Below are 142,053 nucleotides of genomic sequence, written 5' to 3' on the forward strand. Positions count from 1 at the left end.
ATGTACAACCAAAATTAGGTTGCCCATAGAAGCTGTGGCTGCCCATCCCTGGAAGTGTTCAAGGCCAGGTTGGACGGGGCTTTGAGCAATCTGGTCTAGTGAAAGGGCAGGGACATTTGAACTAGATGATCTTCAGGGTCCCTTCTAACCCAAACCATTTTTGGTTTCACAGAACCCTAAGTATGCCAGTTGTTGTAGAATACAATTTCTTTCTAGTAGTGCAGAGCTAGAATTGATTGACAGCTGGAAGCTTGGTATCATTTAAGCCTGTTATCTGGAACTTCTGCTGAAGTGCTGGCAACAACACGTCTGTCTGAAGTACAGATTTCATTTGAATTTGATCAGTTCATTTTTTTTTAGTTTGAAGAATTCTTTGTGTAATCTAGGAAAGGCCTAGGAAAGACGTTAACATAGATTACTTCTAGAATTTCATCACAGTGAAATTTGCCTACGTAATATTGCCTCAGAGCAGAGATGCAGCTGGGTAGCAACCTGTTCCAGTGGTGTGTTACAGCAGTGCTACTGTCAGGTTCTTCCGTCTGTAGAAATCTGTAAATGGTCAAGCTTTTTGATTAATAATTCAACTAAAGAAAATATATCCTTGGTATATTACTTGTGTTCCAATTCGGTACCTTCCACACTATGTTAGTGTAATGAAATTCAGCTGCATTTTATCAATAAGCTCTACTGAATGTTACCACATTAACTGTCTGTATTCTAACAGACTGAAACTGTATTTCCTAAAAACTTTGGATAAAGAACATGAGTACTTTGGACTGGATTCTCAGACAGCACTGACTATGAACCCTCTCCTGTCTGACTTTCTAAAACCAGTGACTTTCTTGATACAGTATTTTCAACTCATTTATATGGTCTTACTAGGGAAGAAATTGTTTATGTCCTTTATTACAAAGATCAAAAGTAATGGTAACCATTTACATACACAATTTACAAATTATTCACAAAGGGAATCACAGATATACAAGAACTGACAGCTTCAGCCCAAGTTGGGGATGGGAGAGTGTACTTGTTCCCCTGCTTTTATTTACTGAAATAAAAGATATGTTTGTTTTTTGTTGTATGTATTAAACACTGATCTAGTGTTTATGTAGCACCTTTAGTCATAACCATGCAAATGCTTACATGCTTACCTTTATTTGAAAGAGTGCAATGCATGTATAAACATGTTTGTTGGTCAGAAATCCTGTTGATTTTGGGTACAATACAGTGGCCAGGCTTGAAAAGGTTGATCTGTAGGATTTAACTGTTTTGAGCAATGTGTGTTTAAAACAAAAATGAAGATTACTACCAGAACTCTTAATTTAAGAACTAAATATAGTATGGTTGCTGTATCTTTCAGGAATATACTGTATGATCTTAAGATAGAAACTAGCCATGTTGTTAGGTGTCTGATACCATAGCTGGTTTATTGCTTTTCCCTCATTCAGGTTAGCATATTTTATACAGTTTCCTAGAACTATTTCAGAGACTGCAAAACTTTAACAAAGAATCCTATCTTGAGAGATTTGGTAAATTAGGAAACTTCACAAAATATCTTAACAGCACTTACCAAAAGGGAGAATGAGTTTGCAAATTCCCTGGTATGAAAGCACAATATCAACAGTGCAATAGCTGCCATTTAGCTAAACCTACAAATATCCACAGTTTGCACGTTTTGCTGTCCACTGGGATGACATGTACAACAAAATGCTTGAAGAAGCACACCGATTTAGGAGCAAACACAAATGCAAATACAGAAATCACCCAGGTGATGTTGCATCCAATTTCTAAGCAATAAAGCTAAACACTTTGCAAGAGTTATGTCTAGTGGAACCATTTAGTGGGAATAATCCAGATACTTATGACGCTATTATGATGGTATGACTTTCTACCCAGCTATCAAATATTCTTTACCATGAACTTTCAGTATTCTCAGGATGACAGGTAAAGAATGTTGCAGATGCCATGGTAAACTTAATATACAGTAATAGGCAAAGATTTTAGTGACACCACCTGTATATACAACATAGTTGTTGGAACCTCATGGAACAAAGCAATGTTACAGTATGCCTTTGTTAAGGCTTCTTGCTGGTTTAAAAAGGTAGATTCCTCTTTAGGGAGATTGTCCAGCAGTACTGGTTTCACATCTCTTCAGTGTGAATCTGAATTCTCCCCTTTTTATTTTAAGCCACTGCTAGACTCTTCAGCGGAAGGTCTCTTTATTGATCCACATAAGACTGCGTGTTTCATTTGGTTTGCATTCGTACTCAATACAGCCAAAACTGTTACCCCATTGGCAATGATCCCGCTTGTGGTAGTTGTAGAATTTGACTTGCCAGACTGTTTCAAAAACACCAATGTCGTTAAACTGCAAGGAAGAGGGAATATCAGTGTTAGTGAGCTGATTATTTTGTTGGTTTCTCTCTCTTAAGGAAACTGTGGACCATAAAACAGCTGATGTAAGGGTTATTGTTCCTCAACTCAATAAATCAAAGTTCTGTAAAGCCTGCTCTAGCAGTCATAAAGTCTTTTATGGTGAGGCATACATAAACCATGAAGGGTCAGATTCTCCAGCTGCTATCTGCTTGCACTTGCATCTGGAAAGGCAAGTCAGTGAATATGTTCTAGATCCCACATGGATAAATGTTACTAACAGCAAGAATCAAAGCCGTAATCCTTAGGGTGACTCAGCAGTAGTTGGCCCAATGATCTTCAAGTGGCTTGTACATACTGTAGACCATGTAGCAGCAATCTGTAGTGATGTAGGCCATCACTTCACCTTTATACCATACCTAGAGGCTGCTCCTTCTTTTGCTTAATCTAAAATCTTTAATGCCCCTGTATTTTGTAGCCTTGTGTTAGCAGTGTCTTGACTGAGACATGCTGCTATTAGACCACTTACTCCTTCCCTGGATTCTGTTCCACATTTTACATGAAACAAGCAAAAGAAGTTATTTGTGCATTTCTGTAATTGCTAGCTGTACTGTGATAGTGCACTTTTCAAACTGAGGTATGAGTAACAGAAGCTAGGAAGGAGATAATCAGCGTGTTTAGCAGATAAGTGTCAAGTACAGTGAAGGAGTAGTGAGACATTGTCTGTAATTTGTCTTATTGTATTTGTAACTTTGGAGTGAATGATACTATGGCTCTAGTAAATTTTGTAGAACAGAAATCTCCCCTTTTTATTTTAAGCCACTGCTGGACACCTTTACATCATCAGGAAAACCTTGTGAGGGTTTCAAGGATAGATTATGATTTCAGTTATAATGCTGCTGCAGAATTTGAGTTTCTGTGCCTCGACACGTTGCAGAGAATCTGAAGTGTGGGTGTGAAGCCTGTATGTATTGCAGTTGGTCCCAGTAGCATGGCTTGATTGTGTTATGTTGTTAGATACTAGATGTGGATTCAGTGATACTGAACAGCACTGTTCTTCAACATTTTTTCCTTTTAAATATTTCCATCACTCACTTTAATGACAGCTCCTTCACTTGACTGTTTTCCATTCCCATCATGTGCCTGGGAGCTGACCTTCAATCATCTGCCTATTACAATCCCACTTGAAAAGTCTGTATGAAAGCCCTTTTACACAGTGACTCTTCCCTGAGTTACAAGCAGTCTTCTCTATCCAGTTTTCTCAGAAGGACATGTAGTTTATTTTTTTTTAATTCAAGATGTGGTTTGTAAGCTGCTGCTGTGTAATGGACATTGCTTTAAACCTTCCCCAGCCCACTGTGGTAAGTTAAATTTAGCCTTGACAACGGCAAGAATTGCTGTGTGCTGTTAGGGGAAAGTTTTTATTTGGCTCCAGTTCCAAGTGTTATCTTAAAGGAATATCTGAAATATTTCTGTGCCTTCATTTGACAAAGAGAGAATCAGATATCTTTGTCAAAAGACAGCCTATTTTATCTCTCCCAGCAACTAAAACCTTAATTAAGGTTTGGGGTTGGTGGTTTTGTTTGATAGTAATCCTGATGCACTCATAATGCAAGAGTAAAAGTTAAGCACATTGGATATTACTGTGCACAATCCAGAAAGAGAAATTGTCAGAGAGGAGCATCAGCCACCCTCAGTGTGGAAACTGAGGAATGAAAGGCATTTCTAGTAGCATTTGTAGAAGGTGGTATGATACAAGAAGAGCATTTCATTTTGTTAATGTATGAAGGATCTGAATTTCAACAAGACAGAGGAGGGAAACAAATTCTCTATTCCTCCAATGACCCAGTTTTGCTGAGCTACCCCAAGTAGTTTGCTGTGGATTTCCTGGAGAAGGAACAAATTAACTGCAGGGATTTTCTACTACCCTGTGCCTCCCCCCAAACCCAGTGCTTAGCAGATGCAGCAGCTCTGTGGCATCATGAACATTCTGCATCCTCAGAGTTCCCCTGAATTCCCATGACTCCTGCAGCTAAATCCTGGCTCCTTCACTGGGCCTGTATATGGGCCTCCTCAGAGAGGAGGCATGGCCCTACTTGTAGGTCAGGCTCACTTCCCTGTCTGCTATTCCCTCTCATCCAGTAGTATAGGTGTGAACAGTTAATCATTGCCTCTGAATTTGCATGCTAGGATGATTTGATGACTATTTATTACTGTGAATAGAGGTTTAGCTTCTTAATTCAATCTGAGACTAGTCTGGTTGAGAACAAAATGAGAGGTTTCTAAATAAGTTTACATCATTTACTAGAGAGTTTAGCAGTTTCTCCATAGTGAGCGTAACTGAGCATTCATGTAATAGAAATATATCCTCAGATTCTGGAATTCAGAAGCAGGATTGTTGTTTTACATGTACAGACTATGGCTGTAGCAGGCCAGATGTCTACTAGCCAGCTGAAGAAGGCACACAAATTATTTGTTTGAAGTTTTAAAGCAGTTGGAAAACAATTTTTTTATGGACCTTTATGGACATTGTGTCTTTCAGGAGTATCAAACCAGTGCTTAACTGCAGGATTGACCTCACAATCTGTTTCTAATGTGAGTTCAGATTTTATGCCTTAAATAGTGTCCTTATCTCCCTAGGATGTATTATCAGGATCCTGCCAGTTCTAGAAAAGGAAGTGGAGGCAGAAGTTCCTCATAGTTGAAAGAAGCAGGAAATTTTAAAGCCATTTGTAATAAGCCCAGTTTTGAAGAATCAGGAACTAGGTATTAGAAGCAGCTTTCAGACTGGGTATCTTGAGGCTGGTTGCCTTAATCTGTTACAGCTCTGTCTAGCTGAGCAGCTAAATGATGAGTTAAACATGTAAATCCCAGTTGAGATGCCTATATTTATACATAAAAGTAACAACTGTGGAGATCCTGAGTAAGTACTGAAAAACCTATCTATGAAGATCAGATCCTAAAAAAGGTTGAGGACCTGCTTAATGCTTGAAAATCCTATTAGCATCATGGTTAATATCCCAGGATTTGATTTGTAAAAGCAACTGTTTGGGCAAGTAATGTGGCTTCGCATTCTGATGCTGCAACAAAACACCTCAGAGCTTGTATCTGTAAATCAGACCCTCCTTGCATTTCTTGGAATTGCTTTATTTGATTTGACTTGGTTTTCTCTGTAAGAAAAGTTAAACATCCAGATTTTTAGGGTTCATATGAATGTTTCACTTAAAGCTAAGTGTGGCTATCACAATAAGGATGCCTTAGTCAAAGCAGCTGGGTTTTAGGGAGCGCTGCCCTTTCACCTCCTGGTATAAAGAAATTTAACTGTAGTACTCATCAGTGCCATCCAGCAGCCCTGTTCCACTGGTTGACGAGTCATACTGGGTGTTAGGTTTTCCTGGATGTTAAGAGGAGGTGACTGTATGCAAAAGTGATTAACCTGGACAGATACTTCAGGGTAGTCTTATTAACCTAAGATTCTGAAGCAGTAACTGCTAATGTGATGTGGGTCTCCACAATTAAGTTAGGTGTGCTGTAATTACTAGAAACACCAAATAGAGACACTACAGTTCTTATTCAGAGGGGGACTGCCATGCTAAGTGATGGCTGCAGATAAGAATAGCGAAGATAAAAGATCGAGATGAGATCTTGCATGCTGTGACCAAATGTGAGAAAAAGCTGAAATCTGGTGGGCTTGGCAAGGTCCTAATTTATGAGAGTTGGAACAGACCTTTAAGAGAGCTTTGGATGAAGATAGCTTATTGCCCCATTTCCCCTTTTTGGTACAGTAGGCAAAGAATAAACAGCAAGAACCCCTCAAAACTGTAATCAGGAAAGGGGGAAAAAACCCAAACAAGCAAACCAAAGACAGACCTCCCTCTGCACCCCGAGCATACCAGCCAAAGAGTGCTATGGAAATCTGCCTGCTGCTGTTCCTGTCTTCTGTCAACTCTGCCGCCTTACAGGCTGGAGCTTTTGTCATCTCACTTTGAGGCCATGGCATATACCAGTTCTGGCCCTCGGAGCTTCTCTTTAAGGTTGGGGTGAGGAGCCACTTGAATAAGAACTTGTTTGTGGATGCAGAGATAATGTGATAATGGAAAGATATGGGGAAAGGGAGAAGACAGCCCTGGGTTTGTTTTCACACATGCTTTCAGCCTCTGGTGGGTCCTCAGGCATCCTGCAGATGACAGGTGGAAGGTACTAGTCACCTCTTGTGCTTAGGGCATGCTCTGCTTCAAAACACTTGGTGGTGCTGGCAGGCAAAAGGGAGGCCCCTGTATGCCAAGGGCTTGGGATTGGATTCCTAGCCAGGGATCTTGGTGGGAGCTGCCTGATGTCTGTAGTGTCCTGCAGAAGAGGCGAGAGGTTCAGCTCACATTTCTTCCTGCTGCAGCACCTGAAAGGGCTTTGCAGGTCTCTAGAAATTCCCCTACTGTTTCCTAGCCTCTCTTGGCTTCCCCTTGGGAAGCAGGGCTTGTGTTTTTTAGCTCTACTCTGATCAGCAGTCTTACTGACACAAAGGAAACAGGAGGCAGCAGCTGTGATCAGACTTTGTCCTGGAATATTTCACCTCCACACCTCTCTCTGGGATACAACCCCCTGCTCCTGTCCCTTGTCTTCCCATGCCATGTTTGAGGAACCACATACCTGCATGTTGACCTGGATGGGCTGTCTCTCCCCACTCTTGGTATGGGGCACCCCTTCTGTGTCGTAGATCCCTGTGTAAGTGACCACCTGTGCATCCCTTGATTTCTCCTCCAGTGGGACATTAACACCGCCGATGCCCATTGTCCTGCAAAGAGACGGGATCCAGCCTTTCAGCAGCTCTGCACCTCCTTTCCTTGGCAGCTTGGAGCCAGCATGTGGGCTTGCAGCCTGGCAGGCTCTGTGCTGGGGGATGCCTCAGGGATTTTAGCAGGCCTGCAGGCAGGTGCTGCTGACTCACTGGGGCTCCTGAAAAATGTCAGGGCTTTGCAGTCCTCCAGGGAAGATGTCAAAAGGAAAGGCAGGAGGGATCTGATCTCGAGTAGCTGGGGAGAGGTTAGTCAAATCCCTTCTTCAGGGCTGCCCCTCCACTTGGAGCTGGCTCCCCATCTGAATCCTCCCTGGTCCCAGTCTCTGCTTTGCCATGCTGCAGCAAAGGCTTAGGCATGGTGTATCCTGACATGCAAGGCCAGAGGGGCCTCTTTCCTCTGTCTCCAGGGCAAACCGTGGGGAAGGAGGAAGAAAAGGAGCTGGACTTGAAAGAGCTCTGGGGAGAAGGTGTAAAGGGAGAGGGGAGGAAGCGACTCCCAAACATGGCCTCTCTCCTGAGCCAGAGCACTAGGAACAGCTGGCCAGGGGCTGAGGAACAGGGCCACCAAAGCAAAAAGGCAGGGAGGGAGAAATGACGGAAACCCCGCGCTGTCAGCATGCCAGGAAAAAACATTAAACCTCTAAAAATAAAGCAGGGGGGAAGGGAGGGCCGGGGGAGCCGCCCCGAGCACGGACTTACGTGGCCTGGACGGTGCCGGGCCGCAGGACCACCTCGATCTTGTACTTGGCTCCGGTCAGCAGCTTGATGGTGCGGTTCTGGCCGAAGCGCTGCCCGTCCACCTTGAAATACACCGCGCCGTCGTTGGGCTGGATTTTGAGGGAGACGCTGATTTTCACGAGGCCGGGAATGTCGCCCATCGCTTGTCACCGGCGGGGTGAGTGCGAGATCTGCGCCCCTGTCGCCACCTCCGCGGAAGGCGGCTGGCGGGAACAGGAGAGCGAGGCTGCGAGGGAGAGGAAGAGGAGGGGCTGCTTGATCCCCGCCGGCCCAGCCCTTCCCAAAAGCAGCGGATGATATATATTTGTTTTTTCCCTCCCCCAATAGCGACGCAGCATCTGGGCGGTGGATGCGCCCCCCCCCCCCCGGCTCCATATCCCACATTGTGGGGATATTTGCAGCTGCTGCGATTGCAGCCGGTTTCCAGGGAGTTAATCCGGCCCCAATTACTGCAGCCGTAATCCCGCCGTTCTTCCCGGAGGGAGCACGAGGGACTCGGACGAGACCGCGCGGCGCCGTTCAGCACCACGGGCGCGGACAGCGGCGCGGGCCGGGAGCGCCCCGTGGGGCTCCCCCACCGGCCGGAGCAGAGCAAAGACGTGGGTCTGTGGCTCTTCTCTCCCTGCGTGGCAAAAGGTTTTTGTGAGCCACCGTGCCTAGACTGTGGGTTTCTTGCTCCCTAAAGTTAACAGTTAATATCTAGTGTTTCTATTGGGGTGGTTTTTAGAATCACTTTGATCTCAAACACTTAACAAAAGCATTGCTAGTAGCTTAACTATTAACAAATCATTAAAGATAATTTGGGTAGCTAATCGGATGTATACGAAAAGAAATGAGATGTGCCAAATTAAGTCTTCTGAGACCCCACCTGGAATCCTGCATTCAGCTCTGGGGGCCTCTAGCATAAGAAGGATGTGGAGTTGTTAGAGCAAGTCCAGAGAAGGGTCACAAAGGTAGATCAGAGGGCTGAAGCACGTCTCCTGTTAAGACAGGTTGAGAGAGTTGGGGTTGTTCAGCCTGGAGAAGGCTCTGGAAGACCTTAGGGCAGCTTCCAGTGCCTAAAGCTGCCGACAAGAAATCTGGAGAGAGGCTTTTTGTAAGGGCATTGTGACAGGACAAGGGGGAATGGCTTTAAGATCAAAGAAGGGAGATTTAGATTAGATATAAGGAAGACATTCTTTCCTGTGAGGGTGGTGAGACACTGGCACAGGTTGCCCAGAGAAGCTGTGGCTGCCCCATCCCTGGAAGTGTTCAAGGCCACGTTGGACAGGGCTTGGGGCAACCTGGTCTAGTGGAAGGTGTCCTTGCCTATGGCAAGCGGTTTAGAACTAGATGACCTTAAGGTCCTTTTCAACCCAAACCATTCCGTGATTCTATGATGAAGTACTAACTGGGGAAAAGGTTATTCTGTCAGAGGGAGATCACAAGCAGCGATTCATTGACCACTGACTCAGGAACCAACCCCACACCCCAATTAAAGAAAAGTAGAGATTGACCGTGTGGACTAACTAACATAGGAAGCAAGAGTTGCTTAACACATAGGAGATTGAGTAAAAAGTAATGAAAGAGTTATTTAACTTATCAGTGAAAGCTGATGTCTTTGATTGGAAAAAATGTATAAATAGTGTAAAGCCAAGCATAGGTTTCATAATGTGTCCAGCCAGCCTTGTTTCCACAAAGATGAGGGCTGGGCAAGATCCCTTCCTCTCAGAACTGTGTGTGATGAGTTTTGTGTGTAACATTCTACCATTTGATAGCAGTCACTGCCAGAGGGAGTTGGTTTGGGAGATGTTACACAAATGCAGCCACTGCTTCTCCCACTGAACAGTCAAGAGTGAAACAAAAGCTATTAACCCCCCCAGCATATTCCTTTGTATAGTGAGGTAGCAGCGTTATCAACATTAATGTATGAGAAGAATCTTTTGGGTCTGGTGTAATGTCAAAGGGCACCTAATCAAAGAATGGTTGCATCTAATCAAATAGTAAGTTGCAGCAACAACTCATCCCACAGTGGGGGCCAGCATTTGATCACAATCATACACTGACCTCCATCGATTTGTTGCAAAGATCTTTTCTGACTTCAGAGGTCCACCAAAATCAGGTAAGATGAATCCCTCCAACCACTGTCAAGGTCAACAATGAATGGTTTTGAAAGTATCTTGGAAGTTAACAGATGTTTTCAGATGAGGAAGCAGCTGCTATGTACACACACGCATCTCATAACACTATGGCTCCACAAAAGAAGACCACATGTGCATCTCTTCCCCATCTTCTTTTGAGAATTCTCATTTTTCTTTGCATTCTGCTGAAAGTGCTGCACTTTGTGGCTGTTTAAAGTTAGGCTTGCAGCAATTCCCAGTTCTGCAAGTTTAAATGTAATTCAGTATGAAATCACAGAGGCCTTATGCATGGGGAATCTGATAGTATCACTTAAAGTGGCATGTGAAGAATAATAGCCATTGCCAGGGATCAGTTTTACTCACCTCTTGGGCCAGACATATCATGTTGTAGTAAATCGTGTGTAGCTGAAGACATTGATTGCTATTAGTTTCCCAAGTACATGAGAGGTCAGATCTATAACGAGTATTTTTTCCCTTATTATTTCTGCCTGAATGGTCATCTTTGGATGCAGCTCAGGCTGTGACTTTATTCCAGACCACTGTGGCAAAAAATAGCAAACATAAGGGAGAACTAAAAAAGCATATGCCTGAGTAACTGGTTTACCATGTGAAAGTGAAATCTGGTGAGAGTAGAACATTTACAAAGAAAGATTTTTAAACATAAAATTACCTTTCTTTTTATCAATCTGATATCTTTGCATATGTCAACACATTTACTTACCCGATCCTACCAGACACTCTTTATCAGTGCAGATCAAGGGGGCAGAGTGGCTTTGCTAAGTCTTCCTGGGAGGTTACTTTTGTTGTTCCCACCTTAATGGCCATGACCAGCCTCACCTGGGGCCTCTACCCACCCCTCTGCCCATAGGCCATCAATCCTTTCTTGAGTTATGTTTAGGGGTGTTGGTCTCCAGCTCTGCCACAGATATATCTAGCCATGGATGCTGTTGATTTTGATCTGCAGACTGACTACTTGGCTACCATGGAGGTGCCTGATGCTGTGGTCTGTCCCCTCACTGAGGGTGGTAGGATGGGCCTTGGTTGGAGAAACTCATACCTGTCCAAGCCCTATGGGGATTTTCTGTGGGTTCCAGCCCCAAGGCTGCAGCATGGTTACCTGATATTAATTGTTTGATGTTCTGTAGGGAGCAAGATACCTGCAAGAAGATGGAGGCAGTGTGGTTTTGCCAGGAGCACAGAGGAAATGTGCTCATGTTTACCAGGTTCAAAGTTAAATAGGTCCTCACAATCTTAGGACAAGGTTGTATTTCTTCTAAGGCACAGCGGTAATTTATTTCCAGGAGCAAAGATAAATTTGTGTCCATTCCTCCATTCCCTACACCTACATTTAAGGGGTGGAGGTTGGAATCTTTAATGTCCTTGTAAAGTGAAAAACTGCTTTTTTTTTTTTAATGTTTGTTTGGGTTTGGTTTTGCTGCCCCCCCCCCCCCCCCCCAGCCCCAGACCTTCAAATCTGTCTTTTGTTCTCCTGTCATCTGAGGCTTCCCAGCCTGTTGTCTGGAGTCAGCAAGGTATGTTAAGCTAATTTCCTTCCCTTGGGCAGGAATGTTGCAGCACTGGCAAACCCCTTAGTGCTTTTGAAGGGAGTGGTGGGCTCCTTCAGGTGAGCTGCAGCCAGTGTGCTGGGCTATTCTCATCTCTTTTTCTTCCCAGAACTAGGGCATTCTTTTCACAGTACAGCTTCATCCTCCAAGACCTCTCTGTTCTACCTAAGCCTTCCCTGCTGCAGCCGCATTACCTGCATGTATCACACAGGAACTACTGTAGGGGAGAGGTGAGGTTGTATGCATCCAAAGAAAAGCCAGAGCCAATATGCAGATAAGCCGTGGTTTATGCTTTGTGCAAGTCTAATTTGTCTAGAAAACATTGTGGAAAAATCTATTTGATATCTTGACTGCATCCACTCAATATGATCTCTCTAGGCTTGGTGCTATGTCAACTGCATAAGACTTTCAGTAATACTATTTATGCAGGCCTCCCTACTTGGAGTTAGGGCACTAATCCTGCTGCATAGCTCCACAATAAGTAAATGTATAAAATGTGCATTGAGGTCAGAACAAGATGGTTCATTTATGACTGCCAACCCACAGGATTTAGATTCCAAGGTGATACAGACAATACCTGTATAGTCTTTTCATGTTTGCCCCTATTTGATTCCTTTCTTACCACAGGGCTAAATTTGGAAATGTTCTGGATTTGGGTTTCTTTTCAAGACATGGATGCAAAGCCACAATCTCTCTTTTGCTAAAAATAGCAACATATGTATGATTCCATATGGAGTGAATTGTGCTGAGACTTGCACCTGCCAGCTCTAAATTTAATGCTGTAATTCTTTTGACACCTCTGCCTCTGCACAGAAGTGGGAAAGGGGTTTAATGGACTGTAAGCCAGACTGAGTATTTATCACCTTTGCAAACCACTTGTCTATTATTTTTCCCATCAGTCATTTTGAGCATACAGCATTTGGTTTAATTTCACCTGGAAATTTGATGCATATTTGTGGAGAACTCATGTGCTCAGTTAGACACGGAGTGGGCTTATGGCTTTTACAGTGCAGCAACCATGTTTGAAGAGCAGCTATGCAAGGGCTAGTAGAGCAGTGAAGCTGATGCAACAAGCTGAGAAACCACTTGCCTTCCTTGCAGGGCTTATGGCTTTTACAGTGCAGCAACCATGTTTGAAGAGCAGCTATGCAAGGGCTAGTAGAGCAGTGAAGCTGATGCAACAAGCTGAGAAACCACTTGCCTTCCTTGCAGCCAACACCTTTATTTGCACAGATGGGGTTCCAGTTTTCATTATGAACGCCCATCAGTCTCTCAGCTCAAGCAGATCCCTTGCTCAGATAAATGTGGTTGATCACTTTTTTTTTAAATGCAATTTTAAAAATGCAATTTTTTTTTAATTATTATTTTTAATTTTAAAATGTTTAAAAAAAAAACAAGCTGAATTTTCTGAGGAATTACAGCAGCAAGATCTGCTGGACAAGACCAGGTCACTTACCAGTAAACTGAGATAAGATCCTCAGCTCTTGCAGATTGTGCTATTGTGACAAATGTTGCTAATCCATTGTCATTTACCTATTCTTGACAGAAATGGAGAGAACAGGGTAAGTTATAACAGTTTTCCACAGCACAGGTCACTTTCTGCCACCCAAAGCTCTATTCGTCCCTCTATGGAGAGCTAGGAGAAATACAACTCTTCCTCTCTCAGCACAGTGCTGTTTAGGAATAGCATCACAAAGACAACATGCATCTGCAGTCCAGGCTGTTTCTCACACCTCCCATGGACACTGTACGTATGGTTAAGGACCGTTTTGCTTCACATTAATGATTTAGCTGATCAGCACATTTCTGCCTGGGGAAGGATGAAATGTTGATTCCCCTGTGGTGATGTGTGATAAATTAAACCAAGCCTCAGTGTTAAAAGAAAAGGATTGTTCCAGACACATGTAAGGTAGAAGGGGAAAAGGAATAGCTGAGCTTTGAAGATGAAATAGCAACAATATAGAGAAAAGGAGAGTTATAAACTATATTACACACACACACACATATATATAAACTATATATAATTAGCTGGTTGCTTCCAGCTAATGCTGGATGGAGGTAATTTTATTCTTTGACACTGAGTTGCTTAAGTATCTAATGGTAAATCCTGGAGTCATTGGCTTTGTGCCACTGCATCTAGAATTGCATTCCACACCTTCAAGGGCTTTTTATGCAGGTAAATGAGAAACTGAGCTTTTGCAGAATTGTGGAGTCAGCATCCTTTTCTGTTTACATTAAACCACTTTTTAGTATAAGGTCATTTAGATATCCTGTTGAAGAGGATCTGTCTCTGAACGTTTCATATCACCAATTTATTGTGCGGGGCCCTGTCATCCTGACTCAGCACAAACACTGAACCAGCAGGAGCAGGAAAACCTATGGAAAAGCTGCCTGCAGGGAGGGAAATGCTGGCAGATTCTTTTGTGTTTGCTCCACTCAAGCTGTTCCACTTGGGAAAGGGTTTCCTTTCCTCAGGTCTGATGGTCAGCAAGGTAGAGACGTAAGAGCTAACTGTGAGCCAGTTCTTGGTCCCTAATACTCACCCCAGGCTTTGTAGTATTATGGCCTCAAGGCAGCTAATAAGGGGATAGTTTGGCTTGCAGCTGTACAGTGAAAGTTATTTAATATGAGTTGTCATTGTCTATGACCTTTAGTTTTGGCTTATCCACTGAGAGGGGAAGGGGGTGACTTTTCCCAAAGATGGAACCACTGGAATGAAAGGGAAGAGAAGGAGATAGCTGACCTTCTTAAAGCAAAAGGAATTAATGACAAAAAAGACATTTTATAGGAGCCTACAAGCTCCTGAGTCCACCAAGCATTTTATGCCTTATGGGAAATGAAGAGAGCCTTCACAGAAATTTAGCTTGGGAAATTCAGTTAGATCATCTCAACTCTGGAATGCATCTTCAATTCATTTCAGGTCCTGGGAATAGTAGGCAGATTCTTTACTGTAAATTTGACAAAGCTCTGTGATCACATTTTAGTGATAATTTTTTACTTTTAGCTGTTTCCAAAAAGCCTGAAGGTTTTATTAGCTAATGCATGAGTTTCTGTCTCTAATAATTTTAGAATCTGTTGGCTGATGTCATGTATACTTGACAGCCAGAGAATTAGAAAGCATATACTGAACCTTTGATTTGCAAACTGCCTAATGGATGATTTGCTTGGTCAGCAACTATGGTATTTAATAGCAATCAGATCCTCAAGACACCATGATTTGCATGAACAAAGGAACAATGTACTGAGACCCTGCAGGTTCTAGAAACAAAACCTGAGCAAGCTGATAATACAGAAAATCATCACAAAAAAGGCATGCTTAGGGCAGAATGCGCTGCAAAGTGCATAGCCTGGTACAGACAGGTGCTCTGCCTGATGATGAGACTGGAGCAGCAGCTAGCTGAGAAAGGTCTGGAAAGGAAAATCTCAATTCAGACAGTGAGGAGAAACATTCAGCAGTTGGGATGGTGAAGCACTAATACATATAACCAAGGAAGGAGTCGAGTCTCATGTGTGGGAGCGCTGCTAAATAGGTATCAGTGAGGAATCACAGTATCACAGTATCACAGTATGTTAGAGATTGGAAGGGACCTCGAAAGATCATCTAGTCCAATCCCCCTGCCGGAGCAGGAACACCTAGATAATGTTACACAGGAATGCGTCCAGGCGGGTTTTGAATGTCTCCAGGGAAGGAGACTCCACAACCTCCCTGGGCAGCCTGTTCCAGTGTTCCGTCACCCTCACTGAGAAGAAGTTTCTTCTCAAGAAAGTCTTCTCTAGAATAGCTAGAGAAAAAGCTCTTCAAACCCTCTGATCTTCTATCGCAGACCTTGTTGGACTTCCTGAGTAAAAGCTGAGGCAGAGTCAAATGCAGAGCAGGAATTTCTGACTGTGGAGAAAGTCCTCCCTGTTTGAGGAATCTTTGCAGGTGGTAGAGGTGACAGATGGCATAACCCTGGGCCCAACCCTTATCTGAATGGACTTAGCTATAAAAGTGATTTGGAGTCTTGTGCATGGGAGAATATTTGGCTCTTGTCAATGCAGCAGCCTCCTTATTGCCTCCCCTAGGCCACCATCCTTCTTTCTGTATGCGGAAGAGGGATTGTGAGTCCGGTGTATATCAGCTTTTAGAAAATTATGGTTTTGCCTTATCTTTTACCAAATATAGCCATATGAGCTCTGCAGCAAGTAAAAGATGCTCGTAGAAAGTGACATTCTGTGGTGCTTTGTGGTGTGCTGGTCTAATTCATTTAGCCTACTTGACAGCTAACCTCTTTGGGAGGCCTCAGCATCAAACTCCAAACCCTCTTTATCAGCAGAGGGGGCATAGTCATTAACCCAAGCGAGGGCCCTCCAGCTTGCTGCCAGACTCCACGTGCTCACCCGCTGTGAGTCAGGCTTCCAAGGCAGGATGAAATAACAGAACTGGTGAGTTGGAAGCCTGTCTCTGAGACCCGTTTGGCTTGCACCAAGCAGCAGCTCAGTACACCAAGCTGTTTGTTTGCTAGAGTTCACGTATTTGCAGAGCGAGCCTGATTTCTTGGGATTGGGCACTAAGATGCTTACTTTATTACCCAGGACTCTGTCATCAAGGCTGGCTGTATTTGATACAGTTGAGCGTTTTGTCAGGCTGTTGCTTGTTCTGTCAGAGGTGAACTATAAATACACGCATGCTTCTGCGTTTCCCTATCTCTCACTCTGTAAGAGGAAATGGGCTTGTTTTCATGTGATTAGCAGGCAGAGGAACTTGTGAAAGTGACACAGCTGTACTGTAAAAATGCCAGCCCACAGACTTTGCTGCCAGAAGAACTTGACTGCCAGCGCTGATAGACCGGAGAACGGGATTGCCTGAGACATGGAGCGAGAACCGATGCGTATAAGGGAGGGGTACTTGGTTAAGAAGGTAAGGGGGGGAGCTTTGGACTGAGTGGAGGAGGAAGCTAACTCTGAACAGGTTGGGGAGGTGTAGGAAAACATACTTTGGTTTCAGTTATTAAAAAAAGGATATTTTTTTTTACCAAAAAGAAAAGGCAAATGAACAGAATTCCTTGACCAGTGTGGTGTTAGTGATCATACAGATACTTGCTAGCAGTTTTATCTTGTCAGAATAGTACATAAGGCATTTTGTGCATATCTTGGATGTACCTTTGGATCAAAAGATTTGTATTTTTATTAAGTAATCTAATGCCCAGAGTGGAAGCCTGGCAAGACAGGTAGCAGCTTGAAATGGACATAGGCTACTCAACTGCACTTAATTGCTGAGTTAAATAGCAAGGAAGCATAATGAGATCACAGAGGTCGTATCACTTTGGCCTCGAGGCACTCTGTGGGGCCACAGGTTCCTTTGCAGAGAGGGAAGGCCATTTGTCACTGACTTTCTCCTCTTGATATTTACATTAGGGTGGGGAACAGTGCTGTGCTTGGGGGTCAGTGGTTTAGTTTGGACTATGTGACCTCCAAGAAGTATGAGTTCACCCCTGAAGGGGTTTTAGGTCAGCTTAAACTTCTATATTTTTGGGGACTTTGTGTCATCTGAGCCTAAGAAACAGCTAATTTTCTGCTATTGTAGTGCAGCAGATGTTATAAAAAATTGTTCTACCAAGGGGAAGTTTTGTGTGTTCTTAAAGTAGCTAATGATTTCATAGAGCAATTCAAGGAAAACCTGTCTGTGTCTGCAGTCTTTGGAGTAGGTGTGACAGCTTGATTTTTAGTCCAGGAAAAGCTTGCTTATCTTTCTAGATGAGAACAATGTGATCATGTTTGGGTTTGCTGATGATGTGCGTCTGAGACTGCCAGTCTTCACACTGCTCTGCAGCGGCTTCCATTGGTAGAGCATGTCAGAGTCTGGGCTTTAGGAAGTGCTGGACTTGTCTGTTTATGAGCAGAAATACTGCTTATGGTAAACCCACAAACAAAAGGAGATTGCAACAGTTCTTGCCCTGGCCCATTGTCTTAATTTATTTCTTAGCAGAAAATTGACCAGTGAGTTAATTTAGACTCTCAAATAATGGTAAATTCTTATTGCTTATTAAATATACAGAATCAAAAGCAAACGGCAGTCAGCCCGTATGCAGATGAGGCTCTTGCAGTTCCCTTTTTGGAAGTCACATAGTCCACGCTAAAGCACTGACTCCTAAGCACAGCACTGTTCCCCACCCTAACGTAAATATCAAGAGGAGAAGGTCAGTGACAAATGGTCTTCACCCTCTGCAAAGGGCCCTGTGGCTGCATGATGACTCCTTTAGGAGGTCAAATCCTTGTTTTCACTTTGCGGGCATAATGAAGAGGAGGAAAGTACATAATTAGCATTTGTTGAGCACCTTCTGCCCCTAGTGTGGGCTGCAGAGGCTAGAAGCAAGTCTTGCTCTTAATAAGATCTCAGCTGACGGTTTTCCCTCCTCACTCTGTAACTGAACATAAGGTCTTACTCAAAGGCCGTTCTTGGAAGGTAGGGAAGCAAAAAGGATGTGACAAACGGTTCATCTGGAGAATAATTAAAATAAAAATAAAATAAAGGCTCGGTGTGTTTCTGTCCCATTCACTTCTGCAGAAATACAAAGTGCACATGTAACCATATCTGCCCAGCTTTCAGGTTTACCAAATCAAACCAGGCCATTTTCACAGCGTAACTGTGGCTGCCTTGCTTCTATCTGCAGCTTTAGCATGGCTCAGCCACCAGCATCTGAGGTGGACAGGGATGCAGTGGATGGAGTTGTGGCAGGGGGGGATAAATTTAGGTGTCTCTTTGTAACAGAAAGAGCAAGGGAAGCTAATGTTTTTGAAGGATGGCCTCTGATTTGGGGCCTAAAAATGTTGGTTGCGCCTTGGTAACTCTTCAGAGGAACTGCTGGTATTCAGCATATGTAAATGTTAATTCGGCTGAGTAGTAAGTCACTTGGGTATCTTGGGATTGTGACCCCAACCAGCTTCAAAAGTGGTGGGACCATAGAGGACACCTAGCTAGAATGCACCAGTCTTAGTAATTTTAGCAGTTAATCATGCTCAACACAGAGAAATGGGTTGTTCCTCTCTGAGACCCTTAGAATTTTGCTGTGTTTCACTATATGTAGGATCTGGCCCTATCTTTATCTCTGTATTTCTTGCATCTGACAGCTTTGTTTCAGGAATGGGAAGTAAAAACTTTAAAAGATGAAATGGAGCACTTCAATTCCTCATCATTGGAGATCTGCAGCTGCAGGCCCTTATACTGTTCATTACTCTTACAGTTTGTATCTGTATGTCTAGAAATCCTCTGAGATGTGTGCTTTCTTACTAGACAGCCAGGCCTCAGCAGCTAACTGTATTGTAGCAGCAAGTCCTAAATATTGCAAAGGATGCCCAAGTTAATGAGGCAGTTCTAATGTGCCAGTTCACATCCAGAAATTTTGAGGATTCTTCATAATATTGCCACTATGTCATCTTGAAGACAGTAGCTGGGACTGATACTGAAAAGAAACACCTCCTGGGGCAGGCAGTGTGATTTTTGGACACACTCATGGCTGAGGTGACTACAAGGGTCCAAAAATGGTGGTCAGAAGAATAACAACAGTGCTCCGTAACTGTGTAGTAAGATGGGTGCAGTTGTGCCGTGTTCTCATTGAGACACTAGCTATAGTTATTTTAGCATGTCAGACACTCCCTGGAAGGTCATATCTTCAGTGGGTATCATGCGAAGAGAGTGATTTATTGAACATAATATACACAGTGATTTATTGCAGCAGGGCAGCATGTTTAACACCTGGAAGCCGATGTGGGTCGTGCTGTTAGAAGATGGAATTGAATTCTACAAGCGGAAGGCTGACAATAGCCCCAAAGGGATGGTCCCACTAAAGGGAAGCTCTGTTAACAGCCCATGCCAAGATTTTGGCAAAAGAATGGTAAGTACTTTTTCAATAACAATGAAAAAATTGTGATACAGAAAAGAGATAAATGCTGTGACCCAAATGCCTAAGCAAAGCTTTAATTCCAAGCCGTTTTATTACCATTTGGTGACCCCACACATTTCACATTAATGAAATCTGTAGTAATCACCACTGCATTGTTACTGGTAGGGCTTTTGCAAGTGACTAAGAGTCACATCTACACTCAGAGAGTAAACCCCAAAACTGACCTAGAGAAAGTAGTCCAAATGTTGCCTACATATCTGGGATGTCTTAAAGTCGAAGGTGGCAAGTGCACACACGGGTCCCGCTTCCCAGTAAAACACACAGATGACTGTATTCGCAAATTCAGAGTCTTATGTGACAGAAAAAAGATAGATGAAGATAAGTGTACAAACATACATATTTTGTTACAGGGTTCATGCAAAACAGTTGTTGGTAAAACAGGATTTCCAGTATGAGCAAAGAATCCTATCTACAGTCAGGCATTCGTTATTTCAGCAACTCGATTTCATCAAATAGGCATCATACCCTCAAGAATTCCTTTGACAAAGGGGTTCCCCAGAATCTGGAAGATTGTACAATTGCAGTTTAAAGAAGTTTACCACAAGGATACCTGACTGAAGATAGAAGTCTGAGAGCATTAGAAAAATAGAAAGAAAGTGTGAGAGTGCATGAGAGAGAAAGCTGCATTTTCTCATATGAGTGGAGAGAATTATACCTGTCCTTAGGTTTTGTGGTAAGTGGAGTCAGGGTCCCTGGTGTCAGGTTTGGACCTGCTGGGTTTCCTTTTTCTTTCCTTCCGTTTTCTTCTTTCTTTTATTTTTTTTCTTCTTTGTGCAGCCCCCATATTTATATATTAAAAAAGCTGATTCTTACGAAGTCTTTTTGACTTATATGCTTTAAGAAAAAGGGTCTTCTACTTTTTTGAGGCAGTACAAATAAAGTTTGCTGTTAATTCTGTGCTGAGTCAAAGCAGTTGTAGACGGCTGCTTCTCCTGGGAACCAAAGGTTTTAGAGAGCTGTTACCTTGGTAATCCCATCCAAAGCAGGATCATCAAGAGCCGCCTGCTTTTCCTAGCTGTCCGTAGGTGCTGAGAGTTGTCCACAGAAGGAGACTGTATTGATATGCCTGGAAAAGAATTGTGCAATCATGTATTCCCACCCCATGCTCATCATAGGCTTTTTGATCCCTGAGCTGGCAAGGGAGATTGTCCAACTGATTCAGAAGGGTTTGAGACTGACTGCTAGTCAAGCCCATTTACTCTTCCTTATTGCTAACAGCTCCTGTCTGAGCCACCCTTGGCATAGCTGGGCAAACCTTACTGGTTGACCCCTGTAGCTTCAGACCTAACCTTCTGCTTCAGCCAGTGTGGCTGTGTGTCAGTGCATTGCCTGGGCACTGCTGAGAGCCCTCAGTTACAGCACTTGGCTTTACATCTTTTGTAAACCATGGATAATAAAGGCGAAGCAGAATTACATCTAGGGACTAGAGTGCAGGACAGGAACATGAAATTACCAAATAAAGGAACAGAAACTAAGTATATCTGCACACACTTGGTTCTAATTCTGCTGTTTTGAAACCATGTTCCTACATTATCTAATTAACAAGCCTCAGCACAGCACTCTACTTATGAGGTATAATGCATGAGGAGAAGGGTACTGTATCCAAGAGTATCACGCATCCTACATTATAATGGTGGAAGTTAAGTTTTTCTCATGAAGCATTCTTTTCCAAACAGTTTTGTGGGGGTGTTTTTGTTGTTTGTGTTTTTTTTGGTGGTTTTTGTTGTTTGTTTTTTTTTTCCCAGATTGGTTGGTTTGGTTTGGTTTGGGTTTTTTTTTAACTCTTACTGAGGCCCTGACATCACTATTGGTCTATAATAGTTGCTTGGAAACGTCATCAACAGTAACACATTTAACAATAGTGAAAAGATAATTGACCAGCATAGGTACATTCTACAAGTTAGGCAGAGAGGTCTGAAGTGTCTGTTGTCTGCTGAAGGCAGAATGAGAGACAGCCTCACCTGCCCAAAGGGTTGCTTGAAGATGTAGCAGTTAGCAGAAGATGCATTGCATCTGCATCAAAGGGTGATGAAGTCTTTGAGGAGCCTTCCTTTGACTGCAGTGGACATTATGCTTCATTTTACATAATGAGTTTAAATATTGAGATTTACTTTAGGCTTCACTTTAGTTGCTGGGGCTATTTCTGAGGGAGGATATTGAAAAAAGGAAGGATCTCAGACCTGGGGGTTGAGGCACCTAAACCACCTTCTTGTAAGTGAGATCTGATCCAGATCCAGAGTCAGTGGAAGCAATCCAAACAACTTCAGCGGGTGCTGGATCAGATCCTCCTTACTGAGTTGGTGAGACAATTCTGCAATTACATAGACTAATAGCCTTGGAAACATATTGAATTACAATTTGCACTGTTCAAACAGTCGAAACTTCAACATGCTCATTCATATGAATGACACTGTCACTGGGATTGTATACAAGCAATGCCTCTGCATTCCATCCTGCTTTCTCACTGCTTGCATGCCAAAACATATAGTTCTTCCTCTTATGGGAATTATTCTGATTCTTAGTGGTTTGCATACATTTGCTTCATGTAGCTAGAAATTAATGTATATTTTTAGGACAGGAGTTCTGAAGGTGAAAAGTGGGATAATTCTTACTAGCCAGTCTCACTCACTTGGACCCAGTTTGGGACAGGGACTATTGAGCCATGAGCAAACTTTTATATTCATTTGGTTAGACTTAAGCTTTTTGAATCAGCTTGTGTATCTGTATCAGGGCCTAGCTTGAAAACTCAGGAGATATCACCAACACACTTTTACTGAATCAGTTGCCAGAAGCAGGTGCTGTGGGGAAAGGAAGCAATCTTGGATTTGTTAAACAGAAATAAATATAACCGGTTCAGAAGAGACTGCATTGAGATTTTGTTTCAAAATGCATTCACCACCATTCTTGATCTGAAGTTTGATCACTGCTTAATGTGATATTAATTCTGCTATGCTTGAGCTTTCTCTGTTTTCTCCATGGCTTTCACGTGGATAACATAATCATGTATAGTTGCTTAGAGTCAGATACATTTGTCCTAATTTAAACCGAAATGTTAGTATTTAGTGCAGTCTAATTGTCTAATTTTCACTAAAGCACAAACAGAAGCACATCATCAGAGGGAGACTCGGTCACTTCTAAGATTGGAGGCTCGACCTTTTTGCTGATTTCAGGGGGAGCCTGGATGTCTAGCTCAGTGGCCTAGCTTTCCAAGAGCTGAAGTTAAGAGAAAGAGCTTTCCCAACCTCCTCTGCGTACTGGGAATAAACTCTTCTTTAGCATTTCACTGTACATTGCTTCTGAGCTCTTTGATTTTGAGATTGTTGATTTTCCCTTTGGTAAAAGCTTGTATTAATGATTTGGTATTTCATTCTGTTAACCTGGTGTATAAGCATGATTCTTGGATATTGGGATTTCATAGGATCATAGAATAGTTAGGGTTGGAAAGGACCTTAAGATCATCTAGTGCCAACCCCCTGCCATGGGCAGGGACACCTTGCACTAATCTGTTTGCTTTTCACAAATGTACCATACATTGCTTTTCAGGATATAGCTCTTTACTGCATAATAGAAAAGGCAGGTGTTGCTGGAAAGATGAATGGTGTCTCATCAGAAATGATTGCTTTTCTTTCTGAAATGGATTTTTCAGGACCCACTGTTTGTAACTTTGATATCTGTCTTCCATGAAAGTCAGTGGGACTTCCACACCATGTCAGGGTGTCAGAATTTTTCACATTGACAACAACCTGGAAGATGCATACTGGGGATGTTCAGAAATGTGCCATTTACAAATGCAGGCTTCAGCAGACTCAGTGCTTTCAGTTCACTGCTGTAGACTCACCACGCTCTGCTCGATGATGATGATAGCCTCTTCTTTACTTGCCCTCATAAAGCCATGCTGTTGGCTTGCTGATTAGCCTGTCACTTTTAGATGCCTGCTGAGACAGAACTTCTTGTACTTACTGTAATACAGCTATGGAACCAATTACAATTCTGCTTATGGAGAACTGTATTTTAGAGGAGGTGGAAACCTCTTGCCTGAGGAATTAGATTCTGATTTTCCATTGAAAAGATCACTGGATGAATATGAGCTCAAACAGTGTGAACTTTGGGCTTGGGTTTTCTTGGTTGTTGTGTTGGATTTTATTTTTCCTTATTTCTTTCCCCCACTTCCCCCTCCTTCCCCAGGTTGGTGTTAATTTTTTTCTGATCAGAATTACCTTTAAAAGATCTTTTCTCATTTTGGGAAATAGTTTTTCCGTTGTTGCTAGTGTGCTTAGATAGGTAGCGATCATAAGATGTAGCCATGGGTGGGATGTACCAAGCCCTTAAAGGTTTGCTAAGCTGATGTGTTCACCTGCTCTCCAGTGTGACTGTGACCTTTTCTCTCCTTGTGAATCAGTAGCTGAGCTACATGAAGTGGGTATTTTTCCCTCCCTCAGACTGACCACATCTTTATAAACAGTAACAGAAATGCACACCCACTGTAAGCCCGCAGGGCTGGGCACTTGAGCCTCTCGGTTGAACTTCCCAGCAAAAGTTAAAATAGGCCACTACACTGGTGCCACTCTCCTTGGCTATAATGACAAGGTCAGGGTCGCCCAGCAGGAAATAACAAGAGTCAGTTTCCTGCACTGCCTGTTCATGCTTTTCTTCAGAGGTTTTTAAATGTAACTGTGGCTGTAAGGCACTTTCAGTAGTCCCTCAGGCACAGGTAGGCTGTGTGTTGTGGTGGTACTGGGGTAACTGTGCCCAACTGGCTACACCAAAGTGACTTCTAAAAGAAACATCATTTATCATTCCAGTTTGTCTTCAAGCTCACCGCAGCCAAGCAGCAGGACCACTTTTTTCAAGCTGCCTACCTGGAGGAGAGAGATGCCTGGGTACGAGATATCAAGAGAGCAATTCATTGCATAGATGGAGGCCAGCGGTTTGCCAGAAAATCCACAAGAAAATCTATCAGACTGCCTGAGACAATCAATTTGAGGTTTGTTCTCATAGCTCTGCTCCCCCTTTTACTTACATCTGCAGGCAGTGTGCCAGATACCGTAACCTCTGTCTGGACAAGCTATGAGCATGTCTGTCCGTGCTACCTCTCTGGCTTCACTCAGTCCTTTCTGCATGACTCAGAATGTGGCAGAAATGAGCTAGTGATCAGAACTGGGAAAATAATTTTCAATGCATCCTCATTTACCAAAACATGCTTATTTATCAAGGGATTTTGCTGATAAGGAGATTTCTGAGCACACTGCAATGGAAGAGGAGACCCCAGCCAAAGTGTGATTCTGCCAGGAGAGGCATTTTTATACAATATATAATCTATTGTAAAAATATTTTAGAGCTTTTGTTTGCTTTCCAGAGGAACGCTGATGTTAGCCTAGGTTTTGGATGCTGAGGGTAGAGTGGCGCTTGCCAGAGAACTTGGAACTGGCAAATGGAGAGGAGATAAAGGTCACACACAGGAAGCCATTTGTTTGTCAGTACTTTAAAATGTTAAGGACAGCTTGCCTCTGAGCAGTAAATATCAAGGTACAGATGAACCTGCAGTGCTCATTATAAGACAGTAAAACTGCACAGGGCCAACATCCAGCTAAATTTCACTTCTCTGCTTCAGCAGGGGATCACCCTGACTCACAGGCTAAAGGACTTAGCATGTGACATTTAATAGTCATCTTTCTTGTCATTCCAGAGCTCCAAGAGTTCTGAGCAAGTGAAAAGCGGATGTGAGGAAGGAAGTCATGCCAGGGCTCACTGAGGTTACTTGGTGCCTCTGAGAGCATGCAGTCTTTGGAGATGTCACAGTGTCAGGTTTTCTGCTCAGCCAAGGACCTTTGGGGGAACATAGTGCAGAGCAGTGAGCTCCTTATTGGCACCAAGGCTGTGGGGCCTGTGAAGATGCCTCAGGAGTGGGTATTCACTGCTGTTCACGCTACATAATTTGTTCCATTCTGGAATCAAGGGGGTGTGGAGAACCACTTGAGCACTTGCCCCTCTGCTCCTCTAGCTGTGACAGAAGCCTCCAGGCTTTGCAACATGAATTTTTCAGGAGATTAAACTAAGCTGTGCTGTAACCCTGCGGAGAGTAATATGCCAGCAAAACATGAAGATCCTGTGAATGACAATGATATTCTTGCACAAACTGGCTAAAGCTTTTTATTTGCTAAGTTTCTGTGGTTCTTTTTATGCACAGTGCTTTGTACCTCTCAATGAAAGATCCTGAAAAGGGAATAAAAGAGTTGAAGCTGGAAAAAGACAAAAAAGTGTACAATCACTGCTTTACCGGTAAGGAACTCTTGTCCTGCTTTTTCATACAACAAAGGGAGCACAGGTTGAGAGGCTATAGATAGATGAAACAGCTCTAAGCTCTGTAGAGCACAGAGAAGTTTAAGAAGAAAGCCTGGCAGATGTTTTTCTGACCAACACTGGAGGTGTTCTAAGGATGAAGCTTGAAAAAGGGTTCAGTTGTGGCCATGGTAAGCAAGAGAAGAGAAAGAAATTTAACCAGTGCCAGAAAGATTGATATAGATCTTTGCAGAAAGTTGCATGAAACACTTAACTCCAGAAGAATTATTCCTTCCTGAAATATTCATCAACAAGCAGTGCCACATTGTCATTTCTGTCTTGCTTTCCATCAAATGGTTTGTGGCTGATGGTGTTTGCTCCTCTGTAACCAGGCACTACTGTGATTGACTGGCTGGTGTCTAGTAACTCCATCCGAAATCGCAAAGAAGGTCTCATGCTTGCCTCTTCCCTCTTGAGTGAAGGCTACCTACAGCCTGCAGAGGATACATCCAAGGCTGCTGCTGAGGGACTGTCAGACACCCCTTTCTTAGATCTCAGCGATGCCTACTATTACTTTGTGAGTGATGCATTCTGTTTTTTAATTGTCTCAGAATTACTAATGCTCTGCTTTTCTCAGGCCTCTTGTTGGGTTTCTTAAGTCCTAGAGGAAAGATTGGGCAGAAACAGAGAGATCTATGTTAATTGCCTTTCTCTATATGATATTCAGAATGAACTGGCTCACTTTAATATTTGTAAGCAGGACATTTTTTTTCTCGTACCCTTCTAAGTGTGAACTGAGTGCTGAGTTTAAGCCGGGTTCTTTATAACTTAGGCTTTGTTCCTGGTAATTTCACCAGTGACCAGGATTTAACCATCAGTTCCTCTGATGATTCAGCGGGAGGCAAGCAAGTAATTCATTATCATGGGGCTTCTTGGAATGACACAAGCTACAAATCCTTTTCTTTCTTTTGTTCAGAGCCATCAAATCTGACTCAGTGCATGTCACACACGCATACACAGCTTGCCTGTGAGCAAAGAAGATTTTAATATCCCCCAGTAACACCTGTCCTGGGTAGTTTACCCAGCCTTTTTGATGTATTGCTTCGAGTTCTGTGGATTGATTTGAAGAACCCACAATATCACAGTCAAATACTGTTTTAAAGATGTTTGGCTTATGAACTTACATTAACAAAAAGTATGCCTTCTGTCACATGAAAATGCTTGAATATGACAATTTTCTTTATATTCACCACATAGAATCACTTGACTTGAGTAAAATGACTCTTCCATTACTTAATTTGTCTTCCTAGAATGTGTCTGTGGCAGGGACACTTTACCTGGGCAGCAATGGAAGCAGAGACACAGTTGATGAAAGCAGCCTTGTGGCCATCACAGTTCCTGGCTACCTGGGACACTTTTAGTAGCCCATGTGTGCTCCCAATATGGTGTGAGGAGACCACAGCAGGTCAACGTCTGACTTGTTATCATACAAGTTGGCAGCACAGATGTTTACTCTAAGCCATATGAATGATTACCTACATTTACATCATTACCATCCTACATTAAGGAGGAGGGAAGCCAAAGAGAAGCCATCTTTGTACATGTACATAGACATGTGGCAGCTGTGTAACTTCTGAATTTTCTCTTGTGGTCGTGCAGCCAGACAGCGGGTTTTTCTGTGATGGAAATTCTAGTGATGATGATGTGGTCCTGAAAGAAGAATTCAGAGGCATAGTAGTCAAACAAGGATGTTTGCTGAAACAGGTCAGTATTGAATGTGTTCCATTTTGTCACTGGGATGATGTTCATTGGATACAGGATTACACTTTTACAACAAAAAGCTTTAGAGAAGGGAGAAACTAGCCTATGCCATCTCCACATTTGATAGGTTAGGTTTCATCTCTGTCCCTCTTGCCTTAGCACAAAGAATGCTTGCTGTAGCATGGCAGCAGGGCTTCTGCCCAACTTTGCAAGGTTTATTGCTCTTACTACAAAATAAGGCAGGTTATAGCTTTAATTAGGAAAGGGTGCTAAAGCAGGAGATGTGACAAGTCATTGGGGAGCTTGGGTAGAAAGGCTGCCAATCCAGTGTCCCTCTGGATACACAACTGGATTCAGTTGCTAGTTTTCACAGGCTTTTTTAGTGTACCTGAGCAAAAAAGTCCTTTCCGTTACTAGTGTTTAATTCTGTCCCATCTGTAAGGTGACAGGTAACTCTATACCTTTCCTTTCCAGCAAAACTTTAAGCAATATGGTGACTGTGATGATAAGACACGTACTTTCCAGGGCAATTGCAAGCAGATATTGGGGAATAGAAGGCAAGACCAGGATTCTTAAATGAAGAGAGTAGTTCAGTTGAAAAGGACCTACAATGATCATCTAGCCCAACTGGCTGACCACCTCAGGATTGACCATAGAATCATAGAATAGTTGGATAGGACCTTAAGATCATCCAGTTCCAACCCCCCTGTCATGGGCAGGGACACCTCACACTAAACCATGTCACCCAAGGCTCTGTCCAACCTGGCCTTGAACACCATCAGGGATGGGTCATTCACAACCTCCCTGGGCAGCCCATTCCAGTGCCTCACCACCCTTAAAGTAAAGAACTTCTTCCTTATATCCAATCTAAACTTCCCCTGTGTAAGTTTGAACCCATTACCCCTTGTCCCGTCACTACAGTTCCTAATGAACTGAAGGTTAAAGCATGTTATTAAGGGCATTGCCCAAATGTCTCTTAAACACTGACAGGCTCGGGGCATTGACAACCTCTTTAGGAAATCTGTTCCAGTGTTTGACCATGTTCTCTGTAAAGAAATGTTTCCTAGTATCAAGTCTGAACCTTCACTGTTCAAACATTCATTGGAAGCCTAAGAAGTTTTTGGTGGTCCTCATTTGTATTTCTATTGCTGAATCAGATTACTCGAAAGAAATAGAAGCAATTAGATACACATCTTTCTGCTTTTACCCTGTCACATTCACAACTGCCTAGTTAGTAAGAACTTCCGTGCAGTGTAGCTAGTTGAGAAACTTGTTTTGAAATGCTCAGAGGAAGTGATTCATGACAGTCTTCCACTAGTGTTGGTCTGGAATTGGTCACCCTCAGTGACCCATGGGTCATTGCTCAGAAGCATTAACACTTCTGCTGAGAAGAGAATGCTTTCAGCAGATCCTGATTTGCCCCACCCATCATTTCAATCTTGGAAACTGCAGTGAGGCATCTGCACCCATGTTGGAAGGTGGAGTTATTTCTGCTTGAGCTTCTCAGCCAGGAAACCTCCCCAGGGTTCTTAAGCCAGATAAGCCTTTTTTGCTGTTGGTTGGTTTTGTCTTGCAGGGAAAGAAGGACCTTCCTTGCCAATAGTTCATAGTACCTTCCTGCAAGACATTTTGCAGCCATGCTTTCTGGCATGCATTCAGACCCAGTTTTCAGACACTTCATGTGAATGGCATGACTACCAGGCTATGAAACGTGTTTAGGGGCATCTCCTGTGTTAAAGCTGTTCTGCTTCATATGACACATAAAAAGTGAAACTGGTGTGAGAGGCCAGTCGTGCAAAAAAGTGGGATGCAGTGAATACTTCCTGTCCAAAATATTCAGCTTTTTTCCTTTTGTATTTGCCTGTTCTCTCTTGGATGGGTAAGCTGACTGTAAGTGCTTGCAGATAAAGTAGTTCACGATATTTCTGGTTTTGAACTTTCCTAGGGACATCGGAGGAAGAACTGGAAAGTGAGAAAGTTTGTTTTAAGAGAGGACCCTGCATATCTTCACTACTATGACCCAGCTGGAGTAAGAGACATTTGGTTTATTTCTTTGTTTGTTTTAAAGCCAGTACCTTATAGACATATCTGAATGGAGTATTTGCGTAGGAATGTGTGATAGGAAAGACCAAGCAGTACTGTGGAGCTGTTTGTGCTCACATGGCCTAACCATCCTCTGGAAAAGCAGGGTGGAGGATGGTTTCTGGGGCTGCCACATCAGGGAGGCAAGTGCCACCCAGATCTGGAAACAGGTAACACTGAACTGTGCTCTCAGCTCTTCTCTGTGATTAATTAGAATTAATGTGTGCTCTCATTTGATTAAAATGAACTAGGTCTTTTTCTGTGTACTGTGACATTGAAAAAAAAAGAAATGCAGTTGGCACAAGGCTCATATTCTTCTCATACGTTTGTTCAGGACATGCTAAATACTCTGCAGATCCTGAATTCCAAATCCCTGAAGAGATTTCCTATTTCCCTCTACAACACCCCCCCATGCTCCATGTCATGCATAGACTGAAGATCCCCTGGTTTCCCACATGACATACCATGTCACCAAATATTTTTGTTTCCATTCTGGTGTTGTAGCCACATATTAACATATGAACAGTCTCAGAAGTGTTGAATTTCATTCTGATTTCATGTCCTCACCAGGGAGAAGAACCACTGGGAGCCATTCACTTGAGAGGCTGTGTGGTGACAGCAGTGGAAGATATGCCTGACTGTAAGGAACCATATTGAATTAGCTGTATAATACATTTTTGGCACATTCTTTCAATCTGCCTGAAATCACAAGTGGTTTTTACTCAAAACCAATCTGTGTGCCATGGTCCAGTAATTCTTCTAGTAACTAGTCTCTCTATTGCTGTCTTAATTACTGGAGAATGGTATTATGGTAAAGGTAGCAAGAGGCAATCTTGTGTTTTGTAAGTTGTTCAGAGAAGACCTGTCAAAAGGATGACACCATCCCTACACTGGGATAACTGGCCTTAGACAGAGTAAGCTGAGTTTGCTTTTTTTAGCTGATGAATTTGGGATGGAACATTTAAGTTAGAAATGGTTATGCCACAAATTGTTATTGTTTGCATTCTGTTCCCTCCCAAAACTAGAAGCTGTGGGAACAGCAATGGCTAAGCATCGCTGCAAGGAACAAGAAACATTCCTTCCATGCATTCTGCTCCCCACAGGAGTGGCAAACTCATACCCAGCAAGGAAGTTCGTTGGCATCTCAGCACCCATGTGGCCTGTGGTAGCAGACATGAAAAGAACCAGAGATTCTGGATGTGATGTGAACTTGAATGTCTTGATTTGTAGCTGGCAAGGCATGGAAGGGTTTCATAAATCATAGACTCGTTAGAGTTGGAAGGGACCTTAAAGAACAGGGGGAATATGGAGAAAATGGGGAATATGACCTGCCTGCAGGATTGCAGACCTTTCCATGGTTGGAGAGCAATTAACCAGAGACTCTTGAAGGTGAAACATGCAGAATTCATGGGTTATTTTCCAAGAGAGACCTATCTCATGGACCCAATCTTGCAATCGGTTTGTGAAGGCCTGATCAGGCTCAGCTTAGAAAGAAAGGAAATCCCCTTATGGTGTGTAAAGGAGGAAACTTTGTAAACACAAGGTACTCTTTCGTATCTTCTGACTTCCCTATTTCTCTTTCCCGTAGCCAAGAAGCATGATGTTGACAATATCCTCTTTGAAATTATCACAGCAAATGATATCCACTATTACTTGCAAGCAGCCTCATCCACAGAGCGTACAGAGTGGATCAAAGCAATTCAGGCAGTTTCTAGGACTGGAAAATGAAGATGAGCTGCCAAGAAGACAGACAACTGAAATTAATAACTTAAAACAGAAATTTCACTGAAAGAAAGCAATATCATCCCAAAAGGCATCCTACGGCTTGTGGGCTGGGGTGAGGGTGGGCAGTAGGGTAAGATACTACAATGCTATAGTGGGCACTAACAAAGTGTCATTTTTCCACTTGTGTTAAGGTAATATTTTACTGAATTGTAGCATAGAACATGCCATAGTAGTGTGTGCTGCTTAGAGTAATCAGTCCTCCTTGGGAAGGTGGTACCTTATACCTTTTTGTGCTGCCACAGCTGGTAGTGAGGATTTCACGATTAACAGGGGACAGAGTCACGTCACTGTGAGAAGCTGAACTTGTCACCACCCAGCCTTTGCTGCATTTCAGTATCTTGAGATATTTCAAAGTCTTCCCAAGACAAACTTTACACTTCCTTCTTTGCTAGATCTTTTTACTGCTTGTTCACCTATGCAAATGATGCCATAGATTTAGAGAAGGAAATCAACTCACTTGGAAACCTGCTCCACTCCTTTATAATCCATCAGTATTAAGGAAAGGAAGAATGAAGACAATTATAGAAACACCTTGTAGAAAGCAAGTACAACTTGATATGATGATGGCTGCATGAGGAAAAGTTTCTTTCCACAGTATTTCAAATATGAAGCAATCTCAGTTCGAGTTCTTTATCTCACCTGATTTTGACCTTTGCTAAATTTCTCCACAAGAATCTGCTCTAGGACCATTGTTTCCCTTCATTTAGATCCCCAAAGCATTTAGTAGGATGTCAGGTACTGCTGATTTGACCTGTATTTGAATTAAATAGAAAGGAGAAAAGAAAGGATCCATGAGTTACCTACTCGAACTACTGATTGAAGTGGGTTTGTTCAGGTTTTTCTTTTTTAACCTCCAGCAACATACTCAGTCCTTGTTTCTGTGCCTTAGTAGTATAAGAGAAACCTTATGCTTGCTGTAACTAAAATAAATGTTATTTGACAAGATCAGTTTACCTGATCAATCCTTCTGGCTGTATGAAGCTTCTAAGTCTAATTTTATGCAGGAGTTGAAATTAAAGTTAATGTCATATTCTGCACGTAGGCTGTTCCTGATGCAGCCTGATGCTTCTGAGTGCAAGTAAACTTCAAAAGTTTTAAAACTCTGCTCCTTGATCTAATCAGGTATTTTGTCCTTAAGAATTCTTATTCAGATCTCTTTAGTCTTAAAAATAAATCTAGATCTAAAGCTTCTCTTCAAGTCTGCTTAATTATACTTGTATCTGAGCTAATGAGCATGAAGGTCTTTTGCCTTAGTAGTGCTTGTCACAAAGGACACACAGCCTTTGAGGGGCAGCAGGCTGACAAGGCCACCACATCGTCATGTCTATTTAAGACATCCAGGGGAAATCAGCTTCTGGCAGGCACTTCCTATATCTCACACAAGCTGACAGGGCTACTGAAGCCTGGTCTGTCATTCTGAGGAAGGAAAACAACTACACTGTTAGCTCAGCCTGCTTTCTTGATAATTGCTTTGTGGTTGCTGCTTATTTTTGCTTTCTGAGCTCACTAACCCCAATACTGTATGGCACAGGAAAACAGATAAAACGTCACACAACCAAACAATGACAACTTGCCCAGGTTAGCAAAGAAGGACTGCAACTCCTAATTTTTAATAAAACTAAAAAGTTTTACCAGTCTCTGACCTTGTCATTTTTCCCTGTGCCCAGTCAAGGGTCCGTCTGCCCACATATGAACTATATTTTCTCTGGTAGGTGATCCTAGTCAGTGTCTTTGTGGAAGAGCTCTGATGTGTGTACCAGACTATAGCAATAGGGTCTCTAACCTGATAGGTAGTTCTTTTGAAGACAGATCACACACAAGGGTTTGTGGGAGTCCCTGCTTCTTGGTGGAAACAGAAGAATTGGAAGTGTATGTCTGATGCCACTCTACCTACATTTCCTGCTATAAATGCTTTCATTTGCCCAAGACTCATACTGGGAGTGGCTCCAAACTGTTCTTCCTTTTAGCCAGGTTCTTATGCATTTCTTGACATCAAGAATTAGCTTTGTATTCTAGGGAGAATGTGCCCTAGTCCATTTTCAGACAGGGCCTGACAAGAAAATCAATACATTTCACAGATCTTTTCTCTCTGATAAGCTCTGCGCAAGGGATGAATCATGGGACAGAGTTATTATGGGGCTAGTTTTCAAAGAGATTTGGTTTCCTAACTCATGGCAGTGCTTTTAAAAAGCAAAGTAGGTACCTGAATACCACCAGCAGTCTGACCTTAGGAGTTCTAAGTGAGATGATGACAGTTGTCACAATCCTTGAACTGAGTCAAGAAAGTTGCTAAGGAGAGAGCTACTGGAGCTAAGGTGATGACCGACTATTGTAATAGATGTCTGTATATGAAAAGAAAAGTACATCACTACAATTTCTAGAGATACTAAATAGATGCTGTCCAGTTCAGTATTTAAAAGCAGCTACAAGTCTAGCATAGATCATGAGGCCAACCTACTTACTCAGAAGGCATAGAAGTGAAGAGACATCTATCCTGAGTACTAGCACAAGAGAAGAGGGAGCAGGCCTACCACAAGGCATTACTAATTGAAAGAGAAAAAACAGAAGAGCAGACCTTCATGCTTCCTCCATCTGTTTTCACCCTCTAACTATTTAAATCACACTTCTGTGCGCTCGGCAATTGATATATCAACATCAGGTCCTTTTTTACTCATAACAGGGATTAGTTCTTTTTTGTAGACTAAAGGGCAAGAAAATAAACCATTGTGGATAAGGACTGTATTTATAATCTTCAATTACTGGAAGACCTGTATGATATAATCTTCTATAAAGGTCCTCTTGGGCTTGTGTTTGACTTGCCACATCTCACACTGAGCAGTTTTCCCTCTACTGGAACTCTGACTGTGTACTTACTACAGTCAGGTTTTTAGGACTGTATGTTAACCATTGCACCCGTGAAAACACTCATGCGGACACATAGCTCCTTCTTCCATGGTTTAAAAGAAAACATGGACAAAACCAAGGGAAAAGCCAACTCCATACACTGAAAAAAATAACATCCATGAGGACTGCAACCACCCAACAAGCTTTCAGCCACAGGTGTTACTTCTTATAATTAAACAAGCACTGCATATGGAAGTAGTTCTGTCTTAATGCATCTTTAGCAGTGGTTTCCAGGAGCTGCTTGCTTTCCCTACTCTGTAGCTTTCTTCTGAATGGTAATGTTAGTATTATTTTGTTGCTAAATGTAATTATCTTGGTGCTGTTCTTTGTAATGTACTGGTTTTGCTTTTTATTTGGGAGTAGTTAACAGTGCTGAAGATCTACTGAAAATGTGGTTTTCGTAATAGAGCAGTTTATTGAGGAATCTTTAATCAAAGTGTCTTCAGAAAGAGAAGAAAAACTGTCAAGGCCTCTGAGGTATGACCGAGTGTGTACTGTCAAGTTTCCCTTTTAGATGAAGTTTTCATTTGTATTTGTTCTTGTAGTATTGCAGATCATTCTTCAGTGCAGTAATACTGCTTCTGTCTTTGAGTTCACCTTGCTCCAAATGTTAAACACCAATAATTTCCTTGTTTGTGTGTTTGCTTCTAATTTGTTCTCAAATACTTCAGAAGTTATTTCACGTTTTAACAACTTGCTCCACAGGGCTCTGGTTAAATGTATTTTTACTGTTTATAAAGTGCTTCTGTTTGTTCAGGCTTGGATAACACCAAAACTAAGAAGCCTGAAAGCTTCCCTTAAATAACCTTTTTGGTGAGACACAGAAACGTTTTAGTAGATTGGGGGTGAGCTGTTGGTTTTTTTGTTGTTTTTCAGTTTGTACATTTTAAAACTGTAGGCGACTATAGGAGGAACTTTAAAAAGCAAAATGAGTAGTCCGCAGTTCTCTGCCATTTGCTGGCAGTCAGTATTTCTGTGGGTGCCTTTAGTCTGCGATTTGAAAGTGCCTGTGAACTGTGGTCTTCTCATTGATGTATCGAGACCTTACCATGCTCAGTGTGAACTTCTGTGTGCAGTAGAAGGCAGGCTTCAAGTTTCTGTCTCCTCTTTGAGTTTTCTGCCTGCTAGCAGGGGAATGTGTGCTCTAGTCTTTTCATCTCTTTTCTTCTCGCCAGCCACCTTTCTTGGAGGAGTTTTGGGGTTTGATAGCTTTGGCATCCTGAGAAAACTGCATGTGCTATGCAATAAATAGTGCCAAGTTCCATAGCCTACCTACTTGAATATTTTTCTAAGTAATGTTAAGTTTGTCCTAAAATAAATAAAGTGGAATATAGGTGTTAATGATGCACCACGACATGCCAGAGGTTCTTTTCAGAAGCTAGGATAAAATAAAATGCAAGGCTGTATGTACAGCCTCTGGTTTGAATGATTGTTTTCAGATAATACCATTAAGTAATTGCATAGTTAGATTATTTAGCCTGTAAAATGAGCAGTTTTCAGTGTAGGAAGTGCCAGATGTTTGCCCTTTAACATCAGAACACAGGATGGATATCTCAGTACTGCTTCTTGTGACCAAGCTTGACAGCAAAGGGTCTTTCTACTGCTTTCTAACCCTTTCTCTGCTACCCAGGAGTGGGGCTCCTGAGTACATCTCTCATATCTTTCCGTGTTACTTGTGTGGCGCTAAGGAACTCGGAGATGACTTAAAAATGGTTGAGGCTGGGTCAGCGTTCTGACCGGTGAAGCGATGGTGCCTTTCCAGCTGACTTTGCCTGCCTACCACACGTGGCTCAGCTGCCCGAGGGAGCCTTTATAATGCTCCCACCAGGCTCCTACAGTGCTGGATTGTAGCCTGAAAGAGGGGAGTGGAAGCAGCTTCAGTAAGAGAATGAGACTTAGTGCAGGCCCATCTGAAAGATGAATGGGGCAGGGGGCTGCCGTGTGTGCTATGAGTTGTTTTTATTGCGTGGGATGATGATACAACTGAAGTCTGAATCTGATGCATGAAGAACAATTTGAATGTGGTTATTTCATCACTTTCTGAAGGTATTTTAGGAACTGCTTTTCCTCTTGAGATGGTGGGGTGGGGATCTACAAGCCAAGCAAGCAAAATACACCCTTCAGAAATCTCCCACTGAAAACAAGGTTTTTCTTTTGCTGTTGCTCATGAGATTTCTTGAAACAGAGTTTCTCATTTGGCCTCAAAATAAGCTTCCCCCCCCCCCCCCCCCGATGAGCACAAAGAACTTCCTGCTTCACATTTAAACCAAAACTGTGGCTTTCCACACTTTGTATCTGGTTCTTGTAGATTGCTTAATTTTTCCCCCCCTTCAGTTTGGTTGAAGGGAGAGTAAAACCATGTGTGAGAGCTGAGGAAAATGCTGCTTTTCGTACTTCATTGGACTTCCACTGTAAGTGTACTGGGGTGTAGTAAAACTTTTTGTCTTCCCTGCATAAGCTGCTTTTTCTTTTTCTTATGATGGTAACACATTTCCCTCTTTTTCCATCCCTGAGAAAGGCCTGAGAAGGAGGGAGAAAAGGAATTGAAGGCAAATGGTCATGAAACTGATGGATTTCTGTTTCATGCAGTTGAAAGGGAGGGGAAAATATGTTAGTAAGTTTGAAAATTTGCCTTCAGTATGTCTTTCACCAACATCTTGGATATTCATAAACCAGAGTGATCAAGGGAGAGGAGGAGGGACTGGGGGTTGACTAGTTTAATGAAAAAAAACCAACCCTAAATTAAGAAATCTAAAACTAGATACCCCAATTTTCCCAAATCCTCAAACCCAGAGATTAAAAGGACATTGAGAAAGTTCTTAGTGTATTGCCGTTGGCCCCTTTCTCCTTATGAAACATACTAGAACCTATTGCAGTTCGATAAGAGTATCAGTTATAAAAATCGGTGTATAATCACTCTCCTCATCTACCTGCTTCCACATCATAAGGAAAAGACTGAGAATCCTTTCTTGAACACTAAGTATATTAAAAAAACCCAAGAAACTTTCCTTTTTATCCTTCATTGCTTCTGCTACGTGTGTATGCAAGTGTCCTGCTTTTGAAGGCTTAAATTGCTGTGTCTCGCTCATATGTGATGGTGAAAGTACAGTAACAGAGTCAATATGCATGCATGCAATATTTTTTAATAATAGGAAGGTTTGTTTGGATCAGTTTTTAACCCTCCTATGAAGTTTTCTGATTAATAAAAGGAATTATTTCATCATTCTAGTACATAAGTTGTAAAATAAGGTTGGTTTCTTTTGTGGTTTGTTTTTTCTTTTTTTTTCCTTTTTTAACTTAATATTTTTACTTGAAGGCTTCCACCGCTGCCCCCGTTCCATGTTACATCTTCCCTCCACAACATCTCTTTTTCCTTAAAGCTATTTTAACCTAAGCTTTCTAACATAAAAAGCAAGCATGTAGCTCTGCTTCTTAGGCATCATAGAGTGGAACTCACGTACATAAACATAAATGCCTAGTGGCATTTTAGATGTGCTACAGCATGCCAAGTGGTCTCTGGTCACCCCTTTAGAACAGCAAAAACTTCCTCTCATCTCATACCTACGTGCTTTGTATAGATGTTTGGTTACATTATGGATATTAAGTGCTGTTACAGTCTCCTTATTTAAGTATTAGAGGAGCCCCCAACATTATTGTCTCTAAGTATGTGTGTTGATAAAAGTTGCATGTTAGAATGGCTTTAAAGAGCAGTATAATTAAGACAAAATTGTCTAAAGACTAGTTCAAAAATAAAGGTGTCATTAGAAAAGTTGGTTTGGTCAGCCACGTGTGATGAAGCTTGAGGCAAGCTTCTGTTATTGGCTGTACTGTCAAATGGCTGTATATACTATATCTTGTGAAACCTAGGTGTTGGGAACGCCTAGCTAAATTTGTACAGCACTCTTGTTCTTTAGCATTGTGACAGAAAAATAGCTATTGAAAACAGTCTCTCAGTTGAACAGATGAATAAAGTTCTCCCAGGATACTGTCATATTTCATTTATTAGCTGTAAGATACTGCTGATACAGAAAAATATTTTGCTTTTCTCAACATATTTTTTTCCTCTGTTAGGATTAAAGGCCTGAGGTGGCCGATTTGTTTGAGGTTTTTCCCCCTGTTCCCAGCTATACCTGCAATTCAGCCTTCAAGCTGAATCCTCCAATAGGTGGCTGGTAGCATCTTGTGGTGTTTTCTGCTTGGTGTTCTGAGATCACTCAGACATTTAAAAGCAATATTTAGTGCTAGGGCTAATACTTCATCTGATGGCTGATGGTGTCCTGTGGCATCTGGAGAAGTCTTTGTGTAGAGCTTCAAGTGTCTGGCATCTCAGCCACAAAGCAACCTCTGCAGTTGATGCTTCCACATCTGCAAGCAGTGGCTCCTTTGCCTGTTAAGATTTTTAAGGGCCACGTATTAAAACCAGCACGTGCCATTCTAACAATATGTTTAAATATGGAACAAAATAAGCTCATGTTGTACCTAATTTGCACACTGTAGTAGGCTGGTTTTTATTCCAACCCCCCCAGCTTTGTAAATCCAGGGTTGCTGGACAGGGGTGGCAGTGTTGTACAGGACAGTTCTGAGGGGCTGCAGGTAACTGCTGCTACATAGAATTGTCCTCTAGGGTTTTATCTTGGTGGGTCTCCCAGGACCTCCAAGTTTGCTGTCCATCACCTCTTTCCTTCTCCCCCTTCTAGCCACAGTTGTAGCTCGGGTTTTTTTGGTTTACCAGAATAGCTGCAATGGGTCTAGCCCTTAGCAGAGCCCTGAAAAAAAAACACCCAAACCAAAACACCACTAACCCCCAGTTTCTAGCATTGCTGTGCTGATCAGAACCAGCTGCTGATGTGGTGTTAAATGCAGCAGGTGATTCCTTCCAGGGTTTTAGGGACAGGCATTTCCAAACAAGCAATATGCTGAAAAACAACCATGAAGTTGCTTCAGCAACTCCTGCGAATCTGATAGGCCTCTACCCAAGTTCATTTGGAGAGAAAATAATAACACCACGACTACCAAAATCCTTCCATCTGTATGCTTTTATGGCCCTTCTGTCAGCTTTGGTGGGCTGAAGGAGCCAATCCTAGTTCTGAGCCCAACTATTCTGTCTTCAGTTGGGATAACTCTGCCACTTGGTACCTTTTAGAGATGACAAGGATAAAGACCACGGACACTAGTACCAGCCTATCAGCAGAAACACTTCTTTTGACAAGATTAGCTTTGAGTGGTCTAATGGAGAAAAGCCTGTGGTGATTAAACACTTCATGCTTTCTTTTTCATTTAGTGTGGCTGTTAATGGCAATGGCCCAAAGCTACATCCTGCACCAAGGTGCAATAAAGCCACACTGTCAGCTCCTCCCTTCAGAAATGGAGCACTGCAAAACTGAGTAGTTGCAAGGAAGGCTCTAACACCACATTCGGGTTTGGAAATACAGAAGTAACATACTCGGGTTGAGCTTCAATGCTGGGCATTTTGATGTCCAGCTGTGTGCAGCAGCTTGGGACATTTTATACAGCAGGGGAGCTTTTTTTTCATACCAGAAGCCAGGCTGTTTTAAGCTCATGTTTAAGCCATGTGCGGTGTGTGAGTGGAGGACATCCTAATTGCTCTGCACCACATAAGCTTCATTTGCTCTCTTGAGATGCCTCTCTGTCTTTGGAAAGCTGGATGGCAGAAGGTGAACGGCAGGAAGGCTGTGTGACTAATGGGATGCCTGGGTGATGGATGTCTTGGGCACCTTTCTGCAGCTGCCACCTTCTGAGTAGGAGGGTAGAAGTGGTGTATGAGTGCAGTGGGAAGGTCAGTGGGGTTTGTTAAAGCAGAACTCGCCACTTCCTCAAAAACTTGTGGGTAAGAGAGCTGGGAACTGAAGCACAAAAAGGGTTTCACCAGCCACCTAGGTGTGAGGGTAGCTGTGGCATGTCCTGGAGTAGCAGGTGAGCTTTGAGGGTTTGTGTGGCCTTGGCTGCTCTCTGGGGAAGGATACCTATGCATTAGTGATAATCTAGGACCAATACAATCTTCCTGTTGCTGTAATTTCTGCGGTTTTGATTCAGAGGTAGGAGAGGAAAAAGATGAACCTAAACTACATGGTGTAGGAAGTGCCACTGTTTGGAGTGATGGATGCTGTTGGGGTGTCTTTGAGGGGAAGAGAGCACATCCAGCCTGCAGGAGAGCTGAGAGGCTGAGTAGGTGGTGCAGAGACAGAGAGGGCTAGAACAAAAGACCAGAACTGAGGTAATGAAATTTCCAAGGGGAATGAAATCCCCTAAAGGAGGGGATCAGCATGGGGAGAAGGGAAACAAACTTTGTTTTAGTGATAACTTGTCCTTAAATACTTGGGTCTTTTTCTTTCAGTAATAGGTTTTTTTAATGAGAAACTTACACCACTGCTACTCCTTGTTTAGAGATCCAGGCCTTGTCTAATTGCATAGCTGAGTGTTTAATTCCTTGTGTGTTTAAAGAGGTACAGCCACCTGATCTGGACAGAGGTAGAGGCATGACAGATACTGATAATTACTGTGCTCGTATGAGAAGGGGGAAAAGCTACAGCGAAGTGTAGCTGTGTTAGGATTTATACCAGAATAATTATTCTATTTAAAAATTGTATCATGGGACATGATACATGAGAACTGGTATATACATGATAATATACTGACATATACATGAGAACTGACAGCTGAGGGGCAGGAAAGGAGCAGGAAGAGGGGATAGATGTCTGGAAGCTAGAGACTGGAGGTAACAGGAAGCTGGGTGAGAAGGGTGAAGAACTAGATCCATGATTGTGCTCTTTTCTTGTCTTATAAATAAGACATTGGGCACTCCTGAGGTGATGAGAATGCACTGCTTCAATTATTTTCTTCTTTATTAATTTATATGCACTGTTGTTTTCACTTCTATCTCTCTTAAAGTCAGGATAAAAAGATACTGTAAGCAGGTGGTAAGGCAGCACCTTTAGTGGAAAAACTTGTGCTTATGTGTGGTGTGTGTTGAGTGTTTTATTTGAGCTAACTAGATATAACCTACGAGCAGAATTACTAATAATAAAGGAAGCAGTGTTTGCAATTCATTGAGAGCTGTGCTGCACCCACTATATTTGGCTATGTTCTTTATTCTGTGTTACCCTTCAGCCATGTTTGGCAGCAGGGTGGTATCAGAAGCTTCAGTGAATTTTGGATGCTGTTTCCATTTTGGCTAATGTAGTAGTTGTCCCACAAGAACAGCGTCAACTCTTTTGGCAGTAAAGGGAGATACCATGCATCTTTATACAACCTAAAGCAATGGGATCCTGATACTGGGACTAACACCTATAAAGAATGAATTGCAGAAGATGTGTAAGAAACATTATGCAGTCGTTGCATCATATTATTGTCACATAATATTGTGGCTGAGAAAGCTCTCTTAATTAGATATGTTACTCATGATTTAGAAAAGGTCCTGGTGCTTATGAACTGAAAGTCTGTTCTAATGGGGAAAATGTACCAGGCTAAGAGAAGTGGATCAGTTTTGATGAAATCTGTTGAATGTTACAAACTAGAAAAGGGAACACAGATAACGTACTCTTCTTGGAAGCATTTTAGAACTGCCAGTTTCATCTGGCTGTTCTGTTTCTTCCTTAGCCTGGAGAGATGGGTGCCTACAACAAACAGCCTGTGAGCCCACACACTTGCAATAAAGGGGAGTAAAAAATACTAGATATTTTCACCGATATTCTGCAACAGTTAAATAATGGTGAGCAAATAAAAATGGATAAGTTGTAAGCAAGTTTAAACTAATGGTTTTGTTTAACCACCAGCATCATTGAACAAAAACACCCGATATTGGATGGTAGCCCAGATGACCACGGTTTGTATTTTCAGACCAGAACTGCTCTACTGCTCCATCTAGCGTTTTTTGGCCCTGTTAAAAGTCAGGGCTGGACCTAATTTTGAATAAACTCGGTATCCGACAGGGGCCTGATCTAGTGCCATTGAATTTCATACTCATGACAAGACATTTCTCTCCTTACATTGCCAGACAGTCCTCTGCCAAAGTCCACAATAGTTGATTTGAAATCACTTCACATTAACTAAGTTTCATAACTATGGTAGAAATCTTGTGTCCTCAACATAAAAAGGACATGGAATTGTTGGAACTAGTCCAGAGGAGGCCACGAGGATGATCAGGGGACTGGAGCACCTCCCGTATGAAGACAGGCTGAGAAAGTTGGGGCTGTTCAACCTGGAGAAGAGAAGGCTGCGTGGAGACCTCATAGCAGCCTTCCAGTATCTGAAGAGGGCCTGTAAGGATGCTGGGGAGGGACTCTTCATTAGGGACTGTAGTGACAGGACAAGGGGTAACAGGTTCAAACTTAAACAGGGGAAGTTTAGATTGGATATAAGGAAGAAGTTCTTAACTGTGAGGGTGGTGAGGCACTGGAATGGGTTGCCCAGGGAAGTTGTGAATGCTCCATCCCTGGCAGTGCTCAAGGCCAGGTTGGATGAGGTCTTGGGTGAGATGGTTTAGTGTGAGGTGTCCCTGCCCACGGCAGGGTGTTGGAACTTGATGATCTTAAGGTCCTTTCCAACCCTAACTATTCTATGATTCTATCTTCCTACAGAGAATTAGTCCCAGATTGGTGACTGAATTTTGTAGGAATAACTCCAGCAATAGGGACCTTCAAAGCGTTTTCCTTCTTAATTTACTCTTTAGTGCAAAGTAAGTAGGGAAAGGTGATATTTAAATGGAATTGTAGTAAGTTGGTTTTGTGGTGACTTCCATGTTGTGCAATGTGACAGGCATCTCCTCTTTTACTAGCAGCATTTTTTAAAGTCTGTACTAAAAATCAGTGCTGGTAAAGCAGGGCTCATGTGATGGGAGATGCAGGAAAAACTAAGTTTCTGAATGTCTTTTAGCCTAACTACAAAAATATATGATGTTGTGTTATCTCTCATGGTTATCTGACTTGTTTTATTTAAAGTAGTAAATTCTGCTCTACTCCTCCTCATGCAAATGACTGAAGTGCAGAGAGGCTGTAAATTACGTGGCTGCTTCAGTCCTGCCTGGTGCCTGGACCTATCAGTTCTAATCCAGAAATCCCACAGTGGAAATGCAGCACTGCTGAACACTGACACTTCCGCACTTCAGTGGATACAGGTTCAGAGAAGGGCTCTGTACAGCGGGGATGTTCAGCTGATCCTGAGGTGGCTGCCTTGTCCTTTTCTTTCCAATGTCTGGATTTGCCCCTTCCCCAGCCTGCCTTCATGGGCTCTCATGTTGTGCTGCTGGTACAATATGCTTCAAGTCAAACACACATCTTTTTGGTAAAAGTCATCTCTTCCAACATAAAAAGTGCAAACTGAAATAAAAAGTGCAATTAACATCTTTTTGACCATACAGCAGAACATTACATTTACATATATAAAATAACAACTGAATATTTAGTCTTACTTAGAATTCTACAGAAAAATAATCAGATAAAGTGCAAATAAAAAATATGCAAAACTTTTTTTTTTTTTAGAAGCCTTCATCATATGTTTGCAAACAACTGATTTTGAGCAGCAAAATATTTACAGTTTGGCAGTCTGTGAGTTGTTGATAGAAGGTTCTTAAGTTGCTAGAACAAGCACTGGTTTTTCATCTCTCAAGTTCTGCTTCCAGGATTTCTCCCCATGTGTCAACGTCCATGGGATACATGCTTTTCTCTGGCAAGCTGTTCCGTGAAGGAATGTTGCTGTATTTCCCACTCAGCCATTCTTGCTTCACTTTGCTTTTCCAGTAGTTTCTCAGTAACGTGATCTGATGGAAAAACACACAGCGCAAGTCTTGGAAATGAACTGATTTCAGCTGCATTTCAATGCAAGTAAGTTTTTGCATTGGAAGAGTAATGCTAGAAAAAGGATTTGAAACATGTCTTTGGATATCTAGACTAAGCCCAGGAAGGTATGCTGCTTCCAAGAAGCAGACCTTCATCTATTTCCAACTTTTCTGTTCTAAGTTGGGTGGAGAACCACTTCTTGCCTTAATTCTTTGAAGGTCAAGATGAAAACCCTAAACCAGGAATTCGTCTTCTTCCTTACTCCTTAAAAGAGATGCCTTTCACTTTCTCTTCCTATTGAGGTTACTTGTGACCTCTAACTCATTTGGGCTCTTAATGCAGGCTGGCTGGTTTCTTCTCTTCAGCCTTTACTGCAGCCTTTTGTTGCAAGAAAACTGTCTTCAACCTTTTAGTACAAGAAGATGCTGATCTTGTGTGTTTGTTCCTTCTACTTCAAATCCCCACCAGGTAAGACACAGAATCAGTACAGGTAGTTCTGGAAATTCCTGTGCAAGAGTAGCAAGATCTGTGCATTCAAAAGGCAACCACTACCTGTTCATGGCTTTGCCTCATACTGAAACACCTCTACATGTGAGAGTACAGAACTAGGTTGTTTTGGGTTTGGGTTTTCCTTTTTTTGCTGCTGCATCTCTCTTTTCACCCCCCCATGGTCCCCCTGCTCTCAAACACACCAGCTAAAACAAGGTGGGGAATCACAGTCTAGCTGGTCCAGAGTAGTAACTGTGAAACCTTTCCCTTCCTGATCTACTTCAGCTTGCAGGCTGCGATAGATCTTCCAGTGTGATCAGCTCTGAACTTCTCAGAGCAGCTGTAACTGGGAGTGTGTGTGGGGAGTTTCAAAACAGCTTCTAGCAGCTTCTCCTTGTTTCCTTGTCTCTACCCTAATTTTTTTTTTTTTTTTTTCCTCCTGGATGCATGTTGCTTAAGGTGTACTGAAGCAGAGCTACCCAAGATACAACTCTGGGAAGTCATTCCTCACCAGAACTATTCCCATCAAATGCAACCAGAGAGCACATACTGCCAAGTGGGGGTATGTTGTCTTCTATCCCCCAGCCCTGCCTACAGAAATGCGGGCTTTCTTCCATGCTAGGGCTGTGCAGACTTTGATGTAATGAGTCACAGAACCATAGAATGGTTTGGGTTGGAAGGCACCTTAAAGCTCATCCAGTTCCAACCCCCCTGCCACAGGCAGGGACTCCTTCCACTAGACCAGGTCGCTCAAAGCCCTGTCCAACCTGGCTCTGACCACTGCCAGGGATGGGGCATCCACAGCATGCTGAGGCTGTGTGGGGTGGCGAGGACTAAACGGAGCAATCTCAGCTGGCCAGATGTGGTCGTGGGCAGGAAGCAGGTCAGCCTGGACTCATCCCTGTGTGCATTTTACCAGATGTCCAGCTGTTGGGATGCACTACCGAGCCACGCTGTGATGACAGCGGTTCTCCCATTACCCTGCGACAGACGAGCTCTGCTGAAGTAACGTGACACGCTTTTATTGCCAATCCCAGAAGCCTCGACGCTGCCGACACGCCGTCGCTGGCGTTACCTTTACCTTCCAGGAATATCCGTTTCCTCGGTCGCAGTCGATCTCCCGCTGGCACACAGCCCGCACGCTCAGGCAGTGGTGTCTCCATAGGCGGTCGTTGCTCTCGATGACGCGGTGCCAGCCCTTGCATGTCGCGGACGCGTGACACAAGCTCTCAACGTCGAGGTCGCTGAAAATCCGGGAGCTGACCTCCGCTGGGAGGAGAGCCACGAAGTCAGCCGGGCCTCCCCCTCCTCGGCCGGAGGGGAGGAGCGCGGGTCCGTCGGCGGCAGCGCGTTCCCCGTCCATCTCCGGGGCGCGGAGGGCACCCCCCCCGTCACGGCGGGTTGCCGCGGTGACCCGCGGGGCCCGGGCCCGGGCCCGGTTCCGCCGGCATGGCGCTGAGCCTGCCCGCCGCCGCGGGGTGCCCGCGTGTCTCGGGGTGCCGCTGTTCGTGTTCTGAGGCGAGTCCTTCCGCTTCCCGCCTCGGCCGCCGCAGGTCATGTGACGGAGCGTCCCTGCGTCACCCGCCGGCGCGCCGGGACCCTCAGGAGTGTGGCGGTGGCGGCCTCGGCCGTGCCGCGTCCCGTCCCGTCCCGGTACCCCCGAGGTGAGGCCGGTCCCGCCGCTGAACGCACCGCGCTACCGGTGCATCGCTTCGCGGCCTCCGCTCCCAGCGGCCGGGCTGCGGCCTTCCCCCCACCTCGGCCTGCCGTGTGGCGTAGGGCGCGTCTCCTGGCCCTGCCGCGGGCTGCTCCCGGCCGAGGTCAGGGTGGTTTTGTGTCTCGATCCACCGTATTCGGAGGGGCACACGGCAGGGCTGGAGCCCGTGCAGCACCGTCACCTCTTCCGTCACCACACAACCGGAGGGGCCTGTTGTGTGGGGGCGCTGCTTGGTCGCTTGTGTTCCTCTTCAGGAGGCAGCGAACAGCGCGGCCGATCAGTGTGTGCCTTGCCTGTAACGCAGGAAGCTGTGGAAGGGGCTCCCGAGTGGCGCTGTGCGGTGCGTACAGCAGTAATTAAACATACAGACGAGATATTAAGAAAGAATTCTGCGCTGTGAGGGTGGTGAGACACGGGCACAGGGTGCCCAGAGAAGCTGTGGCTGCCCTGGAAATGTTCAAGGCCAGGTTGGATGGGGCTTGGGGCAGCCTGGTCTAGTGGAACGTGTCCCTGCCCATAGTAGGTGACTGTAATGTGAATTGTCGAGTGGAAGGGTAAAGGGTTGAAGGGAAAACAGTTGCAGTTTTGGTGCGCTTTCAGGTGAGGTGGCTCTGAACTGAGGCTTTTAAAACCAGCACTTGAGTGTGTGATGGCACCTCACAGCTGCAGAATTGTAACCCTTAGTGAGGGCTAGACAAGAAGTGCTGGATTCATTGTGCGGCTGATCCTGAAAACTGGGTCTCAATGTTGTTATCTCACTTTTATTGTAGAATCCAATTCTGGGAACTTTCAAAGATCTACAGAAAAAACAAATTCTAAGCTGTGATTTCAGCTTTCTCAAAGTTTTGTCATGGCAGTAACTAGTATAAATTATATACTTAAACCCCAAACCACTACAGAGGTGGTCAGCAGGGATTGGAACATTTTTTGTTCAGAATATTTCTAGTGGAAGGTAGAAAGGAATGTTTGTTTCCTCTGCAGATTGATGTAAGAGTATGTTACATTCAGTTAAGAAGTGTATTAATGGTCACTGTTCAGACCAACTTCTGTTTTTGAGTAAAAAGTACATGTTTATATTTGTTTGAATAACTGAGAATCATTTTGCTTTCTCAGAAAAAAAACAGGAGGCTGATGCATAAGAAACACCGAGTGTTCCCCCAGTTGAGACATCTTGTAGTCCATTGTTAATAGAACCAGCTTTTTCCAACTCCAAGGTACAGGGAGCTGCAAAAATGACAAAAAATGCTGTTACTTCCGGACATTCGGTGAGTGCTTAATTTTTTAAATTAAGTTTTAACATTTGTAGGCATGTATTGAAAAGTGTTGTGTTTTCTAAACCCATTTCTTTTTTTTCTCTGAGAAGTAAATCACGACAAAGTTGTATATTGAAAACATCTGTTGTTTTATTAATTAGGATTGTGTGCCACACAAGTATATGAATATGTTTGTATTGTGTATTTATGTTTATGGTAATTATGCTGCAATAATTTGTTCTCTCAAATATGCAAAAATTGCTATTGCTACAGCAATATTTTGTCCTAACAATTGTAGCTGAGTTCAGTACTACAGAACAAAGTCCAGTTCTGGGCTGTGGTCTGTGTGGGTACCTGCAGAGGCCTAGAGGAATGAATGCCTGTTCTTCCAATCGGCCTAAAAGCCTCTGAAATGTGCATCTGGAGTGCCTGTAGTTGGACTGTGGTGATAGTTTGTGCTGGTGACAAATAATACCTGTTTGTAGTGGACTAGCGGCCTATTTCACTTGAATTGTGCAGTTGTGATGGAGTTGTGTTGTCAAGATCCATCCAAACCCACAGATAGAGCCCTCCAGCTTTTCCCTGGCAGCCAGCTTGCTGTCCAGCAAAACAGTTTTCAAAGCACGAATCTTCTTCCTCTTTTAAACACTGCCAAGTCAAATGGCTTTCAGACAGTCTGATAAATAGTATATGGAGGCAGTAGGATTCTCCTTGGTTCTTCTCTTGTGTGTTTACCAACATAGTGCTAAAAGGAATACACTGATCAGCATTATTGTATAGTAGATAGTATCTACATACAAGAAATGAAATGTCAGCAGTTACTGTAGCTGAGATTTTTGAGATGGGCACCTTTTAGTAGTAAGTAGAGATTCAAACAGATGGAATCACTTAGAGTAAATAAGTATGTCCTGAGCGTGATTTTGGTGTATTTACATTGTTTATACAGATGAGTTGGAGTGTGGTTCTTTTCTGGAGAAAGGAATTGAAAGAATGCTAGCAAGACTTCTGTTTTTTTTTCCTGGTTGGTTGATTGGGGTTTTGGTTGTTTGGGTCTTGGGGGGTGGGTTGCCTGTTTTGACAAACAGGCATTTGTTTGTTAAACCTGCTCTTTCTCTTATCTTTACATATGGAAGCTCTAGACCAAAATAGATGCTGGTAAAGCTCTTCTTTGAAATTTTCAGTTCGTAGCCTTGTAGATATTTATTCCAAAGGTCTGAGGAGGTTTTTTTTTTTTCCTGCATTAATGTTCCTACAGATCTCATTTTTCTGAGAGGAGCAGAAAAAAAAAATGTAAAAAATCGGGCAATGGGCACCATCCAAAAAGCAGGTAGTTAGCCAGGATGTGTTTGAAGGACATAATTGTGTACAAACTTGTGATTTAGTTTTTTCCCCCTCTTCTGTAACTGGAAAAAGGTACTGAACTGTAAATGTTGTTTCAGGTTCCTCTTTTTGATGATAATTCAAGTGAACAGTCAAAATCTACCCGGAGAAAGAGAGTGCTTCCATCTTGGATGCTGGAAGAAGATCTCCTGGTTGAGAGAATTTCTGAGCCTGTACCGAAAGGAGGTAGGTTTGCAGTGTGGTACATTTGCATGCCAGTATACACTTGTGTGCTTTGATATAATTTTCTTCAATTATAATGGTGGTGGTAGAAAGTAATGTGTTACTTCTCTTTCCATGCTCCATGCCTGGCAGCTGACAGAGCCTGACTTTTGTTACCTCCTTTGTCATCAGTCCTACAGACATGACAGAGTTCTTTGTGATCAGTTGATTTTCTTTATGTTCCTTTTTTATTTTCTTTTTAATGCCAGGAATACACTGTCTTTGGACACCCTTTCCTATAAGCTATACAAATTCTACGTAGTTTCTGTACCTTTAATTCCAAGCCTTCTCCACATTTCCACATCTAGGTCACTGATGTGTGCCCTTCTAAATTTAGTTTCTTCCAGTTTCACAGGTCTTAAAGGTAGTTCTGTTTGTTTGGTTGTTTTTTTTTTGATGATTGTCTGTGTTAGTTTTTTAACTATGACTGTGTCAAACTTGATCATTTAGTCCAAAGTTCCTTCTAGGAGGAGCAGTTCATCACGGTTTCTATATAGTAACTATATTCTATATTGTTTCATACCAATATGAGGCCAAAATAGAATTGCATTCCCTCTTGTCCTTTCCACAAAAGGGAATTGCTGAACATATGATAACATCCTGCTGCTGTGTATCAGCAGTAACAGCAGCAAAATACTGTGTTCAGTCACTATCAGTGGGAGACACAGGGATGCCACACTGGCACAGTCCCAAGAAAATTTTCTAGCATGTCTGGCTTTGGTCCTGGGAGCTTGTTAAAACTTCTAAAGCTGCCATTAGACATCCTGTCACAAACTTGCCACAAGGCATTTATTGCTCTGATGACTTTTACTGATGGAACTGGAGGACTAAAGAAATGAGAGAAGGAAAATGGATATGTACATTAACAATTCTACCCCAGTGTTTCTGTCGTTCTCTGTGTGCCCCACCCTGCTTGCAGTCCTGTGGTGAGGTGCGAGGTGGTTTAGATGCTGACTTTCCTCTCGTAGCCAGTGTAAGTGTATGAACTGTGGTTGGTTTGCACCTGTCTGCTCCTCCATGTCCCACGGCTATTCCTTAATGCCTCTCTCCCGATCTTCTATTTCTGCTAAGCTGGCGTAATGGAGAAATTTGGCTCTTGATGCCCAAGCAGGCCTGCAGAAATATTTCATACAGTGTCTGACCAATTGCTTCTTATCTCCTACAGTAAATGCAGGTGTCTGGGTGGATTGACCCAGACAACGGTGGCTTTAAAAACGTCTGTCATATGACAGTGCACGCCCTGCCTGTTCCTTTCTTCAGAAGCTAATTCTGAGAAACTATCTTTTATTTTTTCTTTCACCTTTCTTTCCCTTTTCAAACCTATACTGCTCCATGCTGACTTACTGCCTCAGATGTAAAAACTGCGTGCACAAGAGGACTTCCACTGGCTGAGTCCTTCACTAATCTGATTGTTTTCTTTATGTTTGGGTTGGTTTTTTTGAGGTTTGTTTGTGGTTTGTTTGTTTGTTTGTTTGTTTTTAGCAAGTACTATCATGTTTGTTATATATGTGCATTTAAGGTTTGTATTAAAGACTGAAGGTTTTGGTCATGTAGGAGATTTGGAGCTGTGAGGGTGTCCTGGGTTCAGCAGTAGCAGTCATTTTTCTCCTTAGTAGCTAGTGCAGTGCTGTGTTTTTGACTTTCAGCCTGGGAACAGTGCTGATAACACCAATGTTTTTAGTTATTGCTAAGTCATGTTTACTCTGACCAAGGACTTTCTGAGTCTCATGGTCTGCTGGGGAGGAGGGGAAGCTGGGAGGAAGCAGAGACAGGACACCTGACCCAAACTAGCCAAAGAGGTATTCCATACCACAGCACGTCATGCCCACTGTATAAATTGGGGGTAGTTGCCCTCAAGGGCTAGATCGCTGCTGGGGTTGGGCTGGGTATTGGTTGGCAGGTGGTGAGCGGTTGTATTCTCTTCCTTTCTTATTTCCCTTATCATTATTATTATTGGTGGTAGCAGCAGTAGTTTTGTGTTGTACCTTAGTTACTGGACTGTTCTTATCTCAGCCTGTGGGAGTTATATTCTTTTGATTCTCCTCCCCATCCCTCTGGGAGCGGAGGGAGGAAGGGGAGGGAGTGAACAAACTGCTATGTGGTACTGAATTACTGGCTGGGCTTAAACCATGACAGAGGGAAAGGGCAACAGCTGTGTGCTGTCAAAGGCCTGGTCTTGAAGAAGCTAGAGACACAACCGCTGTCGGAGCTGTTTAAAAAAATCATTATGTGAAATCATGATTCTAGCTTAGAGTGGGCTGCTGTAATAAAACAACTAATCTCTTCTGTATATCTAAAGTGCTCCCTTAAAATTGTGAAACGGTTTGCATGTTTTTAGGGTTGTATTGGATGGGAAGGTAGAAAAGTTGAGAACAAAACTAAAAGGCTGCTCTTTCATTTATTTGTTTTTTTTTTGTCTGTCTTCTACTGGAAAGGTAACGCTAATCTATGGTTTTAAAATTGGGTGTTAAAATTTGGAAAAATTCCTTCTTTCATACACATGACTTTGGTATGTCAGTATTTTTTAAGGGGAAGAGTTTTTGAAGTCTTGCAAAATGGCATCAAATATCTTCCTTCTGAATGCATTTTGCAGCAGGTGGAGCTATAAGACAAGCAGGACAATGGCCTTAGCTGTCTCCCAGCTGTGTATCCAGAAAATAGTACTTCAGTACAGAGATCTTACAGTTTTCTGAGGTGTGAAGCTGTCCAAAGAGAGGCACAACATTTGCTGCCTTTCTGTTGGTTACTGGCTGATGAAATAATTAGCTATGATGTGGTTGACTAGGCAAGTGGGCATACACTGATTTTGCCATGTCCTAATTGATGTTTGCTTGTATAAACTGATAGTCTGAAGTGATACTTGCATGATATATCTGTGGTAAAAGTTATTCTTGGACATGTGGTTTACTTGATGAATGTCCCATGTGTAAATGAAATTGTCAGTGTTACTGATACAGTCAGTCCAGACCAATCTTTGCCATGTATTTATTATTTTCCTCCAAATTCAGTCCAGAACATCCTTTGCCACGTGTTTGTTTTCTTCCAAATTTTCCCCTCAAGCATCTGTTTTATTCTAAAATATATATTTTTTTTTTTTTACTCCTACAAGTGGGAAGTGAAATATATATTGTTGAAACAGCATATGCACAGCTGCTGCTATTTCTCATGCTTTTGTTCAGTGTTCTTCTTTGCTGTAGCTTTAGATTTCTAACATGATAAGGATTTTCTTGTAAAATTGCATTCTAAAATTACCCTTTTATTTTTCTTTTAAGGTAATAGAATGAAAAAAGGGCAAGGATGGGGAGAAAGTAATATGAAGTCATTAGAATCAGAAGTAAATGTGCAGCAGAAAAAAAGATCAGCTTCTGAAGAAACTATGGAGGATTTTGAAGGTGAAGAGGAAGATCAAAAGAAAAGAAGCTGTCTTTCCATCCCTGTTCCTTCATCTCAGGTAATTATTGAGAGTGTAGTTGGCAGCGTCATGTTGAAGGTTGGGTCTACAAACAGAAGTATCTGTTCTGCTTGTGATTTGTTCTTTAGTGGTTGTTTTGAAATGCCAGTCCATTGGCCAGGTCTATGGCAAGGATTATGGAAGCCTTCAGAGTCTTGGGTTTCTAACACTTCCTTCTCAGGATCTGGGACTTAGGCCCCAAATGTTCCAATAGAAATACCAGACTTTCAGCTTTATAGCAAGAGGCTGGAAGACATGGGCCAATGTACTGTTTCTAGGAGTGGCTTGGTGTGTGGTTTCTTCTTTCTGAAAACTCTTCAGGGACAGGTGATGGTATGACACTGTTGTAATGCAACATTGGACTTTGTCCATAGTAGAGCCATTGTAGTTGGTGAAGTTTTATGATCAGAAAATCAGGGTATGTGGCTCAGCAACTGCTATGTTTTGAAGAAAGGTAGCACGGAGTGTGCTTATGCCACTATCTTAAAATCTGAGCCAAAAAAGGGAGGAAAAAAAAACCCTGAAATCCAAAATAAGCTGTGGCAATGAGCGAACAGATACTTCAGCCCAGCTGGTCAACCCCTGTGTTTTCTCAAAGTACAGCTGTGTTTACAGGCAGTTAAAGACTTGGTGATAGCACCCTGCTAGTAATGAAAAGAGAAGGATCATTATCGAAGACAAACAAACTATATTCTGGTGAGAGCAGACAGAGGCTTTCACTGACGTTTCCTTTACGTGAACAACCTGGGGAGGTTTTCCTAATGTCTAGCATTAGAATTGCCTGGATCTGTTCTAGGATCTGATAAAATACTATTATTTAGTATGCATCATTGTTTTTGACACTGAAAACTATTGGGGTTTTGGTTTTGATTTTTTTTTTTAATTAAGCTTAAGAATAGTTGAAATGATCTACTCATGGAGAGCATACCCTGCCAGGGTGGTTTTGCTGTAATGTAGTGGTGTCTATCTGAAAAGAGCAGTGAGCTTTGTTGTTGACTAGCTACATTAATACCAGCTGCAGTGACTACATAATGAATTACATCATTTTGCAATTTTTAAGTGTAAAGCTTTACTTATTTTCTCCTAATAATTTAATGAGTCATTTTTATCCCAAGCACAGTGTTAAGAAATTGCCTTCAGAACTTTGCAGGAAAAAACAATGGGTTAGTGCAAGCAAAAGTAATAATCAGAGACAGCTCTATAAGACTGGAGTTTTGGTATCAAAATCATGCTCCTGCTGTTATATTTAAGGTGATTGAGAAAATCTGATGAAGGGTAGGAAGTCAAAAGGGTGTTAATTCTTCCCAGGGCCAGCAGCCGCCAGGTGGCAATGAGGTCACATACGAGCTAGAACCAGGGCCAGCAGTGCTGATGGCTTCAGTTTTCCTTGATTGCAACCTGCTTTTAATTAGTACCTAATAAATGTGGAAGTGTTTGGTCTCATTATATGCAACAGAGGCAGCGGATTGAAATGTGTAGTAGACGAGTTGCAAATGGGAGTGTCAAATTAATTTAGTCCTCCTTTTGTTAATGAAGCTGCAGTTGTTATTTGAGCCTGATTTTGTGAGTCTCGGTAAGAGTCATCTTTGTCTCCAGTTGAATTACTTAATATGCTGCTGTCAGGGTCAGTTGATACTAATGTGGACTTTGCCCTTTCTTAATCACATTCCATCTCAAATCTAGTCGTCTCTGCTTCTGGTTAACCATTTTATGCGGCTTGCAATAAAAGGAACAAAATAAAATAGGAAACCACCAACTGATTTTCAAGCTCTGCCAAACACATGTGTAAACTAAGTATAAATTTACTGGAGGGGAACTTAAGATAATAAACTGTAGAAAACAGAGACCTAAAATAGTTCTGTAATGTTTTAAAGCAGTTCAGCCTTCAGTATACGTATGCTTTCAGGTAATACGTCAGTTGTTAGGACAATGTTCCTTTCTTCATTATGCATCTCATACTTTTTTTTTAAAGCACACATCTCTTATTATAAATGTATATTGCACCAAAATTTAAAATGCACCACTTGTCAAAACTGAAATCTTTGCCTGATGCTATTTACTGACAAATTTTTATGATTTAGAGTCACAAGCTGAGGCATTTAAGATGTATTGTGGTAGGATTAAGTTCAATGATAAATCATGAGTTCCCATGTATCTCTCATATGATATTTTATGTAGAGAAATATATATTCCATATATCTTGATACTTAAGGGATTAAAATTGAATCTTTTATTGAAATATGTGTTTTTCTAGATTCTACTGTATCTTCACACATATAATCCTGATTCATTTTTCAGGATCAGTATTTCTAATAAATATTTTAAACTAAAGTCCTTGGATTATTCACAAACTGAGGAAGTGAGAGAGGAGCCTGACTCCAGTGTGAGGAAAATGGAGCAGAGGATGGTTGCTCTTGGATAAGTTTTTCTTTAAAGTGTGTGTGTGTACTTCACTCGAGCCTTTCATTCAGCAGCTCTATTTAGCAGGTAACTGGAGTTTGGGAAGTGGAGCAGAACATTTTAAAGGCTGGACCAGACTTTTCTTTCAAGGTCCTTTCCAACCTGGGCTGTTCTGTGATTCTCTGATTTTGAAAATGATAAGGCAGAGTTTGACCTTAAAGCTTTTAATTCTGAAGAGTGTAAATTTTCAGGTTCTTCAAAATGTAACCTTGTTCCACAGAATACATCTGGATTTCCTCTTGAGAATACCATGAGAAACATGGAAGGCAATGGCAAGACTGGATCAAAAAACCATGGAAGTTCTTTGGAAAAAAATGATAGGCAGCTGAATAGTAAACGGTCCAAAAAAGTAGGTCAGATCTCCAGTAAAGACAATAGAATTGAGGAAACAGAAAACAAAGAGCCCATTACTGGTTCTCCAAGCCAACAAGCTCACTGGGGCAGGACTTCCCAAAATTTTGATGCCCAGGAAGGGATTCTTGAGCCTGATGCAAATCTGGATTATGAGACTGAAATTTCTGATTCAACCAGAAGTGCAGATGCTTCAGAAAGCTCCAGACAAATCAAGCGTAAGAGGACACCTTGCATGTATGGATCAGGCTGTTACAGGTAAAGCAAAATTAAACTAGCTTAAGCTGGCTTGTTATTAAGAAGTAATGTATTAGCTAAGGAAGAGGAAACAGTAAAGTTGTTAAAAGCTTTGATTTGAAAATAAAACTTTTGGTAAAAAGAGGACTGATGAGAAGCAAATGGTGTAACAAGAATTTTTGAAATATGAAAGGAGGAGCCAGGATGTCTTGCATTAGCAGGTAACTGTTAATGTAACCCAAACAAGGGATGAAGTACTTCAGCAAATGAAAAGATGAAGTGGTGTAGGAAATAAGAAACAATAATAAGAAAAGGTCCATTTTAAAAAGAAAACAAATAAAACCCATGTGTGTATGGTACAGGTACGAGGGGGAGAAGAGATGTAGATGGTTGAAATGAGCAACAGGCTGGTTTTATTAGATGAAACTTTTTTGAAAGATGCTTGTATTTATTGAAGTTATTGCATGCTTTGTGATCTGAATACTTTAAATACCTATTCATCATCTGTATTTTTTTTTTAAGCTTTCAGTCCTCCTCCTAAAACCAGAAGAAGGAATGCTTACGAACTCCATATTAACCCTTATCTGCTTAGTGTCTTTGGTAATATTTCAAGTGAAGAGCAGTATTTTTTTTTTTAACTCTCTCTTCTACTACTCGTTACCTCTCAATTTATGGTGAAATATAGAAATGTTTTGTGTGATACAAATAGTCCAGAGAAGCTCAAAACCACTAGTGCTGAGTGCTAGCAAATGACCAGTGACCTGAGAAGTGCATTTAGGAGAAGGTTTTGAGCTCTAGATAATTCATGTTTATTATAAGCACAAAAGATAAGGGTAATCCAGAAAACAGGGGGGATGGAAGGAGTGGTGTGTGTGTCCTGTGATTTCTTCTTATTATTAACAGTTATTTTCTTCTTTTTTTTTCTTTTCCCCCAGTGGGCTTGAGCAATAGGAAAAAAACAATAAGGTTTAGAAAACAAAGAAGCACAAGTAGATAGATGGCTTACTGTGTGTGTGAGGTGTGCCTACTGCTGTGGGTAACTATATATCAGTAGCATAAAGCTGTTGTGTTAATGAACACATCAGACTTCCACTTTTCATGTACCTTTCTTTCACATATCTCAATTTTTGCCCTTAAGGATTATGTTGCAAACATGTTTTTTATTAGGCAGTTAAGCTGATCCAGTAGTACAAATGCAGCCTCTAGTTTGCTCTAGCTACCTCTAATTTTGCTCAGACAAGTTTTTCCTTGTATTGTGTGGGTTAAGCTGGTTTAACGCTCTGATATGGTGAAGTATTCCTAATGTTTAGGAAAGCAGGTTTTAGTTACAGGTAATATGGAATAGGAGTTGGCATGTGCACATTTCTTCTTGGGTTTTTATTCTAAAACATTGACAGCAATACTTTGGAAAGTGTTGCCTTATAAGAAAAAAGAATGCTCTGAAATAACACATAACAAAATCTTACTTTGCCAGAGAATATTTCTAAGTAGGAAATATCAAAACCATCAGCTTTGATCTTCAGGAAATGTCAGGGGACTAAACCTTTTTGTTTGCAGCAAAAGAAATGTGTTTTGTAGTCTGTTTTAATATTTGTTTTTGGATGCAAGACCACCAAGTAGTCTTTCTGCGTTGATAGGATAGCTGTGTTAGAGTAAAGCAAATCACTCAGTTATCCATATTTTTGAAAGCACGTACCAAAGTGTGACATGAGTGGATACTTTGAAGGAGCACACTGATAGCATATGCACGGTTTTCCATTCCATAGTGTTTTTCTTGTGCAAAAACTAGTTTTAGAGTTGTGAAGGAAGAGGAGTTGCTTTGAGTACAACAGGTAGTTGGTTTCTTTCTCCTTCATGACTTTTAACTTTGTGAAAGGTGTCTTCAAACAAGAACATCTAATAAGTCAACATCTTAAATGAGTACTGCATTAGTAACCATAGCATTTCCCTGAAGTTTTGTTTTTCTAGGTGAGGTTCCTTATTCATAAAATGTTATTGATCCAATAACTACATGCTCTTCAGTGTTGTAGTCTTTATTTTGTACTCTCATATTAAGATATACTTGTGTTTTGGATAGAACTCCAGCGTGTTTGGTACATGCTTAGTAAAGTAGCATAAATTGAAAAGATTAAATGTTCTATTAATTTTATTAGATTTCTCTAACATCTTAAACATCTAGGAGATAACTTTGTAACTCATAGTTCAGTTTCTGAATTTATTAATTTGAAAATGCTGCTTTTGAAAGACTCAAGCTTCATGCACACCTCTCACTCCAGGGATGCTTCTTTTCATTGACCTTCAGGGTCAGATTCTGAGATAGCCTGAAGCTTTACCACATTGAAAGAAACTGCTGTTAGGAGGCAAGTGTTTTGTGTGTGTTGTATCTGGCTATGCTTGTTGTCAAGGAACTTACTCTTTCAGCACTCTCTTCTGTACATTTTCTTGTCTGCTGCTTGTTTTTCAAAGTTAGAAGAATAGGAAATTAGAACTAAAAATAGATCCAAACCCACCCCTCAAGGGCTGCATAGAAGGGGTGTGGTAGACCTGTTCTCTGCTGATTGGGTGTGTAGAAAGCTTTCTCACAGCTGTCAAAGCAGGGCGTGCTCAACCAGCCTTTGGGTTTGTATGCGCATTCTTCTAAATGCTTTGCTCCTTGTTTATGAAGATAAGTATTTTTCCTTTCACCTTAAGCTTGTAAATCTGTCAGCTGAAAACCTGTATCTGTCTTTTTTTTTGAGTCTTGTGGTGTAATAGACAATATAGAACTTGGAAACATGTTACATGCAGTTGTGGCATAACCTCAGGTTTGAATTCTGTGGCTTTATAACTAATGCTGCTAATTCATTACGTTTTCACTACCAGTTTCCTTATTAGCTAGAAAATAGCCCTTAAGATGTCAGGGCTCTCTGCATGTGATTATGAAGAGCCAGGGATTCTTAACTAATCAATTAAACTTGCTTTAGGAAAAGCTTCTAAGTATCTTTTGGTAGCTGCACAGATGAAAAACTGTCTTAAATGTTTCACTAGGCAATATGCAACTTCTGCTTGAGATGGCCACATTGATTCTGAAGAACTTGATAAGTTTTATTTGCATAACTTTTATTTGCATAATTTTTTGCATCATCAAGGGTAAGTGCACAAATCCAGAGCTGCTGTAAAAGCAAAGTTGCAGTAAGTGTGTTTGAGAAGGCAACTGTTGTAAGACTTTATTCTTGAAAGAGTTTTCTAATTGGTTGATTTTTGTGCGAATATAATTTTGTTTTGATTAAATGAATAACATATTCCTGTGCAGTGAGGTTTTGTGGTAAAACTAATTAGCTTCAGAGTGCAACTTACACAGAGTGATAGATGTGTTCTTACCACTCCAATCCCTTGTGCCCAAAAAAGAAAAAATAAAAAAACCTCAAACAAGCCAAACCCTTAATAAGAGGAAGAGGCTTTAGATTTTTGCATGGAGGGAAAATGTTTGCTTTAATATAAGCTATGCACTTCTGTGCTGCTGTTTATTTTGCTGGATGTTGTTGCACAACACATAGAAGTGGAATGAGTACGAATTATCCAGGTAAAGGTGAGATAAAATGTTTCTAATAGTCCTGAGTGTCTGAAGCAGGACATGTGTAAGATACTTTATAGGTAACATATAATTTGAGGATCATCATCAACTGGTCCAAAGAAACCTGAAGCCCTGTGATAGGGAGCATACATCAAGATGCTTTTGTTTCTTTTTTTTTTTTTTTTGAAAAGAAATGGATATCTCCTGAAATACAATAGGTTGGATAATCAACAGCTATTAGGTTTCCTTGGTGACTATGATGCTACATGTATTTTACTATAGGAATGAATTAAATACAATCATAGAATGGTTTGGGTTGGAAGGGTTCTTAAGGGTTGTCTAGGTTCAAGCACCCTGCCACCGGCAGGAACACCTTCCACTAGGCCAGATTACTCAAAGGCCAGTCCAGCCTGGCCTTGAGCACTGCCAGAGATGAGGCATCCACAATTTCACAGAACATTAGTTGCTTCTGTATCCCTTTGAGGTGGTGAATTTTGTTTCAAATTACTGAAAATTCTTGCTGGTATTGCTAATACTAAGTAAGCTCTATGCATTCAGAAAACAAAGCAAGTAGCCGCTAAAATGACTTGTTCTGATCTCATTTATTTTTTAAATGGGAAAAAAAGTAGGCAGCCAATCTGTGCTTGGTGTAAGAAGTGATGTTTCCTGAGAAATTATTGTTGAAGACTGGTAAATGCAACCTTACAATTATGTACTTTACTGTAAAGTTCTTTACTGTGAGGGTGGTGAGGCACTGGAATGGGTCCTCCAAAGAAGTGGTAAATGCTCCATCCCCTGACAGTGTTCAAGGCCAGATTGGACAGAGCTTTGGGCGACATGCTCTTGCATGAGGTGTCCCTGCCCATGGTACAGGGGTTGGATCTAGATGATCTTAAAGCCCTTTCCAACCCAAACCATTCTATGATTCTCTGATTTTTAGTGAAACTGTATTTACTTACCCAGTAGTCTGCAGAATTAACAGAAAAGACTGGGACTATAAGTCTGTCGCCTGTGTAAAGAGAGCCAAGAGATTGGTTCTTTCCTAAGTAGCGCATGAAGGAGTTCATCTGTAGCTTTCTTGTTGAGTTTCCTGAGTGGAAGATGCCAGGCAAATGGAGATTTTAAAGTATTAATACTAAATACCTATTTTTTTCAGATGCCTAAAAGGAGGTCTGAATGACCAGTATTGCTCACAATGCTTAAGTAATCATTTTGCAAACGTTGTAACAAAAGCTTTTGTTGAAAATGGCAGTAGTTGAAATGCTGAAATTAGTATTTACTGTTGCCTATAAAGTTCCTAACGGGTCATTTTAAATTTAAAGGAAAGAATGCCTGTGGTGGATGAGGGAGCTGTTGTGTATGTAGCTAGCTACATAAATGTTTCTGGCTTTGTGTTTCTAAATACATCTGTAACAAGTGTAAATTAAAGCAGTAAGAACTTTGCAGTTCAAAATTGTCGTTCTTCCTGCTTGAGGCAAGCAGTTCACTTTTATAATTTGCACACACTGAAGGTTATATACGCTGGGAATTAGTGTGGTGAATTACTGAAGTATTTTGTGGATGCCTTTTGGAAAATCATTTATTAAATTAGCTCATATTTCTTGCTTTTAAATATTATGCTTGAAAAAAAAAAGCATCCTTAAAATAAATCGTAGGGGAAAAGTAGATTTGCTGTTGGTACCAGTATGTTCACTTTGACATAATGTTTTGTAGTATGTTTTGATCAGTCACATGGGTTTCTCCTGAAGTCCTAATGTGTTATTCTCTGTTCTTTTCAACATCACTTGCAGAAGTTTTATAAAGCAAATGTTTCTCTAAGTGATGTTTATGGCTGCTTTGTGTGGTAGGGTTGCAGTCAAAGCTGTTTCCCAGAAGCAGAATTGTTCTTTCAGTGGTGTGTATATTGGTATTCAATACTTGCTCACCTTGGATTCAGCTGCATAAGTGTGGTAGAGCAAGAAGTTGTGGATGCTGATAATGTGCTATCATCGCTAGCACTGGTGTGATTCAACTACATGCAGAGTAGTTATGTTGTATGATACATCGTTGTAATTTGATACTTCAAATGAAATGTCCTGGTAGCCAAGGCAAACCTAACAGCATAATCAATGCAATGTCCAGCAGACTGCTCCATCTAGAATAATATTCTGTCATTGAAAATATTCAAGTAGGTAGGAACTCGCATACAGAACAGAAATAATAGAGCCTGAGCTAACAGGCAATCCCTCAAGGGTGTGGGGAGTCTTCAAATTCAGCAGTTTTTCTGCTGCGGTGCGTTGGCTCTTCCAGTTTGAGCTAAGACTTCAGCAATGTTTTCCATGGCGTTTCAATAGCCCCAGAGGGAATTGTGACTCAGCAAGTTGGCCACTGCGTAAGATTCATGCTATAAGACTACATCAGTAGATTGTGTATGTGTTGGGGGTCAGAAACTTAAAGCTGATAGCAAATAGGAAAATCTGTGATTTACCCTCTTTTGCAGCATATGCTGAGAAAAAGCTTTTTTCCTGTTGTCCTGAAAGGAGGTCTTACATTCTGCATAAAGTTGAATATTAAGAGCTTGTCTTTGTGTAACCACAGAAAAATGAGTTGACGCTGATTCAGTAACACCTTTCTTATCTTTACTTCTTGTGTTTAAATGGAACAGTCAGTTCTCAATATTTATTTTTTTGCAGGAAGAATCCCATTCACTTTCAGCAGTTCAGTCACCCTAATGATGATGACTATTATGAAACAGAGATCATAGCTCAGGATAACAACGATAACCGGCCTGAATGTCCGTATGGAACAGCTTGTTACAGGTAAGAAATGCTGTACAAAATGGGTTATCTTGTTTTACAGGTTAAGAATGTTCTCCCCTGGAGTTGCAAAATGACAATAGAATAAAGAGTAATTCTTGATGTTAAATCTTGACTGTAGCCTTCTGAAATTTACTGCAGACAGACTGTGGCCTTTAAAGCACCAGAGCCTGTGTGAGCTGGTGAACATGGAAACTTGTCTCCTGGAAACTATTCAGTGGCCTAAAGATCAACACTTTTCAGTTGCCAACATCTATTAAACTGTTCTTCTTTTATATAAGCAATAATATATTGTTATATGCTCTTGATACATAACTTTTAGCTTAAATTTTGGTAAAGTATTTGTTGAGATTTTGTACAGGACCCCTTAATCCATATTTGATTTGTTAGAAAACATAATTTAGTCACAGCAATAAAATCCAGTTTATGGCTGACTGCTGTTTTTGTTAAACACTACAGATTTTCCTCAAAAGATTGTTTTATTCCATTTGTTTCCAAATATCTAGGGTTTACACTTTTATTTAGCAGAGTTTAATGGCTGCTGTATAATTGATAAAATGGACAAAGAGATATATTTTGAGGCAATGACACTTCTGTGGGGGTATATTGAAAATAACAGTTGCTGTGAATAAAGATTGTGCCTGAGCAGAAACAGTTTCTCCTGTCTCCAGGAAAGTGTGGTGATCCTAAAGAGTGTGTTCTTGCTGAAATGGAACAAAAAAGACTGTAACTTTTAAGAAACAGCCATGTTATATTGAGCTAATGCACAGAAAGTATTTCTCTTCTGAAAAGCGTCTATGAGATGAATTTCTCATCCTGGGATGAGAAATCTGGCTTTATAACAGTAGTGAAATCACCAACATCCTTTTCAGGAGTACAAGAGATGCTTTATCCAAAACCAAACTCTTCCTTCCAGATAAGAACACCTCTGTGCTGTATTAATTGATCATTTCTTAATCTGTGTTTCATTCTTTTGTGGGTAGAAGCAAGGAGGCACCCATGAAGCAATGATAATTCTATCAACAAAACAACATGTAATTTGAAGGGGTTTTGTGTTACAATTGTTATGTTTATCTGTTGGTTACTATTTGAAGGGAGCATAACTGAATGATCAAGACTCTGTGCCTTGGGTAGGGATTGAATGGTCTGATGCTCGCGACAGTAGTAAACCACTGAAATAGGCAATTCCTCATGTTTCAGTACAGTGTATTTAGTGGGAAGCTGTACTTCCATTTTTTTTTTATTCAGATAGCCATCACTTGTAATGCACACATAATGTACTTTGGGACAGCAGTAGCTATAGAATTGTAAATCAAGTTGAAGCATGTGAATTTGTCCCAGGTTATTTGAGATAAAACCAGGTTTTTCTACTGAGGACTGACTGTGCTCTGTTTTTGGAAAATAAGAGAACATAAATAAGCAACTAGTTCTAGAGGAAGTCTTCACAGCAAGGGTATTTTGTAAAATAGAGCAAAAATTTCTGGAGCTATAGAAATGGATTTCAAGTTTCAAGCATGTCACATCTATCAGTTTTTATCTCACTGAACAAATGCATCTAATTTTACAACTTTGGAAACTATCTCATATCTTGCTTTTGATTAGACATCTATTTTTTTTTAATGCTGTAACAAGAGGAAGACTTTAACCTGATTCGTATTTTCTCACTCTATAGTCTGTAAGCTGAGATGCTGCAGTAAGGCACTGGTCACAGAATTTTATTTTTAAAAGTAATGAAAATGATTCATGAAATACCCAGGAGTTTTGGACCAAAAAAACTAAGGAATTTTGGCCTTGGTAAGTGTGGAACAAGGTAGTGAATCAAGCTTATATGGTTTTCTTCTTTACAGGAAGAATCCTCAGCACAAGCTAGAATACAAGCACACTGCACCTCCAGGTAAGAACATTTGTTCAATGCAGCTCAAAGTCAAGGGGAAAACCCCCCAAACCCAGCAACAAATACAAAAAATACTCGTAATAAAATGCTTTCAGCTACTGTGAATAGATGAATAACACTGCATTTGTAGCTTACTCTGTATTACCCTGCACCCTTGCTTTTCTCAAGTATGAGGTCTTGCCCTTAGAATCATAGAATAGTTAGGGTTGGAAAGGACCTTAAGATCATCAAGTTCCAACCCCCCTGCCGTTGGCAGGGACACCTTACGCTAAATCATATCACCCAAGGCCTCGTCCAACGTGGTCTTGAACACTGCCAGGGATGGAGCATTCACAACCTCCCTGGGCACCCCATTCCAGTGCTTCACCACCCTAACAGGAAAGAATTTCCTCCTTATATCCAATCTAAACTTCCCCTGTTTAAGTTTTAACCTGTTACCCCTTGTCCTGTCACTACAGTCTCTAATGAAGAGTACCTCTCCAGCATCCCTATAGGCCCCCTTCAGATACTGGAAGGCTGCTATGAGGTCTCCACGCAGCCTTCTCTTCTCCAGGCTGAACAGCCCCAACTTCCTCAGCCTGTCTTCCTATGGGAGGTGCTTTAGCCCCCTGATCATCCTCGTGGCCCTTCTCTGGACTTGTTCCAACAGTTCCATGTCCTTTTTACGCTGAGGACACCAGAACTGCACACAATACTCCAAGTGAGGTCTCACGAGCAGAGTAGAGGGGCAGGATCACCTCCTTCGACCTGCTGGTCACGCTCCTTTTGATGCAGCCCAGGATACAGTTGGCTTTCTGGGCTGCAAGCTCACACTGAAGCCGGCTCATGTTCATTTTCTCATCAACCAACACCCCCAAGTCCTTCTCTGCAGGGCTGCTCTGAATCTCTTCCTTGCCCAACCTGTAGCTGTGCCTGGGATTGCTCCAACCCAGGTGTAGGACCTTGCACTTGGCAGGGTTAAACTTCATGGGGTTGGCATCAGCCCACCTCACAAGTGTGTCAAGGTCCCTCTGGATGGCATTCCTTCCCTCCAGCGTACCAACCAAACCACACGGCTTGGTGACATTGACAAACTTGCTGAGGGCACACTCAATCCCACTGTCCATGTCAGCGACAAAGATGTTGAACAAGACCGGTCCCAACACCGATCCCTGAGGGACACCACTCGTTACTGGTCTCCAGCCGGACATTGAGCCAGTGACCACAACTCTTTGTGTGCGGCCATCCATCCAGCTCTTTATCCCCCGAGTGGTCCATCCATCAAACTGATGTGTCTCCAATTTAGAGACAAGGATGTCATGTGGGACAGTGTCGAACGCTTTGCACAAGTCCAGATAGATGACCTCAACTGCTCTACCCCTGTCCATCAGTTCTGTAGCCCCATCATAGAAGGCCACCAAATTGGTCAGGCAGGATTTCCCCTTAGTGAAGCCATGCTGGCTGTCACCAAGCACCTTGTTGATTTTCATGTGCCTTAGCATGCCTTCCAGGAGAATGTGCTCCAAGATTTTGCCAGGCACAGAGGTGAGACTGACTGGTCTGTAATTCCCCAGGTCATCCATTTTCCCCTTCTTGAAAATGGGGGTTATATTTCCCTTTTTCCAGTTGTCAGGAACTTCACCTGACTGCCAGGATTTTTCAGGTATGATGGCCAGCGGCTTCACAACTTCATTCGCCAGCTCCCTCAGTACCTGCAGATGAATTTCATCAGAACCCATGGACTTGTGCCCGTTCAGATTTTAAAGATGGTCTCGAACCAGTTCCTCTCCTACAGTGGGTCCAAGGTCTTCATTCTCACAGTCCCTGCGTCTGCCTTCCAGGACTTGGGTGGTGAGGTGAGAGCCTTTGCCAGTGAAGACCGAGGCAAAGAAGTCATTCAGAACCTCAGCCTTCTCCAAATCCTGTGTAGCCAGTTCTTCCGAGAGCTTCCTGAGGGGGCCTACATTCTCCCTAGTCTGTTTTTTATTTGCTATGTACCTGTAGAATCCCTTCCTGTTATCTTCAATACCTCTAGCTATGTTTAATTCTAACTGGGCCTTAGCTTTCCTAACCTGGTCCCTAGCTTCTTGGACAACATCCCTGCACTCTTCCCAGGCCGCCTGTCTTTGCTTATTATAAGCCTCTTTTTTCATTTGAATTTTCCTCAGGAGCTCCTTATCCATCCAAGGAGGTCTCCTGGCCCTCCTGCTGCACTTCCTTCTGGTTTGGATGCAACACTCCTGAGCTTGCAGCAGGTGATCCTTGAATATCAACCAGCAGTCTTGGGCCCCCCTGCCCTCTAGGGCTGTATCCCATGGAACCTTCCTAAGCAGGTTCCTGAAGAGGCCAAAGTCTGCTCTTTTGAAGTCCAGGGCAGTGAGCTTGCTGCATGCTCTTCTCACTGTCCTGAGGATCTCAAATTTGACCATCTCGTGATCGCTGCATCCAAGGCTGCCCTGGAGCGTCACATTTCCAACAAGCCCCTCCCTGTTGGTGAGCATGAGGTCAAGCCTGGCACCTCTCCTTGTCGGCTCCTCTGTTACTTGCAGAAGGAAGTCGTCTTCTACACAATCGAGGAACCTCCTGGATTGCTTGTGCCGGGCCGTACCGTCCTTCCAACAGATGTCGGGGTGGTTGAAGTCACCCATGAGAACAAGGGCCTGTGAGCGTGAGGCTTTTCCTATCTGTCTATGGAGTGCTTCATCCGCAGGTTCTCCTTGATCAGGCGGTCTGTAACAGATCCCCACAGTAATGTCTCCCATAGCTATATTCCCTTTAACCCTGACCCACAACTCTCTGTGGACTGCTCACCTGTCCCCAGACAGAGTTCCATACTCTCCAGCCTATCCCTAACATAAAGGGCAACTCCCCCTCCCCACCTGCCAGTCCTGTCTTTTCTGAAGAGCCTGTAACCTTCCATTCCAACATTCCAGTCATAGGAGCCATCCCACCATGTTTCTGTGATGCCTATTATATCATACCCCCATAGACGTGCACACATCTCTAATTCCTCTTGTTTGTTCCCCATGCTATGGGCATTTGTATAGAGGCATCCGAGCCGAGCTCCAACTGAAGCCGGCTCATTGGCTGGAGCGGCTGGGATACCTCTGCGTTACCTGTGGTAAGGAGGATTCTTGGCCACTGCAGACTTGCACTCTCTGTTACTCATGTTTTTCAAGTGAAGAGAGTTAGGCTGGCTCAGACACAGCTGACATGGTTTGGATGATTTGTATCTTAGGAATTGACAAAAGTGCCATGTGACAAGTGGCTGTTTTCATGAGTTATAGGTTTTATTGAAAATTAAACACGGTATAGTGTGACATTCCTGGATCTCTGTATTTGACTTCCTTCATTCAGAGCTGAAGTATTGCAATGAAAAGAGGGAATATATTTAGGTGCTACTGAAGTATTTCTCTACGTTTTGGGTGGATACTGCTGTAAATTATTTTTATAACTTTTCTCCCATCCCTGTAGCAAATTATATACAGAGAAATATTTTATGCTTTATAAAGATTTATGATTTTATACCTTTTATTCTTTTCTTTTGATAGGAAATCCTCAGGTAGCATACAATTTTTCAAGTCTTGTGATGCTCTAAAGCAAACATTACAAGCATATCTGTCATCTATTTTTTAGTTTTATTTATTTTTAACCAGTGTTTTTCTTACTGAGAGAACAAAGTTTTGCAGATATGTTCTCTTGAGGCTTGGAGGGAATATAATTAAAAATGAATCTGAATTTCTATTAAGAAATATTCTACTCCTGTTTTATGTTCCAGTAATGAGGCTTTTTGAAAAACACGGGAATGTACTGTTTACATTTTGTCTGTTCTTAAAAAATTCAAAGGGATACTTTGCATTTTCTTGGGCTTTTTCTTGATTGTTTGGACTTTGAGATCTTTTCCACTCGAAATCCCAATGCAGTAAACAGTAGTTCAGAGCAGAACAGTTAAGGAAATGTAATGACAAGGTATTTTACTTTAAAGAATCTGGATTATGGTATTATGATGGAAAAATTGCATTTATGGAAACAATGCTGTAAAATACTTAAATGTTTTGATATGTCAATTTTCTGCTTAAAAAAATCCCTGAACCGATGTTAATGACATTTGTCTCCAGATGGCGTGGTTCATAATTGTAAGAACAGTTCATCTGGATTTTTTTTGGGCAGCAGAGTAGTTTTCATACTGTAGATAGAGCAGAACCATTGCAGCATTAATTTTAATAGGTCAGTGTTCTGTTGTAGCAAACTCTATGAATAACTCTTGTGCTAGGCTGTAGTCTGTCCTGACTTATACCTTTCTTTTCTTTAGTAACTGAAAGAGCAACCCGACAAAGAACTTCAAAAAATGGTGAGTATGTTCTAATGTTATAAATGGGCACATCAGCATGAGACCACAGATCTGCAGTGGTTTTCTGGCATTTAATAGTGCTGGAGATGCTTGGTAATATTTACCTGAAGTAGTTGTTATTTTAGTAAAACCCAGCTTGCTTTTTTAAAAGTAATAGTGTTGAAATTGTATTTGTACCAGGCTTCCTGGATGAGCATACCTGTATTTCCCTAGAAGCAAACAAGAAAACAAATGTTTTAAGGAGACACATGTGACTGAATCGATTGTTCCTTCCTTACACAGGTGTCGTAATAGGATGAAAGGAATCCAGTATTTCTTTGCCCTGTAAAGATTGATTGCTCTTTAAACATTGAGAGATTCCTTCTGCATTGCACTAAATTTTAAATAACTTTTGGGTGATACCTGTGCATGTGCTTTTCTTATACTTACTGTGAAGTAATATACTGGCTTGTTAGGACTAGAGTGTAGAAGGTTAATGGCTTTGAGTTGAGGGCAGCTTTCATGCTGAACTACAGATATGTCCTTCTTAGTTTCTTGTTGTCAGTGAGGATTATTAGTAGCACAGGCAAGCTGTAGTCTGTCTCGATAATGTACATTATAATACTGTGGATATCTCCCCATTTACCAGTGGTGCACCTAAGGTTGCTTTGCTGCTGCCAACAGTGTCACTTACATGTTGCAGGTGCATAAACTCCAGTTTTAAACACCCTTTAAGGTCTGTTTCCAGGCTTCTTTTGTATCTCAGCTTCCTATCTTTCTAAAGCAACTTAAAAGTGAGCTTTTATAGCAATCTGAAAGCCTGATGATAATGCCATCTTCACGTTCACTGGCCTGAACAATGCATGAGGAAGTGGAACTGCTGCGTCTCAAATGGAAGTGGGAACTGACTTGTCTTCCTTGAGGTCACGAAATTGTGGCTGGGCATTTCCTAAAGAAACCCTCAAGTTAGAGACGCCTGCTTTCTAGAGAAATTAAATAAAAGTGCAAATAGCTGTAGTTAGTTTTCCAGGCAAAGTGGTTTTGCCTCCAGTTCTGTTGTGGATGGATGCAAGAGGTTGCTTTTATACTTTCCACTGAGAAATTTCTTTCCCATCTCATTTCCTTATCATGTATGTGTGCACTTTTGCCATCACTGAATGCTTGGTATGATTGTATCTGTGAACTAGCACATTCTGAGGCTTGTTTGTTACCTGTATGCTTTGCCACATTCCATTATGCAAAGTGCCAGCATCAACCTGATCACTCTTCCCTTGTAGAGATGTGTATTCCAGCACAGTAAGAATTGTTAATAGCATCGTAAGCACAGTGAGGGGTTAAGATGAGGCAACCAGGGAAGAACTGATATTCTACACATGGGAAAGAAAGAAATCAATTTATTAAAGTGCTGATCACATTTACTGGTTGGATTTTTTTTTTATTTTTTTTTCTCCCAATGCCTTGTTGACCGGTTTCTGAGCTCTCTTGGGGACAAAAAGGTTGTGCTCAGCAGCATCACGTCTGAGGCAGTCGCACTGAGCCACGTAAGGTCACAGACAGTCAGGGCTCCATTAACCTTTATTCTGTGCCGTTTGGCACAACTGCACTGTTAAGTACACTGTTAATTTCTGTGCAAGTGTATTTAAACTCCACCAGCCAAGAAAAGAAAGGTACTGTCTACTTGGCATTTGACATGGTTGGGTTTTAACATTCTTAGTCTAATTGTTACCAGACAGATTACACATTGCCTGTAGAGAATGTGGTCTATGGTTTTAGAAATCATAGAAGGCTAATTACTGGGACGGAATAGTTGGAGGAAGAAAAGAAGGAGGTCAGTTATGCTGTATTAAACTGTTACTACTGAGTGACCTCACTGCACTGCTGCTAATTAGCTGAATGATTTGCTGGAGCTATGCAGGGTTCTTCTACACATTTAATTGTAGGTTTTCTAGCAAGTTGCTAAGCACTTGCAAAAGTAACTCTCTGAAAGGGGTAGTTGGCAGGCTTTTTCTCCCCATATGAAGGAGGTGCTTTCAGAGAAAGCTTCAAGGTCATCTTTAGAAATACAGTACTAGGGAAAAGGCAGAGTTGTACCCAGTGAGCAGCTTTAGGGGCAGTGGGGCTGAATTAAATTGTAGTGGAAAGAAGTGGAGTGGAAAGACATTGAAAGAAGTGCATCATTCACTGATGCAATCTGTTGATGTACAGGGATGAAAAACACAATATGCTGCCTTGTACATTTGTAGGAAAAACATGGAAGTAGTATTTTGCCAGAATTCCTACTTCTGTTATAAAATGCCATCCACAGTGCTGTGAAAGTGAAGAGCTTTTCTTTGCTAAGCATGTCTTGGGCTTATTATTTGTGCCTATTAGTTTGAGAAGAGGGATTTTGCTCCTACTGTATTTAGCATATTTTTTTTGGTCTCTTCCCTCCAAGACATAGTTCATTCTACAGAACCATGGTCTGCGGTTCTTGTAAGAAACTGCTGGTATGGGTAAGCATAAGTGTGATTGATTTCCCCTGAAGTCAGGTAAACAATAGTGGATTACAGCTGAAATTGGCAGTTGACATTTTCAGGATCTTGTGCTAGGTGGTGCAGAGTCCATCCTTCCAAGAATATTGGCCAGCCGTGGGATATTTCTCAGTTACATTATTGGCTCTGTCACATGGCTGACATTGTTCTAGGGGGTCTTTCAGTGCCTCTATAGACAATTCAACCGTAAAGTCGTGTATTTTTGAGAACATTGACTAATGCTTTTGATAACCTTGGGTGAGAGTTGCTATAAAGTCTTAGACTGTAAGGTAATTCTGGAATAGTGAAATAGAAAAATGTAACTGATAGAGGATGTGATCTGACTATCTAAGATGCTGGTGTTCTTGTTTGTCTGTGATACACAAAGCTTGAGTGCCCAGAGCTCTGACCTGACGTTTCAAGAAGTTGCTAAGAAATGCCTATGGTTCATACAAACATTGATGATTTGGACTGGGGTCTGCAGCTGAGTTAAAAAAAACCCAAACATGTTTATAGTTTCATCTGAATGATAAGAACTGCTCAACAGAAAACCTGCCAGTGATCTCATACAGATAATCTATTTCTAGATGAGATAAGAATGCAAAAATTAGGGGCTGGGAAGTAGAGGAATGACAATGGGTTTACTCAGAGGTATGGCTTACGTGCAGAATAACACTATTGGGATATTAATAGACTTTGGCCAGTTATGAATTGTGGTCATGTAAGAAAAAGGGAGATAGAGTAGGCTTGTAGAACAAGGGTTATGCACTTCTACCAAAATCAGGAAGCAGTAGAAATAAACTTGTTAAAGGTTCACACCTACTGATAAATAGGAGGAGAAGGCAGTGCTGCTATGGCAGCAGCTTTTTATATACACTGCCAAGTTAGATAAGTAAGACTTCTGCAAATAGGAGAATTACCCTGCCTTGGGGAATGGGTTTAAATGTGCCAGTGTATTTGAGCAATTAAAAGAATGTTTCAAGACAAGGTGTCTAAAGAGTTAGGAACATGCTGTGAACAGTATCCATTTCTTGTAAACAGAGGTTTCTGAGTTTTTGTGTCAATACAGAGTATTGTGAAATACTGTAAAGAGAGAAGCCAACCTGAGTGCAAAATGTAAGTTGTGAAGAAGCTGGATGGACAGCAGCTTAGAAAACAGTGTGATAGAATAGACTGGACTGCAAAACAGGTTCCACCCAGCTCAGGAAAAAGCATTCTGCTTTTGTTGTTTCCTTAACCCATGTTCAGAAAGGAAGCATAGACTATCCAGCAGAGATCCAAGTTGAGAACATAGGAGGTGAGTGATATAGCAGAATCCCTTCTCTTACCTGAAGCTCAGGAAAGAAATGGAGGCAAGTGATATAGCAGATTCCCTTCTCTTACCTGAAGCTCAGGAAAGAAATGGAGGCGAGTTAAAAGCCGTGCCAGGGTAAGAGCATAAAATAGCCCTAAGTAAGCGTGGATGAAGACTGAAAGCCTCAGGTCAAAATAAATGACAAGGTAGATCAATTGTTTAGGTACAGAACTGACAGGAAGACAACTAGGAAAACTGTGTGCCTAACTCCTTGAGAAAAGTGATCAGAAGACATCAGATTCTGTTTTTTTCTGTTACCAGAAGATGTTGTCAAAAGGCCTGATACTGTTTTCCAGGTGCTGGAAGAAAAGTCAGTAAGGAAAACTTTAAGTGATCACATGGGTAAGTGCTGCAGTAGAGGTCAGAGAGATGGTACAGCTTTTCATGGCAGTCTTGAAAATCAAACCCAGAATTATTAGTGTTGGGTGGAGTTCTTTAGTTGATTCTTTCTCCTCTTGAGGAGAGAGACCAACTATATGGTCTCTGGAAGGTTCTAGTTCTGTATTTATGGTACATGAATATATGACATTTTTGTCCTTACAGGAAAAAGAGCTGTAGAGAAAGATAGCGCCAGCGATGATGAACCAAATGAATATGACCTTGATGACAGCTTTATAGATGATGAGGAAGAGGAGTGTGACCCTACTGATGAAGACTCTGACTGGGAGCCAAGTTCAGAAGACAAGGATAATGAAGATGTTGAAACACTTTTGCAAGAAGCACGTAGATTTGTTAAGACCAAAATATAGCTGCACAGAACAACATTATGTGTCTGATCTGGTTGTGTTAAAACATGGATGCGCAAGGACAGGAACTGCTTTGAAAACTGGTTTTTCCTCAGTGATGTAGGCACTACAGAAAGATTTTAATGAGGGTGAGGGGATTCAGCAAAGCCTTTCATTTCCATATGTATTATTTTGTTGGGGTTTCTTGTTTCATTAAGTGGTAGAGCCAGAGGACTGAGCTCTGAAGTTTTTGTTTTTTTTTCCCCTTCATCTATTTCTTTTGCAACACCATTGGTGTCTTTTAGTTTGAAAGGTTGTTAATGCTTCACCTATACTTAAAAGAAACATTTGCATTAGGAAAGCCTTTTATTTTGTTGAAATGCAATATATATATATATATATATATATATATATGCACACTGTGTTGAATGAAGAGGAGTTATGCTTCACACCTGCAGTATTGCAGACCTACTTGGCCATTGCTAGGGAGTCTGTAAACCAGTTTTTTAATGTTCTTTTAAGTTGGTGCAGTCTTAAACTTCATTATTCTGCTCCTAGCTTTCCTCTCAGGTGTCATTTCTTTGATTCTCTTAATGTACAGTAGTTAAATACAGGTTGTTTAAAGAGGCACTTGAGAACAGTATCTCAGTGTATTGAACCACTCGGTTGTCTCCACAACAACTAATGTATTTGTTCTCGTTACAGCAGTATCATTTGCCGTGCCTGTACATCACTGGAATTATGTTCAATTCGCAACAAATCCAAAAGTCTTGGTGACTGTATTTTTGCACAATTAAACTTGTACCACAGTGTGGGAAATACCTATGACTCTGATTTCTAAAGACTTTGTTGGAAGCTGCCTTCAGTGTATTTACAACTTTCCTGAGCTTTCAGAAAAGTAAGTTTAAAAAGTTCTAGAATGTTTCAGGACAGATGTCTGGAGCCATGTGAATTTGGCGCTTGTTTTTGGACACAATCCTGAAATTCAGCAGGGTAAGCATTCTTGTGTGGCTTTGTTCCCCTGTGAACATCTGCTCAATCATGGTTGGAGACAGACGTCCAAATACACTCAAGCTTTTCAGTTGGGTGGCAAAACGTTCTCTGTTGACATTAGATGTCCGTTGCTGCTAGCTGGTGCAGGGTTGCTTTAGGATACTGCATTGTCTGTGCCAGTTGTGTGTGAGAACTGTCACTCAAACGTTTCAGGTATCAAAAATATAAACATTCATGATGGGCAACTGTTTCAGATTTGAAGAACATCTGCTTCTGTTTGGCCATCAGCATACTGCTTACTAAAGCTTTTGCATACAGAGAGAATCTAATAGGTGTTTTTCACAATGTCTGATGGTTTCTGTGACCATAACCTTCCTCAAGCTGGAGCATTCTCTAACATAGCATTATTTTGTGAACGGCTATTTAAACTGCTCTCAGGAGCTACTATCCTTTACTTTTAAAAGTTGAAATAGCCTCTTTTATCACTGAAGGCTCACAGATAACATATCACAAAAAAAAAAGCAAATTTAAAAGTAATTCTTGGTTTTGCATATTAGATCAAGTCTTACTATTGATACACTGGGAAAGTCAAAGCTGGAATGTAGCTGCTCTGTACTGGTAGGTTGAAGCTATCTCTGTTAAAGCATATTTTCCAGCTGTTGTATTATTTCCTTAATAGCAGGATATATTTTTATTCTTCTGAAGGGCTGACCTTGTGTCTCCAGGATACTGGTGTATTGATGGACCCTACTCTGTTTGAGGTGCAGATGAGACTACCCAGACACTCGTATGTCAAGTTACTGAATATTTTTTCAGTGAATCAGGAGCATGGTCAGAGGGTTGAATCACCTCTCCTGCAAAGACAGGCTGAGAGAGCTGGGCTTCTTCAGCTGGGAGAAGAGAAGCCTCTGGGGAGACCTTACACTAGCCTTCCACTACCTAAAGGGGACCTGCAAGAAATCTGTGGAGGGACTTTTTACAAGGGCATGTGGTGACAGGACAAGGGGGAATGGCTTTAAACTGACAGAGGGGAGATTGAAATTAGGAAATAAGAAGAAATTCTTTACTACGAGGGTGCTGAGCCGCTGGCACAGGATGCCCAGAGAAGCTGTGGCTGCCCCATCCCTGGCAGTGTTCAAGGCCAGGTTGGACAGGGCTTGGAGCAACCTGCTCTAGTGGAAGGTGTCCCTGCCTGTGGCATGGGGTTAGAACTGGATGATCCAGAGGGACCCAGACAAGCTTGGGAAATGGGCCCATGAGAACCTCATGAGGCTCCACAGAGCCAAGTGCAGGGTCCTGCAACTGGGTCAGGCCGTACCTGCGGAGGATGGGTGTACCACTGGGTGTTTGAGGTGTGAGGTTCCTGAGTTCAGAGGCTAAGCCCTGGAGTCAGAAGCTGGGACCATGAGTGCTGCCTGTTTCCACCTGAACAGAGATCATTGCAGCCCCACCTTGGCAGTGGGAAACTGGCAGAGTTAGTATGGTTTTAGCGTTGACATAAGAGGCAGATGGCAAGGTTTATAGGTGCAAGCACATTCAAATCCTCTTCTTCAGAGTGAATTATTTGTGCGGAATAAGTAAGGCCTGGCCCATTCACTGAGTTCCACCCACGGGTGGGGTTTGTGGGGCAGAACCAGGGCAAGGCTTCGTGCTTGGGGAGCTGCAGTTGTCCTGTGCTGGGCATGAGGAGAAGGGTCTTGGCCTGGGAAATACCCGTGGCCATGTACATCCCCTACCCCAAGCCAAGCAGGAGCTGCCTGAGTGGGCTTAAATGTGTTGCCACCCAGCTTTGTGGTACTTGACTGAAAAGCTGGTGTGGAGTCTTCGTTTCGGAGCCATGTCGCAAATGTGCTTCTGCTTGCGGTCTGGTTTCTGTCATTCTTCCCTCCCTGCTGCTTGCAGGGGGAGGAGGTGGCTCACTTCCAGAGAGGTCTCCCCCACCTTGTATGTGTCAAAGTCCTGAGGGTCTAGGCTGAAATGCACTGGGTTGCTCACTATTTTCCCTCCAAGTACCCATTTGCCGAGTTTGCTGGTGCGTGACGTTTGGCAGCCCAGATGTGAATCTCTGGAATGGGCTGTAGTAACGCAGCTTGTCTCTTGCAGAACCTTCTGCTGAGCTTGGAATGAAGATGAGGGGACTGGGGCAGGCTGGTTACCAAGTCAGCTTCTCTGATGTATACACCTGGGACCAGCTCTTTGCTAACTTTCCAGCTGTGGGTAAGAAACTCAAGTTGCGAAGGAGTATTCTGAAGGTGAAAAGCTGAACTGAACTGAAATTTGGTAGGTGACACCTAGTCCAGATTTCACAAACTAGTGCAGTGATACCATGTGTTCATGCTGTGATGTGGCTGCTGCTGCCTTGCTTGTCCAAGCCAGATGTTCAGTTCCTTTAGCTGACTGAAAGCCAAGCGTAGCCTTTCTCCCTCCTCGCTTTTCCTAGGTGCCTCCCAAGTACCAGTTCCTGACACCTCCCTGTGTCAGGAGTCTCTGTATCTGATAGGTCTGTTTGTACCCAGCTATGTGAAATGGGGACATAGCTACTTTCTCACCATTCTCTCTGTCGTCGTTTTTGTTGTGATTGCTTGAACACACATGAAATCTCAGATTACTTGTTTTTTTTTTTTAGTATTTTTGTGGCAATTGGAACTTAACTGATTAGTTAATGTGAATTGAGTTTAAAATGAATAAATTTTCAATGGCATTTAATTTTTCTGTACCCCTCTTCCCTCTTAATAGTTTATTCTTACTATCCTGCTGTAAGGATCCACGATGCACTGGGGACACAGTTGAAGCACACAAAGCTTCTGGGGCTGGTGCACATTCATGGACCATAGACATACTTTCCTTTTCAGAAAGCAGTGTGATGGCCTTATGCAGGAGTGTTTGTTTTCGTGGTTCTTGCAGCTTTTGTTGTGTCTTTTCTCACCAGTGTCTTCCCACTGGGATGCTGATGCCCTAAACCCCTTGGCCAGGGACCCAAACCTGCCTCTCTATGCACCTCTCTCTGCCTCTTTCTCTCTTGTCTGGAGGTTTTAACCAGCCACATGCAGCTCTCTCAGGTGCAACTGCCTTGATTTTAGCAAGATTCAGCAGAAATGATGGTTGCACCTACCTTTTCCTAGATGTGTGTAGTGCCAGTCCCTGACACTTCCCATCTGTTTGACAGGTCTGTTTGCACTAAGCCACAAAAAAGGAAATTTAGCAGAGCTGCAGGTTATCATAGAATGCCCTTTGATTTGAAAAACACTCCTGTTTGCTCAAAAGTGAGCAACGTTCAACACAATAATACCTTCCACTTGACACATTTCATGAAATTTCATCTATATTACTAGATCAACCTGTGGCTCAAAGTTTATTGCATTCTTGAAGGGTAATCTTTTCCTTCCTCTGCCTTCCCAAAGTTAATGCACTTGGTAGGGTGAAGGGATTCCCCTTCCTCCTTGGTAAGTACAGTGTTAGATCTGGTGCTTGTGGTAGCATCTCTTGAAGGGGAAAAAGCAAGCAAGAATAATTTGTTACCACTGGGGAGTCCAGTATCAAGGTTTGCAGTTGTTGTGTATCTTCACAGAGCAATATTGCACCTGATTGGTGCTGAGAGTGCTGCCCTGGGGAAACATAGAATCATAGAATGATTTGGGTTGAAAGGGACCTTAAAGCTCATGTAGTTCTAACGCCCCTGCCATGGGCAGGGAAACCTTCCACTAGACCAGGTTGTTCAAAGCCCCGTCCAGCCTGGACTTGCACACTTCCAAGGATGTTAAGACTTCATGGTGTTTCATTCTCTAGTTACCTGCATCTGATTTGTAATTGGAAAATAATGTCTTGTCCACTTCATCTGCCAGTCCCCTCAGGACTGACGGATGCATCTTATCAGGTTCCATGACTTGTGGTTCCCTTGATGGTCTTGAACCTGATCTCCTATAGTGGGTGGTTCTTCATTCTCATTCTTATATAGATCTATAAAGTGTATCTTGTTCAACTAGTAGAACATGCATTGATCATGCTGGCTCACCTTTGCTATTCTTTCAACTTCAAAGAATCCGGTTTTCTAGCACAGTCCCTTACATACAAAATTCTAAAGCCTACTTAGGAGGACATGAGTAGTTCTGAACTCATTTTCCATAGAATTTGTACCACTAACAGAGAAGCCACCCCATTTTTCTTCCAGCCTGTTACCTCGGTACTGTACCCCGAAGGAGGGGGGTTTGGCTCTTGTTCCATGTGGTAATTCATGCAAATACAGAAGATGAAATTGCAGAGAGAGATGTTTTTAAAATGAAGGGGAAGGTTTGATCATCAAGCTTTTAAAATGTTGAAAAACTTGGTTTTGTATCTATGATTTATCATTTGAAATGGGGAACTTAGAATAAAAATAATTCCAAAACTGTGGCAACACTAGAGAATCTATTGTTTAGTGATCACAGCTGGCTCAAGTCTTTTCAGCTCAGTAAACTTTCCTGCTTTTCTGTTGGTGTATGTGGCACTCTCTACTTCAGGCATAGTCTGGTCTGCAGTGCAAGCAGAGTTCTCCCTTGCATGCTGAGTCAAGGGCACCCTGTTTCTGGGTCAGCAGCCCATGTTTCTCAAGGAAGGATCCTGTGGTCACAGGATCTAAAGCCTTGCCTGTGTCACCAGCCTGATGGTGTGAAGCAGCAGGATGTATTCCTGTTTTCCTCTTCCTGAGGAGAATACTACCAGGGCCTGGGGCTCTTACCTCTGAATAGTGCTTGGTGTCATTGGTGTCCATGTGGATGCCTGGAAGATAGGTGGGGGAATAGGAGGAAAGGGATGCAGGAGGTGGCAGGAGTAGAAGCTCCCTGCACGTGGGTACAGCCAATGGAGAAAGCCTGCCCTGCTTCCCATAGCTGATCAGGATGCATTCTAGACACCAAGAGAGAAATCTCATCTCATCTTGCCTCACTGTTGTGCCTGTGCTCTACAAGGAGGGTGCCACCTGTGTACAGGGAGTGCTGTCTGACATCTTCTAGCTTCATCCTGGAGAGCTCTGTTTAGTCTTCTGAGTTGGCACAGGTGTGGAATTTGCGCTGCTTGTGCATCTCTTGCGTAGTGGGCTGTCGTGGTTTAAACCCAGTCAGGTAACTTGTTCACTCACTCCCAGTGAGTGGTGCCGAGCTGACAACAATCAAGGTCCGTGTCCGTCTCCCCCCGCCCCCTGCACCGGGGCTCTCCCCTTCCCCGCTCCCGGAGGAACGGGGAGGAGGATCGAGAGAGTGCAACTCCTACGGGTTGAGACAAGAACAGTCCAGCAACAAATCACCACCGCTACTATCAGCTAAAACAATGATAAGGGAAAATAACAAGGGAAGAGAATACGATACCACCGGCCAAGAAAACGAGTTCCACCCGGAAGCTCCTGTCCTTCCGGGTAACTCCCAGTTACCCCCCACCCCGGGCATGACGTGCTGTGGTATGGAATACCTCCCCGGCTAGCCCGGGTCAGGCGCCCCGTCTCTGCCTCCTCACAGCTTCCCCTCCTCCCTGGCAGAGCATGAGCCTCACAGAGTCCTTGGTCAGGGTAAACATCACTTAGCAACAACCGACAACATCGGCTTCACCAACGCTGCTCTCAAACTAGAAGTCAAAACACAGCACTGCACCAGTTAACACAAAGGAAAAAAACATGACTGCTACTGCTGAACCCAGGACATGGGCAAACAGCAAGGGCAAGATAAGAGTGACCACAGGAGCAGAGTTCCTGGGCAAAATAGGAGTTCTCCAGGTGGTCATTTGAAGTGGCTAAGGGGAATGTTTTGGGAGCCTCCTTGTATCTTGGCCAGAAGGGGCCTTCTGTTGGCTGGATATTTCTTCAAAGTCAGGGAAGTGGGTTGTGCACCTGCACAGGTGCCACCTGTGAAGGCTGAAAGCTCTCTAGGAAGCATTACAAGAGGTTGCCAGCTGAGTTGATCAATCCCTGGGGCAATAGCCAGAAATCTGGGAAGAGGTGTCCCTATCAGGTGTAGCTAGGCTAAAGGCCAGCATGTTGTGTTTCCATTCTGGGAGTGAGCAGGTTCTTTAGTACAGCAAAACCATTGAGAAATAAGGAATTTCCCAGGAACCCCAGGAGGTGATGAATGTGGATGCATTCAGGAACTTCTACACAACTTGTTAAGAATTATTATCTCTAGAAGATTGACAGGAATGTTGTACAGTTGTTTCCTGGGAATTCCCGGTTGAGAATAAAAGTAACTATTTCACTGCTGCTTTCTAGGACTACCTACAAGAGTTTTGAACCATTGTAAGGGCTGTATCACTACATGGCACTGGAGGAGCACTGCATTCACCACCAGGATTTTTTAGAGAACTTGACTGTTTATGCCTTTAGCAGTGCTTCCTCCTCAAGCTTTTGTTAGAATGTGTCACCACATGACCCTGGTGGAGAGCTTCACTGCCTAGCACCCCAGGAGTCCTTCCCTGCCCAGTTTTTCTGGGGTGATTCCCTGGTTAGCCTTACTCAAGTGTTTCACTGTGTTTCCTTTTTCTGGAGTGCTGTTCATTGTGCTCCCCAGGTCTTCTTGGAGCCCTTCATTGCTCAGCGCTGAAGTTGTCCATTACTGCTGCCCCAGATGAGCTCTTCATCATGATGCCCACCTCTTCTTGGAGACTTTTACTGCACTGCAATAATGGGAGCCCTTCGTCATGTTGTGCTGGATAAGCCCTGTGTTACATCATAAGGAGCCCTTCACTGGGCCATCTTGGAGGGTGCCTTCGTTGCTTTACTCAGAGGAGCCTGTTGGCATGTCATCCTGGAGAAGGCATTCATCATGTCACACCAGAGGAGCCCCTCATCGTGCTGCCCTGGAGGAGCTGTTCAACATGCCATATATTAGGAGCCCTTCCTTGTGCCTTGCCAGAGGAACACTTCGTTATTGTATGTTATGTGGTCTGGTATGTACCTGTAGTATGGTATGTATTGTATTTTTGTATTGTGTATATTTCTGTTTGTGGTTTTTATAGTATATATTGTATGTGTTGTCTTTTATGGCTTGTATGCAAAGGTTTTGTATTTATGTATTGTATGCTAAGTTATGTGTTCTATTTTCATGTATATCATATGTGTCTTACTGTATGTTTTTACTGTATGGATAATTTTTTCTATGTATGTTGTATGTATAGTATTTTGTGTTGTGTTTTGTATTGCATTGCATGTTGTATTTGGTATTCCAGTTTGTACTGTACTTTCATTTTGTCTTCTAAGTTTTGTCTTTCCTGTATTCTATTTTATGTATTGTATTCTGTTTTGTGCTGTACTGTGCGCTGTACACGTGGTCTGGGCTTTATTGTCTAGTTTGTACTGTGTCTGTGGTATGGTGTTATCTGTATTGCCTGGTATGGTATTTATTGGAGCTTGCATCTTGTGTTAGTTCAAAGTATTGTACTGTATGTAGCTCCTATAGTGGATGTTATGCTGTTTGTTTTCTTGTATCTGATGTATGTAATGCCTGGGAGTTTTTGCATTGCTAGTATTGCCTGCATTGGACTGCCTTGCTAGTATGTTTTCTTGTCTGCATGGTATGGTATTTCAGGTCCTGTATTGGATAGTATCATATGGTTTGGAGTATTTTGTGTTCTTTGTACTGTGTTTCATTTTGCTTTGCATTGTATGTATTCTATTTAGCTGTGTATTTTGTATGGAAACTTATTTTTCCATTGTGATGTATTTTGTATTAATTTCTGAATTGTATTGTAAACTTTTGACATTGTTCAGGGCTTGTCGTGTCTGGCTTGTGTTATGCTTGAATTTATCTTGTCCTGTACTGTAGTGTTATAGTGTTTTGTATCAGGGCATCTCCAATGTGTGCTGTGTTCTCTTGTGTATTCCTTGGTATTAGGGAGAGGTGGTGAAATGAGTCCCACAAGAGGAGTTGTGGGATGGAGTGCTACCGGCTGTATGGTATTTCTTCTTTAGTCTTGGGTTGTGCTGTGGTTCCTGAAGGGTATATCGTGTCTTGTATCTTGTATTGCATTGTAAGTTTTGAATTTTGTGTGTACAAATAGTTATGTACTATATGTATATGTATTCATATATTGTCTCTTATTGTGTGGTATGGTATTTATTGTATGTATTCTGTTGTGTTGTTTCTACTTTGTATTGCAGTTTGTCTTGTATGATATGGGATTTATTGTGCTATAGGTGTTGTACTGCATATTATTTCTTGTATGCATTCTACTGTGTTGTGTTATAGTTTTGTTATTTTACGTATTGTATTCTGTTGTGTGTTCCACTGTGTTTTGTTTTGCATTGTCTCTTGCGTTTGGTATTATGTATTGTGGGTTTGTTTTGTTTTTTTTTAATTGCATGTTTTATTGTATTATGTATTCTGTGTATCACGTTACCTGGTCTGTATGGTATGTATCTTGTAGGGTCTGTACTGTGTTGTACCATAGTTTCTTAGGCATTGTTTATTGTACTGTGCACTGTAGGTGTTCTTTAGTCTTTTCTGTATTGTTCTGTTGTGTGTTGCATTGTGTTGCATGGATTGTAGGCTATGGATTGGATTCTGTGATGTCTTTTATCGTCTGGTGTGTCTTGCATTTTGTATTGGATTGTGCTTCTTTTGTATTGTATGGTTTGGTATTTATTGTGTTTGTACTGTATTTTGTCTTGTATTTTATGCCTTGTGCATACTGTGCATATGGAATGTTTAGTCTTGTACTTTGTATTCTGTGGCAGGTCTGGTATTTTCTCTGGTGCTGTTTGTTATGGGTTGTATGTGTTGTATTTGCAGCGTGGTACTTATAGTATTGCCTGTATGGTCCTGTTTTGTATTTCATGTATTTAGCTGTATTTGTATGAGAATGCATATTGTATTGTCTTGTTCTTAGATTGTGATGTTTTGTATCATACTGTAGTTGTAACATATGGTATGGTTTGTATTGCATGTTGTGTGGTATGTTCTGTGTTCTAGTTTTTATTGTATATACTGTATGCATTGTATTGTAGGTATTGTATTTTGTCTTGCATTTTCTTGTATATGTTTTTTTACTGTATGTATGGTATGCATTGTAATTCAGTCGGTGTTGCGTGGTTTATTATGTATACTGTAGTGTATACTGTTTGTAGTGTTGAAGATGTTATTTATTGTATTGATGACATTATAAAAGATTTTGGGGTTTATTTGGCATTTCGTATTATGTACTGTATGTATTGTGTGGTTTATATTGTAATGTTCGGTCCATATTGCGTACCCTCTTTATTGTATGACAGTGATCACGTCTACTATTATTTGTATTGTACAGTTTTTTGCATTTTGCATTATCATTTATATATCTTCTCTGTTGTATTGCACTTTGTATGTAGTGCCTTTTGTATGTCTTATACTTGAGTGCATTTGATTTTGTACAATATTTTCTACTGTATTTTATGGTATGTTTTTGTATGGTGTAGTCTAGTATGATATTGTCTAGTCTAGTATTATATTTTGTATGGTATGTATTCTATTTTATTGTATGTCTTGTATGTTACAGTATGATCTTCTGTGGTGTGGTTTCATTGCATATTGTTCACTGCACCACACCAGAAGAGCCCTTCATTGCACTGTTCTGAAGGAGCCCATCATCATGACAAGCTGAAGGAACCCTTCCTTGTTCCATTGTGCAGGACCTGTACACAGCTCCATGGCAGTTTGTGATTACTTGTGTTTTGTCTTTTACTGTCCTGTATATTTCTGACTGTGTTTCCTTTTATTGTATTGTATGCTATGTATTCTGAGGTCTGGTTTTGGATTTTACAGTATTAGGTTGTATGGTACATAACATATGTATGGTACATATCTTGCTGTGTATTATGGTAGGTATCATGTATCATCTGTCTACATTTTGTATCGTGGTTCATTTTATATGCCCTGTGTTCTTTTGTATTGTACTGTATGGATGGTGTGGTACCATAGGGAATTGGATGGTGTGGTACTTAACTGTTCATTGCACCGCATGGGAGGAGCCCTTCATCCAGCAGCATTAGAGGTCTTCCTTGTATTGTACATCTGGTATTTTTTCCTGCATTGTAGTTCCTGCATACTGTTGTATGTCTTTTACACCCTGTGTTTTCTTGTCTTCTGCTTTACTGTGCTTTAGTTGTGCCCTTGTATGATGTATTGTTCTGGAATTGCTGAGGTGAGTGGCTGAAGAGAAGATGCCTTCAACACCTGAGCGGGGGAAAGCTCAGCATCCAGGAGCCTCAACTCAGAGCGACAAGAGCCACTGAGGGAGCCTCAAGTCCTCAACAGCACTTGCCCAGGAGCCGGCAGCTCAGCTGATGCGAGCAGGGACTCACAGGAGTGGCACCAGCCCTGACTGCTCAAAATCCTGCCCCAGGGAGCGCGAGTGACCAGGAGTTCAGCGAACAGGGCGGGCAAACAGGGCAGGTTGAGGCAGTTTGTGCGGCAGTTCGCACAGGCAGGCAAGCGGGATGGTGACCACTTGCCTTATGAGCAGGGCCCAGCCTGGGAGCTCTGCCCTGGCTGCCCCGGTGGTGGCCAGCGTAGGCACCCAGACAGAGCCGGTGAGAGGGGAGGCTGCAGTGCAGAGCTTGGGGTGCAGAGAGTGCCTGCACTGGTCTGGTGAGGGGAGGGTGCACGACGGGCAGGGCTGCACTCGGTGCTTGTTAGTGGCGAGGAGAAGCAAGACACGCCAACCCAATATGGGTGACAAGCAAGCTGCTTCTTTATTTGTGGCGCACTTGCTTGTATCTGCGTGGTGTTACCCACGCCTCCTAGGCACAACAGTATGGGTCAGTTCTACACAGCTTCCTTCACATTCTCCTCCCACATCCAGTATCCAGTATCCTCTGAGGCCTACACCTTGCTTTGCTCACGCAAGGCCTCTAAGGATCCATGGCCTTGCTCTTGGAGCCATCCTGCAACAGGTGCTCTGTGGTGGAGGCCCTCCTGCAGCAGGGGCTGAGCTGCGGGATGCTGTCAACAGGATAAAAGATGTCAGGAAAGCAGTGAGGAAGCAGGACTGCTTGCTCCAGGCCCAAACTCTGCAGGAGCCTCAAGTGTCCACTGTAGCTCATGGAGGAAAGAAGGAGGCTGGTAACCGAGGAAGCTGGGAAATAATAACAAAAAAAAATCACCCCCCCCAAAAAAAAAAAAAAAAAAACAAAAAAAAGGAGGAAGAGGGCACTTAAAAGCAAGGGGCTTCCTCCTGAATCTGTTGTCTCCAACTGGAACTGCTCTGCTGTCCTGCAGGGGGCTAATGAGGAAACACACTCGCACTAGGAACAACCGGCTGATGCACTGGTAAAGAAGATCTCTACTGGTGCTGCCAGGAAAAAGCGGTGGGTCATAGTAGTAGGGGACTCTGAAAGGAAGAGGCACCCATCTGTTGGCCTGACCCACTCTCAAGGGGGGTGTGTTGCCTACCAGGGGCATGGATCAGGGATGTTGCAGAGAGGCTGCCTGCTCTAGGGAGTACCACTGACTATTACACACTTTTAATGATCCATGGGGGTGCTAGTGATATAGATAGCAGTAGCCCGGAGAACATAAAGAAGGACTACAGAGCCCTGGGAGAGGTGGTTAGGGGCTCTGGAGCTCAGATAGTCTTTTCGTCAATTCTCCAGGATACAGGGGAGGACCTTAAAGAGGCTAGGAGGGTTGGCCAGGTTAATAAATGGTTAGAAGGGTGGTGCCATAGTCAGGGGTTTGAGTATCTAGGACATGGGACTCAATTTAGTAGGCCAGGTCTACTGGGGGCTGGTGGAGCTGCTCAATGGGAAGAGCGGTTTTGGCAGGAGGCCTGGCAGACTGGCCAAGGAGACTTTAAACCAGATGTGCTGAGGGAGGGGAGCATCATTCCATCCCAACACTCCTAGTCAGTTGCCAGCACCTATAATAAATGCTCGGAGAAATGTAGAGATATTCCAGCTGCTCCAGCCGATGAGCTGGCTTCATTTGGAGTTCGGCTCAGATGACATCTGCAAATGCCCGTAGCATGGGGAACAAACAACAGGAATTAGAGATGTATGCACATCTATGGGGTATGATATAATAGGCAACAGAGAAACATGGTGGGATGGCTCCTATGACTGGAGTGTTGGAATGGAAGGTTACAGGCTCTTTAGAAAAGATAGGCCTGGCAGATGGGGACTGGCAGTTGCTATTTATGTTAGGGATAGGCTGGAAAGTATGGAACTCTATCTGGGGAACAGCCTCTAAGGAGTGATTCTTTGCCCCTGTCCTGAGCTCTGTTTCTCTGTACTGCATGGCAAAAGGCTTTATTTGGCCCTTCCTGGGAGGAGCCCCTCGTACCACAGCAACAGGGGAGACCTTTATTGCATCACGCTTGACGAGACCTATATTGCATCGTGCTGGAGGGGCTATTTATTGGGCTGCTCCCGAGTAGCCCCACACTGTGCTTCTCTGAGCAGGCCTTTAGTGTGCTAGCCTGGAGGAGCCGTTCATCCTGCAGTGCCAGAAGCGCTCTTCATAGTGTATCGTAATTTATGTTTTGCATACTTAATAGTGCTTTTCATCTTATTGTCTGTTTATATTATATGTGTTTCCTTTTGTCTGGCAGGCTGTGTCTTCCAAGATTTGGTATATTTTCTTGCGTAGTCATGTATGTCTTGTGTACCCTGTGTTGTATTGTCTTCTGCTTCATTGTGCTTTATTTGTGCACCTGTGTGATGTATTGTTCTTGACATTGTAGTTTTCAATGTATGTGTTATATTGGATGGTATTGATTGTATTGTTTGGATCATACTTTCTGGTCTCATATTGATCCTAATCCCTTTTTTGTATTGTGTCCTGAAGAAGGCCTTTGTCCCAGCGCGCCGTTGCTCCTCTTCACCTGACCAGAGGAGCTCTTTTTTGTGGTGCTCTGGAGGTGAACCTCCTACAACTGCCTCTAAGGAGTGATTCTTTGCCCCTGTCCTGAGCTCTGTTTCTCTGTACTGCATGGCATAAGGCTTTATTTGGCCCTTCCCAGGAGGAGCCCCTCGAACCACAGCAACAAGGAGACCTTTATTGCATCGTGCCGGAGGGGCTATTTATTGGGCTGCTCCTGAGTAGCCCCACACTGTGCTGCTCTGAGCAGGCCTTCAGTGTGCTGGCCTGGAGGAGCCGTTCATCCTGCAGTGCCAGAAGAGCTCTTCCCGTTCTATCGTAATTTATGTTTTGCATACTTAATAGTGCTTTTCATCTTATTGTTTGTTTATATTATATGTTTTGTCTTTTGTCTGGCAGGCTGTGTCTTCCAAGGTTTGGTATATTTCCTTGTATTGTGTGTTTGGTATATTTTCTTGTGTCGTCATGTATGTCTTGTGTACCCCGTGTTGTATTGTCTTCTGCTTTATTGTGCTTTAGTTCTGCACTTGTGTGATGTATTGTTCTTGAAATTGTCGTGTTCAATGTATGTGTTATATTGGATGATATTGATTCTATTGTTTGGATCATACTTTCTGGTCTCATATTGATCCTAATCCCTTTTTTGCATTGTGTCCTGAAGAAGGCCTTTATCACAGCATGCAGTTGCTCCTCTTCACCTGACCAGAGGAGCTCTTTTCTGGGGTGCCCTGCAGGTGAACCTCCTAGAACAGCCTCTAAGGAGTGATTCTTTGCCCCTGTCCTGAGCTCTGTTTCTTTGTGCTGCATGGCATAAGGCTTTATTTGGCCCTTCCCAGGAGGAGCCCCTCGTACCACAGCAACAGGGGAGACCTTTATTGCATTATTTTGAGGAGACCTTTATTGCGTCGTGCCGGAGGGGCTATTTATTGGGCTGCTCCCGAGTAGCCCCACACTGTGCTCCTCTGAGCAGGCCTTTAGTGCACTGGCCTGGAGGAGCCATTCATCCTGCAGGTTTGGTATATTTTCTTGCATTGTTATGTATGTCTCATATATCTCATGTTTTATTGTCTTCTGATTTAATGTGCTTTAGTTGTGCTCTTGTATGATGTATTGTTCTTGATATTTTAGTGTTCAGTATATGTAATGTATGGAATGGTGTTGATTGTATTGTTTGGCTCATACTCTGTGGTGTCGTGTCCTAATGTAGTGTTTGCATTCTGATTTTTTGTATTTTGTATTGTGTATTTTTCGTGTTGGTTTTGTGTTGTGCTGTAGTTTTGTGTTTTGTAACCATATTGTATATGGTTACATGTATATGACACTGATTATATGTATGCTCTTATTTTGTAATGTCCTAGGTAATGTGTTTTGTATTGTCTGTTACATGCATTGTGTTATCTGGCGCGGTATTTATTGTATGTTGTAGTGAAGTTGATGTGGTTTTCTGTAGTGCATCATCCTTTGTGAGTCACATCTTTCCTTTTGTGTTTTGTTGTGTGCCTTGTGTTATTTGTATCGTATTTTACTGCCTTTTGTGTGTTATTTTTGCACTGTATTTTATGGCATGTGTTGTATGGTATAATTTCATCTTACCTGGCCTGGTATATATTCTGGTCTGATGGTATATATTCCTTTGCATTCTTTTGTATTGCACTGTATGTGTGGTGTGGTCCAGTAGAGTATTGTACAGTGTGGTACTTATTGTTCATTGTACCACATGGGAGGTGCCCTTCATCCAGAAGAAGCAGAGGATCCCCTCATGGTGCTGTGCTGGGGGATCCCATAGCCATGTTTTGCCTGAGGAGCAGTTCATGGAGCTGCAGTGAAGGAGCACCACCCTCGGGAGCCTTTCATGGTACTGGAGGAGGCCTTCCCTACACCACCTGGTAGGAGCCATTTTGGGCACAATGCAGGAGGAGCCCGTAACTGTGGCTTGCTGTGGGAGCTCCTCATCATGGCTTGCCAGAAGTGCCTTTCATCGTGCCAGCTGGAAGCGTCCCTTTTTTGCACTGCCCTGGAGAAATCCCTCATCACACTGTGCCGTTGGATCTCTTCACCTGATCAGAGGAGCTCCTTTGTGCAGTGCCCTGGAGGAGAACCTCCTAGAACAGCCTCTAAGGAGTGATTCTCTGCACCTGCCCTGAGCTGCATTTCTTTGTGCTGTGTGGGATAAGGCTTTCCTTGGACGTCCTGTCATGGTGCAGTAAGAGGTGTGACCTTTATTGCATCACTCATGAGGAGACCTTTATTGCATCTTGATGGTGGGGCTATTTATTAGTGTGGTTCCAAGTAGCCCCTGACTGTGCTGCTCTGAACAGGCCTTTGTGCTGCCCTGGAGGAGCTGTTCATCCTGCAGTGCTAGGAAGGGTTCATCACTGTATATTTTAATTTGTTTTTTACATACTTCATTGGGGCACACAGGAGGAGCCCTTCATCCAGAAACCCCAGAGGATCCCCTTGTGGCACTTCACTGGAGGTGCCCATAGCCATGTTGTGTCTGAGGAGCAGTTCATGGAGCTTCGCTGGAAGATCACTAGTTCATTTTGCCACAATGGAAGGGGTTTTTACTGTGTTTTGTAATTTCTGTTTTGTATACTTAATAGTTTTGTTCCTTTCATTGTCTTGTATTGCATGTGTTGTCTTCTGTATGGTAGGTTATGTCTTCCAAGTTTTGGTATTCCTTGTATGTGTGGTATTTTGTCTTGCATTGTCTTGATATTCTGTGTTTTTTTTCTGCTTTACTGTTCTTTAGCTGTGCACTTGTATGATGTATTGTTCTTACACGTAATACAAGGAACCTTTCTTTGCTCTTCTCCTAGGAGCCTTTCCTTGCCCACCCACAACTGTCCTTCATCACGCTGCCTTGTGACAGCCCTTCATCACTCCACATCAGAGGAGCCCTTTATCATGCCACCTTTGAGGAGTCCTTTGCTTTATAACCTCATTATAGTCCTTCTTTTCTCTGGCCCTTTAAGGTCTTCATCACACTGCCCTGCAAGAGTCCTTGGTATCACCCCCCCTTGTGAGCCCTTCATTGATCTGATCTTTGGAATCTCTTGCAGTACTCCATGGAAGCCCCTCATTGTGCTGGCTTGTATCACCATCCCAGAGGAGCTCTAGAGGAACCATTCATCATGCCACACCAGAGCAACTCTTTATCACAGAGCCCTGGAGGATTCCTTCGTGTTACTATGTCATTGTAGGCTTCCGCATCACCTCTGCATTAGGCCATCCCTCACTTCACCTTGGAGGAGGTCTTTGTATCTCAGCCCAATGTAAGCCCTTTTTTTTTGCCATGTTGGAGCCCTTTTTCTTTCTGCACCATGGGAGCATTTGGTCATGCAGGCCCGTAGGTGCTCTTCATATTGAAGCTCTGTGGGTGCTGTTTTTCATGCCTTCCCACTGAAACCTTTCATTGCCCTGCCCAAGAGGAGACCCTAGCTGCCCTATTTGGGAGGGGCACTCCATAGCTTCTCATTGGAGGAGCCTCTTATCTCAACTTGCCAGAGGAGACCCTCATTGCTTCTCATCATGGGAGCCCTGAGTTGTGCCTTGCTGCAGGAGATCATCATCGTGACTCCTCATGGGAGCACCTAATTGTGCCTCTCCATGGGAGCTCCTCTTTGGAAATGCTGTGGAAGACTCATTGTGCCTCACTGTGGGGGCATCTTACTGCACCTAGCCTTGGGAGCCCCATGTCGCTCCTTGCTACTACAGCTCCCAATTGTCTCACTGTTGTATTCACTCTGCATGCTTTTCCGTAGGAGCCTCTTGTCACAATTGCAGTCTGAGGATCTCAACACCATACCTGTAGGAGCCCCTCAATGCAATTTCCGTGGGAGCTGCTTGAAGTGTCTTTCTATGGGACGACATCATGGCGTCTTGCTGCGGGAGTATGTCATAGCAGTTGCTGTCAGAGGCCCTTGTCACAACTCGCTGTTGGAGCTGTTCATCACTCCTTGCCATGGGAGCACCTAACTGTGCTTTTCTGATGGAGTTCATCATCATACTTGCATGGGAGTCTCACCTTCTGTAGCTGTGGGAGCTTCTCATCACAGTTGCCCCTTAACAAATTTGCCATTGAGGTCCCCATCACTCTTCACCATAGGATCCAGTCGCTGCATCCCAAATTGCCATGAGAGTTGCTTGTTGCCCCTCACAGTGGGAGCCCATTGTAGCAATTGCTGTGGGAGTGCCACTTAGCACCTTGTGGTGGGAGCACATCATGGCAGCATGCCTTGGGAACCTGTTATTGCTGTGGGACCTTCTTGTTGCATCTCACCGTTGAAACCTCTCACGGCAAACACTATGGACCCACACAGTGCTGTGGGAGGTCATCTTCACAGCTTACTGTTCATGCTCCTTACAGCCTGTGGCTGATATCCTTTGGAGGCCCAATTTCCTCTTTGCTGCTGAAACTCCTCATAGTGCCTCGCTGTTGCATGGACTTATCACGACATTAAGTGAGAGCTTCATATTCCACATTGCTATAGGAGCCCCATGTCACACTTGCTGTGGGAGCCTCTCAGAGCAGTTGCTGTAGGATCATCTCATCAGCCTTCTCAGTGTCAGTACATCATCCCAAACACCATCAAGTGCTCCATCGCACTTCACGGTGGGAGAACGTAGTTGTGTCTTGCTGCTGGAGAACTTTTTTGCACCTTGCACTGGGAGACTCCAACCTCAATTGGAGCCCCTTGATGTGGTTTGCATTGGGAGCATTTCATGGCAGTAGCCATGGGCTCTCTTTGTATCATCTCACTGTCAAAGCATGTCATTGCATTTTGCCATGGGAGCCTGTCATTGCAATCGCAATGGCAAGCCCTCCTAACAACTTGCTGTTGGAGTTCCTTATTGCCTGTGTCCATTGGACTACGAAATTGTGCCTCGCTGCTGGAACGCATCATTACACCTCACTTGGGGAGCCTCTTATTGCAATGACCATGAGAGCCCTACATCACGCCTTGCCAAGTAGCTACCCATCACTCCTTGCCATGAGATCACCTCATGGCAATCAGCATGCAATTCTGTCATTGAACTCACCATAGGAGCCCCAATTTGATCTTCATTTTTGGAGATCCTCATCGCGCCTCGCTTTGAGAGTCCTTTGCAATTGCAGTGGATCTTCTCATAGCGCCTCACTGTTGGAGCACCTCCTGGCAATTTCAGTGTGAGATTCTCATTGTTACTGGCATTAGGAGCACCCAATTTTGGCACTCTGCTGGAGCTCGTCATCATACCTTTCCGTGGGAGTCTCTATTCACAACTGCCATGCAAGCACCTCATCACATCTAGCTGTGCGAGGCTCTCATCAACAGTTGTCATGGGAGCCCCACTTTGCTCTTCGTTATCGAAGCTCCTCATCATGCCTCGCTGTTGCATCGACTCATCCTGCTTTGCTGTAGGAGCTTCATATTCGACATTGCTATAGGAGCCCCTTATCACACTTGCTGTTTGAGCCTTTAAGCGCAATTGCCTCATCAGCATTCTCTGTGTCAGTGCATCATCACAATCACCATCAAGTGCCCCATCATAGCTCGTGGTGGGAGCACGTAATTGTGTCTTGCTGCTGGGGACCTTTTTTGCACCTTGCATTGGGAGTCTCTAATCTCAATTCGTGTGAGCGTCCTTTTTTATGGTTCACCGTGAGGAGCATTTCATGGCAGTTGCCATCGGCACTCTTTGCCTTGCCTCACTGTCAGAGGACATCATTGCATTTTGCCATGGGAGCCTGTCATTGCAAATGCGATGGGAAGCCATTGTCACAACTTGCCAGTTGAGCAAATTATGGCCTGTCTCCACTGGATTACTTAATAGTGCCTCTCTGCGAGAGCCCAATATTACACCTTGCGACGGGAGTCTCTTATTGCAAGGGCTATGAGAGCCCCGCATCAAAACTTGATGTTGGAGCATCGTAACGCCTGTCACCGCTGGACTACGCTATTGTGCTTCTGTGCTGAAACCCGTCATTGCAGCTCGCTTTGGGAGCCCCGTCTTGCAATGGCCATGAGAGCCCTACGTTGCACCTTGCCAAGTAGCTCCCCATCACTCCTTGCCATGGGATTCACTCATGGCAATCAGCATGCAAGTCTGTCATCGAACTCACCACGGGAGCCCCGCTTTGCTCTCCTTTATTGGAGAGCCTCATCGCGCCTCGCTGTGGAAGTCCCTCTTCGCAATTGCGCTGGGATCCTCTCCTCTCGCCTCACTGTTAGAGCACCTCCTGGCAATTGCCGTGCAAGCTTCCCATCGAGACTTGACGTAGGAGCACCCAATTTCGGCACGCTCCTGGAGCCCATCATTACACCTTGGCGTGGGAGTCTCTGGTCACAATTGCTCTCAAGCTCCTCATCGCACCTCGCTGAGGGAGCCTGTCATCATTGTCGCCATGGCAGACCAAATTTGCTCTTCGCAATCGGAGCTCCTCATCGTGCAACGCTGTTGCATCGACTGACAGTGCCTTGCTGTGGGAGCTTCATATTCTACGTTACTCTAGGAGCCCCTAGTCACACATGCTGTTGGAGCCTTTCAGGGCATTTGGCGTAGGATCATCTCATCAGCCCTCTCTCTGTGAGTCCGTCATCGCCATCGCAGTCAAATGCCTCGTCGCAGCTCACGGCGGGAGCAGCTAATTGTGCCTCCCTGCTGGAGACCTTTTCGCACCTTGCCTTGGAATGCACTTAAGTGGTGTGAGAGCCCCTTGTAGTGCCTCACCATGGGAGCCTTTCACAGCAGTTGCTGTGGGCACTCTGTCTCACCTCAGCAGCAGAGCACATCATTGCATTTTGCCGTGGGAGCCCATCATTGCACTGGACATGGGAGGCCCTTGTCACAACTTGCCGTTGGAGCATCTTATTGCGTGTCACCGTTGGACTATGTAATTGTGCCTCTCTGCTGGAGCCCATCATTACACCTGGCTTTGGGAGCCTCTGACTGCAATGGCCTTGAAAGCCCTTCATCGCACCTTGCCAAGTAGCTCCCCATAACTCCTTGCCATGGGATCCACTCATGGCAATCAGCATGCAAATCTGTCATCAGAATCACCATGGGAGCCCCACTTTTCTGTTTGTTATTGCAGCTCCCCTTCACCCCTCACTGTGGAAGTCCCTCTTCCCAATTGCAGTGGGATCCTCTCCTCCCGCCTCTATGTTGGAGCCGTTCCTGGTAATTTTTATGCAAGCTTCCCGTTGTGACTTTTTTTTTTTTTAGGATCCTATTTTGCCACGTTGCTGGAGCCTGTCATCGCACCTTGTCTTCGGATTCTCTTTTCACAATTACCTTCGTAGCTCCTCATCGCATCTTGCTTTGGGATCCTCTCATTGCAGTCGCTGGGGGAGCTCCACTTTGATTTTCACTATTGGATATCCTCATCATGCCTCGGTGTTTCTTTCACTCATCCTGCTTCATTGTAGGAGCTTCATATTCTACATTACTCTAGGAGCCCCTCTTCACATTTGCTGTTGTAGCCTCTCAGAAAAATTGATGTAATATCATCTCATAACTTCGTTGTGTGTGAGTCCATCATTGCAATCGCCATGGAGTTCCTCATCTCAGCTCATGGTGGGTGTACCTCATTGTGCCTCACTGCTGGAGCCCTTTTTTGCATCTTGTTTTTTTAGCTTCATATCTCGTTTGTTGTGAGAGCCTCTTGTTTTGTCTCACCGTGGGAGCTTTTCATGGCTATTGTAGTAGGTACCCTTTATTTCATCTTTCCTTCATAGCCCATCGCATTTTGCCTTAAGAGCCTCTGATTGCAATTCCCATGGGGGGCCCTTCTCACAACCTGCTGTTGAATCTCCTTATTGCCTGTTGCCCTGGGACTACGGAATAGTGCCTCTCTGCTGGAGCCCATCATTACACCTCATTTTGGGAGTCCCTCTTCGCACCTTGCCAAGTACCTCCCCATCATTCCTTGCCATGGGATCCCCTCATTCAATCACCTTGGAAGCCTGCTATAGCAGTCATCCTGAAAGCCCATCACCACTCCTTGCTGTGGCAGCACCCCTTCGCAGCTCATTGTGGAATTCTTCATCTTATCCCATCTCACAGATAGCTGCTCAGGTTGGGCTGGGTATCGGTTGGCAGGTGGTGAGTGGTTGTATTCTCTTCCCTTGTTATTTCCCTTATTGTTACTATTATTGGTGGTAGCAGCAGTGGTTTTGTGTTGTACCCTAGTTATTGGACTATTCTTATCTCAACCCATGGGACTGTTCTTATCTCAACCCAGAACTTCCTCCTTATAGCCAATCTAAACTTCCCTTTTTTAAGTTTGAACCCATTACCCCTTGTCCTATCACTTACAGTCCCTAATGAGCATTCCATCCCCAGCATCCCTATAGGCCCCCTTCAGATACTGGAAGGCTGCTATGAGGTCTCTACGCTGCCTTCCCTTCTCCAGGCTGAACAGCCCCAACTTTCTCAGCCTGTCTTCATACAGGAGGTGCTCCAGTCCCCTGATCATCCTTGTGGCCTCTTCTGGACTTGTTCCAACAGTTTCATGTCCTTTTTCACTTCTATGCATGTCATTTTTTGAGTTTTCCAGCTTTTTTGGAGTACTTCAGCAGTTGGCGTTTTCAAAGTGCTACACACCTGGATTTTACTGATGTGTCTCAACACACACCTGGATTTTATTGCTGTGCCTGTGCAGCAGTGTGCTTTCTGTGTGTTACCTTCCATGTGTTTTTTTCTGGAACCAGCAGGTTGAGTTTACATGGGGTTTTTACTTTCCTCAATGGTCTTTTCAGCTCGGGGTGTCTTTTTTCCTGGGGAATGTTACCGTCTCTGTGTGTTCTCTTCTGTTGGTTTGACTCAGTCCTGGTTTTGAGGGAGGCAACTTTGACTTTGAGCAACTTTGTGCTTAGTATTGGTTCTTATTATTCATGATTCTTTCGGTGGTTTTATGTCAGGTTTTGTCCATCTTTCTCTTATTTTGGATGATGTTAGGAAGGTTGCTCTGGAAGCTGAAGTGATCTCTGTCTCATCAGTGGTTTGGGGGCTTTTCCTGCCAACATGGGTGAGGGTGCAGTCTGTAGAGTGTAAAAGGGAACTTTTGTAAGTCTGAGGGAGTAGTGTCTATCTTGTCTCAGTCTTTCTTTCTTCTGTTTAATGGTGAGAGTCTTTTAGCACAGGCGATACTGAATGTTTGCAGCAGCAAGTGGTCACTGCCCTGCAGACACAGGGAGAAAGGGAGAACGAAGACAGCAGAAGTGTTGGCTAAGTGCCTAGGTGCCCAAGTGATGAAAGCTGAAGCATATGTTTCTATGCATTGGAGGCACGGGAATCCTGGGAAAAACTGCATGTCCCTATCACCAAGGCGGCTGGTGCGAGCTGGTGCAGTTTTCAATGATGTAGGCATAATGCTGTGCTGCAGAGGCAGCAGCTGGAGGGTGCTGTTGCCACAGGAAAGTCTTTTAGGCTCAACAGAGCAAAGTTAGGTCTGAGCTCCTGAGTCAGTCCTCAGAGAAATTTCATATCGTGTCGTAAACCACCCTGGCCTGGGGTCTTGCAGGTTATCTTTCTTTGGTAGAGGGACAATGGTTAGAATTTCTTTTCCTGCTATTGGTTTATTAAGATGCATACTTCATTTTCTCAGTGCCTGTAGCTGAGAATAACTGCTTTTTCTTCTCTTAATCCTCTCTTAGTTATTCAGGATCACCATTTTAGTTTCCAGTTACACTTATATTTTGTTTTTCAGAGAGCTAGTGTGAAGGAGCAGAGACTGGGTTTGCCTTTGTTTATCCCTGGAGGACCTGCTGCAAAAGGAAGGGAGCCTATGGTTTTGGATCTTTGCCAGAAGGGGCTGTTTCTCATTGTTGACAGAGGAGACTATCTGCCTTCCAGCTTGTGCTATTCTTTCTCTGTTTAAGCATGGCTTTTGCAAGCAGAGCATTGGATAGATGCAGTCCATATTCCATTCCCTTGCTAAATGTTGTAATTCAGTGTAGGTGTGAAAGTGTTTCTGCAGGGAGGGGCTGGACAGGAGAGAGCTACCAGAGACCCAAGGGAGGATATCTCTGGAGCAGGTCTATTCTCCCTAGCCTAACTTGTGCGGGTACAAAGAAAGCCTTGCTGTTCCTTTTATTTCCTGCACAACTTAAGCTGTAGGGAGTATGTGGTCTGGCCCTCTCCCTTGGCTGCTATGGTTGGACTGTGGCTTACCTGCTTCCCCCTGCCTGAGGGAACCTGTCCCTGCTGCACAGTTCAGCTCTTAAAGGGCATCAAGTGATTTTAAGTCTTTCAAATTCTCCATGGAAGTGCAGTCATGGGTGGCAGGCAGGCAGGCCCTGGAAGATGGAGGGGGACCTGTCGCTACAAAGACAGAATGAGCATTGTGGAGACAAAATGGGTTTTCTGTCCTCAAGAAGGGCTTGTTGCCCTGGGCGCCTGGTTGCTTGAGCCCAGTTTAGAAGCAGACATTTGTCCCTGAAAGTGAAAACTGTGGCCAGTGTTGGTGTGTTCTGAGTTGGTGCAGACACAGGTTAAGGGCAATGTGGCTACGTGGATGCTCTTATCAGGGAACAGGGGAACATTGACCTTCTTCAGTTGGAATACTCCTCTTTCTGGGGATCCTGCTCACAACAAATGCAGTTGAGGGCAAAGCACAGCTTTTGTTCCTGCCCTACCCAGTGGTCCAGCCTGAAATACTGCTTTACTGATGGAAAGACCTCAAAATGCCAAAACACAACAAAGCTGCAGACCAGAAAACCTAAATCCGTAGTAGACACTGTGGTAGCCTCTGGTTTACCACCCTTTGCAGGGACAGGGGTGCAGTGATGGCTGAGAACACTGGGAGGGCTGGACCAGAAGAGCTCACTTGGAGTTCTCAATGGGATTTTCTGAATTTTAAAGTAATTATTTCTCCCTTTTTTTTTTGGTTGGTTCTATAGTGCTTGGTGGGGACTGAGCTTTTATTTTTTTTAGTTTTTAATAATTCAGTCTGAGGTACATTTCCAGGTGTGGAAAATTGTCAGTTATTTGGCTTTGTTGCACCAAGAAAAGTCTATGAAAATAAGTGGAATGAGTATCAGGACACTCTAATATTGCTAGCTAAACTCCTATAATTAGTACAGGTTTCAGAAGATAAATATGAGACCATGAGTTTTGGAAGAAACTATAAGATTTCAGGAGAAGTTATAAGATTGAGCCTCTTGATGATGAAATAATGCAATGCTCTAGTCTCTTAAACTTCTTTGGCAGGCTGGGAAGCAAATGGATTTAGTACTTAGCCTATTCAAAATGTCATTTTGAAGAATGATTTTAGTAATGGTTTTGTCTAACAGAGCGGATTATGAAACCCTTTCCAACATGCATTTTTTAAGAGCAGCTAATGACAAGAGGATTTGAGCACTTGAATGGATTTGAATATCTTTTTGCCATTAAATTTAATTGGTCAGGCTGATAGTTTGTCTGTAACAGAAATAGGAAAATTCACATTAGTCACTTGGGTAGGAAAATTGTCGCCAAGGAAAAATACAAAAACGATGCTGATATTGACTCCATGTTTACTGTTTACTCCATGTTTATTAGCAGGATTTGCTGCTCACTTTAAATTCACAAATAGACAAATTATTTACAAAAGCCACTTACTCCAAAAGTAGGCTATACCACATAGTTTAAAACAGGAAGCATTTGTCATCACAATAGAAAAGACTTCATTTCAATACACAAAAGTCCGTATCTTATGTGTAGTTTACATGAGTAGGTATTACTGCTACTGTCACCTGCTTTATCATGATTATCAGTTTAACACCTGTTCTTTAGTTGCACAAAATCAGAATAGTAAAACAGCACTGAGGGAGGAAATGCAAACTTCATCTTGAGTTGTTGCCTCACATTTGACCAGACAATGAGCTACTCAGACAGTGAGTAGCTTGCCGAAGCCTAGAGTCTGTCTCCATTGCTTGCAGAAAGACAGATTGTCTCATGATATCTGTGCTGTTTTGGCCCTACTTGTACTTTATTTTGAAGGTGTACACAGACTTGGTAAGATATCTAAGCCTGGTTCAGTAGGGTGGAATATTTCCCACTAATGCACTATAGATTTATATAGGTCCCACCAAAAAACAAGTTGAAACACATGAAATTCCATCTCAAGATTAGAAAACACAGTTTTACTGTGAGGGCTGTTGAACACTGCACAGATGTTCCAGGGAAGCTATAGAGTCCTCATCCCTGGAGTCAGTCAAAGCCTAACTGGACACAGTCTTGGGAAGCCTGTCCTAGCTGACCCTGCTTGAGCAGAGGGGTAGACTAGGCAATCTTTACATGTTCCCCACCTGTTAGGTTTTGTGGTGGATTCTGTGAAGAGCTCAATGGCTTGAGGCAGCAGAAGCTGGCCTTAGAATGCCTCAAGGTGAGAGAAGGGAACAGGTCCCTTCAACATGTAACTCTGCCATTTCCAAATACATAATAGAGTAACACTACATAAAACTACAGAGTGGAATATTGATAAAATGTTCTTAAACAAGGTATCACAGGAAGAAACTTGAGATTTTCACTAGACTTTGAAACAGTATTTAGCTTTGTAGAGAATGTGCCTTTCATAAAAGCATGCTGCACATTGGACAGCAGAAAGCTGGTGCCCTGTAGACTTCAAGGAGCTTCATCATGAGGGGTAAACTGAGAGGCTGGGCTTTTTTTTTGCCATCCTTCTTCCTGTGAGCAGAAGGAAAAGGACACCAAATAGCTTAAAGGTACAAATGATAAGCTAAAAGTGGTTAAGAGATTTCTCTTGAGAAGAAACAAAGGAACATCATTGCTAGGATCAGCAATTAACTCTTCCATCGTTGTAATAGGCTTTAATGCATTCAACCTTTTTGTTTATCTTAAATTTTAAACAACTGTAAAATGAGTGTCTACATCCCAAATATACAAATGGCTGAAGCACAGCATCAGTCCGAGTTACAGAATTATACAGCAGTCCAGTGAAAAGAGTTCTGGTGGATGTGCATAGTAGGCTGCTTTTCTAGGACTCTCACCAATGGTGGGTATTGCCACAAACAAGGGAGAAGCTTCTGAAGAGGCATTATATGAGATTATAATAGCAGAAAATTTATTTCAGCTTTATGCAGTCTACTTCCTCTGTGACTGGCATTGCACTTGTTCTCAGATCTAAATCTGTGCTAGATTTGCTTGCACTGTATGTTGATCTCCATCTGAGCAACATGATCTTCTTGAAATACTTCATGGTGTTATTTTTTACAGTTACGAAACACATGGTGTTTATCATGCTGTTACTCATAGCAATGCATTGAACTATGTAAAAAGCAGTAAGATAATGCTTCTCTTTCACAAAGATGGTGGGGAAAAAGTCACGGACAATTGTGAAGCCATAGAAAGGTGCCCAGCAGAGAACATAGGCAGTCAGGATGCACATCAGTACCATAACAGTTTTTCTTCTGCATCGTAGCCTCTTTCTGATCTGTTCTGTCTGAAATCCTGGTACGGTTTTAAACCAAAGCTCTCGAGAGATCCTGGCATAACACAAAGTCATTGTAATCACAGGTGCAACAAACTCAATACCGAAGATGAAAAGGAAGTATGATTTGTAGTACATCTGCTGGTCAATTGGCCAAATTTGACCACAGAAAATTTTCCTCTGGTTTTTAACTATAAATAACACTGTTTCAGTAGCAAAGTATGCAGATGGGATAGCTACAAGTATGGAGACGATCCAGACCAAGGCGATTAGGAGGGTTGCTGTTTGATAATTCATGCGTGGTTTCAGTGGGTGAACAATGGCCAGATACCTAGAACAGACAAACACAAAATAAAGTCTGAAGACACTCTTGATCAAAGCACAGTTTGGAATACAGAGTTAGGCAGAAGGAAATTGCTGTCCTTCTTAAGAGAAGAAGAGAGCCTGACAAATTTATCTGTGATGAGAGTTAAGAAAATTTTCCAAAGTAGCAGCCAAGAGCCGAGTTCCTAAATCTAGGCAGAAACTCTGGAGCGAGTGGCTGAAGGTTAGGACAGTAAGTACTTGGCAATCGGAAAACCTGAGCATGCATTAGGGTGTCTGAGGGTAGCTTTAAAACTTCAGTCTTAAACTCACGCCTGTTAACAAGATCAAATTAGAAAAGTTGCAATTTGGTATCATTAAGCTTTTCCTTTTAACACAGATGACATATCTGGGAGTTGTAGAAAGGGGAAATAGAGGTAATATGCCTGTTACTGACAAATATGCTTGCAGGACCAAGCACAATATGCAGGTGATGTACCCAGGACGTGCCATGATACAGCATCAGGAAATTCTTTGCTGGAAATGAGTTTGAAATGTTACATAATTACACCCAGACAGGTACAGGTAAAAATACAAACATGTAGAAGCAGGAAAATGTTTTCCCGAGCCAGAGAACTGTTTAAATATGCTTTTTCTTACCAAGGAGCAAAGAGCTGAAGCTGATGTTAATGAATGGATATGGGCGAGTGTGTTTTCAAGCCACCAGCAAATGATTGTGTATAATTTTTCTGCCCTTGGAAAATTTTGTTTCATGTATTGGAGGAGAATATTGCTAATTAATCTTAAATATGCTATGTTAAGTAATATGCCAAACCACAAAACTTGAGTTAAGTATTTGCACTCCTTATGACTGTAAAGCTGCAGGGTGTACTGTACTGGTTCACAAAAAAGTGAGGAGAAATGAAAGTACATTACTTGAAAGGTTCATCAGTTGCCCTCAATTCAGCTAAAAGAGGGCTAGGACCAAATGGCATTCACTCTGGATATTGGTTTATTTGGGTTTTTTTTTGTTGGAGTTTGGGTGGGTGATTTTTTAAGCAGTTATAGATGCGGTAAGAACTTTCATTAGCGTACACTCACAAAAAGATTAGCATTTCTGCTAAAAGGAGTTTTTTTATCAGAGACATTCCAGAGTTCCCACTACAATTGGATTTAACACAAAGGGTTTTTTCAAAACCTGGAATTTCTCGTTCATCCAGAGGCTATACATAAAGAGCATCCACAGGATATATTAATTTTAAAATAAAATGGGAAGTCAGTGGTGCTTTTCATCAGCCAGATCTTATAAGCAGATGAATTGTTCATCACTCTTAATAGTGCAGGCTAGATGTCAAGGGGCAGCAGAATTAATCAGCCTCATTGTGATCTGATAAATGAATATTTTTAGATCAGACCCTGTGGAAACAAGGTTGTGGAATAATGTATGTGTATGCATTCATAAGTATGAATATCTGCTCAGCAGACCTTTTGGCTGGATGGGGTAAATCTCTACAAGAGAGTCAGGAGGGAGCTTTTGTGGTAGGTTTTCCGATTCTCATTGCTTAGCACACTTGGGCTATTACTGTGAAATGGTCCTGGAGCACATGAACCAAGTTGAGATGAAGCTGCCTTGGAAGATGTGCTCCAAACTTGCGCATGAAACACAGCAAGTGCCCATGAGTATTCAGTCCAGGGGACCCACTAAAGCTCCTCTCCCAAATATTTACAGCATGAACTTTGGATCCTTAGCATGAACTCTTGCTCTTCAGATCCTGTCCTTTCACAGTGTATTATTTGATAGTGTAAATGTGGCCTTAAGTATGCAAAATTCCTACTTTTCATGTGAATAGACATCAAGGAAGATGAAAGGGAGCCCCACATGAGGGGAATCCTGTGGGACAGGTTTACCCTCTCTACGAAGGTGAGTCCTTCCAAATGGCATGGTAAAACTTTTCTTAGGAGCTTATTCTTTCTAGAGACTGAAGTCAACAACCCACATGACATAACCAACATGGAATGGTTGATTGTTAAATGAACAAGGTTTCTCTCTGTTTACCAAGTCAAAAGCTCACAAAAAAAAACCAAGAACCCAACAAAAGAACAAACCCTGCAGTGGAACTATAACAGTGTGTTCTTTCAACAGACTTCACTGATTAATTATTTCCAGGATTGTTTTTAAAGATGCCTGGGGAGATACGCTGATTTGTTAGCAGGCATAAGGGCTCAGTGACCCATGTTACTTCATCATTCTGGGATGCACTAGTAGAGCTTTCCAAGAAAAGTTTTTAGAAGTTGAAGAAGATAAGTAACAGAAAATGGTAATGTGTACATGATAATGTTTAGAAGCTTAACCCTGAGCCCTCAGCTGCTGTTCTAAGGTTGTTAGACGCTTGTTAAGAATTTGTTTCATAGGAGCTGATTGGACTTTCTGCCACACCAGGACATCTCTGAACCTTCCCAGAGTCTTTCCGCAGACTTCTTTTGACATCAATAACAGCAGAATCAGTTGCACACAGGCTATGACTATACAACCATCAGCAGGATTAACTGACCTGAGCCTTTTGGATCAGGTACCAAAACTGTGAAATATTAGACTAGAGCATCAAATGGCACATGAGAGAAATTGAGGGAAAAATGGGGGGGGGGGGGGGGGTGATCATACAGTACATATATACAGAGGGTATACAGAGATGTAGATTGTGTTTGTACACAAAAAATGGCTTGTTGTGATGTCTTTTCTATTAAGAGTTTACTCTGAAGGTCTCTGGCTTTTTATGATGGCTGTGGGCACCGAGGATCAGCTTCAGGCTGACATTAGTCTGGCATGACTGATGCGGAGTCCACAGTGCATGAGGCTAAGAGAGCAGGAGTAATAAGAAAGAATATAGTTACATTATATTGTTAAAATTCCTTGCCTGCAGCATAAAACTCAGGACTCATAAAACCTGAGGACTGCAGCATAAACCAGGTAGTATAGCAGGTAGATATCATTATGTTCTGCTTATTTCAAATCTGTAGAAAAATCTCTGCTAAACTGGGTTGGAAGAGCATTTTATCACTTTCTGGACAGTGCCATAAATGACCTATGGGTCTTTTGTGACTTGCCACTGTGTCATCCTCAAAGAGGTGTAAAGAGAGAGGACAGCATGAGGAGAGTCATTTAACGGAGAGGAGAGTCCTGGCCACATTCACTGAACATCCACTGCTGGGATGGAGCATCCAGTACCTCAGTACTATCAAATGGTTAATTTAATGATTGTTGGGTTTTTTTCCCTGTACAGCATGGTAAGGAATAAGAACTCTTCTTTGCAGGCTGCACAGAAGTCTGATTTTTGGCTCTTTCACACCAAAACAAAACCTGTGAAAATATAATAGAGGGAGAAAGAAATATCCAGTAAGGCAATAACCCTGTTGGAAATTCACTTGTCAAATTCTGTATCACCAGTCAACTATTTCTCTTGCTGAAGAGTATTTACTTCACTGTTTAGAGTCAGAAAAGCTATGTAGGCCAGTAGTGAAAGTTCCTTACAGATGTATGGGTTTGGATCAGGATTATATAGTGCTGATGAACACCCTTTCCTCTGCATGTTTCTGATTTGTCTGTTTCTTTCTCCTCTTCCCCTTATTTTATAAATCCTCTTCTACACTTGAATCAAGCATATTTTTATGAGAAAAAAAAACAATTTTAATAAGTCTGTCCTTCTCACCTGAAAAGTTAAATCAAGAAATTTTCACCGCGCTTTCTCTGGAAGAATGTCATGACCTTATGTGATAAAATCTTTATTTTATCTGCATAGTACCTACCTTGGCACCAGCAAATCCTGCAGAAAAGCATACCGTGTTAAAACCCCAGAAATCTGGACAGTCAACCTCAGAAGTTCTGGCCATCTCCTTGTGTAGTAGCCATAGCACCCCACTTACCTGTCAACAGCAATAGCCAGGAGAGCATTGGTAGAAACATAGAGGGAGACTGTCCGTAGGTAGTTGACTGAGGCACAGAGGATGTGGCCATGCTCCCAGGACAGCTGCCTCACCACATAATAGTCCATCTCGAAGGGACAGCACACGATGGCCACAATGAAGTCAGAGATGGCCAGGTTGGCAATCAGCAAGTTGGTGAGGTTTCGCAGCTTCTTGTAGCGGGCAAGAGCAGCAATGAAGATGAAGTTGCCGATGCCACACACCAGCATGATGCCAACCAAAGCCACCCCAATCACAATCTTAGCTGCAAAGAAGGTTCTGGTTTTGGTCATGTCATCTTCACTGTCCAGTGGCAGGTCATAATCACTGTAGCTGAAATTGAAAGGGAAGGAGAAGTTTCGCAAGGAGGTTAAATCCCCATCATGGAGATTGTAGATTGCAGCAAAGTTAGAGTTAACGGTGGCATTTGAGTTATGTTCAGCTTGCTCCATGGCCATGGCTGTCTTGTTATGGCGTATATGGCTTCACTGGCCCTTGGTTTCGTATTGGAATTACCGAGTGTGGCAGGGTACAACGCTGGCAGGCAAGAGACCTCATCCAGAGTTTCCTTCTGAGCAGTGAGTCACCTTGTGTTTGTCCCCGTAAAATTATAGAGCAACAGCCTCATTTATCTCCTTCTGTGGGAGCAAAAAGAGGAAAACATTTCCTGAGAGGAAATTACAGAAAAAATACTGTGCTGGATCCAGAGCAATAGCAACATTATTGCCCCACAGCTCTATTGCTGGCTGTGTCCAGTGGGAAAAAATACTCTTCTGTTATCATAAAACCCCTTGAGTTGTGTAATGCACCAGTTGTTACACCCAACATTTTTATTTACCAATGGTGAAATTTTGTTTTCAGCATACAGTGAAATGATTATATAGGAGGAGTGTAAAATCCAGTTTAAACCTCCACCAGCCTTTAAGCCCACAGTGCTGTCATCCCTGTGCAAGGTAAAAAAGCTAAAATGAGATGACATCTCAATTTGCAGAAGGGTATCTGATGTGCCTTGTGGACGAAAGTTTTCGCTTTATTCTCGATGTGTCATTCAGATTGATGTGGTAGGTGAGAATTAAAACAGGACTGATGTCCTGGCTCCTAAGTACATTTCTTAATTAAGCAAGAGTTGCCAAGCCCCAGGAAAATAGCGAAGCCAGCACTTTCCTTTTGGCAGCCATTAACTGAGTGGGGGAACCAAATTTTCAGCCAGTATAATCCATTATTGCTTCTCCCAAACCAGTGGAGCTCTGCCAATTTGTGTAGACAGGATTTTGTCCCATGAACCAGCCTGTAGGGCTTTGCATCCACAGACTCCTGAGGTGAAAGGGAAAATCTTGCTTAAACAAGATCCTCTCCCTGTGAATGGTATATTTGCCTTCCCAGCAAAGTGCCTTGAACTTTTAAAGACTGGGAGGAACAGGCTTCCCCCTTTGTACTGCTGCTTGCACCAAATGTTACAAATTCATTTATTTTCTACACTGATGTAAAAAGAAAATCTAACCTACTCCCTAATTTTGCCCCTTTAACAAAATGCTAGGAAGGCTGTCTTTTTGTTTCTTCCCATGGCACATCTAGAAATCCTCGCACCAAACTCCCAGCTGTCAGGACAGTCCCACCCCATCCTAGAAGAGAATCAGGGGTATTACCACTTCTCTGCATTGAAGCAGTAGGACTTCAGAGCGTTGGATGCTATCAAACAATGTCCAGCATGGCTACAAAGCACAATCTACATAGCAGAGCTATTGCCCCCTTCTTTCCCTGGAACCCTCAGCCCCTCATGTACCAATACTTAATAAATTTCTAAGAGAAACTCTCTCGTAACTTCTGTCTCCACATTGCTTTTCAAACTGAAGAGTTGCAGAATAACAGAAAACTAAAGCCTGAAACTAAATAACAGTTCAAACAATTGACTGCTTTCCAAGACATCCCCACAGCTGCCTGGAAATGTGAATGTTCATTTAAGAGAAGTACTAAATAAATACTTGGATGCAAAATCTGTACATTGGTCAAAGCAAGGTGTAGCATCTGTTCCAGACAGGTTTCCCTGCAAATTGTCAAGAGAGAGCTTTAAAATAAATACAGGCAACACAACCATCCACAAACTGACATAACACAATCAGCTAACTGTACCTGCTCTCATCTTCTTGGAGTTCTCAGGCACCATGGGGATAGCCTCCAGGTTTGTCCCCTGCAAATGTGCTGCTGTCACAGGAGCAGAGAAAGGATCACTGGAAGCAGCCAGAGGACTTTGCTGAACGATCATTTCTCTCCCAAGCAGGTTTGCCCTGCTGCTCAGGGGAGGATGGCTCCGCTGGCTCTGTGCATGCATCTAAAGCCTTTTCTCAGTGGGAGGCACCTTGAAGCTGTCCATGCATTTCTGATTTTAAAGAGGCAGTGCGATACGGAGACAATAGAGCACAGCCCTTTTTCACTCTGCTTGAAGCCCCCTGAATGCATCAATCTGGCAGAGTGGCTTTGTTACCAAGTCTGAGCATGGGAGGTTTAAAATCCCAGTCTCCACTTGCTCTTTGGCTTTTGTCTGTGCTGGGCAGCAGCTACCTACACCTGGTGTGACACAGACGCAAAACACAAACCTCCCAGTGAAGAGGAGGGAGAGGAAGGAGGGTGAATTACTTTTGTAGGGACCTTTCTCTGCGTATCTCTCCCTGTCTATTGTCTTTAAGACTGCAGCTGTGGCAGCTCCTGCAGAAGGAGGGTCAAACGTTTAATAGCTGTAAATCAGAGGACCCCTGACAGCTTTCCTTGCCCTCTCAGGGAATTACTTAAGAGTGGATGAGGGGCAGTGAATCCTTAAGGACTTGGTGTCCTTTGCTAATGCTGCCTCCTCATTGCTCTGAAGCGCTTGCACCTCGGGGAGCAGTTTTCTTGCTTCCCAATTCTCCAGAAAGAAAGGAAATGCACAGCAGATCCCCAACCTCTAGTGCAGCTCTGGGCTTAATCACATTAGATGATATTTTCCAAGGTGCATAGTTAGGACACATTACATTGAGCATCAGTGGATGAGACCACAGGGCACTGTTGAAGGTCATGAAGAGCGTAGCACGTTTGCAGAAACCTAGCTTTCAGGAACTAGTGGACACATAGCTCTAGAAGAAAAAGATGAGGAAAGAAATCTGTTAATATGAAATATGTCTGGGGTAAAAGGGCCATTAATGTGACATTTCTTCCATGAAACCCGTAGAAGGTCAGAGAGTCGCCACTATCCGGAGCCAGCAGACAGAAGTGAGAATCTCACAGTGTACACTTTGCCTACAGTGCAATAGGTGAAAGCCATCAAGAGAGTTTAATATCCTGAAAGGGTGCAACCAAATGAACAATGAGGAAATCAGATGCAGTCTGTTTTTTGAGTTCTGTCACAAAAATGTAAACATAGTAAGTATAGGGAGAGGCAAAGTGAGCTTAATGCATACATCAGCACCATGTGTAAAAGATCACTAAAATGGGCCGCATAAACTTTATATGTCCCTTAAGAAAAGCTAGTGCACTGAAGGGAGCCCTTGCAAGCTTTACATTAGGAAGATGCGTGATCTCTTTAAGGCTTTCTTCAGCTGTCTCACATTAAGTTATCTAGTGAGTTTATCAATCAGCATGATACCCAAATACTTATATTGCTTTAGGCTGAAACCTCAGCTGCTACAGAACTGTCTATCCCTATTGACAGGTAGTATTGGAAGCCTTATAACTACAGCCCCTTTATGCTCTAGATTCATGCTCTGTATGTAGCTTCTGTATGGCAGTTATTCATCTACCATGCTCTGAGTAATTTTGCTATATGTGTTAAGCTGTTTCTCAGTAAATACTAGTAATATTGTGAAATTATGTGATTTGAATGTGCTGTGCGAGGCAGTGCTTTGTAGTTGAATAGAAGTTATTGAATGGACAATGAAACCAATAGTCCTGACACCTGCCCTTAGAGCCAAATGGGGAGAGTGAAAGGTAAAAGATGGGTTTAGAGCTTCCATAACTGTCCTGATAACCTGCCCCACCACAACAAGGGCTGGTGGTAATGGCAAGACTCTAAAGCCATGGGGAATGTGGAGGAGGATTTCCCAGCTATAGATGCTGTGTAAAAAGTCCTAAAGGCTGCCTTCAAAAACCACAGTCTCTCGTGACTTCTGGTGTAAACTGCTGAAAGAGCAGCTCCCTGGGGTGGCCAGGCTGCAATATGGGCAACCATCTTTGTCCTTCTGTGCACAGCTGGGATTTTCAGCCTACTGCCATTGCTCAGCCCTGAGGCTTTGGTGTCTACAGGTCTCCTCTTCCTGAAACAGGGCACTAGGAGGCTTGCGGAGACTGAGAGATCCGTCCTCACAGCCCATATGTGACATCCATTTACCTCATGATCACACTCTATTACATTTTATTTCAAAGATCCCATTGTTTTGTAGAACACATGATTCTGGTGTTGGAATTCTGCATGGGACATCCCTGGAAAGGGACTTTTTATAAGATCAAGTAGCAATAGGACAAGGGGCAATGGCTTTAAACTGAAAGAAGGTAGATTTAGATTAGATAGTAGGAAGAAGTCCTTCATTGTGAGGGTGATGAGGTACTGGAACAGGCTTCCCAGAGAAGCTATGGATGCCTCATCCCTGGAAGTGTTCAAGGCCAGGATGGATGGGGCTTTGAGCAATCTGGTCTAGTGGAAGGTGTCCCTGCTTGCTGCAGGGGGGTTGGAACTAGATGATCGATAAGGTCCCTTCCAACCCAAACCATTAGGTGATGATGATGACAAGGTTTCTCCTTGATAACATTTATTGGTGGTTCCCTTACGGTGTCGTAAGTTTTGACATAGCATCACAATGCATTTTCTGAGACCAGTGTTACCAGTTTGATGAATTCAGGCTGAGAAAGAAAAGTTGATATTGAAAGCTACCGTGTCAACAATTTACATTCCTGTTTGTTTTTTTCATTAGTACGTTCACAGTTTGAACGGGAAGTTATTTGGAGGCTAAATGATGCAAAAACATTGCGATGTAAAATACTTGTTTAGAGACTTTCAAATAATGAATTTCTAAAGCTAGCATTTAGCCTGGCAACAGACCTAAAGGACTCTGGCCTTTCATTTCAAAACAGTAAATTCACCAGCTACTGTCAATTTTTCTCCTAATTGCTAAATAAATTGGACTCTGAGTGAGGTAATTAATCCTAGGGGACTTACATAAGCTTTGCATAAAGTATAGTTGGAGTTTTACGAAGGTTGGTAATGCAAATCGGTTGGTGAAATGTGACAAAAGCATCAGGCATCCTATGATTTTCTGGAAAAAAAACCCAAAAGGTAGCAGCACTCATGGGTCGTGTATTTCTACTCAGTATTCTAAGAAGACATTCAGCTCAGGGGCTTTACTACATCTAAGAGTGTGTAACTGACAGCAGTGTTTGAGAGGATACCAGACTTGCTTACAGAAAGAGTTAGGTATGTTTTTCTAGTACATGAAAACATGCCTTGTGGTACTAAAGGAAAACAACTTCTGGATGGAGTTTGGCAAAAAGGTGCACACAGGAGTAATCTCGCCATACTCAGCTGTTCCGATGGTGACTTGGGCTGTGGAGAACTCCTGGGAAGGAGAGAGCAGAGATTGCAGAACGCAGGATCAGAGAGCAGGAGAGAGCAGAGCCATTATTAATGGATTATGTCATCATGCTACTTTTCTCTTACCCACTTTTCCCTGCTCTTTTACGGAGTGTATCACTTCTTGGCTTGGGAAAAGGGGCAAAGCATCTGAAGGAGCAGCAGTGTGGGCTGTCAATAGCCATAGGCACGCTCTGCAAAGAGGGTTGTCAGCACTGTTTAAACAGCAAACATGGCGCCTTCATCCGAAAGGTTTTTCCCTTTCAGAGGTGCACGGGTTTCTGCAGACAGTGGCATTAGGGCAGATCCCACAGCCAGATGACACCAGGTTTAGGAGTGCTGCACAGAGCTTACTTAATGGTACAAGGTGACCCAGGTGAAATCGGCAACCTTCTTCCAAATAGAAGCCCCTTTCCTATTACTTGTTTCTTTTGTTTCACTTTTGAATTCTCCTCCAACATGTATTTTTGGTTTTTGTCATCTTTGTTCATAATTTTGTGAATGTGTAAGAACAGGATGTTTATTTTGCTCAGCTCACTTAGCATGGCATTCTTCTGTGAGAAGCCCACCCCTGCCCTCAGTAATCGTCTATGAAATACATAGAAATATCTATAAGAAGCTTATAACTGTCAGTTACCACCCTTACTTAGAGAAGCCCATCTTACCCACAGCAAAAATGACAGTATTTGGGGCAATGTAGAAAGCAGAGACGAGCCCAGGGACTGTGCACAGGTCTGGATGCCACGGTAGTAAGACATGAATGACCACAGAAACAACATTTCAGTCTTTAAACATTCAATAGTTTGTTTAATTATTAACTATATCTCTTTTTTTTTTCTTTTCTTTTATTTATGATTTTTTTGTTAGGCTTTGTGATGATTTTTTTTTAAATCAGCCTTCCTTAGAGCAAATGCCTGTTACCACAAACCTTTCTCTGGAGCAGAACCCCCTTGAAAGGCAAGTTTTAAATGCTTTTCTCCCCACATCCTGTCTGGGCACACTCATAGCTTGGTGGATACTGATGTGCCAGCTGCGGGCAGCAGCAGTGAGCAGCAGTGCACCGCCTTGCTGCTGCAGCTAGGCAGATGACTGCTGAGACAGCCTGCTTTGCTCCACTCACTTACCAGCTTTGTTCTCTGCTGAGACTCTTCCCTGTCACAATAGTCCCAGTCAGCTCTTAGGGGTTGCTTAATTTTAGACTACAACTCTTAAGACCATTTCCAGAGATTCTAAAAGGCCATATCGCTGTAAGTTCAGTCTGTTCTATGCCAGATATTTGGAATAACAAAGATGAGTGCTTGGAAACTTTTGCCAATTGGAGATAAAAATCAGTTTAGCAAGTTGAAATGTTCTGGTTTGATACTGGCCTCTAAAGGATGTTACTGCAATTACTTGGTATTTCTAGGAATGCCTTTTCAAACTTAAACCTTGGAGACTTTACCTGGAAACTGGGTATTTTCCTCTGCTTCTACCTCTGTGCTCGTTGTACAAAAGAACACTTACTAGTCCAGGTTTACAATTGCAGAAGGTAGTCAGGTTTTCTTTATTTCTGAGCATTGTTCTAAGAGAATGAAGTTGAAATAATAAGTAGCTCACACAGAACAACCTCTTGGAAAGAGGTTTTAGGATTATTCTCTAATCTCTTGTTCCCAGGTTGTGTTACATATATACAAATAATGTGTGACAAATGGTTCCTTGGCCTGTTGGTGAAGAAGGTTTGTAATGTGGAGCTCATGCCTTCTGTATGAAACTGTTAAACGTTTCTTAGTCGCACCAGATAAATTAAATTCCTCATTTTAATATCTCTGATCCAGATCAGAAGTCTGCATTTGGCCTCCTCCTCAGAAGCTCGTTTATTCATACCTCATATTCAAAACCTTTGAATTTAGAAATATCTAAAAGGAGCTTAATATGTCCTATACATAGTTAGGCTCATTGCTCCTTTGGATTTTCAGAGACAGTCTTGTTTATTTTGGATCCTACTCAAAGACACACTTGGTGCACATTCTCTTTCAGTGGGTGCTATGAGCTGCAGAATGCCTTTGGAAATGAAGCAGCCTTTTAATTGGAGTACCTCAGTAGGTGACAGACCTCCAAGGAAGTCAGCAGGTTTTTGGAAGGATATAAGTAGGAGAAGCTGGATGCTGCATTTCTTAAAAAAAATTAACCATTATCTGTTGCTACAATCTCAAAATTAATCTAAACTGTGGGCACTTTCCTTTGCCCTTTCTGTGCTCTGTTGGCAAAGCCCTTTGATATGTATTATCATCATCTTCTTTTTTCTTTTCTTTTTATTCAGTGAACATGAATTTCTATTCTTTTACCACAGACAGAATCCTGCTTCTTTATGTCTCTCCTTTTGAATATTGTGGTGGTTTTGCCACTGTCACTGGCAGGTTGGCATTTCACCCTGTATTTCCGTGGCAGGCAGAATGGTTCCAAGAATTCCCTTCTGCTGTTCCCATAATCCCACTTTTACCTGAAAGTCACCCTCCTTTTCCTTATTTCTACCATCTCAGCATGAACATACAGACCAGAGCATGTCTCTATGAAGCACTTTTATGTCAAGCAGCGTGCAATTTATTTGCAATTAAAGATCTGCCAGGAGTTCAGTGTCAATCTAAGAAAGATTAACAAACTGTGAAAGCTTCATTGCAGGTATCATATGTTGCTGGTTGTTTCTGTACACACTTGAAATAAATTCTAACCCAACAGAATAATGTCTAAGGGTAGTTTCATTTGAAGCTACTTAGAGCATGAAACCATAGTCTTGGTGTCAGGATGAGTCATGAAAAGCTGCAATTACAACTTATTTCTGACTTTAAAAAAGGTTTTTAAAGTTCTTTTGATGTGGTGTCAAAACTGTAGGGACAGATCAGCCATCTTTTCATAACATTTTTGAAGTCTGAGGCAGCAATGTAGAAGCGACTGCTCTGACAGGAGATGAAAGGTATGTCCCTGCTGCCCAAACAAGGTGGAGATGAAATAAACCCATCCTAGAAGACACACATCCATGTTCTGGGATAATGGCTGTGTCCCTCTGAGCACCCTAGGGCTATGGTGGAGCATGCATACTGCTGCCAGTCCATGGCTCTGTGGGAATAAAGTTGTTTTGGGTTAGGGCCAAAAAAAGGCAGACCTTAACCTGAGAAAGACAACTCAGGGGCACAGATGTCAGAGCCAAGGGCTCAACATCTCCCCTCTTAGTATGATGTATGATAGTTAAATACCATGGGGCAGAAGCAACAAAACCCCCACACTGAGAAAGGAATCTCTTTGCCTCCCTGCCACCACCAAAACAGCAAACCTGTCCCTCTCTCTGCTGGTGGTCACAGTGATCCATTGCCCATGAAGCAGTTAGTGATCCACAAACCAGGTAAGCTGCATAAGCATGCTGCCCTGTGCCACATTCATAACTTGGATTCTGTGCCTGTGTGATGCTGTGCATATCCCCTGCTGCAAGGTAATCTTAGTCAGCTGATTGTAATGAAGGAGCCTGCAAGCTTCTTCCCCTCAGTATAGGCAATCATACCACCTGTGTGCCCTTGTCTTTAACTAAAAGTGCAGTGACAAATTCTCATATAAACATCCTTTCTGTCTGATAGGAGGAACGGTGAACAGAGCTGGTTTCATTAATTCCTGTCCAAGGCCAAAGCAAGGTTATCTTTCTGCAGATGGCATCAACATGGTGCGCTGCACCACGATTGAAGATCTGTTCAATGCTGCACAGCTCAGGGGTCCCACCATCTGAAGGGAGGTAAGATTATCTATACTATCCTCTTTGCAGTGTTAGCTCTACTGGATGACGTTTTAGGTGATGATTCAGAAAGTTTGAGAGCCTTGCTTACTAGGATCACAGCAAACTAGCACTTCCTGGTTCAAAACAACGGTGGTCTGCTTTCACAGAATATTTAGCAACAACGTGGACAGATGAGAGGCAATACGAGAGTGTTCCATGGCTAAAGCTGTGTGAGAAGGGGCAGCCCCCCATTCCAGAGTTACAAGTTCTTGAGGAAGAAAATGTGAAGCAAGTCCCCAACCTTTTCTACAGGCTGTTGTTGCTGGCACATGGCAGAGAACAGAATTTGCAGGGAATGGTATTAGCCTTTTGAAATCAAACTCCATTAACTGCAGGAATTTTAAATGACCCACTGCACAGGGATTGTGACACAAAAGTAACTCGGGAAGAATGGGCTATTCAGCCAAAACTGCATTCTAGCTCTAAATCCATGAAGCCGAGAGATGCCAATCTCTAGAAGTTCTTTCAGGAAGAAATTTAGGTGTTCAGAGGTTACCTGAGCCTGTTGACTATTGATACCGAAGTAAATCGGTAGGAGTTCACTTTGAAAAATAACATCCTGTGGCATACGATGCACAAAGGCCAGCATAGTGGATCTGGTGCAGGTTTTGATTCAGAGCGTAACTTAACTGCTGTGAGACAGTTTTTGGAGGAGTTTCTGTCCATGTGACTGCTGATGGACAGCCTGCTCTTACCCACAGTATTTTTCTGAGCAAACTTTTGTTTAAATGAGCTTGATATTTTAAGCCCCAAGTTTTCCCAGAAGAAATATTTCATATAAACCCAAATGGCCTTTTCAAATGAAATTGTTTATTAACCAATTTGTTGTCATTAGCTACCAGAAAGCCCAACTGTAAAACACTTCTAACTATACAAAAAAGCAGTTTCCTAGTACCCTAAATTATGTAATTTTGCTGCAGGGAGTTCATTTTGAAGAGGAAAGGATGACAGATTGGTTATTTGAGTACCATTCAGAAGGTTTTTTAAAGCTCCATTTGCTTTTCAGACTTACTAATGTTCTCTGAAACCATTGTCAGATGCCTTTCTACCCAATACCTGAAACATTACCTTACCACTGGAAGTTTCTACCTTGCAATTTTCTACCTCTTGCTGCTGATAGAGCTGGCTGCATATTCCAGGTCTGTAGCTCCCTGTTGAACCTGGCACACCCTTTAGCCAAAGATAAATATAATGAAAGAAAGGTGATGAAAAGTTTCCCCCTCCCTACTATGTAGGGACATTAAACAATGTTCTTTCTGCCAAGGCAAATGGATTTTCCTGAGCTTTCTGCATTGGTTTCCTGGCAGGAGAACATTTTTTACTTGTATTTTTATTCTGTTTAGCTGATTGAGTTACAAGGTCATTTGGTAAAGCCCTCAGAAAACTAGACCATGTATAAATTTATTTCAGCCCACTTAGTGAACCAAGGTGCAGACATGATGATGTGAAACATTGCGTGAAGACCTTTGGGAGGGAAGGAGCTTGCTTCTGTCCCCTGCTTAGGAAGAAACATTTCAAAGTACACAAAGTCAAAGGACCAGTGCTCCCCAGGGTACATCAACTGATGATTATCTTCAGGGTATGCACTCTTTTGCAGTGAGATTTGACATCCTTCAAATATAGATCTGACTAATGAGATTAAGCCAGGAAGTCCAACAGCAGTCAGATGGAGGTGTGCCAGTCTGGTCCTATGAAAGAAAGCTCCTCCTCGGCTGCAGTAGTACCAGTCATAGGAAAGTCTGTAGATAGGGCTGACAAGTCAGCAGGGGATGCTGAACCCTCACCCAGGTCCACTACCACTTCTTATGCATTGAGGCTATTCAGAACAAAATACCCTAAGATAACTTTGATCATTTAGAGGGTTGTTGAAGCAATGCTTTAGAGTTCCTTCTTCTACATGCATTCTGCACTTTTTGGGTTATTTTCTCTTCACTAATGTGAAGAGAAATAGCAAACTGTTGCTGAGCTCTGGTACACAGGTCCTCCTGCCTGAGGCAACCCTTCTGCTGGACTTTTAAAGAAAAGTCTCTTGGTGCTGGTGGGGTGGTCTCAGTCTTGAGCCATCGTGCTGACAGGCAAGAGTCTTTAACAAATCCTGCAATTAAAATGGCAGGCAACACAAATTGCCAGTCATGAAAACCAATTCTTTTCTGCTTCATGAAGGTGAACAATTTAAAAAGATCTAATCCAGAAAAGATTAAACATTAATTACATTAGTTCAATCGCCTAGGGTTGCTCAGGGATGCTAAACCTCTCCAGAAGTCACACAGGCAGACAAACAAGTTACTGCTAAGCTGGGTGGGGGTAGAGGGAGGTAGTAAGGGGCTCCTCCATTGTGCTCTGTGAATGCTCAGGCACCATGGTAAGTCTGCTGCAGTTAACTTTCTGTTATGAAATGATGTATTTGAAACCACTTGGAAGCCCTCGCTGTCTGTCAGTGCCTGCTTCACTGTGCTGCCAAATAAAGTGACAAGATCTGTCTTCAAAAAATTGACATGATCTAAAATTTAAGGAAAAAATGTTTCTACTCTTGTCCAGCAAATGTCATCCAATGGATTTCAGGAGCGGCTCAGATGTTCTTCATGAGATTGTGACCTGACAAATTAAGGGAAAATGCCTCCAAACCCTTGAATTTCCTGTGAGCTTCTGCAAGCTGTCAATACTAGATCAAACAATTCTCTTTGTCTCCCAAAGGTCAAATTTCACTTTTACTATGATGATACCTCTTTGCTCCTGACTGATCATTCCCATGAAAATTGGATGAAATTGGGGTTAGTAGAGCCTATAGGCCTATATACAAATGGCTGAAAAATTCCACCCCTCCACCCTTCAGTATACATCAAGTATGAGTTTACCACAGTACTAAAAAATCAGTATTCAGGTATGCATAGTTTTAAAGGTTATCTTATTTTTGTCATCCATTTGGTGGGTAGAAATGAATGATGGGATGAACCTCGTGGGTCTCACTCCTCTGTTTGCTTGCCTTGAAGCTCGAAGTGATCAACCATCACTATCTGCTCTGAGAAATTTTACCTAGTAGTTTACCCTAACAAAGAGATGAACTTTGTATGGTCCCCTCACCGCTCTAAGCATAAAGCTGCTCTCTCAGGGATGGGGGGAATAAAATCACATCTTTAAATTGAGTTTCTAAAAAAAAGAAAAAGACACAATGAACAATCCCAGTTCTTATAAATATTGATTGCACAAACTCAGTATTAGGCTCTGTGGGCACTAGTAGCTTCTAATGACCCTGATTAGCCCCACCTGGAGCCTCCATCTGTAATCCTGCCCAGGAACCCAGGAGCCTAAATTCAGGAGCCAAGTTCAGGGCAGCTCTCAGTATGTTTCTACCCCTTGCACCAGGCATGTTGTCCTGTGTTTGTCTGCCACTTTGCCTCTGGCTGTGCCTCCTGAATGGGCTTTAGTTTATATTGCTGCCTTGGTTCAGGCTTTATATTTTTCTCCTCTGGATGGACTTTGTGGTTTTTCTGGAAAACTGCTTTTGCTGAAACACTTGGTTTGGAAATGTGGATGTTCTTTTGATTATGTCATCTGCAGGCTCAAGAAGGATTCAGGTATATTTTTAGTTTCAAAGTAGTTTCTTATGCTCTGTGGATAAGAAATGCATATAATGCGTAAACAAATATATACGTGTGTATTATGTATAAAATGTATAAGCAAATGTGAAGTCACATGTATGTGCTGGGTTTTAGAAATGGTGTTAGACTAGGCTGGTAACAAAGCATTCTTATGGAAGAATTGTGATGCTTGGAAAAGAATAGTTATTTTTCAGATAGATATGAGACACACACCCACCCACCCTCAACATTACTAGATCTTAAAGTAAGCTCAGTAAAGCACACTTACTTGATGTTATTATTATCTGGCATGTAATTTTGCTGCAAGGCAAAAATTACTCCGAAATCAATTTCAAAGTCTGCACAACAAAGAGACAAAGTTCACCAAAATATGCCAGTGTATGTCTTGATATATGAATTTAATAGCTGGCCAAGAGCAGGGAACAGAGGCTCAGACACCTTTGCTGTTAGAATCTAAAAGTCACAGAAATGGATGTGGACTCCATCAAAGCTGTATTTCCAATAACTTTTGGTTCTTATGTGTAAAGCTTGGGACTGAAATTTAAGGAAGAAATCTTGGAGGTTTTTTACTGGACTATTGACTTAGTGGGTAGCTGTGGTTAACTTTTTTGCTCTCTCACTATGAATGAAAGGATAACAGCAATGTCCTCTGAACAGTACTTTGATACCTGAAGATGACAAGCATCACATAAAGCTGTCATTTATTCTGAGGACTTGCTGATTGTGTTTGGACTTACGGGTCCAAACACGTGAAAAGTCTTCAGAATTCCTCTAACTGCACACTTCCCTCCTACTAATGCTATAGGAATTGGTTGGTTTGTGTTTGCTCCTGTTTCACAGGTCTGTTGAAAGTAGTTCTCCAGGTGTCTAAGGATGCACAAATGTTTGCAACTGTGGAAGCTGCCAGGGTGAATTTGTAGTTAAAGGAACGTAACCCAGTAATGTCTCCTGCAATGCAAGCATGCCTTTCTGATTTTCAGAAATGAGCAGTAACCTCTTGCTGCAGACTTTAGGAGTGATGTTCACATCTCTGTTTTCTGTTTCCACTGAAAGCTGACTGTCTATGATTGGTTCCGAGTCCCCACTTCTGAGTTAAGATAATACTGTGTGTGCTGCTCCTATGGATCATCTCTCTGTATTGTCATGTAGTTAAGTGATTCCTTAGAATTGTGGCAGCTACTTCAGAAGTCCATTCCCCCTAGAGACAGATACCTGTCTCTCTTAACACTGAAATGATTGATTTGCTCACCTCTTTACTTTTTTTCTGAAACAGAAATCTCTGCAATTAAGTGGCAGAGAATGGGGGAGCAGAGGAGGGAGGTGTTTTCTGAATGTTCTGTTCTTTGTAATACGTTTACATTTCTCTCTGAGGAAGGTGCGTTTCTTTGTTTTCAGATTTAGGGCTTAGAGTGTAACTGACCCTGACCAGTTTGCACTTGGGAAGTGGCAGCAGCAGCCATAGTGTGCAACCTGACATAATTGTAGTACAAGTCCGTGGCTGGTGGAGGAAAATAAGGGAGGTCTGAACAACTCTTGGTCTGGTATGGGTGCAACCGGTAAGCAACATTACTCACAGAAAAGCACAGCTAGCCTAAAAAGCAGTGACTTGATGTGAAACAGGCTTAGATTTGGTGATGTGCAGAAGTGAATAGCATTAAAATATAGTTTCTGGTTTGCTGGAGTAACACAAAGGAAGGTATTGATTGTTGAATGATAAGCTGAACCAGACCAATGTTGACCAACATATGAATCTGTCTGTAAACTGTTAGCTCAGCAACTGCTGGTTCATGTTAGCAGCTAGCATTTGAAATGATTTAACATTTATTTTCTAGTAGTTTGGCATCACAGCAGCCAGAAGTGTCTCAGCACTTGTTCTTTAAAATTATTTTGCCTGGGATACTAACATATTATTCTGCCCTTGAGATCATATTCAGTTCCCACAATATGCAGAAGCAACTGACTTTTCTTTTGAAAAACTGGAAGAAAATGTGCAGAAGCTCTTTTCTCTAAATTCTTCATGGTCCTTCAAAGCTTCATAGTCTGTTTTTTATTTTGAAATACCCCTTTAAAGAGATTTTTTTGTGATTTGATGACTGAAATCAATGTAATTGCATTACGAAGCAATGACAAAATACTTGAAGAGGTAGCATTGTTCAGCCTCTGAAATGCTCTGATGTGTATGCCAAGGATTTGACAACATATTTCTTGAACAAAGATACTGAAGAAGACAACAAATATGGGAATTCAAAGGCAGGGATGAATATGCAGCAAAGACATACTGATCTAGCTGAATGTTGTTCAACTGTGTTGTCCTTACGTAATTGAAGACAGACTTCCTCTGCATGCACTCCTCCCTCCCAGCACCCCCCAGTTACTCCCTGAGAAAATAGTATTCATCAAGGTTTTGTAAAACATTATAAGAATGAAATTACTTGATTTTCTGTGAAATAGCTGCAGAAATTTGGCTGACAGAACGGAAGAACTAAAATGAGCTTCAGGACAAAACTGAGCAAATAGAAACTAGTGGCTGTGGACAGATTTTGTTCTGAGTTTTAAACTTATTATTTTGCTCACCATCGGAAACTGCCTTTGCAAAATGTCTTGTTGTGCTTTCACATATCAGACCGTAATTCACTGTTGGGCTGTCTTTTCCTTTGGGAAAGTATTTACAGGGAAGGGTTTCTGTTTGGCGGGGGGGGGGGGGGGGGACAACCAGTGCACCTTAATGTTACCTCTTATGTAACATTACAGAGCCCCATTTTTACCTTGAGAAGAGCTTAAGCTAAAGACACTTTCAGACAGTCATTGAGTTGTTTGGATAGGGTTTTCTTTTTTGTCCTTGCAAACAACAGAATGGGAACTGTCAGTTTCTAGGGTTGCAGGAGTTCAAAGCAAGTAAAATTATGGGTGATTGTGAAAGGCAAGGTTCATTAGAGTCAAGTAACCGAAAAAAACCCGAACATGGAAGAAAATCAGTCATCTGCTTTTGTTGGGAGCAGGCAGAAAACCGTTTTAATGTCAAAGGGTGACTTGTCAGCAGATGGATTGCATAGGAGACAAACCTGGACAACTGAAACTTCTGTGTAGTGTGGAAATGGGGACAAACTACTAGTCAGGCTAAAGACTTGGAACCCCACTGAGGCAGATGACCTGCAATAGAAGTTGTCTTCAATTAAAACTTGTTGTGTGCTACCAAGGTGACCTTGAAATTTGCATCAGAAGAGACACTTTGCTCCTAAGGTGTTGATAGCTCTGTTATAGGGATAGTAGCTTATGGAACCAAGTGTAATATCAATCAAGCTTATGGCTGGGTGGCCCAATGCCAGGGTGCTGATTGTAGCTTTTAGTCATGTGGGTTTTCTGCAAAATGTCAGACAAACTGCAGTGCCTAACAGTATTTTATGTTTTCTCTGCAAGTTATTCCAAGACTTAGAAATATCTAGGGACCAAATGCATTCGAGTATATGGACCTGTCATTCCACTTGCAGTATCCTCTCCAGTGGGTTTGTAGTGGTGCGTAAGAACAGTCAGATCTCCAGTGCAGTGCCTTTGTTCCTGTTCCCAGTGATGGTGAGCACTACCCTGGCAGAGCAGCAGTATTCTGTTCTCAGCTGCTGCTACTTTTCCTTGAGTGTAATTAAACAGAGTGCAGGCATAGGGAGAATAGGCCTCTAGAGCCATACTTGCAGGTGTGAATTAGTTTGAAAGGGAGGTCAGGAAATTTATAGAATCATTCCAATACTCTAAGAAAATCCATGACACCATAATGTTAAACTAAGTTGCAGTCATCCCCAAGGGCAAAAGGATTTTTACAATACTTATGTATGCACCCTGTAAAATTAAGATAGTGTTGATAGATAATGGTATTTCAAACCTCACGAGCATTTTGGTCTTTTGAATTACTTTACTTATCTCCAACCTAAATTACTTTCAGTACTGCAAATGCTGTAACATTCACACATTGTGATCCTGAACTTGCAGTAGTCATTAGGAAAGTTGTAGGTAAGCTAAGTTTAGCTGGTAGAGCTAAGGGAATAAGGGGAGTAATCAGTATGCTGAAGACCTTATCTCCCTTTGCCTGTTTCAGAAAGGGAAATTAAAATTCTCTTGGTTTCTAGAAGAGGTTAGAATGTGCATCAATGTCAACGGGGAAAGCATTATGCATATTAAGGAAAATGGGGTTAAGCAGTAAACATGATCTAGGCTCTTTTGACAGTAAGTTTATTTTTATGTAGCATTTTCCATGTTATTTGGACATCTGGCTGGCCTGTGAAGAGCATGCCACAGTTGGGACTGTGTTGTTCTTGCTGGCATCTGGCTATGCAGCTGTGTGTTTTCCTCCTGGGTGAAAAGCTTGGTACTGTCATTCCCGCCTCAGCTTCATCAGTGATGTACAGTTATGCTGCAGTTTGCTTCAGGCGACACTTGGACCCATTTGAAGTTAAATCTTGGCAGACAATATAGCTATTCTTCATGCTTTGTCAGAAAGGCTTTTCACGTTGACTGCCTCGATGCTGAGTAGTTCTATACCTTGCTGCTTGTTGCTCCGCATGGCGAGAAAAATACTTTTCTCTGCCTGTATTTGCGTTTGGATACTGCTCTCTTCCTGTTCTAGGAGCCTGGTTTGAATAGATGCTCCCTTCATTTGCATAAAAAATCCCTTGGAAGGGAAAGCTCCATGAACCTGTGTTCAGTTCCTCATTTAATTCCCTAGCCCAGCAGTCCACTTAGCCTAATTAGGGACTCAGCAGGGGTGTGGCTGAAAAGACCACCCATTTTTTGAGTTTCAGCCTGTACAAGAGTAGAGCAGATGTTACCACGTTATCCATACAGACCTGGTCTTGGTCCCAGCTGCACTGTCGCATTAACCGATGGATAGTTTTCGGTGTGTTTGCTCTTTTGGAGGCGTATGAGCAGGTTAAGATTGCACTGTGAGTACACAACTGGCAGAGTGGTGAGGGCACGCCAGTGAAATTCTGCATTGAGAAGTTGTGCATGTAGAAAAGGGCCTGAGGGAGTCCTTTGAAACCAGTGTGATCTTTTCTAGTTTGAAAACAATGGGATTTAGCAGGGAGATCACCTGTATGGGGTTCAGAAAAGCTACCACAAAAAGGAAACCAGGTATGTGGGTTACACATTTCCATATATTTCCAGTTCTTTCAGGTGGGCTGGAATGTGTTGGAGTCTGGCTAAGCATGTAGTTACAAATCATGTCCATTTAGCGGTTTCCGCCAGGAGGGAGGTAGAGGCAGAGCCTCCTGGAGAGCAGAAGACTTCCTGGAGCTCCCTAGTGTGCCAATGCCAATTTTGTTCCTATCTGCTCTATCCTGGGTGCAACACTCACCCTTCCTCACCTGTCCAGGGGGCCCTCGCATTCATCAGATCCCTGTGAGGTAACTCCCTTGGCTGCGTGAGATGAAGCACTGTGTGGGAAATTAAATGTGCTGTTTTTCTATGTGAATTTAAGGAGCTTAGGCTTCAACCCATTGAAAGTGTGTGGTGCCTACACAGGTCTTCATAAAAAGCCTCAGTTTGCTTTCTTAGCAAAAATATATGACTTACTGCCAGGTAATTACATCTTTTGTAATATACTGAGGTTGACACAGCTTTAATCTGTGAAAATGCTGCTTTGGAAAGTCTATGTCAATGCATGAAGTCATTGAACTTCTAATTCACTGAAACCTCTTTTATAGCCTATTTTATACATGATTTACTGGGTTGTTTGCAAATGGTGCATTTCAATTTGAGTGCCTGGTGCTGTAAATCCATTCCTTGTCATTTCATTTGGCGTCCATGAGTGCTCCTACAGAGTATGGATGTAATCAGTACAGCCGTTTCATGCAGAATGGATCTTGGAGGATCTTGTGCGTTTTGTAAGGAGCTTACTCCAGCTTTGGCTTTCCATTTAGTAATGCATTACATATGCTAAGTGTACCACTGCTATGACTTTAATCCTGGGCACCAAAAATACCTCTGATAGTGTTCAGGTAGGACAGCGAGTAAAATTTACTTTGCATTGTTTACTCCTGCTGCTGCAAAAAAGGATAACATCAGTGTCTTGTCTCTCTGTTAGGCTGATTTGGGTATTTGTGGCCTCCCCAAATAACTTTTTTTCAAAAGGTAATGGGAGGGAATGTTTATTTCTTTTTCCTTTTAAAGATGAATCTGTTCTGTGTCTTAGAGCTGCCCTTATAGATTACTCGATACTTAATCAAAGCTAAGGCTTAACATTCCAAATCCAGCTGTTTTCAGCAGCAAATGGTAGGCGGTTATTAAATGCACTTAGCTTAGATTTAATATGCCTCAAAGCAATTCTCTTTGATTGTAGAGGAAACAGTTTTCAAATTAGCATTTATCTTCTGTTTATTATTGCCCTTCCTTAAACTTTTGAGCTAGCACAGATTTACAGTGCTCTCATGAACTGCCCTGCAGGTTTGCAGAATGCCAGCCAGAGAGGGCATATTCCAATGCATAGCTGTGGAGGAAGGCAAATCTTCAGATGGGGGGTGTAAAATCACTATTGATTTGCTCTATTTGCAAAGCTGAATAGTAAACTACCTACTCTTATCAAAACATATGGCTTTTACTACTGCTATAGGGGGCTTTTATGTGATTCCTGGAAATATATACAGTGGAATAGGGTTCAGATTTTCATCTGGTTCAGGTTTTTTCACGGGAAAACTTGGTATCTTCAGTTATTTGCCTGTCACTTAGTACAGCAGAGTGCACTAAATTAAATAAAATTTCAGTTTATTAGCAAGAAGGGTACAGGCTGGGCTTCAGCATTTGCTAATTCCCAGCATTTCAGGATGCTGAGGCTTAGTTTAATTGCCTTTTATACACACTTCTCTGAGGAGGCAGGTTAACATTGCTGCTGCTGTGCAGAAATATTCTGAGGTGAGCAGCTCGAGAGAGGACGCCTTCAACACCGGAGCTGGGGGAGAGCAGCGTCCAGGAGCCTCAACTCAGAGCGGCGAGAGCCACCGGGGGAGCCTCAAGTCCTCGACAGGACCTGCCCAGGAGCCGGCAGCTCAGCTGAGGCGAGCAGGGACTCACAGGGAGCGGAGGCTGAAGCAGTGGCACCAGCCCTGGGTGGGTAAAAACCTGCCCAGGGAGCGTGAGTGACTGGGAGGGCGGGCGAGCGGGGTGGTGAGCGCTCATCCTATGATCAGAGCCCGGTCCGGGAGCTCTGCTCTGTCTGCCGCGGCGGTGGCAGCGTAGGCACCCAGACAGAGCCGGTGAGAGGGGAGGCTGCGGTGCAGAGCTCGGAGTGCAGAGAGTGCCTGCACTGGTCTGGTGAGGGAATGGTGCACAATGGGCAGGGCTGCACTCGGTGCTCCCTGGTGGAGGTCCTCCTGCAGCAGGGGCTGAGCTGCGGGATACTGTTAATAGACTGCGAGATGTCAGGGAAGCTGAGAGGAAGCAGGAAAGTTGGAAATGTGACACTCCAGGGCAGCCTTGGATACAGCGATCACGAGATGCTCGAATTTGAGATCCTCAGGACAGTGAGAAGAGCATGCAGCAAGCTCACTGCCCTGGACTTCAAAAGAGCAGACTTTGGCCTCTTCAGGAACCTGCTTAGGAAGGTTCCATGGGATACAGCCCTAGAGGGCAGGGGGGCCCAAGACTGTTGGTTGATATTCAAGGATCACCTGCTGCAAGCTCAGGAGTGTTGCATCCCAACCAGAAGGAAGTGCAGCAGCAGGGCCAGGAGACCTCCTTGGATGGATAAGGAGCTCCTGAGGAAAATTCAAAGGAAAAAAGAGGCTTATAATAAGCGGAAGCAAGGACAGGCGGCCTGGGAAGAGTGCAGGGATGTTGTCCAAGAAGCTAGGGACCAGGTTAGGAAAGCTAAGGCCCAGTTAGAATTAAACTTAGCTAGAGGTATTAAAGATAACAGGAAGGGATTCTACAGGTGCATAGCAAATAAAAAACAGACTAGGGAGAATGTAGGCCCCCTCAGGAAGCTCTCGGGAGAACTGGCTACACAGGATTTGGAGAAGGCTGAGGTTCTGAATGACTTCTTTGCCTCGGTCTTCACTGGCAGTCAGTCTCACCTCTGTGCCTGGCAAAATCTTGGAGCAGATTCTCCTGAAAGGCATGCTAAGGCACATGAAAATCAACAAGGTGCTTGGTGACAGCCAGCATGGCTTCACTAAGGGGAAATCCTGCCTGACCAATTTGGTGGCCTTCTATGATGGGGCTACAGAACTGATGGGCAGAGGTAGAGCAGTTGATGTCATCTACCTGGATTTGTGTAAAGCGTTAGTCACTGTCCCACACGACATCCTTGTCTCTAAATTGGAGCGACAACAATTTGATGGATGGACCACTCAGGGGATAAAGAACTGGCTGGATGGCCGCACACAAAGAGTTGTGGTCAATGGCTCAATGTCCAGCTGGAGACCAGTAACGAGTGGTGTCCCTCAGGGATCGGTGTTGGGACCGGTCTTGTTCAACATCTTCGTCGCTGACATGGACAGTGGGATTGAGTGCGCCCTCAGCAAGTTTGCCGATGACACCAAGCTGTGTGGCTCGGTTGATACGCTGGAGGGAAGGAATGCCATCCAGAGGGACCTTGACATGCTTGTGAGGTGGGCTGATGCCAACCTCATGAGGTTTAACCATGCCAAGTGCAAGGTCCTACACCTGGGTCAGAGCAATCCCAGGCACAGCTACAGGTTGGGCAGAGAAGAGATTCAGAGCAGCCCTGCAGAGAAGAATTTGGGATTATTGGATTAGAAACTGAACATGAGCCGGCTTCAGTGTGAGCTCACAGCCCAGAAAGTCAACCGTATCCTGGGCTGCATCAAAAGGAGCGTGACCAGCAGGTCGAAGGAGGTGATCCTGCCCCTCTACTCTGCTCTTGTGAGACCTCACCTGGAGTATTGTGTGCAGTTCTGGTGTCCTCAACATAAAAAGGACATGGAACTGTTGGAACAAGTCCAGAGAAGGGCCATGAGGATGATCAGGGGACTGGAGCACCTCCTGTATGAAGACAGGCTGAGGAAGTTGGGGCTGTTCAGGCTGGAGAAGAGAAGGCTGTGTGGAGACCTCATAGCAGCCTTCCAGTATCTGAAGGGGGCCTATAGGGATGCTGGAGAGGGATTCTTCATTAGAGACTGCAGTGACAGGACAAGGGGTAACGGGTTAAAAGTTAAACAGGGGAAGTTTAGATTGGATATAAGGAGGAAATTCTTTCCTGTAAGGGTGGTAAGGCACTGGAATGGGTTTCCCAGGGAGGTTGTGAATGCTCCATCCCTGGCAGTGTTCAAGACCAGGTTGGACGAGGCCTTGGGTAATATGATTTAGCGCAAGGTGTCCCTGCCCACAGCAGGGGGGTTGGAACTGGATGATCTTAAGGTCCTTTCCAACCCTAACTATTCTATGATTCTCCATCACTTGCTAGGAAAAAACAATAGTGTGCCAGTCTTTCTACGGTTTTCATGTTTTTATAGCTTTGCTTTCCTATGTATTGCTAGCCAATTCCTACTGATCTTATTCCCAAACAAAAGCATAGTATGAAAGCCAGAGATTATGCTACAAATCCTTTCTTACTTTTCCACATCTATAATACAAATGCCATGCTGCTCCCGGTTCAGCTGGTAGTGCTTCAGATTGTTGGAGTGAGGAGCTGTAAAATAAATCCTTGATAATGCATATGTGTGAATTTAATGGTTACGAGTAGTTTAACCTTGATCCAAACAGAGTGGCAACCTTGTCTTGATTTATAACAAGTAGTTATGTTACCAAAGAGATTTAATTGGCTTTGAACACTATTCTTTATATATGTATTGTATTAGCCGCTGTACTCTTCATAGAGCCAACTATTTTGGAAGTCAGTGCTCACTTGGAGAAATTCAAACTATTTTTCTGTGTGAGTCTTATTTCACATTGGAACATCTGATACAGATGTTTGATAACTGGACACTATATATTTCCTTAAAAGAAACCTCTATAAATTCAGAAGGCAGTTACATATATTCAGAGCAATTCAGTTTCAGTTTTGTAATTAAGTATTCTAATTCTTCTCTGAAGGAATCTCACTTCTCAGAAATTCTAGCTTCTTGATTATTTAAAAGATGTTGATAGCATAAACAGTATGAAGTTAGAGGGATTATATTCCTTAGTAATAAATAAATCTTAATGAAAGTACATTGAAACAAGACATTAGCACTATGACAGCATATCTGTTATCATGGAGTTCTGCGAGACTCAGAAGGCACCTGATTGTACTACTGTTGCATTGCAGCTTGAATGCTCAGTGACCTCTAGTTTTAAGTGGATTTACAATATTAAAAGCCAAGATAATTTCACTGGACTAAATAGCTTACGCTTTGAAGCAAAATGTTATTGCTTATCTTGCCGTATTTTGATAATTGAAAACTGCTTCTGGCTTCCACGGTCTCATGGCCTTTTCTTTAATTCTGTGTGAAGGGTATGTTGAAAGGAAGAGCAATAACAGGCAAATATCTTGGGCTGTTGGGAGAAGAGGTAAGAAGCTATTATTAATCTATCTTAATAGCTGTATTTTCAAAGAGCTCTTTTGTTGAAGTTCAATGAATGTCAAATTGCTTTAAAATAGCAGAAAAAAATCAGGAACACAATCTATATTAAAATGACCAACTGGTGATAGATGATTTTATTGCTCTGTTCTTGCACTCCAAAGTTATACAGATTTTATAGTGTTATTAAAATTGAAAGTAGCACATTTAGAGTTTAGACTTGCATACTATTCCATGTTACCTGAAAATAAAAGATGAAGCCTATAATGGATGTGTTTCATTTCAGTTACTGGCTGCCCTTCAGACAAGCTCACATTGCAATTTCCATTCCTTCTGAACAGCAGTTTGCTTGGCAAGAGGAATTTGAAGTTGCTGATTAGATTTTTAACTTGGCTTTCCACCACCAGACAGGCTTAGTAGGACTGAAAATCTGTGCCCGCTGTTGTCTTTGAGATGCAGGGAAAGAATAGCTGGGAAGTTATTAGAGGATTGTGGTTTTGTGGGGAGGCCCAAGGTGCTCCCAAATGTCCTAAATGCTTGTAAGGATTAGTATGCCAGAGGCTTTTATTTGCAATTCTGTTGATGGAAGATCATTAAGGACAAGCGCATCTCTCAATTTCCTGCATAACCACAGAAGAGCCCCACTAATATTTGCTCCTAACTCAAAAGTTCTCTAAGCCAGAGTACTTCTGGCAGAAAGGCAAAGGGTTTCTGATACACCAAAGTAATTTCAAACATGATAGAAGTGTACTGAAAATATAGCTGACCTACTTTTTAACTAGCTAGCTCTGAAATAAGCAGGTGTCTTTTTACTCAAGTTTTCCTTTTCCATTCCGCAGCACAGCTTCCTAAGGATGACTGGCCAGTACTGATATTTGAATACTTTAATGTTTAACATTTCAACTTTATATTGCATGTTTGCTCACTTTCCCTGTTAAGTAAATGGTATATACTATTCTTTACTGCCAACATACTGGGTATCTATTTCTTTGTGACCTTACTGGTTATTAGTTGTAAGGGTGTCTTGCATATTTTTATGTATCTTTGACTTTTTTCTTGCTCTTTGTCTTACAGTTGACACCAGCTCTATCATAATTGACACCATCTGTACCACACTGCACAGAAGTCTGTCTCAGAGAGAGATGGGTGCTGAAGAGATGTAGTCAGAAAACCAAACTGGCTTTCACAATGCTCTCTTCACAGCCTTTTGGCAGGGGCCCATGCCTGATGGGGATTGTAGTCAGCACAGAGACATCAAGTGACAGCATGGGTTACTGCAGTTGTGCACCTGCAATAGAGCAGTCCTGAGTTACTGGTTTCTCTGGTAAACAAATTTATCTGTGACATAAAAGAGAATATTAGAGCTTAGCTAGATCTTTAGAGACAAAGGGCACAATCTTTCCTTGTTTTGTAGTTATTTCAGAAGGTTTGGGATTTATTGGTAATGCAGGTTAGTAACACAACATCATTTCTCAATAGCATTTGTGTAGCCAATTACTCTGTCATACACTACAACACTGCCGGAAAGCTTCAGCTACATGTGAAATCAAACTGCAGACAGTCTGTACAGAAGGGTTATTTACATGAACATACTTGATAGTACTTTAAAAATCTGCTTTTCTTCTGATGTGGAAAATTTTAAAGGGGGCACAGATGGGACTTTTTCACAGCTGGAGGTAGGCCTAGCACACCATGTTAGCACTGCTGGCGCCTGTGTGTGCAGCTGCAGAACAGCTCCTGTGCTTTAGGGTATACGGCACAGCTGCAGTTGTGGTGTCTCCTGCGGGCTATCACTGTGCCTGACTGATGCACCTGGCAGTAGGGACCCAAGGAGTCCTGGCTGAGGAAGGACACGGGTGCCTGTAAAGTAATGCATCTGCACAGCCTGCTATACAGCCTTTCCTTAGCCTTTTCCATTTGTCTGATCAGGGCACGTAAACATCTCATGCTCCGAAACACTGGTTTCTGTGACAAAATTCATGAGAACAGGAAGAACTTACTTTGTTGTCTTACCTGCTGTGTATTTGTCTGGTTGCAAGCATCTATTTTCACCATTCAGTTGTTCTGCTGTTTCATGATCATGATGATCTTTGAGGCTGACTGAACTGGATTGCCTGTGCCTTATGCATGGGAAACCCTACAAATTATTACCTGGCTTTGAAACTGAAGGGGTAATAAATCTAGAAAAATGTCTTTTATGGCTTAAGACCACTAATGTTGCCGGACATGATTCACCAGTATTCCCCGATTTCCTCTAGGCCCTGTGAATTAACTGGGTTTATGGGATGAGGCTGTGCAGTGAGAACAGTGGCTGTAAGAGATGGAAAATCCAATCTGTAAATAACTTTAAAATCACCCTTTCCATGCTTGACTTCTATGTCTGTAAACTTGTTAGTTTGGTTACTCCTGATGGGACTGGAAGATGTCACTAGGAGAAATCCTGCTATTTGAGAAAGCAGGAGTACTGAGGAGGCAGCAGCCTCATTGGCATTGTAATTCCAGATACATTAATGCTGTTGCAGCAGGAGATCACCTGTCACATTGCCATTTGTTTGGCATTTTTAACCTGTTGGGATTTCCAGCTGTTGCCAACTCTGTGCTTTGCAAAACTTGTGAAAAATGAATTGCTGGTGTTAGTTTCCTAGTAAAATAAATTATCTTGGGGCTGTAGAACTGTGATGTTTTAATTAGTGAAGAAAATATGCATGATAGTGAAAACCATGATAGGTTGGTACTCTTGACTTTCAGAAATTGTTTTGCTCTGACCAAATAATAGAAGTTCATCTATTCAATCATAAGGTTAAAGAAAAAGAAACCCAGGCTGGCTGGGTTTTGGTCTTCTCAGATAATTATTCTGAAAATGGTCTAAATAGTCTAAAAGCTGAGGCTTCTGAACAGAATATACCTAATTATATGACGATGCATTATTTAGTAGATGTTCTGAGAGTTTATTTACCACCCTTCTTTTCTCCAAAGTTGTGCAGAAAAGGCAAGCTAGAATCTGATGTTTGCGCCTTTTTAATCCATGCAGAGCTTGTATATTGATGGTGGATAATTTGTTTTCATATACAAGCCATCCAAAATGAATGGTTCATCCCACTAATTCATGTTCATAATAAAGCGGTGACTGAGATACATTTCTTCATGGTCAGCACCTCACAGTGCACCTCTACTTTTACTTATCTACTCCTGCAGCTGTAAGATAACTTTCCAAGCGCTTTACTTGAGCTAATCTAGTGTGTGCATGGACAAGGAGATGATATACAGTGCTTTTATTGTCTGCCAGACCTGACTGATCGTGCTGTGGCCCGTGCTTCATCAGGGCTCGCAAGCCTCCTCCAAGCATGCTCACAGTAGCCCAGATAGTGAATTGATCCTGAATGACAATATGCCCTCGCATGTGCTCAGCTTTCGGCAGTCACTGCAGTGCTGGCAAGTGTGGGTTTGATGTTCTTTCTTGCTGAAAAGGTAATGGGAAACAAGGTGGGGTTTCTAGGTGGTACACACTAGTACCGGGCCTGAGCTGTGAGGACCATATAAATAGCCTGAGAACTGCATCCAAGGAGAGGGGCTAAGAGAATGGAGGATATAAAACTGAAAAAAAGTCTTTAGCAATATCCCCATCTATCCGATAATCAAAAATTAACATTTCTTATGCATATAGTAATGTGACTTTTTTTTTTTTCACAGGGAGGCTGAATTTCAGCACTTCATATCTGCCCAGCCTGCTCTTCTGTAATGATCTGATTGCTGTTGATTACTTCTGATTGTCACAAAGGGCATGCATATGACTAACCGTAACCTGTGGGTTTTGTCATTTGAAAAGATAATCTGTTTATCTCTGAGGGCAGAAAAGCAGCTTAAATTTTTATATAATCAGATATTCTGAAACAGAGCCTTGAAGTTATGTCTGTGCCACACTAATTGGGGTTTGTGTTTTGAGAGGCAATTGGAGGAAGAGGTAGCTCTTTAATGAAGGAGTTGGGAAGAAGCTGCCAAGTTTCCTGAAGGTTTTCCTGTTCTTTTTGGTTTTTTGTTGTTTTATTTTTAGAGGAAGGGAAAAAATCGACATTTCAAACATAATGTTTGCATTTTTCCCCCCTCTCTCTTGAATTTAAAGAAGGTGAAATATTGAACTTTCATAATTGGGATTCTTTTGTGGCTGTTGCAGGGGTCATGTGAGTACCTTCCCTTGAATAAATCCTAGAAATACACGTGCTGAAATACTGTAATTTACTGGGATGTCACTGTGCCCCATAGATTGCTGCCGGTCTGATCCTATACGCTGTCAAGCTTCTCCAACAAAACACAGAGCATCCTCCATTGACCTTGACATTGCCTGACATGAGACATTTCAGCCCTTGCTGAAATTCCTTCATGTCAGAAGTTCAGACTTGAGGATTTTCAAATAACATAGGCTGTTGTGCTGCACATTCAGGTTTAAAAGCAATTTTCTCTTAGGTAGGATGAGAGTATTTAAAGAAGGAATTCTCAGCCCTGAGGAAACTCTTCTTCCTTGGAGTGCCTTTCCTGTGCTAGGAAAAACGCAGAAGAACAGCTGGTGGCTTTATAATAATTAACTGAAATTTTATTTTTAAAATAAGCAAGTTTTTGCACTACAGGCAATTTTTTAATAATTATTTATTTTATTCCCACGGCTGTTCTTCTGTTTGGTCACTGCCTTGTATGGTCACTAATGATGACATTTTGGAAGGATTGTATCCCAGGCTTTCATCTGGATATACAGGGTGCTAGCATGCAACACACTGAAACACCATGATCTGAAAGTCTTGCAATTTGAAACAATTAAGATTAGAATGATGCATCTGCTTCATTATAGCTGTCATACCACTTCCAAGCTTTCAATCTTGATGTCCTTTTATTACGAATGTTTCCTTGACTATGCAATTAATGCCTTTTTATCATCATGACAAGGAGTTACCCCAGAATGATTCTGAGAAGATTTAAGCTTAGTTTATTGAAGCTTTTGTCTTCTCTGCAATTCATGACTGTGAAACACACAGGTACTGCAGGAGCAGTGGCCTCCTGTATTTAGACAAAGACGGCTTATGCCTCTGCTCAGCCATTACCTCTTTTATTCTCAAGCTGCCTGATGGATGTAGGGCGAGGGTGGGAAGGCAGGGAGAAAGTTGGAGCTCAGGGAAATAAAACACAGGTTAAAAGTAGTTTCACTTCTCAGTAGACATTTTTATTAACAGCACTGCAGGGTTTTTGACAGCCCAGAGCTCTTTGCACAGGCGAAGTCTGAGTTATAACTTGCAAACCTGTTACTGTAAAGCAGAGCCACTGAGTCCTACTCCTTTGCTGAAGTCTTTCAGGTAGAGGCAGGCTGTGTGAGCTTGTGGTTTTTTTTTTTGAGCTAGTTGAGTGGTTTTGTTTTGTGGGTTTTTTTGTTTTTTGTTTTTTTTTGGGGGGGGGGGGCTGGTTTTGGTGTCTTGATGTGTTTTGTGGTGTGAGGTTTTGTTTTGTTTCTTTTTTTTCAATCTCCATTCAGCAGTTCCTACAATGTGAAAAAAGCCCCTTGGGGCAGGAGCTGCTCAAGTGGAGAGGCAGGAAGACTGGTGGTTTCTGAGGTGCAGCCTCAGGATGAGGCAGTAACGGGCAGTCAAAGGCTAAGTGCCCTTGTCTTGGCAGGACTGTGCGTGTTTTATAAATAGAGAGTCTGAAGTGGCAGCCTAGGTATTCTGAGGGCTTTTTTTTTATGGTGTGTTCTCATTTGCTTTAAAAACTAGATGGTGTTTTTACAAACTGAGTCTGGGAACCCATTTGGTTGTCTTTAGTGAGGGTGAACTGCTGCCTGAGCAGACATGCTTTTCAGAGACACCCAATCTTGCTGAGTGTCCAAGCACGATGGTCTGCCACTGCCATATAACGATGGCTCTATGCTTTCTCATAGCTTTGAGCACATAGAGTACAGCCGTAATGTGCACATTATCTCTGAGGCAGATTTGCTGCTCTCCTTGAGGTGCAAACACACTTCTGTGGGCTCAGCAGTGGCAAGGATGTGTAGGTAAAGTGTTGTAGGGAGTGAGGCAACACCTTTTACTCCAGCAGCTGGTGGAAGGGAGAAGGGACAAGATGTTTCTTCTGGGCAAAGGAGTTGCTTCAATAAAAGAATATTGCTGCTTCTACAATCCTGCCTGCGAAATGCAGAAGCCAACTTTAAATAACAATTACATGCTTCAGAAACTTCCTAAAAAGATGCTTAGCTACTTATGAATGAGACATAGCAGCCTTCAATGCAGGCCATATGTATTGCACGGTCCCAATTTGCCAGTCTATTTCTGTTTTTTTTTTCCCCTCCATAAATTACCTGGTTTTGCATATCACTCAAGTGTGTTGTATGATCACATAATTACATACAGGGAGATGCCAATTAGTAGTTATGCTACAGCAGACCTCTACAAAGCATTTTGATGTGCACTTTCTCTACTGGACGCATTAATTATTGGCATTGTTTTTCTCAGTAACACCTGCACTGTGTAGGTGACAGCAGTATAACTCACTAGTTTCATATTTCTGCTGTGTCTATATAGAAAAGCCTCTGGAAAAGACAACCTATTATTTAAAAATCAGCACTGGGGAGTTCCTTTTCTGTGCATGCAAAGTTATGGCAGAAACACTGGAAACAGCCGTGCAGCTGAAGGCAGGTGCATAGCAAGTATCAAATGCCAAGCAGTCACTCAAACAGTTGAGAGCATCAAAACAACATATTTTGTAGGTAAGAATACCTAATGACATATTCTTTGAAAAGAAGCTAAGACTGATGGGGTTTTCTCATCAATTATTAGCTACTGATTTATTTTATCCTTAAGTGTCCTTATTTCCAGTGAAGAATGCAGGCATGTTGTCTAATGAGTGATGATGGGGTTCAATGATGTGTTCCCATTGTTCTATGAAGAAATTGCTCAACTCTCAACAAAAATATTGTAATTTCCAGTTCTTTAGTATAAAATAGTTGTTACTTCTCATTTTCTTGAAGCTTCTGAAAGTGTGAGTGCTGTTTATACATGATATTGAAATGTGCTGAAACAGGTGGTTTTTTTTCCCCTAGTTACTTTGTAATTACAATTGCTAAGGCAATAGCAGATTTCAATCTGTTTGTCATGTAGTTATGCCTTTTAAGGCTAAGAATATTCAAAGGAGGAAGTCTTGAAGATGTTTATCAAAGATGCACCCTTCAAACTTTAGATTCAACCTCGTTTCTGCCAATGAGAATTGTTGCAAGTAATAGCTATGCACGTAGAAAAGTGGATATGAGAAGCCACGTGTTCTCGGGCTTTGTTTGTACATGAAAAGGGTAAATAAACACCTCTTCTGTGTGCTGGCTGTAGGGTGAATAGATTTTGTACAAGGGCTCCTAAGTTTGTCATTCTAACACAGACTGTACTTCTTTCCTTTGAGACTTAATATTTTATATCGTGTATTATCAGATAGCTTGATTGAAGTTGCTTCTACTTTTCAGTGTGTGATAGCTTTAGTAAAATGTTTGGGGATGTTACTGTAAGTAGACTGCATATATACAAGTCCTAATTACACTTTTAAATTAACACCTGTGTGAACAAAATCAGTCCTTCCAAAAGCTGTTTTCAGTAACAGCAGCAGCAGATGGATTGTGTCGAAGTGGATGGCTATGGATGTTGTTCGTACATCTTTGGGTGTTTCTCCAAGATGAGAAAAGGTACAGAACAGCTTCTGTTGGTATTCTTGTAGTTGTTAAAGAATGTATCCAAGATAGCCCTTGGAAATTAGGTTAAAAGCTTCATGCTTTTAACAGGGTATTCATCTGATGTCCCTTCCTACCTAAATTACCCTATGGTTCTTAGGTTTATGTCAAATCCCACTGTATCTAAAGTAGCCCATCACCCTTTTTATGTCTTTACCTGTCACTTTACTGTGTTCTCCAATTCTAACATGACGTAATTTCTTAAATACTTGGATAGGACAAGAAAATTCATACTGTAGTGCTCAAGGCTTATAACCTAGTACATGCCTGTGTGGTCTTTGTGTCAGGTGTTTCACGAAGTGATGGTGCTTGTGTAATATAGGAAGGTTTTTTGATTGAATTGTAGCACCCTGCTCACTGAAATGTACAGTTGTAGTCCTTGATTTATGTCCCTGCAGCTTAGCTCCTCATTTTGCAAACAAAAAATGGAGACCTTTGAGGCAAGCTTTAATACATGTTAATGTAAGGACTGTGCTAAAGTGTGGTAACAAAACTATTCCGAGTTTAGGATTAATTTCTCTCTTTCTAATATATCTTGTAGCCCAGCCAAACAGCATTTTCTGAGGAGAAAAATTGTGCTGATGAATATGGCTTCCAAACCTGTGTGAGAAGTTCTTACTCCTCAAGCAAGTGCTTCAACTGCAGCAAAGAGGTAGTGTGCTGGGTGACAGATTCTGTCATCTTTGTTCCTGCATCCATGTATATCCTCTGGGAAAATAAGTGATAATCTCCTGTTTCTGCTCTTATCTCTTTCTATATTGTTTTGGATGTACATGGGGCTTATGCTCAAGTGTACCTAAGACTGTCAGCCTAGGATGCTGTAGGATAAATTATAAGTTGCTATCGGGATGAGCTCATGTGGACGCTTTCATTCGGCTTCTTACAAGCTGCACATTACTATGGCTAGTTTACTTCTGACATCTGCACCAGCTCCCATACCTCAACAATCTGTTGGCATCTACAGTATAAACAAGTCTTCATTGCCATTGCTTTTGATGACACATCAGAGAGGGGCCCTTGCCTCAGGGCTTGTATGTGTCCCTGTAAAACAAATGAGAGCTGCTGAACAAAAGAATTGTGGCTTCACTTTAAAAGTCATAATAAAGAAAAAAAATAACCACTCAAAAGATGGTTAAAATGCAGATTGCCAGTGCTTCTCCACTTGCCTCCCGGGGTGAAGCTTCCTTTCTCCCTCTTTTAGTCACCCTTGTTAATGTCAGCTCAATATTAGGATACTTGGTTGGCAGCTCTGTAATAACACTGAATCTCTTAGTTCTCTGTGAGGTTTCCTGGAGGGCAGTATCATGCTTCATTAAGAAACTTCCTGTGACTTTAATAAGAAATCACCAAATTACACACTTGCTATGGATTTCCTTTCATTATTCTGATTAGAATTATGGTTTTGTAGAATTGTGTTCTTTATGTTCCTTCTTAGTCTTATGCAATCCTCACAAAACAAAACCACAAAAAATCAACCAAAACCTCAGGCAAAACCTAAAAAAACCAAAATTCAAACAAAACATCACCCACAATATAAATCAAAGAAGGCTATAATTCTGACTTGTGTGAGAGAAAAAGGAAAAAGAAATATTACAGAACAGGCATCAGGGAAAAGAGAAAATTGGAAAAGTATTGGTCTTTAATGAGTTGGGTATTACTGAAGTAGATGAGGCACTGTGCAGATAAAACAGTAAGTTGCTTTAGAAGAGTGGATAGGACAGGATATGTAATAAAACTAATATGCCTTGAGTCCTTCTAAGTCAAGCTTTGTATTACAGAGCTGAACTGGCATAAATTATCATGAGACAGAAGGTGTCACTGGTTTGAAGAGCTTTCCATTCTACTTGTGTGCATTGCTCTGCTTAAGCCACTTGAGAATAAAGTCACTTCTAAAATATGTGGTATTTCATAATTACTTTTTCTGCCAGACTAGCAGCTCTGATCCCTGCAGGCTTGGAGTCGTTTTGGTGGTGTAACACTTGGGTTATCTGCCCCACCATTTTCCTTGTAGGCTAAAACGTGGCCATCAGACACTTCTTTCTGAATCTACCCATAGTGTTTTGCCAAGTGCTGATGGCTGGTTTGCTCTCTGTACGTCCTTGCTAAAATGGATGTGTGGAAACTTCTCAAAGCTGGTAGCTGGTTACACTTTGGGTACAACTGAACCATTTCATCCTTTACTCAAGTGAGAAAATGAAATAATGATTTATTCTTTAAGAAAATACATGAATTATCCTTCTTTAAAGAGATTCTATAGAATTCAGTTATGACATTCAACTCTCAAAAAGCACAGCTTGTAGGGCCGTAGCATACTTTAGACTAATGATAGACCCATGACCCTTAAGTCTATAAATATTGCATTTTTCATTGCTGAACACCTGTCCTTTCTAACAGCTTTTCCAAAACTCAAGTTTTCTCTGATTCTGCTCTCAATTCCCACACCAAGATCTATACTACCATTCTTGAAACATTCAGGCACCTCAGCTGCTTTCCTGATCAAAATACCCGAGTGGGAGAAACAACCATAGGCTGACCACAGTTTTATTTTCATGCAGGCCTGCAGTTATTTCTTTGTATATGTAGATGATAAAAATAAATGTGGTCACTTGTGGGGATTTTGCTCTTATTTGCTTGTATGCATATGACATCCAATTCTCATGCCCTAGGGACTCTCTGCTACTACAAAAGTTATGGGGCCTTTAAATATTACTACCTCATTTTCATAGCTTGCCATAAAATGACTGAAGTGCAAAAGAGAATCAATATTGTTGTGATTTTAGTGGGAATTAAGTCATTGTAAATTCATGATAATCTTGTTCTTATCTTCAAATCTGTGTAGTCATTAAGGATTTGGATTTTTTTTTTGTGGGAGGGAATTGAGGGGTTCCTTTTCCCTAGAATGAATTCTCACAGCCTCTACCATAGAAGCTCAGATCCTAGAGTGCTGTGCCATTCACTGGGCATGTACAGTTCTTGGGGGAGAATAATTTTCTACCAGAGAGGGCTGGAAAACAGTGAGATCAAATTTGGGAAACTCCCTGTGGCAGTCATGCTCTGTCTGTTGGCTCTCAAGGCATCCAGAATCTGTGTTCGTACCGAATATGCAGTGTTTTGCAGAGGGGAAGCTAGGAAGGTTTTCAACGTTGTTACAAATTACAACTTGAATGGCTTTGAGTGGTCTCATGTTGTAGAATTTCTTCCCAGTCTAGTATCTGTTAGGGTGGTTAGGACCAGCATTTGATGATCAGAATGCTATTGGGAGTAAGAGTGGTCACAGCAAAGATGAAGGATTTAACCAGGGTAAAGTGAAAAAGTCCTTCAGACCGACTTGCAAAATACAGGATGGGGAAGAAAGCAGTTGAGGTTTATTTCTATTTGGATAAAGTTATCACCATTGCAAACAGAATAAGGATTAAAAGCTGGATGAAAACAAAGCAAAGAAATGTCAGTATTGGGTCGGATAAATCTTACAGTGCTTTTAGAAAGTGCTTCTATACATAGAATCATGGAATAGTTAGAGTTGGAAAGGACCTCTAGTTCCAACCCCCTGCCATGGACAGGGACACCTCGCCCTAAAGCATATTACCCAAGGCTTTGTCTAGCCTGGCCTTGAAAACCTCCAGGGATGGAGCATTCACAACTTCCCTGGGCAACCCATTCCAGTGCCTCATCACCCTCACAGTAAAGAACTTCCTCCTTATATCCAATCTAAACTTCCCCTGTTTAAGTTTGAACCTGTTACCCCTTGTCCTATCACTACAGTCCCTAATGAAGAGTCCCTCCCCAGCATCCCTATAGGCCCCCTTCAGGTACTGGAAGGCTGCTATGAGGTCTCCATGCAGCCTTTATTTTCAGTGCAAATAACTTACAAGTAGTGTAGTTATTTTCTTGTTATCCCCATCAATGCTTACTTTGTGCTGTGGCAGTTTGCAGTTTTTAAGTGTGCTACCCCAGGTTTAACCTAACAGCAAGCAAAGCTTTTTCTCATGTATATCACCATAAATTTAATTGCAAAAGAACGCAGAATGTTGATCACCAATCACCTCCCCAGGTAAAAAGAGCTCAGAACCCTAAACCCTGGCAATGTTTTCGTAATTTCCTGGTTACCTGCTCTGACAAAGTACAGGACATTTGACCAAGATACTTGCAAAGGAGTTGAATTAATCTTTTTGTCTTGAACTTAATGACACAAACATACATCATTCAATATAGCAGATATTCCACTACCTGTAAAACATGAGTAATAACAGTAATGCCAGAATAAGTTCAGGCATTACTTTTTCCAGTAATTTTATGCATTTAATCTCACTTTCTGAATGCTCTTTCATGCTGTTATTAAATGTACTTCCACTTCTAATAGTCACATCAAAATACCTCTTTTTTTTTTTCTTTTTTTGCCTTTTTTTTCTAGGAATTAAAGTTTCTAAACCTCTACATTTTAAAAACTGATCCAGCCTTTTGCATGGGTAAGATGCAGACTGGTTTACGTTTAATTATAATCTACCCATATGAAATAGTGTTTTTAAAGCAATAGAGAAATAGAATCATAGAATAGTTAGGGTTGGAAAGGACCTTAAGATCATCTAGTTCCAACCCCTCTGCCATGGGCAGGGACACCTCCCACTAAATATTCATTCAGTTCTTTTTGGATGCTTCAGAAGACAGCGTTTTGAGCTTTGTGTTGACATCAGGGAGCTCACTATCAATTTTGATCATAGCAGTGGTAATCTAGTTGTATGAGAAACAGCTGGCCACGGTGTTTTATAAGAATGCACACTTAAAAAAGTACAGAACAATGATTTCTATAGATTTGTCTCACTTCTTTTCATCTTTCTGAGGATATTTCAGCTCTCTCCTTTCACGTTTGTCAGTACTTTATTCTAAAGAATAGAAATCAGTGACATTCAGTTACAGATGTGATGAGCTGACTCCAGCCAGCACATCCGAGCTGCTCCTGGGGAGCTATGCAAATCCCTTTCAGCATCATCATTCTTTAACAAAAATCAGAACAATCCTCCTGATTTCAAAGACATCGTTTCTATACTCCCTCATTTCACATACAGACACGCTGCAGTGCTTTAACTGCTGGTTGTCCTCTCAACTTCAGAGTTCTGTCAACAATGAGAGAAACTGCTGACTCTCTAATTAATCCGCTTTGGGAAGAAAACATCATTGTTTGGAATGAATGCATGTTTATTTAAACAAACTGCCAACTAGACTTTCAGAGTGAAGCCAATGCAATTCCGTCAGAATCTCTAGTGCACTAAAGCAGGCAGGAGACTTTCTCCTGCACAAATACTGTTCTAATCTTCTTCACACCAACACTTAGTTTGGGATGGTACTCTGTCCTCAGGTGCTTTGAAATCGCCTCGTTTCACAAGCCACTGTAGTGGTGCAGTATCAGCACCTTAATCTGAATAGTCACCTTTATTCTCATCCTTTATTCTGTTTTATAGATCCGCAGTACTCTTGGAACAACTTCCCTTTGCAAGTCTCTGCATGAATCAAAGCTTACTCAGTTCTGGGGAGGTTCTGTAGTTGCACTGTGCTTGTGATGAATGCTGTGTTGCCCTCTGTCAGTACCATGTTGGAAGACCCCCATGAAAGTAAGGGATGAGAACGTAAATAGCCTCTGGGGGGGACGAGTGAGGGGTGTAGAACTACCACCCCCCACCCCACCCCCCAAAAAACACAACCAAAACAAAATCAAAACCCAGAAGTATAGATGTTTTGAACTTGATAATTAGGATCCTGATAATCCTAATCCTGATTTCTATCCATGGCTATGGCTGGAGTTTTGTTCTGATTTTTTCTTTTAAAGTTTGTGTGCCTTAAAGTTTCAGTTCTAGATCAAGTTTAGTGTCTCAGTACCGCTGGGATTGTAGGATAGAACACTCATTTTACAGAAGACTACAAGTGGCTTGTGCTGACTTTCTGTAGTACCTTGTGGTAGGGCAGTGACTGACAGATTGCTGCACTGTCCCTGTCCTTTCACCATGGATCTGACCTTCCCTTTATGAAATGATCTTGATATTAAATGGATTAATGAATGACTAGGGGAAGAAAAACAAGAGCATTGTATAGTGTAAGAGAAGAAAAGGGGAAAAATATGCCTCTGACAGTATTTTGCAAATAAATATGTTTTAAAATACTTTGGTATCCTTTCTTGGGAGAAATGAGCAAACAATGCAGTAGCAAGTGTCACTTCAAGTTCATGGTCAAAAAATTCAAGAGTTTATAGTTCAGAAGAAATAACTTCAGCTGCTTGGGCACTTTATGTAATGGCACTATAATTATAATATATATATTATAATATAAATATAATATAACTATAGTATATTTGTGGCTCCCGAGCTGGAAAGCTTTGCCACATAGGCAGCAGCCATTGAAGAGCAACAAAATAAGAGTGGGAGGAAGATACCAGAGGTATAATGAACTGAAAGTAAAGCACTTGAAATACAGTTATGTGAAGAATATTTTTCTCTTGTGATT

The 142,053-nt window shown here is 42.4% G+C and overlaps 5 protein-coding genes across 17 annotated transcripts; 2 read left to right on the forward strand and 3 right to left on the reverse strand.

Annotated features, from left to right (window-relative positions):
• Positions 1 to 1,408: 1,408 nt before the first annotated feature.
• Positions 1,409 to 8,149, reverse strand: CNRIP1 (cannabinoid receptor interacting protein 1). Its single transcript, XM_061461506.1, has 3 exons — positions 7,868 to 8,149; positions 7,021 to 7,165; positions 1,409 to 2,368 (listed from the first exon to the last, which is right to left on the reverse strand). Exons 1-3 carry the CDS (start codon positions 8,044 to 8,046, stop codon positions 2,204 to 2,206), a joined length of 489 nt encoding a protein of 162 aa, XP_061317490.1. The 5' UTR covers positions 8,047 to 8,149; the 3' UTR covers positions 1,409 to 2,203.
• Positions 8,150 to 15,998: 7,849 nt separating this feature from the next.
• PLEK (pleckstrin) lies at positions 15,999 to 32,544 on the forward strand. 5 transcript variants are annotated; one of them, XM_061461500.1, is made up of 10 exons: positions 15,999 to 16,016; positions 16,373 to 16,491; positions 19,307 to 19,465; positions 24,337 to 24,518; positions 25,722 to 25,813; positions 26,206 to 26,390; positions 27,473 to 27,577; positions 29,520 to 29,603; positions 30,227 to 30,296; positions 31,245 to 32,544. In XM_061461500.1, exons 2-10 carry the CDS (start codon positions 16,444 to 16,446, stop codon positions 31,382 to 31,384), a joined length of 1,065 nt encoding a protein of 354 aa, XP_061317484.1. In that variant the 5' UTR covers positions 15,999 to 16,016; positions 16,373 to 16,443; the 3' UTR covers positions 31,385 to 32,544. The 5 variants fall into 5 exon arrangements, with proteins under 5 accessions (XP_061317484.1, XP_061317487.1, XP_061317486.1 ...); XM_061461502.1 differs by lacking the exon at positions 15,999 to 16,016 and having other exon boundaries at positions 16,216 to 16,491; positions 19,294 to 19,465; XM_061461501.1 differs by lacking the exon at positions 15,999 to 16,016 and having other exon boundaries at positions 16,217 to 16,491; positions 19,310 to 19,465.
• A 792-nt stretch (positions 32,545 to 33,336) lies between these two features.
• Positions 33,337 to 73,663, forward strand: APLF (aprataxin and PNKP like factor). Of its 7 annotated transcripts, none has more exons than XM_061461489.1 (10): positions 46,267 to 46,448; positions 47,459 to 47,610; positions 49,038 to 49,164; positions 52,473 to 52,651; positions 55,332 to 55,720; positions 61,925 to 62,050; positions 63,895 to 63,941; positions 68,233 to 68,271; positions 72,376 to 72,456; positions 72,658 to 73,663. In XM_061461489.1, exons 2-10 carry the CDS (start codon positions 47,578 to 47,580, stop codon positions 72,861 to 72,863), a joined length of 1,227 nt encoding a protein of 408 aa, XP_061317473.1. In that variant the 5' UTR covers positions 46,267 to 46,448; positions 47,459 to 47,577; the 3' UTR covers positions 72,864 to 73,663. The 7 variants fall into 7 exon arrangements, with proteins under 7 accessions (XP_061317476.1, XP_061317473.1, XP_061317479.1 ...); XM_061461495.1 differs by having other exon boundaries at positions 72,411 to 72,456; positions 72,658 to 72,792; XM_061461491.1 differs by lacking the exon at positions 46,267 to 46,448 and adding an exon at positions 46,678 to 46,697.
• On the reverse strand, positions 38,502 to 46,003 carry FBXO48 (F-box protein 48). Of its 3 annotated transcripts, none has more exons than XR_009744710.1 (3): positions 45,710 to 46,003; positions 43,896 to 44,120; positions 38,502 to 38,732 (listed from the first exon to the last, which is right to left on the reverse strand). XR_009744710.1 is itself a non-coding variant. In XM_061461507.1 (2 exons), exons 1-2 carry the CDS (start codon positions 45,989 to 45,991, stop codon positions 43,959 to 43,961), a joined length of 444 nt encoding a protein of 147 aa, XP_061317491.1. In that variant the 5' UTR covers positions 45,992 to 46,003; the 3' UTR covers positions 43,689 to 43,958. The 3 variants fall into 3 exon arrangements, 1 of the variants encoding a protein (XP_061317491.1); XR_009744711.1 differs by lacking the exon at positions 38,502 to 38,732 and adding an exon at positions 40,718 to 40,824; XM_061461507.1 differs by lacking the exon at positions 38,502 to 38,732 and having other exon boundaries at positions 43,689 to 44,120.
• A 26,006-nt stretch (positions 73,664 to 99,669) lies between the features above and the next one.
• PROKR1 (prokineticin receptor 1) lies at positions 99,670 to 104,953 on the reverse strand. The gene is made up of 2 exons (XM_061461509.1): positions 104,280 to 104,953; positions 99,670 to 100,386 (listed from the first exon to the last, which is right to left on the reverse strand). Exons 1-2 carry the CDS (start codon positions 104,774 to 104,776, stop codon positions 99,690 to 99,692), a joined length of 1,194 nt encoding a protein of 397 aa, XP_061317493.1. The 5' UTR covers positions 104,777 to 104,953; the 3' UTR covers positions 99,670 to 99,689.
• Between the last annotated feature and the right edge of the window lie 37,100 nt (positions 104,954 to 142,053).

This window comes from Pezoporus flaviventris, unplaced genomic scaffold (genome assembly GCF_033815535.1).
Source record: "Pezoporus flaviventris isolate CSIRO_AGI_PZ_B2104156 unplaced genomic scaffold, CSIRO_AGI_Pfla_v1 ptg000031l, whole genome shotgun sequence".
In the NCBI taxonomy this organism is placed as follows: Eukaryota; Metazoa; Chordata; class Aves; order Psittaciformes; family Psittacidae; genus Pezoporus; species Pezoporus flaviventris.

Bases quoted from the DNA above. Each gene is read 5' to 3' on its own strand.
- APLF (XM_061461489.1), top strand. From the start codon at position 47,578: ATGACAAAAAATGCTGTTACTTCCGGACATTCG. The intron at 62,051-63,894 runs GTAAGAAATGCT...TCTTCTTTACAG, and splicing joins TATGGAACAGCTTGTTACAG to GAAGAATCCTCAGCACAAGC. The intron at 68,272-72,375 runs GTGAGTATGTTC...TTCTGTTACCAG, and splicing joins ACAAAGAACTTCAAAAAATG to AAGATGTTGTCAAAAGGCCT.
- FBXO48 (XM_061461507.1), bottom strand. From the start codon at position 45,991: ATGGACGGGGAACGCGCTGCCGCCGACGGACCCGCGCTCCTCCCCTCC. The intron at 44,121-45,709 runs GTAAAGGTAACG...TTTTTCCATCAG, and splicing joins GAAACGGATATTCCTGGAAG to ATCACGTTACTGAGAAACTA.
- PROKR1 (XM_061461509.1), bottom strand. From the start codon at position 104,776: ATGGCCATGGAGCAAGCTGAACATAACTCAAATGCCACCGTTAACTCT. The intron at 100,387-104,279 runs GTAAGTGGGGTG...TGTCTGTTCTAG, and splicing joins CTGGCTATTGCTGTTGACAG to GTATCTGGCCATTGTTCACC.
- PLEK (XM_061461500.1), top strand. From the start codon at position 16,444: ATGGAGCGAGAACCGATGCGTATAAGGGAGGGGTACTTGGTTAAGAAG. The intron at 16,492-19,306 runs GTAAGGGGGGGA...GATTTATTGCAG, and splicing joins AGGGGTACTTGGTTAAGAAG to CAGGGCAGCATGTTTAACAC. The intron at 29,604-30,226 runs GTAAGAGACATT...TGTCCTCACCAG, and splicing joins ACTACTATGACCCAGCTGGA to GGAGAAGAACCACTGGGAGC.
- CNRIP1 (XM_061461506.1), bottom strand. From the start codon at position 8,046: ATGGGCGACATTCCCGGCCTCGTGAAAATCAGCGTCTCCCTCAAAATC. The intron at 7,166-7,867 runs GTAAGTCCGTGC...GTCTCTTTGCAG, and splicing joins CCCGGCACCGTCCAGGCCAC to GACAATGGGCATCGGCGGTG. The intron at 2,369-7,020 runs GTATGTGGTTCC...TCTTCCTTGCAG, and splicing joins CCATCCAGGTCAACATGCAG to TTTAACGACATTGGTGTTTT.